The following is a 144,179-nucleotide window of genomic DNA, read 5'->3' on the forward strand; positions in this document are numbered from 1 at the left end:
AGGCTTATGGCATATAAGTGGCATCTGAAGGGCTCTGATGGCACATAAGTGTCATGTGGAGGAGTCTTTTGGTAAATAAGGGGCATTTGGAGAGGACTGATGGCATGATAGGGGCATGTGGAGATGTCTAATGGGCATTTAAGGGACAGATGGAAAGGCAAATTCTGAAAACGAGAGAACTAGGATTGCAAACTTTTTTTAATGATCGGTCCCTGGTACCCACAGAACTTGGGGCCTGATTCACTATGGATCACTATTGCGATCGAAGCTGTGATTAAGTATACAGGTCTGCTGTAAAAATATACTAATGTTTGCAATTGCAAAGCAAGCATAGAGACGCCCCTACCACTTTCAAATGTTGATGTGCCGTCCCTCAATTTGCGATGGCGTTGTATCTGCGTAAGTGATCACAGTGCGATCACAATGCTATCTCACATACGCATACTGCGGTGCATACGCATGCTCCATACACACCATTGGCCGATCTGTATACGCTGTTGCAGTTGCGATCTGTAATTAATCAGGCCCTTTGTGCGATTCTTTCATATATTTTTATACCCTGGACAAAAGACTTTGTTACTCTCCTCCCCCTCCCTTCCCTCTCACCCCACCTCTTTTGTGTGTTCAGTATTTTGTGATTTGTCTCAACCTACACTTAGTCCCATAACAATCCACAATAGGTTGCAGCACTGTGAGCCGGTCCCCTTTATAATAAGTTTTACCATGATGACGCTGCATTTTCTTTCCCATCCCATGTATATTTTAAGTTTTTTGTTTGTACCTTGACCCCACTTTGCCAATAGCCTTCTTTTTCAGATGCTCCTCCAGTTCTTCTGCCTTCTTATTTCATTCTATTCTCCTCTTTTCTTCTACTTCTCTTCTATCTTCTCTATCTGGAGCTGGGCTTAAGATGCCTAGTTTGTCATTTCTGGGGATTCCCTATATGGGAAATGAGAAGCTGTGCAATCATGACATCTCATTTGCCATGTCAGGGATGGCCAACAGTGAGTTAACCATTGGTGGTTAACCTTGATGGTATGAAACCATCAATGAGGAACCACCAATGGTTATCCCTGCTCTATTACCCACCAGGCACTGGAACAATCAGAAGTGGGGATGAGACTTCACAAGTTGCATTGAGGACATGAAGAAAAAAAGAACATCAAGGGGTTCTGTGTCATCGATGGAAGAGAATCATTCGATCTCTGCCATCAATGACAAAACCATTGGCTATCGGTGGTTAACAATTGATGATTGTTAACCATCGATGGCTGATGGCCATCCCTACCACATAAACCACTAGTCCCAGTGCCGCAGGAGGTGAGCCTGAGACAGCTGCACCACTGAAGAAGGTGAGCTGGGTAGATCCAGGGGTGCTACTCACAAATATTTTGGTTGTGTTGGGGTGCCCAATGGGCGCCCAGGACTAGTACCTGCTACCTTCAGGGCATCCCGCTCCAGGCTGATGGCACCAGCGACACAGTCCTTGCTATGGTGCATCTAAGAGGTAGAAATGTTATAATATATGAATGCATAAATAATGGTTAATAAACACTTTTAATGTAAAACCATTTTACCATTTTTTGTATACAGCGCTCTTGTTTACATGTGCTCCATGTGAAGGAAGAATATATCATCATAACATTCCTCTGTAGCCAGTAACATAGCTATCTCAGAGCCTGATTCACTACCGATCACAACTGCGATTTCAATAGCGATTATGCACACAGTTCAACTGCGATAGTATGCTACTCCATTGCGATCGCTTTACTGCCACTGCACTACATAAGTACGGCCACTTTACCTTACATACATCCGTAATGTTTAGCAAGATGGCAAAACTATTGGTACAATCGAGTACCATCACAGCCTCACGCACACTTGCATAAGGTCAGACCTTAATCAGAAATTGGTAACTTCATCGCATGCTATGAGTCTTCAAGCTGCATATGGCACCACAGTGGATAATTTATGCACACCCCTGCAACAACATTCAAACGCACTAGCACGGCAGAGTTTTCCCGACCACCCCCCAACACCTCCCACAAATGGCACTTTCTGTCAATCACTCTGCGATTGGTCTGTGTAGTCACTGCGATCACAGGGCCTGATTCAGAGCCAGACGCTCTGACCAGAGCGCTCGCTCTGAATCAGGGCCCTCCTACCTAAACTTGGAGGGGCCTCCTGGCCGCTCGCATAGCTGTGGGTGACCAGCCACAGCATATGCGAGCGGCCAAAAAGATGGTCGCGATGGTCAAGACCGTCGCGACCATCGGGCTTGTGACGAGACCCTGCGGTAGGGTCTCGGTGACCGCAAGCCCTGGAGTGATTTTGCCTCTATCAGAACCAAAATCACTCCCACTGACATCACTAGTGATGTCAGTGGGGCCGGACCCAGACGGTAGGCGTTCCCATGGGAACGCCTCCGTCTGGAAGCCACGCCCCCGGCACGCCCACCAAAGGGGGCGTGCTGTCAATCAACATCGACAGCACGCCCCCTTTGGAGCGAAACCCGGAGCGACGGCTTCCCCGTCGCTAGCCGGGTCTCACATATGCGCACAAGGGAGCAGCCTCCGTCGTGCGCATGCGCACTAGGGTACCATCGACCCGCTTGCAAGCGCTTGCGAGCGGGTCTGAATCAGGCCCTCAGTCCCAATCATAGTGCCCGGTTCGCGCACACGCCCTGCATTGCATACGCAGTACACAATTGGCCAATTGCATGCGTAAACGCAGTTACGATCAGTAGTGAATCAGGCCCTCAGTACCATATGATAACATGGTTTATCTATTAACTATTGGTTGCCAACTTTTCATTATATCATTATAAAATTCATTATATGTTGGTTTAGGACATGGAATCAAAGTGGAGAATGAGATGAGAATAGTAAATATAAAGCAGAACAAAGCATTTCAGGTGGAAAATGTCCACTTTGAGATATCTCTTGTATAGTTGGTCACTCATTTCTCTAATTTTATTGTTCCAGCTATGGCAGGAGCAGTGAGAACTTGTTGATGTATAACCCGTTCAGAGCAATAAGGTAAGTGGTCGTCCATTTAATTACAAACATAGAACTTCTTTTTTTAGCTTTCACCATTCATAGTAACATAAATGTCAAGATCAAAAGAAGACAACTGTGTGTAAGAAGTCTAAATATAGGTACAGAGATAAAATAAATAATTAATTTACACAAATGTACACAATATGACATCATGATTTACTAAACATAAAGAAGGGTAAACAGATCCATACGGATGTCACTGACAACAAAAAATTATCTTTTCTGCAATTACTCCTTATATATTTATTGTACTGTAAATATTTTACAATATATAAAATGTTTATTCAATGTACATAGATATCGTTTGTAAGTTTATTCTCAGAATTAAACAAAGTACTACAGTATCTGTGAAGAAATGGGAAAATGTAAGTCTTATGGTGCCCATCCACTTGACGATTAAGTTGAGCGATTGAACGATAACAATATCGTTATCGTTCAATCGTTCATAAATCGTTTGCAAAAATGTCTAAAATGACCAGCGATGTGCGCTCCCGCTGGTCGTTTAGACATCCATCATAGGGCAAACATGCTGGACAACCTGACGATAATGTCAGGTTCAGCATGTTTGCAGATGATTGATGTGCCTACACTGAACAACTGCTCGTTCAGTGCATGCTCATCACAGACTGACATATGACTGCACGATTACAATGTCGTAATCGTGCAGTCGTTTTCATATCTTCTAGTGGATGGGCACCTTTAAGGTAATATTTACTAAAGTGAGAGTTTTTAGAAGTGGAGATGTTGCCCATAGCAGCCAATCAGATGCCACTTAACATTTAACTAGCACCTTCTAGAAGATAATAGCTAAAATCTTATTGGTTGCAATGTGCAACATCTCCACTTCTAAAACCTCTCACTTTAGTAAATATACCCCTTAGCATTCTTAAATAATGTGTTAAAGTAAACCCATTGATAACATTGTATTAGTGATTTTAAAATATCAAGTGGGATGTATTTGGCTAATTGTGTTAAAAATAATAGATACTTTTTATAATTAATTTTTCTGTAATTTCCCCAAATTAGTTATAATCTTTTTTTAACTTTATAAGAATTGAAAGTCCAGTAATGCAGCTATAATAAACAAATGGTGGATAGTGATTAAGAGAAGTAAAATTACTTTTAGTTTCTTTCTTGTAAACAGAATATGTATTCATGGTGGCAACACAATAAATCTACTGTGCTTTTACGTCTTTGTATCTAAGTAATGGTGAAACTACTGTGTCCCCACTCACATGGGTTGCTGGTGCCATTTGCACTGAAAGTAGTGATAACTGTATAAATTAATGATAAGCCTGTATTGCGCAGGCTATTACATTTACCCCTCAATATATAACAAATATATACATTATTTATAATTCCACCACCCTTTACACAATGTAAGCATGTTTTTTATACCTATATTCCATGCTCATACATTTTGGTAGGGGCGTAGCGTGAGAGGAGCAGACGGAGCTCATGTTCCAGGCAATTGCAGTGTCCGGCAGTGCTGTCCGCCCAAAATTAGATCTCCCTTGCTTTCTTAATAGACTACCAGGGACAGTTTCCTGATCCCAGCAGAACAGAACAGAGGAAATGGGAGCACCAGTGGGATCGTCCCCATTCAAAATACATAGATGGCCGCATGCTGCCTATTGCTCTATAGCAACGTTTTTCAACCACTGTGCCGTGGCACATTAGTGTGCCGCAAGCGGTGGTCAAGTGTGCCGTGGCGGTCAGATCAGCACACTTGTACTGTAGTGTGTTTTATTCCTGTGGAGGCCAATGTAGTGTGTTTTTTTCCTGTGGAGGCAAATAAGTGTGTATATATTTTTATGTGGGAGCCAATATTTATGTTTTTCCATTGGTCACGCACACGCATCGCCGGCTAGTGTGCATTGGCAATTTTAAAATCTTGTGTACTGTGCCTCGATTTGAAAAGATTGAAAATCACTGCTCTATACCAACAACTAGAGTGAACTAGGTGCTATAGGGTCTGGAAATAAGCCAAGCAATGCTGTCATTTTGTGCTGCCTGTATGTTTGCTGTCTGTGTTCATGTGTGAGGATCTTCTGAAAGGAATATTGCTTTCTGCCAGGGAAAATATGCTTAGATACTTGCTGGCCATTCCTGGTAACCTTTACACATGCATGACCTATCTTAGCTGCACTGCCCTGGAAGCACAGTCCTGACTTCCAGAAGCAGTTTAGAAATAACTGTTTCTCCTGCATGGATGGAGGAGGTACAATGGTGACATTGGTGATGTTTTACTTTGTCCAGCTCTGCTCTGCCTCTGCAGTTGCCAGTCAGGAATTATGTGTGTTATAACCTGAGAATCACCACTATCCATTTACCAGCAGCTATACTAATGCACTCACTTAGTCATTAACTAAAAGTAACTACAGGGATGCTGACCAGCCAAATACACATACATCTCTCACAGTCATTGGGGCAGATGTATGAAGCTCTGGGAAGTGATAAAGTGTAGAGTGAAAAAACGACCAGCCAATCAGCTCCCAACTGTCATTTTTCAAACACAGCTTGTGACATGGCAGTTAGGAGCTGAGTGGCTGGTCGTTTTATCACTCTGCACTTTATCACTTTCCAGAGCTTCATACATCTGCCCCAATATAAGGGATACATGTAGGAGAAGTTTTCATGGTAGCATGACACAACGTATGATGTAATCATGAATCAAGGATGACTCACCGTTCTGAGGGACTACAGATTCCACATCAAGTTCCCAGGGGCACCAAGAGAGGGTGGGTAAGGTAAAGATTACCCAGGCCCTGACCAGTCTGGGGGGCCTGGTGGGGACCCAGGTCAGCTTGAGAGGTGGATCGAGCAATGGCTCCGTTTGGTGCTTCAGATGGAATTGTATGCAGTGTAGGGAGTAGCTACGTCATGTTTGACCACACCTCATTTCTAGCCTGTCCAATGTCTTGGTGGTACTGCAAGATACCAGAGAAGTCCATCTTCCTGCCAAGCTCGGTACCACAGTGTGGACATGACCCAAACAGGGCAGAATCTAACTTTCTGTTGTAGTTCTAAAACTCCAGCACCATTCATATAAACAAGTTATAGTCCACAGCAGGCAGGTCCCAGTCCTCTACTCGGGTCCATCACGACAGTACACTATTCCTGCAGGGCATGCATCATCTATTGCACCGGGTCTGGGCAGTGCATATATAATGGGCACTGTAAGCAGTTTTCGAGCTGGGACAACAGCCCTGGGTGACAGCACCAGCTACATTGTCCTCTCTACGGCCCTGGCGATCTGCATTCCCTCCACTTACTGATCCCATTCATGCCTCTCAAAACAGTGATATACAAAATGCAAATTGTTAAATCATTGTTAAATCAATTTATTCGCTTAACGTAGGTTTGTGTTAGGAACACCAAGGCAGAAGTGCCTTGAAAGGGCAAGTGGTATTTGCAAATGTGTATAACTGAATCTTGTGCATATTATTATTATCATGTAGAATGCAGGCGTTGTTTGCTGGCATACTGCTGTGTGTGTGGGGAACATGTTTTATGTTTGTTTTCCTAGAATAACCCATCCCTTACATGCATCTGTGGACTAGAATTATCTAAGACATAACAAAACTGTGAAATGTGCTCTGAAAATTGAGAAATTGAGCAAAAACTATTAAAGTAAGTAAATTATGGCTACCTGTCATCCTTTGGTTCAGTTATGTGGTGGTGGACAGGGTTGCACTTCTGTTTGTCCACATATTTTATGAATGGCAGCCACCATCACTGTTTTTGTCTATCACATTGACCATAAATAATTTGTTTTGGTACTTGACCACCATCCTATGGCATCCCTGCAAGTGCCCCACGACACCCTAGGGTGCCAAGGCTCCCAGTTTGGGAACCACTTGGTAATGCACTGTTTCCCTGTTTTTAGGGCATTTTGAAAAAAAAGTTTTTTTTGTGATCACTTGTTAAATCGACATAATCATTTAAGCTGGGCATATACTGTCCAATAATGTCTGTCTGATCGACAGGGGTAGAAGGTGGACATACATAGTGTAGAATATGGATGGGAGAAGATGGGTATGCATAGTGTAGAATAGGAGGGGGAAGGTAGACATACATAATGTAGAATATGCGGGGACTAGGTGGGTATAAATAGTGTAGAATAGGGGAGTAGGGGAAGGTTGATAAACATAGTGTAGAATATAGGTGGGAGAGGGTGGGCATACATAGTGTAGAATATGGGTGGGGAAAGTGTGTATACATAGTGTAGAATGGGGTAAGAAGGTAGGTATACCTAGTATAGAATATGTGGGGGACAAGCTGCGCATACACAATGTAGAATATAGGGGGATAAGATGGGCATACATAGTGTAGAATATGGGTGGGAGAAGGTGGGTATACACAGTCTAGAATAAGCAGGGAAGAAGGTGGGTATACATAGTATTGAATGAGAGGTGTGCATTGGTATACATAGAGTAGAATATGGGGGGTAAATATAATGTGGAATATGGAGGGGGAAGGTAAGCATACATAGTGTAGAATGGGGGGGCGTGGGTAATCATAGTATAGAATATGGGTGAGAGAACGTTGGAATACAATGTATTTTATGAAATGATAGATTTTCTGGCTTATGACTAAATTGGCCTTGCCTTTGTACTTGTGTAAGAGAAATTATACTGTATGTAGAACCACAGCACTACAGAATGTGAAAAAGTATTGACTGTCTCTTTAAAATGTACAACCTAATATTAACTCTCTCATGAATGATGACACTATGTTTTTTATTTTAGACCTAAGGTCTACCCCATTCATAGATGCCCTGGGCCATCCAAAGCCTTAATCTGGCATGGGTAGGGGGTCCAGGCATGAGTAGGAGAGGTGGGGGTGTCTAATACACACTGGCTCAGTACAGGGGTCAGATAAGAATGTGCTGATCTCTGTTTGGAAGAGCTCAGCACATGCTGACACCTAGCCAAAAATGGGGTTCATGAGACTTCAACCCCAGGCCTACATATGCAAATGGATCCATCGCCAACTAGCTGCTACATCTTGCCAGCTAGAAGCATGACCAGCTAGGGGGCCCTAAACCAGTAGCTTGCCCAGGGGCCCATGAGGTCTTAATCCGGCTCTGGACAGAATGATAATTTGTAGTCGGTCACAAAAATACACTGTATAATTCTAGTGCTCCTGTCAGGATTTGGAACGAGCAGGGCGCACTGGTGTGGGGGCAGTAGCTTGCCACATTCCCGCCCGAAAAGGGCCAACATCACTGTTGGGGGCAGTGCAGCCCCACCGACGTCAATATTGGGGGTGTGCCAAATCAGCTGCGTCACTAATGTGGGCGTGTCCAGCACCTACGGATGTGCTGGGCTTCCTCCTAGCTCACCCTTAATGTGAATAGATGCCATGCGCATGCGCATGACATCTATTCATGCGGCGGCAGAACGGCAGCAGCCAGACTGTTTTAGCATGGTGCCGCTAAAAGGGCAGGACGCATTTTGCTCTTTAAAAATCGGGCAGGGTGCCATCCCTTCTAAAACATTCTAGCGTGAACACTACAATTATCTGACCAATCTGATTGGCCATATAATTGTATAATGTATGCCCAGCATTATATGTATAATACTCATTCAGCAACAATAATTTGGTTACATTTATGGTGGTCATAAATCAATTAGATATCTGCTCTTAATTTTGGATCTTTCAAGAAAATGACAGAATCTGCTAAATTTCCTGTGGATCACAGTAACATTTTGGAATCTGACCTGTGTTCCCCTATTTCTATACCTATGAACCTTAATGTTATCTATTTTCAGAAAATACATTCCAATTTTCCACATTTCTAACAATTCTAAATAAATTATTTACACCATTCTGCTGGTGACAGAAATGTCTGTTAAATTTGTTTTTTCACATATAAAGAATATAAAGCCACTCCAATTGAAGATGCTGTTTATTGTGATGTAGGACAGTGATGTATGAGTAAGACATGCATCTGAACTGGCTCATGTGGAAACTGTTATGCTATAATTTACTAGAAATGATGTGTTGATGGCTGTAATGAAACTTCATAGTGCAAGAAATGTTCTTCATAACAATGGTTTTCCTTGTAACTAGTTCAGTATGAGGAAGAACACAAGGAAACCTCATGTTTTATATCTCCATTAACATATGAACTGTATATAATATATACTAACCTTTGGCTCTTCAGCTGCTGTTGGATTGACACTCCCAGTATATTCTTCCAGTCAGTGGCTCTTAGGAGAAATGTATACATATGTATATTCTAACATAATGTTAACATATTTATAGTTTTATTTGAATAAGTAATAGAACAATATTAAATAGAAACAATAAAATGAATGTATTAACAGATTGTACTGCCCTAGACCACAGTGGATAATTTAAAGGGTATGTTTATTTTGAAACACTACTATTTTGCTAGAACATATATAGGGCCTGATTCAGACCCACTCGCGAGCGGCTGTCCGCTCGCAAGTGGGTCGATGTTATGGACTGAGCATGCGCACGACGGAGGGAGCTCCGTCGTGCGCATGCGCCAGACGCGACGAGCGAAGGAAAGTCCTTCGCTTGTTGTGTCCGATCAAAGGGGGCGTGCTGTCAATGTTGATTGACAGCACGCCCCCTTTGGTGGGCGTGCCGGGGGCGTGCCTCCCTGACGGGGGCGTTCCCACGGGAACGCCTCCCGTCAGAAGCCGGCCCACTGACATCACTAGTGATGTCAGTGGGAGTGATTTTGGCTCTGATAGAGCCAAAATCACTCCGGAGCTTGCGGTTGAAAACCTCAACTGCAGGCTCCGGCTCGCAATTTCGATGGTCGCGATGGTCTCGACCATCGCTTCCATCACAAAGCACGCTCGTATAGCCTGTGGGTGGTGACCCACAGCTATACGAGCGTCCAGGAGGACGCTCCATGAAAATGGAGCCCGGCCCTCATTCAGAGCGTGCGCTCTGCTCAGAGCGTACGGCTCTGAATGAGGGCCATAGTCTTTAGGTCAGTCCCATCCATGGAAACCCTGCTGTTACCGGCATTCGCTTCCGGGTCCAACTTTTATAGGAGAACCTGTTGGCTCAGCTGTATGGACGGTTCAAATGCCTGGCTCTGTGGGTATGTGATATATGCAGCAACTGATTGGTTAAAGGTTGTGGAAAAATGCAGATCAGTTCTAGTTGTTTGGATAGTGCTGCTAAATGCAAACTGCTGTGTGTAATATCACTCTCCTCTGTATGCTGTCAGACACGGTGGACCAAGATCTGATGCAGCTGAGAAGGTAATGATGGAGGTTCATTATTAATTTTGCACCCAGTATACATAATGCCTCTTACATTTTACTTACTGTATTAGGAAATGGTTAGCTATGGCCAATTAGTAAAAATAAAAAAATACAAATAATATTTCTGGACATTCTCTGTTGCCAATACACAAAGCTGGTTTGTGCATCTGATTCAATTGGCCAGTCTGTCTTGTTTACAGTATAAAAGTGCCTACACACTAGGTGATGTGCTCACGATGTGATATCGTGAGCTATTTCCCTTGGATTCTCTCCGGCACTCCAGGACACGATATGGTGCTAAAAAGTGTCCAATCTGACTTAAGATCTATCGTGCACAAAATCGTGTATGAGATTGGCAAATCTTGCCTGCAGCGATGTACCACCAGCGGGTACGCACATTGGCATTGTGAGTGGACACTCACGATTTGGACATATTTTACACAATTTGTCGTTCCGATGCGTCAAAATCTGGGGAAACGTGTAAAATATCGTTTAGTGTGTAGGCACCTTAAGACATCTGTACCTCAGTAATATATGAATATGGTACACATATATGGTTAAAACTGTGTTCTATGGTGCTGATGCAGTGTTGGAAGTAAATGGGGTGTATATGCTCTCGCATTGTGTGAACAGAAAAAAATGCATATTTTCACCCATATGTAGAGTTGTATGGATCTTACGGTGTGACCAGGGGGTCAGCAGGTACAAATTACCCAGGACTCTATTGGGGCCCTGGAGTGCTGGGGAGCTATAACCACACAAGGCAGTGACTACACCACACACACTCCATCCTTCTGAAAAAGCATTTCAGGGAGAATGCAAAATCAAGACCTATGAGCACGGCGGTAAAGTGGACGTGTACTGCTACATCTGAGAGACGTGTCATAATTTTGATTTATATCCAAATGTAAACGAGCACCAAAGCAGTTAGTAAGATCTATGTGTTGATGAAAACACACTGATACTTTCAAGAAAATGCATGTAGTCATAGTTATCATTGTGCCTTATAGCCAATGCAGAGAAATTACAAATGTAGCCAGCCTAATCTTTGCAGCGATGCATCCGCACGTGCGCATGCATCGTGGCAAAGTGCAGCAATCGCCAGGCTGCGAGCACTCACAGCCGGCGATTACCCTATAGAAGTCTATGGTGTGCGCATGCATACGCATGTGCACGCCATGGATGTGGGCACGCTAGTCGTGCCATCCATGCCGCGATGCTCTTGCACCGCAGGATGGATGAGTGTGGCTACATCTTTATACCAATGATTCCATTTGAATGTATAGATCTATGCTTTTTGTTTTATATTTTTGAGGTTAAGGTGCAATCAGGGAGGTTGCTAGACTCTTCAGGGTTTCAGGAGATTGCTACTATTTCAAGGAGTCTCCCTGGCAATCATGGAGAGTTGGCAAGTATGACACACTCTCTGTTTCACAGTGGCATGACCATAGTAATTTATAACTCTACAAAGCATAGCAGCACCTCTCTTCAGAACTTATTCCAACCTCCCAGTACCTGGGCCTGCCCTATGTGTCGGTGGCTCTGAGTGCAAAAACCCCCTATCTAGACGTTTAGTTTGCAACTTGCTCTCACAATAAGAGCACACTGGCACCAGCCTATACTTTTTGTAAAAGATACACCTGAAGACTCTGCATAGACCGCCACTGCCATCACTGAACTTTGCCTATGTGACAACTCTGTTAAAGCCCAGTTACACTCTATCCGTCATAGCTAGAGGTGTGATTGAAATATGTATGACTCTGCATTGCCCGTACTTGGTTCCAGAGCATATGCCATACAAAAAACATGCAGGACACACTGCTCAAACAGGCGCATGTTCACCTCTGCATCAGCTCCCATATCAGGGCCTACTACTAAATAACACACATCCTGTCATGAACAGTGTAAGGTGTTTATGGTTTGTCAAGAGCAATAGGACAGCATGGGAAAACAGTAACAAAAATGTTATCAACTAAAAACACAACCTTGTCAAGAAATATATTTATTGTAGTGGAATTTCTTTCAATAGATATACACATTATTGAAATTGTGCCCTTCATCCTCCATGCTGATCGAAAAGCAGATTGTAAAATATAAATGAGCTTTCCAAAAGATAACATGACTGGGAATAATGCACAATGCTTCCATGATATATTGCTTCTTCCTTTGTATCGCTGAGCTCTTCTGCCCCTTTACAGCCAAACATCTGAGCTGATGGAGGGGTGTACTGCAACTAGCGCATCAATGATTGGGAACCCTCCCAACGGCACAAGGATTAAAGGTCTTGTTCAGTAAAATATTTTTTGTACATGCAGATAGACGCATGAAATATAAAGCAGTAAATATGAAAGCAAAGGCAGAGAACAAGCCGCCCTGCACAAAAGTAACTATGTCTGGGACACCACATCCGTCTGGAAACCATTCTGATGTTCAATACATTAAGCAAGATTTCTAGCACTCTACAATAACAATTCCTTCAAGATTTTTTCCAAGGTTGCACAGAAATAACCACTACAAGCTTTTTTATGACTGCCAACTGCTCCTCTAAAATGCATGAGCATATCATATTTCTTTTAATTTCTTCACCACGGAAAAGAATGTTAGGTAAGGCCAGTGTTATTTCTGGACGTTTGTCATTCCTTTGTAACATTATAAAGCCTGCTCTTGGTCACATACACTCATGCAGTCAATCATACATAACAAACCAGAGTGGGGATTGATTACTATCTGAGTCTGTAAATATATTACCCACCTGCACAGACCATGGAAGCAGCTATAGACATTCCAAAGTTACTACATATGGTCTTATGCCATCATTATCATTGTTTGCATATGCCTGGTGGATAGGCATATTGCCCAGGTAATAACCAACGATAGTCCATTGCGAACCTAAAAACTTAAGCTAGATATTGAATCATTTCAGTCACATTTTTTTCCACTGGCTGTGCCTGAGCAAACAGTCTAATGATAAAATGACACACTTATACCTGGAATACGCATCAGTCAACAGTCATATATGTGAGTGCTAATAAATTAAAATAAACCATTTTACAAAAAAGAGCAGCTTTGCTTTGAGATTAGTGTTGCAGTTTGTTCCTACGATTAGACATGTAAGTGATGTTATCCTCCAACACTGACTAAATATTATTTGTTACAGTCTATGTGAAGCAGCGTCGTAACAGAGAATACTCAGGTCAAACTACTGTAGCTACACTGAAACCAAAGTCAAAAATATTTTGGAAAAATTCCAATTCTACAGTGGGCGTGGAATGAGGTAACCATTATGTAACCGGCTATGGCATGCCCATTTCCTCAGAAACTTGTACCGCTAGTATATCATTTGTTACAATATAACCACAGAGATGCATTAGAAACAGTGGCGCTGTAGACTTCAGCATATAACTTGCCTATATTTCTGGAAAAAAACTGCTTTAAAATACTTTACAAAATGGTGGAACATGTTGCTATTAACAGTTACATTGAATAAAGTCTTAATTGTCTTTTACAGATGCACAGAAGCATACAAATATGAAGCATCTGCACAGCACTTTCCAGCTTTTTGGCTTTCTTTTATATCCCTGTTTCTCTTTAGCCTCCTTTATCAGTATCTCCACAGAAAGGATGAGAGAAGCTTGGAATGTTTTTGAGGCCCTTGCTTTATGAGAACTGCCCATTCCATCAAGAGGTATAGTCAACTGGGGATGTGATTGATATAGCAGCACCAGGAGTCGGTGAAAGAGGTGCAAGGCCTCTCATGACTGATAAGAGCACAAGAAAGAGTTTTGCTGTATTTTCTACATTTTCCATCTCCTAGGTTCTGACTTCTCTTTGCTTTCCTTCATCTCGCTGAAGTTTGTTCTGTTTTTTCTGTCTTTCTTTGCTCGGTACATCTCCTTTGTTTATTCTCTTCTTGTTCTTTTTTGTTTCATCTTTGCCTTTTGCTCTAAAATTTAAAAAGAAGAAATTAGTAAATCCACTATTCCTCTCACCTATACAGAATAGGAAAACAAAAGCTATTGTGATTTGCATATAAGCATATTTCATGGCTTGGAGCAGATTTAATAAGACATCTAAATAACCAAAAGTGTTGGTGTTGCTCATAGCATCAATCAGGTCCTAGCTATATATTGCATTCTAGGAAATTATAGTTACAATATGATTGGCAATGATCACTATGGACTACACACTTCCACTTTTCCTTTTCAGAAGATTTTTTGGCATATACAGTACATAATATCACACCTTTTCAGCCCTCCACACTACCATGAAACACAGTCACAACACAAAGCCACAAATACATAAAAACACTGTAGTATAGTATTATAATTTTGTAAACAACAAAAGACAAAAGGGAAGGCAATTATATATTTTTTCCAACTTTCTACAGAATGTGGAAACAGGTTCTTGGGACTTAAAGTGGTCTTAAAAAAGAAGCTGTGCCACATCAAAATGTGTTGGCATGGGAAGACCCACAATATTTATTTTGTATAACCTTAGAATTAGATCATTTAATGGTATGTTACAATTGTACATAAACAAAAGTGCTCCAGCAGTTCTTTAAAGGAAATGCATACAGTTTCCAAGGAGAGTTTATTTTACTCAAATAATTAGAGTTCATTAAACCATTGTGTGGTATGAAATGTGCATTTGAGTGTGTAATATAATATGAACTGGGTGCAATGTGTGAAATACAATGAGTTGAGTCTCAGCTAGTAACAGAAGTGTTACAAAAGCATCTAAAATGTATTTCATGCTATCAAAGTCCCTAAAGCTTCTGGGGTCAAGGCGGTTCCCCAGGCCTCAATTTTCATTCCCCATCTGTGTATGTGTGTTTTGGGTTTTCATCCTTGTCATATTGATATTTGCCTAACTCTCTTGCATTCCTAATTTGTGTTTCCAGTGTGTGTTTGAGTACTTTAGCCTATTTAGCCAGAGTTTTAAAGAACAGTTTTCAAGGACCACCATTTTTTTATTTGCCCTGGATGTCACACCTCTGCACAGTGGCAAAACACCATCTCAGAGTTGCCCACTTACTGAAATATTAAAATTTGAAGGAGAACTTGTTCATGCTTGCAGCATGGCAGGACATGGACAGTGAGGGGGTGTTGCGCTACCTCTCTAGGAACAGTTCCAACTCTGCAACAACCGTAAGAGTTTGGGGCAAAAATATGAGTGTACTTGGCCCCAAGATATAAATTATTCAGATTACATAACCATTTATTTTAGTGTATTTTGCCTTTGTGGTATATAATATCATCCATAGGTGGATATGTATCAAGCCGTGGAGAGAGATAAAGTACACAGAATTACCGCAGCTGTAGGCAGTGCTGTGCATGCACTGCTTTTTTTGATGTAACGGCTCATGTACAGCACTGATTACAGCTGTGGTAAGTTAGAGTAGAGAGGGAAAAGTATCTATTTCCCGAAAAGCTGTCATCGCAAAAATGACAGCTTTTCGGAATAGATAGTTATGGAGAGGAGGAATGATGAATTCCCCCGGTAATTAGGTAGAACTCCATGCGAATTCTAAACCTAATTACCTCCAGACAAATTTTAGTAATGATGACTAGGCCCCTCAGTCCCCTTTAGCTGAATTTAAGGACTCTGAATGACTCTGGATGTGTTAGCCCAGCAGCGTCAGTTTTTGTGACTAACTGATTTAACCTCTTAGTGAATATTATTATATAATTTTTTTCTTTTTAAAACGTCTCAATATTCTAATGCACTTTTGAGAACTTCAAATGAAAAAGCACACGTGTTAGAAGTTAAAGAAAAGCAGACTGTAAAATCCCATCTGTGAACAATGGGAGTTGTGTGACAGATGTTAGCATTATTCAACGCAAATATTAGTTCTCATGCAGCACTGTTGCACAACCATATAACTCCAATCAATTTTGTTAAAACTATGTTTTGAAATACTTAGGTTGATCATATTCTGGACAGTCCTAAAAAGATATATATTGGCACAAAATGGTTCAGTGTTCTTATTCAGTGGTCTTATTTTCTAAAACGTTAAACTAATTAATGACTAGATTAGATTCCTGTCTCATAGTCTGTATTCTATGACCTGCTACATATTAAATGTCTTCATATTGTTTGCATTAAATTATATCTTGGTGAGAAATCTGCTCCCAATTAGAAGTAAAAGGTCAAATATCTAGCTGCTAGTTTGTGAGCATCCACCACTGAGTTCACAAACATACAGCGAAGACAAAAGTCACTAATGTATTTTAACACTTAATTCACATTCTGTTTTTGAAAGCGACTACAAATAGGACAATGTATAAATAAAATATCACAAAAACATGTAAGGCTATTCAACATATGTCATGAGAGTTGTTTTTCAAAATAAGTGCATTTAAATGTACAATAAAATGCATATATGGATTAAATACATTTACAGCCGATAATTTACAAAAAATGTAACAGACTAATAAAACAACAATGTTCGTAATAACAGCAAACTTAAAGATGCCAGATATATGAAAAATATAATAGGGACTGAAGTTGGCAAAGCCAAATGGAAAATGAGGATCTCATGCTTGGCACACACTGGATGATATATTGTTTGTACAGCCGACAAAAACAAAATATATCTGTGAATATATACCTTTCTCTCCGTCTCTCTCTCTCTCTCTCTCTCTCTCTCTCTCTCTCTCTCTCTCTCTCTCCCCCTCTGTCTCTTTTTGTCTCTCTCTCTTTCTCATATATATATATATATATATATATATATACACATATATAATGTCTGTGTGTACCAATGATACCACAACAATGCCAGCCAGACATATCGGTTGGCCAATTGGTTATTGTGTATGCATGGCCGCACAGTTACCAAATCAGTCTGTCAATTGGCCAGTCAACTTTTAAAAACAAAAAGTCTGAAGGGCTGAAGAGCTGGTACTGTACCTTTCAGTTTGGGGGTGGGCTAATTATTGATGTAAATTGAGTTTTTGTGCACATTTTGAAAATAGTCTGAGTTGCACACAAGTCCCTTTTGCAGATAGAGGTTTGCAGATAGATGTTGCAAATGTAAACAGAATTGTGTAATATTCAGAGTGAGCATATGCAGAGATCTGTCATCAGACTGATATCTTGCACAAGGTATAGGGCTGGTGCAAATGCATGAAATGGCCATGACAACTATTTTCATAAGCAGATGGATTTGGGCAGTGCGTCTGCATAGGTGTGGCCAACTTTATATACAGATGAAGATGCGCATTTCTTTCTGCAATGCGGGCACATCTGTGACTGACTTGCAAGTAACTCTGAATAAGTTCCAGTGTGTGTAAATATATTAATGAACTGTGATCAAATTATTATAGGGCAGAGCCAGTGTTGGAATGGGTCATGAAGGGCCCAACAGGGAATGCAGTGGTAGAAGCCCAAGCTTAAGGGGTGGGATAGCCACTAGAGGGAATGTGGCCAGTCACAGAGTCACTTGGCCAACCATTAAAGAGGACATGCAGAGGGCTCTTTATAAACGAGGGGGCAGGGGTATGTCAGGACCACCCACTTTGATTAGCAGAAGGGCTAACCTTTTTGTAATTTCCATAGATTCAAACTAAACACCCAAGTTCATCCATGATCCTTCTCCACCAAGTTACTGACACCTACAGGAGGGGATGAGACTCTCAGGCAGTGGGGCCCACTGGGGACTCCTCCTGTTTGTCTCGTCAGTTTTGGGCATTATGTACAAGTGAAGTTGCCTTGTACCAGTTGCAAGTTTGCAGTTTGTGTGCCAGCATTAGAAAAAATTAAATAGGCTGTAAAATTGACAACCTATGTTCTCTCCTGTTTCTCCAATTGTCTTCTAATATGGGGCAAGTATCTGTTCAATATTTATCACCATGAAAATTAGTATCCTTAAAACCTATGGGGCCTATTCATCAACACTAAAATAAAGTTTTTAAGGACATTTTCCTTAAATAACGTTATTTTAGTATTCATGAAGCCACTTAGCACAGGAGATATCACTGATATCTCCTTGCTAAGCTCCCCTGCATTAATTTCCATACTCCCCATACATTAGTATGGGGATAAGTTAATTATGGTATTCATCAAATTCCGAATTTGATGGAGGTACTATCCGCCAGGGGCTGGCTGGCAACTTTTAGCCTGGGGGGCAAATGCATGCAGGCGGCCCTGGCAGAGGAGTAGCCAACGTGCATGCTATGGCACCCCCCCCCTCAAGTGTTCCAGGGAGGAGGCGGGTCCATATGGGATTAATGTAAAGTAAAAATAAAGATTAGGGACAGCCCTGTCATGGTGCCCATATGCAGTGCCCTCCTGTGCCCCAGGAGAGGACCCCCTTATGCAGGCCTCCAGTAGTGCCCCCAGTAGTGATCCCCCCTATGCAGTGCCCCTTATACAGTGCCCCCAGTAGTGGTCCCCCCCGTGCAGTGCCCCCTGTGCCCCCAGTAGTAAGCCAATTATATAGTGCCCCCAGTAGTGGTACCCCCTATGCAGTGCTCCTTATATAGTGCCCCCAGTGCAGTCCACACCCCATGCAGTGCCCCCAATAGTGGTAACCCTTATGCAGTGCCCCTTAAATAGTGGCCCCAGTTGTAGTCTCCTCCCTATGCAGTACCCCCAGTATTGGCCTTTTTATAGAGCCCCCAGCAGTGGTCCCTCGATGCAGTGCCCCCCTATGTAGTGCCCCTAGTAGTAGTCCCCTCCCCCCTATGCAGTGCCCTAGTAGTTGTCCCCTCCCCTTGTAGTGCCCCTAGTAGTAGTAGTCCCCCCCTTGTAGTGCCCCAGTAGTAGTCCCCCCCCTTGTAGTGCCCCCAGTAGTAGTCCCCCCAGTTGTAGTGCCCCCTTTGAAGTGCCCCCAGTTATAATCCCCAGTAGTAGTCCCCCCCTGCAGTGCCCCCAGTAGTGATCTCCCCCTTGTAGTACCCCCAGTAGTGGTCTCCCTCTTGTAGTGTCCCCAGTAGTGGTTCCCCCTTTGTAGTGCCCCCAGTAGTCCCCCCTTGTAGTGCCCCCAGTAGTAGTAGTCCCCCCCTTGTAGTGCCCCCATTAGTAGTAGTCCCCCCTTGCAGTGCTTCCAGTAGTGGTTACCCCCTTGTGGTGCCCCCAGTAGTGGTCTTCCCCTTGTAGTGCCAGTCTCCCTCCCCAGTAGACACACGTAGTAAAAAAAACAAACAAAAAAACCCACTTACCTGAATCCCCGCTCCCGCCGTCGCCATCCGCTCCTCCGTCTGTCCTTCCCGGGCCGCTCTGCATTATAGGAGAGATGTCATATGACGTCATGACGCCTCTCCCATTGCCCACTGCGGGAGCCGGAAGATGGAGCGGCTCCTGCAGTGGGCGCAGCAGCAGCTAATGAGAGGCTGACAGACTCTCATTGGCTGCTGATCAAAACAAACACACAGCTGTCGGAGCCGGCAGCTGTGTGTTTGTCACTTGTGTAGCACTGACCGAACTCCGTCCGGTCAGCGCTACACATGCGGTGCAGTCTGTGTCACATGGCACCCTGCCCCCCGGCCCAGCCCGCCACTGCTATCCGCCACTGTGAGGTGGCGAATAGCAGGACAGACTTGCCTGCTTCCAGCTGTGCAGGTCCCCTGGAGTTTTCCTCCGGTGCTCTGGTGCGTCTTCTGGCTCCGTCTGCAATGCTGACATGGTGCTCTACCAGCAGAACACAATAAAGTTTAGAAAAAAAAAATGTTTATTTTTTTTCTAAACTGCACTGTGTGCTGCTGGGAGACCACATGACCGACTAGCAGGACGGAGCCGGAGGCGCTGCAGTGGGCAGGTAAGTGCGGGATGGGGGGAGGTGAGCGGAGGGGGGAGGGGAGGTTGGGGGGGGCGCACACAAACTTTCCGCAGCTGTAAGTAGTGCTGCGCATGCGCTGGGTTTACGATTGTAACAGCGCATGCGCAGCATGGATTCCAGCTGCGGTAAGTTAGAGCTGGCAGGGAAAACCATCTATTTCCCGAAAAGCTGTCATCGCAAAAATGACAGCTTTTCGGAAAAGATAGTTATAGGGAGGAGGAATGATGAATTCCTCCGGTAATTAGGTAGAACTCCATGCGAGTTCTAAACCTAATTACCTCCCTCGATATTTTAGGTACTATGAATAGGCCCCTATGTCTTTTAAATAAAAAATAAATAAAAGCTGTAATCTTTTCAGTGCAAACTTGTAAAACACCACTGGGGGGAGTCCTTGCGCTAGTAAAATTACAAGTACTCAAATAGAAGATCTTTGTAAATATTTTGCAATATATTCTCAACTGGTGCATGGACATAGATTCATGGCAGCATAAGTGTCACAAAATATTACCAGACTTTTGCTGAGTTAGGCGCATATGCATCAAAAAACAGAGGCCCTGATTCAGAGGCGCTCGCTATTTGCGAGCGCTCGCTCTGAATCAGGGCGGAATTCATGCAGAAACATACACAAATCACACTGATCTGTGTATGTTTCTGCCAAACTCGCAGCTCAGGAGGTGGAGTGTTTGAAACTTTAATTTATCAGGGAGTTTGCTACAATCTCACCCAAGATTGTAATCTCGATTCTTGGTAAATTCCCGAGTTGCATCTTTTACATGAAAAGTACTTTCGAGTTTGGCCGATGTTGAGTTGTTTCAACTTTGCAATCTCATCCAAGTTTTAAGAGTGAGAAGAGAGAACTCTCACCCAAACTCACCCGAGTTTGTCTTTAGTAAATTTGCGAGATTGAAAAATATGCCTAAACTCACCCAAGATTGCAATCTCAACCAAGCTTGAATTTTAGTAAATTTACCCCTAATACTCTAACCCATACCCTTGATCCTTTCTCTAATACCCTCTCCCCTAATGCCCTAACACTAATACATTAACCCTCACCCTTAAGCACCTTGAGTTCTATTGCAAAAAATGTGCTATATAAGTGCGCTAACCCCAAACACTAAGGGGTATAGGGGTCTATTTATCAAGCAGTGGAGAAGTGAACCAGTGGAGAAGCTGCCCATAGTAGCCAATCAGCTTTGAAGTAGCATTTATCAAGTACAGTCTATAAAGTAATAGGTAGGAGCTGATTGGTTGCTATGGGCAACTTCTCCACTTCTCCACGCTTTTCACTGCTTGATAAAAATACCCATAGTTACTAAAGTGCAGGTTTTTAGAAGTGGCAATGTTGCCCAAAACAACTAGATAAATCATAAGTAGCATCTACCTCATCCCTGAACATGGTCAATCTGTCATTATCGGCAGATTGACCGGCATGTTCGGGCGATGATTGATGCGCGCATTGCTGGTCATTTCCGACATTATAGTGCACGATTTGTGCATGATTAATGAGCGATTGCACGATTAACGACATCATAATCGTTCAGTTGCTCATTAATATCGCCTAGTGGATGTGCGCCTTAATAGCGACACCCTTAAATGGCAGACTAGATGGGCCATATGGTTTTTATCTGCCATCAAATTCTATGTTTCTATGTAAAAAAACGAATTGGAAGAAGAAAACTGAGCATGCACACAAAAACTGGTTTCTAGGGACTGCATCGGCTGCTATAAGCCAGGTAACCCTGGATATATAAATAGAAGCAAAAGTGGCTTCACATTTTAAGTGTTTTCTGTTAATGGCAGTCTGGACTGGCAGTACCAAGGGAAACAACTCCCCCTGGGACTGGTGTGCAACTAACACAAAGTGCTTCCAATGTGAGGCTTGCCAGTACACGCACTGGAGACTTAAGGGGGTTTATGAATTTTACTGGGGGGCTTCAGCCCTGCTGCTCCTAGGTAAAAACCAACACTGCTCAGCATAGCATGTGTTTGTGTTTTAATGTAAAATTGTAAAGAAAAAATGAAATCAAGAGCAACCCCCTCATCCCCCTAAAATTTAAGCAAAATAAAAGTGAACTCTGCGCCATGCATTACCACTACAGCTCTGTTGTTCTGAGTCACCCCTAATTTATCTCCATCCTGAAATGGCAATAATGAAAAGAAGATTGCAGCAGAACATGTACAGCTATGGTCCTTGAAAAATAGGCAGCAAATATAAGCGTTTGCCGGAGAAATGCAGTAAATCTAATCATTGAGGGTGATAGCACGGCAAGTAGCCTTTTATATATTGGGATAAATCTTAAAAACACCCATTTTTGCTGAAAACAGGATTTTTCGCTGCTTAATAAATACAGTAGGGCCTTGTGTTATAAAACATGTTACAAAGTTTTGTAACTTTATCTCCCACTGTTACTTTTAATGAACCAATTTGTGCGTCAAGTAGAATAATGATTCTTAACAATTCATTTTTATGGTAGTTTTTATTTTTTATCAAGTGCCTTGATAAATGTGCACTAATTTACCTATAAATGTTATTGCAGAGATTCAACCAAGTGGCACTTCAACACGTTATGATTTGCAAGAATTTTAGATAGACTGGCGATGGGCATTCTAGAGGGATGGACATTGATGACCTACTTAATGTGGCAAGGAACATTTTGGTTGCTACACAACAGTAAGGGAGCGAGGGTAGCTCCACTCTGTAATCTGTGATTACAAGCTTTTACAGCGGTTAAGATGAAAAACAAATGTGTTTTATGTTAAGGATTTACAAAACAACGAAACTTGCCCCTCGCTGTCATTAATCATTCTGAGCTGTTCCTCATACTAGTTGTGATTGGGATTTGGCGTCAACATTTGAGAAACAGAAAGGTAGTCACTGGGTTATGGGTAAGGTGTGCTGTGCTAACCCCTCCTACTGTTAGTCTTGCCTAGCTACAGTGTATTTGACCCATACTTGCCAACAATCAGTTCCCTCCTTCCGGCGTGCCTGGCCATTGATGTCACATTGGGGGCGGAGCAGCATGATTGCGTCATCATGGCCCAGCCCCTTCTTCACAATGCCGTTATTTTCGGCATTGTGAAGCAGAGGGCGGGGCCACGATGATGCGATTCAGCGCGAATCGCGTCACCGCCCCGCCGGGGTTTTTTAGTTTATTCTGGGGGAGGTCGGGAGGGTTGATGGCTGCCGGGAGGCTTGCCTGCCTTTCCGGGGGGCCGGGAGTGGCACCCGAAAATCGTGAGGCTCCCGGCCAAATCGGGAGGATAGGCAAGCCTGATTTGGCCTCCAATTTCAGATTTTTTTTCCAGGACACTTTAAGTTCGAAATCCATTCCTGCAAGTATTGTATATATGTATGTGGTTGTTTTGGTCTTTCAGAAAGGAATAGGTTAGCTCATAGTTACACTACCCGTGCATGGATGGACCTTGAGACACAAGCGCTGGTTGCTGACTGTGTTACTTTTGTAAGAGTGTAGAGGAAGCTTCCAGCATCAAGAAGACTAGTGACAACTGGCAAATTTTACAGGAACCGTCTTCTCTGTGGCACCTGATTGCTAAACATGCCAGTAGCTACTCATGTCAGTTTATGGACAAAAGCTTCTCAGCAAGTCTTAGCTGGAGGATCAGCAGGTGAGTGTAGTTGAACGGACCAGGGAGGACATAAAAAGACGTGCTCCTGCATGCTAGCACATCACGCTTGTCTGAGGAAGCCGACGATTCCTACATTAGAGGCAGGGAAACGCGTTATAGGAATCGGAAGTCATCCAGTTATTTCAATATCAGCCTTGTTTGGAAGATACCTGTGGTGGAGCTGTGACCTATTGAGCCTCCATTCTGGACTGCATTGTGGGGACCCTGGCACCGGATTAAGAGGAGAGATACACTGTTTAATACAGGATGGTCTGAAACAGCGTTGATTGCACCATATGTGGTACTTACAAAGTCCAATCATGCTTGAATGAATACATATTGGACTGACAGTCTTTTTGCAAATTGGATTTGCTTATTAACCGTTTGGGACTGAGACTACTAATATACAGAGGCTGAGTTGGTAAGACTACTAACACAATTTGGCTGGACTAAGCCGTAGAAATACAGCTCTATTAGTAATCTTACTTAACTGGCTAAAGGGGCAGTGCAGGGGGCGTGGCAGCATGATCACGTCATCGTGGCCCCGCCCCTTCTACACAATGTTGAGATTACCGGTATTGCCAAGATGATGGCGGGGCCATGATAGCGCGATTTAGCACAAATCACTACTTTGCCCCCCTCTCGAGGATGTCTTTGGCCGGATCGGAGACTTGTCTGCTTTTCTGAGTGGCTAGGAGCGCCACATGATTTTCGGGAGCTTCTTGGACGTTCCGGGAGAGTAGGCATGTATGTACAGTATGCCTGGTGAGGTGCCCATTAATGATGATGATAATGGTAGCCAGCACGTGCTAGTAATTGATCATGCCTATATTAAGCGATTTTTTGGGGGGTTTTCTAGTATGAACTTTTTGCTGCATTCTTCTATAGACAAGAAAAGAGATTATACCTGCTGTGTTATGGAGGCATTTTTATTGACATGAAACCTAATAGCGAATGCATTGTTAGCTATGAAAACAAATGTAAACAAACTTTTCTTGCACTTCTGACTTGTTTGGGTGTAAGTGTATATGGATGTATGTACAGTCAGTGGCGTAACTAGGGCAGGGCGAGTGGGGTGTGTGCCCTGGGCCCCGTGGGACCGGCGGTGCGGGGGGGGCGCCGCCGGCCACGGTACCGGCCCGCCCGCCCTAGTTAGCCAGTGTAGCGCCGACCACAATGAGTGCGGTCAGCGCTACACATTTACACAGGACCGGCGCTAGGCTTCCAGCACCGGTCCTGTGCTGCACAGCTGAGCCCATTCCCTCCCCCTGAGTGCTTGCCCAATAGCGCTAGGAGGCAGGCTCAGGCTGTGCATAACGCACGCATCGCTGCCAGCACTGGCGGCGATGCGTGTGTTAAACAGCAGCCAATGAGAGTCAGATAGACTCTCATTGACTGCTGCAGCACCCACTGCAAGAGCCGGGCTTCCGTCCGGCTCCTGCAGTGGGTAATGGGACAGATGTCATGACATCATGACGTCTCTCCCATAATGCTGAGCGCGCCAGGCCGGGAGGACTGGCGGGCGGCGGCGGCGGGAGCGGTGTCGCAAACAGGAGCAGCAGCAGTGTGGATTCAGGTAAGTATATTTTTATATATATATTTTTTAGACCTTTCTGCACTACTGGGGGCACAACAGGGGAGGGGGGTGGCTACTACTGGGGGGACCTCTACTGTGGGTGGGGGCACAATGGGGAAGGGGTGGCTACTACTGGGGGCACAATTATTGGGAGGACCTCTACTGGGGGGGGTCTACTACTGGGGGCACTTAATCAGGAGGGGGAACCTCTACTGGGGACTACTACTTGGGGGGGGAACTACCACTGGGGGCATTATAAAAGGGGCCTACTACTAGAGGCACTGCACTGGGGGGACCACTACTGGGGGCAATAATAGGAATGGCCACTACAGGGGGCACTGGATAGGGGGGATCACTACTGGGTGCCTGCATAAGGGGACCACTACTGGGAAAACTGCATGGGGGGACTACTACTGGGGGCACTATATAAAGGGCACTGCATGGGGAGGGGGACTACTACTGGGGGCACTATATAAAGGGCACTGCATAAGGGGATACCGCTACTGGGCGCACTGCATTGTGGGGACTGCTACTGGAGGCACTGCATAAGGGGGAACACTACATGGGGCACTGCATTTGGGGGGGGCCACTACTGGGGGTACTGAGTACTGGGAATTAATTGGGGGCTGTATAAGGGGGACCACTACTGGGGATACTGTATAAGGGGCACTAATATGGGCCTGCATAAGAGGGACCACAACTGCATACTGGGGGTACTGTATAAGGGGTACTACTGGGGTTAAGGTGCATATGGATAGGAATGTTCAGTGTGAAAATAAAGGGGTGTGTCATGTTGACACGCCACATTTTTAAGTGACCACGCCCATTTGGCGCGCGCACATCGGGGGGGGCTCCCTTTTCAAATTTGACCTGGGCTCCAAATACCCTAGTTACGCCACTGTGTACAGTACTGTATGTCTAACGTAAACCTAGCATGCATGTGACTAGTGCAGAACTGGATGTGTATTTTCACTATGGGCCTGAATCAGAGATGTGCGCTAATGCAACCGCGACCACGTCTTTTGTGCAATTCGACTGCGTCTTTATACTAATGCTGCAGCCAATCGGATACATATAAAGATGCCCCTGGCATTGCACCCGCCCTATGGAAGTGCAAAATGTCTATTTGAATGTCTATTTGAAATCAGTGCAACTGTGGCAAACGCCATAGTTGCTGACTGTGGCACGCCTGTAAAATGTCCGCATCTGACAAGCCACCCCGTTACTGCATAGGTACGCCCTCTGCAGGGGCTGGCTGGCAACTTTTAGCCTGGGGGGCAAATGCATGCAGGCGGCCCTGGCAGAGGAGTAGCGTGTAGCCAGGGTGTCCGAAGAATATGCGTGCTACGGCGCCCCCCCCCTCAAGTGTTCCATGGAGGAGACATGTACATATGGGATTAATGTAAAGTAAAAATAAAGATTAGGGCAGCCCCCTGTCATAGTGCCCATATGCAGTGCCCCCGTGTGCCACAGGAGAGAACACCCTTATGCAGGCCTCCAGTAGTGCCCCCAGTAGTGATCCTCCCTATGCAGTGCCCCTTGTGCCCCAGTAGTAAGCCCCTTATATAGTGCTCCCAGTAGTGGTCCCCCCTGTGCTGTGCCCCTTGTGCCCCCAGTAGTAAGCCCCTTATATAGTGCCCCTAATAATGGTACCCCCTTATATAGTGCCTCCGGTAGCAGTCCACCCCCCATGCAATGCCCCCAATAGTGGTAACCCTTATGCAATGCCCCTTAAATAGTGGCCCCAGTTGTAGTCTCCCCCCTATGCAGTACCCCCAGTATTGCCCTATACATAGAGCCCCTAGCAGTGGTCCCTCAATGCAGTGCCCCCAGTGGTAGTCCCCTCCCCCTATGTAGTGCCCCAAGTAGTAGTCCCCTTCCCCCTATGCAGTGACCCTAGTAGTAGTCCCCTCCCCTTGTAGTGCCCCTAGTAGTAGTCCCCCCCTTTGTAGTGCCCCCAGTAGTAGTAGCACCCCCCTTGTAGTGCCCCCAGTAGTAGTAGCCCCCCTTGTAGTGCCCCCAGTAGTAGTAGTCCCCCTTGTAGTGTCCCCAGTAGTAGTAGTCCCCAGTAGTAGTAGTCCCCCAACCCCCTTGTAGTGCCCCCAGTAGTAGTAGTCCCCCCTTGTAGTGTCCCCAGTAGTAGTAGTCCCCCCCTTGTAGTGTCCCCAGTAGTAGTAGTCCCCAGTAGTAGTTGTCCCCCACCCCCCTTGTAGTGCCCCCAGTAGTAGTATTAGTAGTCCCCTTATAGTGCCCCCAGTAGTAGTAGTCCCCAGTAGTAGTAGTCCCCTCCCCCTTGTAGTGCCCCCAGTAGTTGTAGTCCCCCACCCCCCTTGTAGTGCCCCCAGTAGTAGTAGTCCCCCCCTTTATAGTGCCCCCCCGTAGTGCCAGACACCCCCCCCCAGTAGACACACGTAATATAAAAAACAAAATAAAAAAAAACACCTGAATCCCCGATTCCGCTGCCGCCATCTGCTCCTCCGTCTGTAATCCCAGGCCGGGCCGCTCTGCATTATGGGAGAGACGTCATATGACGTCATGACGCCTCTCCCATTGCCCACTGCAGGAGCCGGAAGATGGAGCGGCTCCTGCAGTGGGCGCAGCAGCAGCTAATGAGAGTCTGACAGACTCTCATTGGCCACCCCAACACACCAAAAAAGCTGGGCGCTAATCAAAAACAATCCTACTATATCACCATACAGCAGCACACACCAGTAGGTTGTGTATACCTACTAAAAAACTAATTTTCCCAAGAAAATCTGCAATAGCCACAGAAAATGACCAAATGGTGGTGCGCTAATAAGAAATGGTTAAACACACTAAAATAGGATTGACAGGGCAGAATTTAAACCAGGACGCCAATTTTTGCTCAATATATTTTATATCAATAACGATTTTCAAATGACAATATACATATATCAAACACACATAAAAAATATGTATAAAATATAGACCACAATTCGGATCCTCATATATCTATACTAGGACCTAATATTTAGTCCATAGTGCCACAGTTAAGTATTAGTATTTTAAAAACACTTGACTCTCACCAGACTTGTAAATATAAGGAAGTCCTTTTAATGGTCCCACGGACCAATTTTCTTCAGTTTTAATAAAAACTGGATAATCACAATGATGGTCCTTTATAATAAAGAACTTTTGGTGTGAACAATTCCAATCAGCCCGCATGCATAGTTAGAAGGCTCCGGTTTGAAGGTATATAAAGGCTCCAGTAACATCAACCTGTGACCGCCTCTCTTCAGCCGCTTGCACACTCCGACTGCTGTATAGATATATGAGGATCCGAATTGTGGTCTATATTTTATACATATTTTTTATGTGTGTTTGATATATGTATATTGTCATTTGAAAATCGTTATTGATATAAAATATATTGAGCAAAAATTGGCGTCCTGGTTTAAATTCTGCCCTGTCAATCCTATTTTAGTGTATTTAACCATTTCTTATTAGCGCACCACCATTTGGTCAGACTCTCATTGGCTGCTGATCTAAACAAACACACAGCTGCCGAAGCCGTGACACAGACTGCACCGGCCTGCGGCCTGCATGATGCTGTGGCCCGTGGGGCACATGGCACCCTGCCCCCGGGCACATGGCCCTCTGAAATTGCAATGAAATGTATACAATTAGACATATGGGTGAGGGTTAATCAAAAATTATCCACACTCTGGCTGTAGAATTTATTTTAATCAACTTTCAGAAAAGACAAATACATTATTTTTTTCCTGCTTTTCAATTCCCTTTTTATCCATCTGTCAACAAGCTTTTGTATTCCCTCATTAAAAACTGTTTTAGGCTGAGCTGCGAGCCACAAATGCACCTCTGTCTTCAACTCTTCATCAGATGTGAATCTTCATCCTCAGGGCTTCTTTCAGGGGACCAAACAGATGATATTCTGATGGGGCAAGATCAGGACTATAGGGAGGATGCTTTTACACTTCAAAACAACGTTTTTGGAGAGTGTCGACAGCATGAACAGCGGTGTGTGGACGTGCATTGTCATGCAACAACACAACACCCTTGGATAGCAGTTCTCTGCGTTTTGTTTGAATTTTAGGCTTCAGCTCTTAAGGGAGCATATCACAGTAACAAGCGCTGTTGATTGTTGAACCTTTTTCCTGATAATGTTCCAATACTGAGAATCCCATAAAACTGTAAGCATCAATTTTCCAACTGATAGTTGACTTTTGAACTTTTTCTTGGTCGGAGATTGAGGTTGCTTCCATTCCATACTCTGCCGTTTACTCTAAGGCTCGTAGTAATGAATCCATATCTTGTCACCAGTTATGATTCTTTTTAAGAAACTTTCATCTTCCTTAGCGTTTAAGTCCAAATTTGTTTGCAGATGTCCAAACGCTTCTATTTGTGCTCTTATGTGAATTGGTTCTGTACCCATCTCACACAAACCTTTCGAAACCCAAGTCTGTTGTGGATTATTGAATAAGCAGAGCCATGGCTGATTTGCATATTATTTGCAACATAATCCACTGTCACTCGTCTATCCAACAAAATCAGTGCACATGCACGGTCAATGTTCTCCTTCTTCATGGCTGACACTTGTGCAACATTCTTTGAATTCTCTATCCATTCATACACACTTCTTCATACTGTGCACAAGGTCTTCAATAAGCATTGGCACCAGACACCCTCAGACCACAAAAAATTAATCACTGCACGCTGCTCTTCTTTCCTGCAAATCACAAGTGGGGCAGCCATTTTTTCTTGCACTGCAGTCACAAATGAAGTGACATAACATGTTCAAACCTGCACAGCAGTGACTGGGGAGACAGCGACCTAGTATGGAAGGCGTAGATAAGATGCGGCCAACAGAAGTTTTAATATAACTGGAGTGAAGATAATTTTTGACTCACCCTCGTACATCTTTCTACTTGTGACTTTTTGTGTTTTTTTTGGACCCATATGTGTCCAATTCATCTTTAACCCTTTGTACTTACTTGCTAAGGGGAGCTTTAGAAAACCATATTATGTAAAAAGGAGTGAAAAGGCGTTACAGATTACAGATATCAGATACAGATACAGATAAGGAAATGACTTGTAGCTGTTTGTTCATACAGTAGTATCTGTATCGTGTATTCATTTTACAGGGTGGTGGTGCACCCTGTGCTGGCCCCGCCTCTTCAACCTGTAACCTCATGACTTCCTGCCTATGTGGAGGGGCTTTCGGTTCTAGGAACTAGTGTAAGCGTGGAGCGTCCCTAGGACACTCCAGGCATCTCTGCAGTAGCGCTACCGGCTGTAGTGTGCTATTCCAGGCACCATGTAAGCCACATACAGGTGCCGTGGGGCAATGACGGTGCCACCCTCAAGGTTTTGTGCCCTATGTGATGGCACACACCACTCTTTACTGCCCTGGATACAAACTGAGGTGCAGGGCTCATCCAAAGTGGAGTTTGCATCGAGCAGCATATGTTTTGCACTTTGCCAATAACCTCCAGTGGAGTCAGCCATTTTGTTCATGTAACATTCATGAGATTGCAGGCTATGATTTCACCAGTGCTTCATAATTATTTGATCATGAAAGGAATCAGTGCTGTTTTTAGCTATTTAATAGGCTGCAATCCCCTGTTTATTGGATCAGCTCACAAATGACTTCCATTACTGTTTTACGTGAGCGGTGCACTTTAACCTAGCCAAATACTTTACCCTTTAAAAGAAAATGTATATATACTTAGTACAAGTAATATACAGTAGACTACATACAACAGAATAATTTTAAACAGTGACTCTGAGTCTTATTTGTTTTGAAGTTCAGAACAACTACAGGCTACAAATATTCAGCAATTTAATATTAAAGAACAAAGCTGCATTTGCTTCCTATAAACACATGGTGTACAATTAATTGGAATAAAAGGAAGTAACAAAACAAATACATTAAAGAGCTGGCCTTGTGATATATACGCAGGATTGCAAGGTCTTACGGATGAGTGAAAGCGGTTTTGGGCATCTCTATGCCGGGTGAGTAGTCGCAGTCATTAGCATATTTTCACAGCAGGACTAGCTGCGTAATCGCAGCTGCGATCGCTATAGCGATCCATAATGAATCAGGCCCATTGTTCTCTAGCCAGCTCTTCTCTAATGGTGCAGCTCTACTTAATGTCATCTTCTACACTAAGGGGCCATTTACTAAGTAATTCTGCTGTTTCCGCATATTCATGAGCAGATTTAAGTATCCCAACAACATAATAGATAGAAATGCTATATCAGAGATGTTTCCTGCTTTTCGGCCAGCAGCCCTTGCAGAAGCCATGTCCATACTTTTCTATGAGGACAGTATGTTACAAGATCAGCAAAGTGTAGCTTTCCGGATCTTGCATGTGAGCGCTAATGACATCTTTTAACGTCATATGGAATCATTTTACTTCTTACTAATCGCCGGGATTGGTTTTTATCGGAGCCCGTGTCCTGGCAATTTAGATCAATACATTCCAACGGAAATAGAATCCTTATTGCCACAGTACAAATGAAAATAAATGTACCCCTAAATATACCAGATCCAACCCAGTCAACATTCAACAATGTGAATGATGACATTATGACTGTTAGCGTAACGTCCATGTCAACATTCTGAATTTTAAAATTTTGGGTACATACTGGATAGTGGGTACCATGGTATACTAATACTAACCATGATAATGGAATTTAATATTGTAAATGGGATACTGTTTTAGGGGTCACAGAGGTCCATGACAAGTATATATGCCTGTTTAAAAGGCTTGGGTACGCGATCCTAGCGCAATCAATGCCAGTGGTCAGAATCTCGGCGCCGGAATCCTGAAGGATGGAAATCTCTACCCCTAACCCACCATTTCCGCAGCTTAACCTTAACCCTCCCCTCCCACAGCCTAACCTCCCACCACAACCTAACCCTCCCCCTAGTGCCTAGCCTTTAACCCTAAATCTAACCCTAATACTCACTGTTGGGATTGCAGCCGCTGGATTGTGAAGCCGGGATTCTGACTCCTGTCGGGATTTTGGCGCCCGGATTCTTAGCGCCGTCATTGTGTGCGCCTGGATGCTGATTACATACTGTTAAAAATACTGGGGGGTTTGTGTTTTTGCTTTTTAATTTAAATAACACTTTAGTATAAGTAATCATGATTGTGTATCTATGTTTAATCAAATGATGCTCATAATCCATCCAATTAGAAAACTTGACTAAACTCTTAGTATAAAATAGGAGCAAGAAGACAATGACTGTAACACCATGCTATTCAATAATGCCCCCTCTACTGCAGTAATGCACCACAAGTGACTTTTGTGTGTCTTTACAAATTATAACCGTTCTTTTCTGGGCTTATTCACGTTTTAGAAAGTATTCTTATCCTTGTATATAATCCCTATTACATAAGTACTTTTCCAAGCAAGAAAAAGCAGACATTCCCAAAGAGTAGGCCAATTCTAAACTCTTTTTCTTTGGTCTCCGGCCCAAGCACTAGATATACTTATTGTTACTTTCTTGGACAAATTTAATTTTGTTTGAAATAGTGAATACTTAGAAAAGCACTCATCTCAGCACAGATCCCTCAGTGCCGGCCAAGTTATACAGTATGTCACGCCCAATGCTTTAAAGGCACACACCACAAAAGGAACTTTGGGCCTGATTCAGGGATGGACGTAATGCCGATATTTAAGCAGTTGAACGATTATAGGTAACCTGTCCATGCATCTAAGTCACACTCCTCATGCGTCAAGGTGCATTACCGTAGTCGCGCACAGCAACTCTTTATTCCAGTGTGATTGACAGTCATGGAGTATTTGTGGGAGGTAACAGGGAGTGGCAGTAGAGAACACAGGTGTGTCACAACCATTCTTGGGGCATGTCACAGCCTGCATCTGTGGTTCCGTATACAGTGAAGGGACTCCTACAACTCAGTTCCTGTGGCCATTCTGACTGAGTAGCCATATGATGACTCAGACCTGCGATAATTGAATGATCAGCAACTAATGCTGCGTCTTTGTATGCAGATGCCTGGTTTTGCAAAGCTGCAGGTGGAGAATCTCAATACAATCCTCTGCGTCTGTGACATTTGCAAATTTTCGCACAGCAGCTGTGTACCGGGTCATAGCTTTACTGGCATGAGTGTACAACTCTGAATCAGGCCCTCTGTGACAGTTGATCTGATTGACTGTGAATGACAGCATTAATAATTATGGCTGAGTAAATAGTATACTACACAGAAACAGTTTCTAATGTCCTGCATTAGGAGGTATCCCCCTCAGATAAGAGATGGTTGGCCCTCACCCACTGTTTGGCATAATGGGAACTGGGGGCACTGTTTGGCATAATGTGTACTGGCAGCTCTACAATGTTGCATATTGTGAACTGGGAGAATACAATGTGGCACAATATGAACTTGTGGTACTGTGGGTATAATATGAACTAAGGCACTTCTATGGAGCATAAAATGAACTAGGGAACTACTATGGTTCATAAAATGAACTAGGACACTATAACTGTAGGGTGCATAAAATGAACTAGGGAAATACTGTATTATGGGGCAGAAATTAACAACCACTGGGGAGAGAGGTGTCTCTCTAGAAGCATTAGTAAGGGACCCCTACAAAATATTGCACTGTGCCGTCAAAATTCTGGGTACACCCCTGACATCCACTATATTCCCAGCACTTACTGTCTGGATGTCAAAGCAGGCAAACAGGCTTGTTTGATCTCCCACAATTTTACAGCTCCCCATTTGCTTACTCAATGCTCCTTTGGCAGTGGAGTTTCACTACACTGGAGTGTCTTGTAGCACTTATGCTTTCAGATTCATATTCCAGTCCTAAACTTTGGACAGATCAGATCAAGGGCATCATCAAACAAAGTTTCCACATATCCACTGAACTTGCTGCACAAGCTTAAAACAGATGAAAAAACTCTAAGGTGTAATATATTAATTTGCTGGACTCCATAGCCCTTCCTAACCAATTTTGTGCTCCAGGCAAGATTTGTTTGCTGGAGGCCCTTTGTAGGGCTCCCCTTAGAGCAATAGTGCCCTAGGCATTTACCTATACAGTTTATGCCCATGGCCGTCTCTGCTGGCCACTATCAAACCTATGTTTGATGTGATTTGGGTTTGAAAGTCTGTCCGCTTTTAGCCTGTAGCCTGTGTAACACATGCATTTATATGTATACATTTGGTGGGAGGAAACCAAATGGACACTATGGTTATAAATTTGGTAGGAGGAATGGATTCATGTGGATATAATATAAAATGCCAAATCTGGGTGGTGGTGGTGATGATGATGATGATGATGATGATGATGATGATGATGATGATGATGATGATGATGCAAACTGTCTAGAGTAGACAGACAAAACAAAGGATGGGCAGGCAGACATATAGCAAAATTTATGTTTTCTCTATGCACAAATCAGTAATCATGGGTCTTAAATTGTTTAAACTGTAGGTTAAAAACCAGCACTAGTTATAAGTGAAAATGAGTTAATATGAATGTGCAATGCTTTTTGTTTAGCAATGCCTGGCAAATAATAGGATATAAACATCTGTCATCTGCCATTCATTAATATTCATTATAAATGACCATTGAGTGGTGAATTCCAAGGCTAGCAGCTGTGATCATTCCAAATCTGACCTCTTCTGTATCTGTAGTAGTAGAAGTGTTATGGCCTATTCTCGTGGAAACTGGAGTACTGTATGCAAGTGTAACATTTAAACTGCATCAGACTTTGAAACAGACACACTTCACAATGAAGTAATGTATGTTTTCTGAAAAGTGTATTGCTTATTAGAATAATTGTCTTGCCGCTATGAAAAATACATTTAGAGCATTTATTATTTCTGAGGATTAAAAAAAACCCTTTTATTATGAGAATTAAGCCTATCACCCTATGGGGGTTATGTAATAGGCTGCGACTTGCAGCCGCTGCGGGAACTTCTGTGACTCTTCCCGTATTTTTAAACCAGCAATCATTTTAAAGGTAAAACCAGCTTGGTTTTGCATTTTAAGTGATTGCCGCTTTAAAAATACGGGAAGACTCGCAGGAGTTCCCGCTGCAGCTGCAATACGCAACCCATTACATAAGCCCCTATATGTTTGTACCTTGTACATCCTTGAGCCCCACAGATGCATACCACAAAAGAAAGTGGTAGTCATTTGTAGAATATTACTGTACAAACCTCTCTAGTGATCTATAGAACATTTTATTGGTCCCTTGCATGGATAGATTTTGCCCCTTAATACAATAAAAATAAAGGAAAAAATATATAAATGCTTATTTTGATTTAAAATATTGATGACCATCTGTGAATAACCAATCCAAAATCTACACTATGGGGGAAATGCAATAGCCTGTTACTTGCAGGCATCGGTGAATGTTTGGTAAGTCTACTTAATTATTTAAAGTGGTAATCATTTAAAAGGCAAAACCAGTGGCAGCTTTAACTTAAACATAATAGTGTATTATTTTTACTCATATCTTTCTCCCGTCCATTAGATTTCTATAATTTAATTACAGTATGACTTTATTCTGCTTTGGCCATTGGTCAAATATGATATGCAGCTATAAAGCATCAAAGAGGAAATAAGTGTTTTTCATAGGTCACATGGATTAAGGCATGTGAATTTCATGTCTTAGACAATCTGCAGTGGTCTATGTAGATAAAACACAGAAACATTCCTGAGATATCAAGTCTAAAACCTCTTTTTCCCAAAACAGAAAGCTGATGACTAATGGGTAAAGGGTATATCTTAGAGCAGACCGGTGGGACAGATACGATCTAAATAGCAACCTTTCACTGCTGTAAATCTTGGTGTGTGAGCTACTGTTCTTAGCTACTGCCTGATATTTCTGTTCTGTGCATTTGAGCAAATTCCAGATGGTAAAGGGAAGCTTTCCTCTTTTGAAAGCAGGTTAGCAATCTAGCCTTAAGGATTTATTACTCAGCATTGTATCAACAAACCAAATGCAGATGACAACTTTGTATTGCAGCACAGATTTGCACAACTTCAAATAGACCAACCAAGTAGACCCCCAATCAGAATGAAAGAGGATCCCGTGGTTCATGAACTAGAATCATTCTGAATTAAAAAAAAAAAAAAGCAAGAACATTTTATTACAAGTAATTGATACATTCATGTGGGTAGGCAATAACATGTACAATGCCATTCAAGGTTCCCCTTTTCATTTTATTGTTTGGCAGTGCTGACTGCTTACTGCTAAAGAATATAAGACAACAGGCAGATTTGGAGTTAATTAGAACAAGAATACTCTAAGGATGGAGAAACATGTAAAACACTGTTCCTGGCACATGGAAGGAAATTAATGAAAACATTACATTGTATAACAAAGCTTGGATACAAATTGTTTAAAATGTTTACCAATTCAATTGAAGTAACACAATAATGGAGGACTGTGTGAAAGAAAATACTGTTTATTGATGGCAGTAAACTATGGAAGGAAGTAGATAACTAGGATTGCAAGTGCAGCTAGTTATATAAAGAAAATCGAGATGTAGTTAATATTCCAGCTGTCAGGATGCTGGTGCTCAGAATGCATCGGAAACCTGGCAGAATCCCAGAACCGGCATCTCGACAGCAAGTATTGGGGTTAAGGTTTAGGCACTAGGTGGCGGGTTACGGTTAGGCACTAGGGGAGAGGGTTAGGTTTAGGCTGTGGGGAGGGGAAGGTTCGGTTTAGGCACTAGGGGGTGGGTTACGGTTAGACACTAGGGGGAGAGTTATGTTTATGCTGTGGGGTGGGGAAGGTTTGGTTTAGGCACTAGGGAAGAGGGTTAGGTTTAGGCTGCGGGGAGGGAGGGTTAGGGGAAGGGGAAGGAGAGTATACTTACCTTCTTCTGTCGGGATTGTGGCCCTGTTGAGATGCCGGCATCGGGATTCTGACCACTGAGATCCCATACCCAACCCAGGAGAACATGGCAGGCACATTGAATTTATTGATTTACTAATGTCTATAGTGCACAGGTTTAGACTGATCATTAAAATTAGTAGGAAATTCACTCGTCGATTCTAAGACAAACAATTCTGATTTTTAGCAGCCAAACAGTGCTGGGATACTAAAATAGAAGGGTTATATTCATTTCATACAATTTGGGCATTCGGAGCAAAGAAAGGAGCAATGGCTCCTGGTACAAACCATACTGCAGTGCAGGGGGTACAAATATATTTTTATGCAGGGAAAATACTGACTGACATGTAGCAAACAAGTACTGGGCAATTTGTTTTTACACTGATATTTGGAATTGAGCTAAGGGTGACACCAAAGTGCTGACTCAGTGACAGGAGCCGGGTGCTGCACTGTAACATTACATGCAGCACTCGACTCCTGAGACAGTGAGGGAGCTGGCACTGCACACAGACTGGTCCCCTGGGGCAGTCAGCATCTCCAGGACCCCCTGAGTGACTAAGACAGGGTTTCAGGCTGCGAGGTCTTGCCCCCTATCTGCGAGGTCGCGTCCCCTATTTACTGGCGCACTACAATTTTATCTGCACCGGGTGTCTCCACGGGGGAAGGACACCACTGCCAATGCTCCTTTTTTATATGCTCCTAACCCTGAATCAGGCCTTTAATATTTAGGAGCATATTTATCAACACTTATTTGTTTAAAATCTCCCATTTTCAAAGGATATCTACAAAAATTATTTATCCCCAAATGTACAAAGGGGTGATGGGACCAGATATCAGAAATATCTCTTGCAGTCACTTAATTTAGTTTGCAACAGCAGCTCCCATTGATTTCTATGGAGGCTGCTAAAATATGAAATGTACCAAGCTCCAGAAAGTGGATGACATTAGTTATCATTTTACTTCTTACTGATTGCCGGGACAGGCTCTCATCATCAGAGCCCAGGTCCCAGCGACTGCAGCTTAGTACATTCCCCCTGAGGAAAAAATTCTGATTACTGCAATATGTGGGAATCTGGAATCTTATGCTTCTTACTGTGATTATACCTGGACAACTAATATTATATATTGATTATACCTGTTTTGCCATGCTATGGAGAAACAACATCTGGCTTTGATTTCTTAATGTCTTTCTAAGCAAAACTGTAAAAACATATTCAAATTCTTCACAACCTAATACTATATTATAGAAGGAATCCTGTTATTTCAAGATATGTGTGTGTTGAATAATTCTGTATATACAATGAGATAACACTCTACGCCTGTAACTCATCTAGGCAGCTACAAGCTCACCTACACAAAGTTGTTGACCATGTTATGCAGAGCACAATTTGTTGAGTCATAGGTTGCAACACTTGAATCATAAATTGTAGGAATATTTAAGTATCTTTAAGTTAAATGTAATGGTGCACACACATGGTACGATTAAAATGGACGATATGAACGATAACGATATCGTCCATCGCCTGTGCATGCAGGCCAAGTTGGCCATCGTTGGTGGGTTCATGGTGTGCTGCATGTTCGATAACGATCATCCAGCACCCCCGGAAGATTGTACAATGATATCTCTATCGTTGTGGATCGTCCCATGTGTATGCACCATAAGTGAAATAATCTCCAGATTTGCATTTGCAGAAAAACAGAATATTCATTTTCACCAAATTGTTAGATGTCCTGATATGAGAGAGGTTTACAAAACAGGTATATGCAGTGTGTTTCGATGTTCTATTCTTTTATGCACCTGATGTATTTAGTAATACTTTACAGCTCACTTTATATTGCGTGTGCTTTTTAAAAAAATGAATTTCTTTAACTCAATCATTCTCTGACTTCTCCATAAAGTGAGGGTGTTCCTTGAGTTGCTGGTATTCTCTTCTTTCTCTATTTAATGTCTCCTTTTTCCTGTATTTTTGCTATCATTATTCTTGTTTTATTCTTCACTTTCTCTTCTCCTTTATCTCAAATCAAAAATTAATGTTATGGTAACATCATTGTTTTTAATTTTGCTCTTATGAACCATATTTGGCTTGGAGACATGATGTTGGTACTTTTTTCCCGCTGTATGCCAAAGACTTGTATAGAATAGCGCATTTTTGATCCAAAACATGTCATAATTTTAAAAAATAATAAGCTGATAAATATAAGAGCATCAATCACCCCAACTGGTTAATCTTAATTAATTTATCCCTGCCCCTTCTCATGTAGCAAATTTAAATTTTCCATAATACAGAGGCTCCCAAACTCTGGCCATTACAGTCCAGGTTTTAAGGATATCCATGCTTGAGCACAGGTGTCTTAATTAGTACCACGCTCAGTCAATTGGATTTAACCATCTGGGGTTAAGCATTGATACCCTTAAAACCTGGACTGTAATGGCAGACTTTGGGAACCTCTGCCGTAATAAAGGTGTTGTGAGCCAATGTGCATTGCATTCACATAATACATAAACCGAATTCTGTACAAAATCTACCCAGTTCTTTTTAGTAGCGCTGAATAGAGCTTCCCTATTCTGGGAAGATGGAGAGCATGGCCTAAATCTTCCCGTTGACTCTAAGCTTCAGGTAATGGTGGAAGCCTATTTGTGCCATGGGTAACGGGTGGGTGGAATTGAACAAATGTGGAAAACACCTTTCATATTACTTTTTAGGCAACTTTTTTAACCAAAAACAAAATAAATGCAAATGCGTTTTGAATTCATAAAATTTAAAGCAGTGTAGGAATATACTGTATCTGCCACAGACTCTCCCACCTCTCCTTTTTTCATTTGCTGCATTTATGTGTACTTGCTCTCTATTTTATATTTTTTAACTGTGACAATATTTGAAATATATTGGTGGAGCTCTGGCTCTACTAGCAAAGAATAGAATCAGTGAAAAAGCAGACAGTGTAGTATAGAGGAGAAATGCATTAAACATTTTTGAAATCATTGAGCACCACAACCTTTTATTATTATTTTTTGTTACAATGGTACTCTGAAAAAGTACGTATGGTTTAGGAGATCCAACTGCACAATTGATAGCAGCCGCAGTTTTAAGTCCCCTGTGGACTTTAAGCTTCTAGGTCATATGTTCTTGACCGCCATCTCCAAATTCATATTATCAGCATGATAATTAGGTGCTAAAATGTATGATGGGCCATTTTGATTCAGTTGTGTGGCTAGCCTACAAAGTCTGCAAATTAAATTATAGTCTATGCTTAGGTAAAATGTTATTAAAGACCTATAAGTAATTGAAAAGGTATAGTCAAAACACTGGACAAAATATTTATACAGAAAAAAATCTATTTTTAACTCAAATGCCTCATAACAGTAAAGCCACAGAGTGCAAAAATAGAATGTCGACGCAAAGTATTCTTAAATACTAACTGTTGACCTTGTAGTATATGTAATATATAAACATCAGGAAACCGTAATTAGTTTCAAGTTAATTTTGGAATCTAAGGGGCCTGGGGAATGATCACACAGTAAGGTCATTAACCAGACTAGTGTCTTTAACACATAAAACACACGCCTCTCAGCTATGTTACTAACATTTTCTGCAGGCTGCTTTACAAGGCATTCTGACCCTGATTAGTGTTTGATACACCACACAGGGTTATATATTTGTTTTTTCACTGATCAATGTGTCCTCTTGCTGTGAACCTTGTTTATTACAGTATATGCACAAAACACTGACTATTCCATTTTGTTTGCATATACTGTTAAAATGTCACTTGTCAATTCTGCAACAACATATTTTAAATACCTTTAAATACTCCTACACTTATGAGTGTTTGACACTGCCTTGCTTTTGTTTATACTGTCATACTTGATAAAGTAACCGGAAATATACCAGAACTCATTTATTTCCACTGTGAATAAACTGTGAGATTAGGGACTAATTTTCCTGTTGATTTTGTAAGTTAAACATTTTTATTTTTAAAATAAATTAATGTTTGTAGTTTCTGTCTTTTCCACGTAGACATATGATATTATTATACTAAGCAGCTAGATGACGCATGTGGGATATTTTTACAAACAGATAACAGTCAAGCCTTAGATCAATCACTATATTTCAAGAAATGTATTTTAATAACAGTGAATTATTTATTTTTAATCCAAGGAAGTTGATATGGTAGCAACTACGTCCGTTCAACTGGATGCAATTAAACCGTATAATACTGTAAGTGAGGTTTCTTTACATTAATACTCCAACTCTCTTCTCCCCTCTACTGAAATGATGGTTCTCTATACTAGACTCAGCAATATTCAACAACTTCTTCTGCACAGTGCTGCAACAAACACTATTATATCCTCCTCCTCAAAACTATACCCAAAAATGCTCCATCTTTCTTCAAAATACTCCATCAATGTATCGCCCTTCTTTTCCACCATTATTTGTCAACAATACTGTAGTCATAAGGAAGCACTGTACAAATACTGTAACTTATTCTCCATATTCTTACGGACTAAGGGGCATATGTATCAAAGCTTGATGAGAGATAAAATTGTGAGATATATATCACCAACCCATCAGCTTCTAACTTACATTTTGCAGGCTGTGTTTAAGAAATGATAGTTTGGAGCTAATTGGTTGGTGATATATATTTCACAATTTTATCTCACAGCAAGCTTTGATACATATGCCCTAATTCTCCACTTTATCCATTCTAAAGAACACTACAATCATCTATGTTCCCTGTCATGCACAATGCTGTACCTTCAAATATGTCATCTTTCTGGATAATACTCTATTCTACAGTAATTTGAACTTTGTCTTTGTAATATGATGCTCACATGTCCTTAACCATTTCCTACACAACACTATGTACATCAGGGCTATTCGCCTTTTATCCACTATTTTTCCATGTTTCTGCTCTACTACTCACTATACTTGTTTAAATGTTTTCTACCACATTCACATTAACCCTGAAAATGCATACATTAAGGGACTGGTGCAGGGTAGGGAGCAAGGCAAAAAAATAATTAGAGCAAAATCGAACCTTGGCAAAACAAAGTTGCACTGCAGGTGGGGCAGATATAAACTGCAGAGATATAGGGGTTTATTAAATTAGCCACATTAACCCATTTACAGAGGTTATTGCAGCTAAATGCACATTAGTGCAGTGAAGGCAAGTACATAGAACAGGCTCTGTCCAAGAGATGCTGCAACTTCAAAGATGCTTCCACTCAAAGGTGGTACTGGTCACCATAGCAAATAGGTTCCATCCCCATTTCTATTTACTAGCATTAAAATGCTAGTAAAAGTATGAATTTAATTTGATTGCTATCCAGTCTTCAGCCTTCCCACTTAGTGGACAGATCTGTCTATTTTCACTTGCCACCTATATGATCAGTGGGGGATATTTCATACATACCAATATATAATCTCTTTATAGAAACCAAGTACTGTACTTCCCATTGTTCCACCTTTTATTCTTGTCATTGCTGTGTGCATATATTAAGGCCTTTTACCACCATTAATGCTCCACTTCTAATCTGCACAATATTATACCCTCCATGGTTCTATCATTCTGAAAAACAATTATGATACATGCCAACTGGCATTTCAGTATCCCATTTAATATACATCTATCCAAAACAACATGATCCTCATGATTTCAGCATCTACTGCTAAGATCTAATTTTTTTGACAGCTCTACTAATTATTAAATTATTTAATATGATTTCTTAGCTAAATAATTATGCTGATTAAGACAGATATCAAGATTGACATTTAGGGGTATATTTACTAAAGTGCTGGCTTTTAGAAGTAGAGATGTTGCCCATAGCAACTAATAACATTCTACTTAACATTTATATAGCACCTTCTAGAATATAATAGCTAGAAACTGGTTGTTATGGGCAATATCTCCACTTCTAAAAACCCTCACTTTAGTAAATATACCCCTTAGACACTCAATCCATTTAGGTGCGAGTTTACAAAAGTTAGTTTGTTTAATGTCACTTGCATACAGTACATCGCATGAATGCGGCAACTGAAAAAATGTGAGATCCAATTAGAAATGCTAATTCGCTGTAGTTGTGGCAAGGTTGCAGGCTTTTCTACAAAAAAATTACCTGGGAGAAGAGCATGAAAAAGTGGGGAAACCATCCTAGCCCCAAAAAAGTGACAACTGAGATAGCAGGAGTTCCCCTACATGATTATTCATTGGGAGGTCTGTACCAGAGGTTTTGCACTGTGGGCCTGATTCAGAGGCCGCTCGCATAGCTGTGTGTGACCACCCACAGCTATTGTGAGCGACCAGGATGATGGTCATGATGGTCAAGACCATCGCGACCATCGGGCTTGCGATGAGACCCTTATGGTAGGGTTTCGTGGCCGCAAGCCCCAGACAGCTTCTGGCTCTAATAGAGCCGGAAGCTCTCTCACTGACATCACTGGTGATGTCAGTGGGGCTGCCCACAAACGGCAGGCGTTCGCTTGGGAACGCCTCCGTTTGTGAAGCCACCCCCCCGGCCACGCCTACAAAATGGGGCGAGCTGTCGATCAACATCGACAGCTGCCCCTTTTGTAGTGAGCCACAGAGTGAGTGCTTTTTGCACTCTCTCTGGGGCTCGCGCACTCGCAGTGCGCACGCCGCACGTGCGCACTGGGCCACCATCGACCTGCTTGCGAGCGGGTCTGAATCAGGCCCTGTGTACGGACATTTTTACCATACAATAAAGATTTTCCCTACCTATTACTCTGCTCAGGGGGCTGCACACAAATAACATGACTTTCCTCTGAAATAGCAATGCAAGTTTGGAATTGAATTGCAAATTAAATTTGCAGTGCAAGTTCATCGTGAAAACGGCTCACAGAACCCAAATCGCACCTAATGGGATTGACCCCATAGGGGTAAATTTACTAAGCATTGGATTTGTTTTTTTTGGGGATCCCCTGCGGGTTAGCAATCTGCTGCAATCAGCGGATTGCAAACCCACCACACATATACCTATTTACTATAGCCAAATCCGATAGGTTCCAAGTCCGCAGAAAATTCAGACTTTATAACACAATAGAACATTGGCTCAGTATCAATGTTAGGAGAACAGAAACCCCAGATTTACTATGCTGTGGGTTCTGAACCTGCTGCAAAACCGACGGCAAACCCACCCCAAATAATGGACCAAATAATTTTTTATAAAAACGGTGTGAGGTCCTCCCCAAATAATTAACCAGCTCAGTGCTTCTGAGCCTAGGCTGGTATTGAAAAATAAGGGGGTAAAATGATGTGGGGGTCCCCCCTATTTTCCAATAACCAGCACTAGGATGAACCAGCTGGGGCAGCTGATGCTATAGCTGGGGGACATTAAGCATGGGGTCCCCTTGCCATAATGGCAACCAGCCTTCTACTAGTCAGCCCAGGGCTGGACTCCTAAGGGGAGTGGGTACCCCCCAATAAATCTCCCTGTACCCAGGGATTTGGGTTTGGAGGTAATAATGTAATAAATGGTTAAATAATATTGTTCTATACAGGTGGACTACAGGTCCCAGCAAGGCTGCCCTGGCACAACCCTCGTTGACCCATTTATTACTTACAAAATGAAGGAGTTCATGTCCTCTTTGGTCCTGTTGCTTTCAAATTGACATCAAATCCACCACTTACTAAATTTACCCCCTACACTGAGGTTCGGCATGAAATATTAGAAAGCAGTTTACAGTTATGTGCTAATTTATGATAGTTTCATTCACAACTGTAGCTGTTTAGTATAGCAGCAAAGCTAAATAAGTCTGTGAAACTCATTAGTATGCCATAATACCTACATAACACTTACCTCTTCGGCAGCTCTTGCCCTCTTCAGTTGGCTAACCATACTGATTCATTAGTCTATAATGTTATTGGGTTTGCCCTACTTATCATGAATAGCTTCAAACATCCCATAAAAGATGGCAAGAGCTTCAGTAACAGTAAGCCCCATATACACTCTACTATACAGTTTACTTATAGCATATGGATTATATTGGTAAAGTCGTTTCTTAAGACCTGATTACTGTTGGATATAAAATGATTGTGTCTATATGTTAATTAGAGAAAAGCCCTTTCTCCAGAAAAAACAGAATGGCACTCTGCAGCCAGTAGTGACATTCATAGCCGCCCATAGCATCCAGGGGATGCTCCAGGCAGACACCCTGCAGCCTGTGGGGCTGCCCGGGAGTCCTTAAGACTCTTTAGCAGGGACGTGCGGTCAGGGTAGGCATGGGTGCCTCCCCAGCCATTGACCTTACCACACATCACTGCTCTTCAGGTAGTGTGGTACTTCCTAGAGCCAGTGGCCCCACCCTTAGCCAAGAAGTCATGGTTTTAGAGGGCGGGATCAGCATAGGCCACACTGCTGCCCTGTTATGGCACTGCTCTTATGCACTATCACTTGAGCTCTGTGGCGATATTTTATTGGTTAATTGAGGCAATATCTGATTTTGTATTGCTACAATAAGCACAAATAGTAAATATATGTAATCACCACATAATAATAATAATAATAATAATAATAATAATAATAATAATAATAATAATAATAAATAGGAACCCATTTGTGCCAAGTAAAAATTAGCATTGCATTACATTTATTGTACTGTGCATACACCCAACTTGCATTTTGAGTTTCTGAAGTGACAGTTGAGGTGTGATCACGTGTAAGTTCAGTACAGTAGGGACCAAATGATTTCTGTACAGTAGGGGTATGAAGAAGAACTCAACCAAACCACTTAGGCCCCTTAGAATTATCCTTTAAGCTTTGTCTTTCTTGTTTTCAGTGATTACTTAAAAATATAATATAGCAATTACATGTGTTGTACATTAGTTGTTGTGTTAATACGATTATATATTTAGCACTGGAAAATGTGTGAGGCCGATGTCTTAGGAAAGATTAGGTGTGTCAGAGAAGAAGGGACCTGGCCTGAAGGAATCTGGAATAGTTTATAAGTTACCATTTGTTAAATATTCCAGAAATATGGAAACAAGTGCAGAGCATTATGGGAGATGATGATAGCACAGTGCATACCATGGGTATATTATGTAAACTACTGTTACCTGAAGTACCTATTTCATCCATAGAATTATATCAAAGTGCACAAAATTGACAAGGATAAGGTCACCCTCCAAATTCAGTAATGGAGCAATTTTCAGAACACCTCATGAAAAATCACTCACTTCTGCAATAGAGATGGCTCTCTTCATTGACAGGAAAAAAATATTGCTGCATAAAGTGGATTAGTTCACTATTATCATTGAGCACATCATTAAATGCGATAGTGAGTCTGTTGCCTATCTGTGCTACATCAGATTGTGTCTGTGAAGAGTGTGAGTGGGTGGATGAGAAGGGAATTTAACACTTAATATTTTAAGCCCCTTGGTATTATATTACATTATCTCCAGCTAAAGTAACATTTACTCTAATCTTGATGCATGGTTTTGTGAATTTTTCCTCAGCATATTTTTGAACTCCAATCAAAGTATGATAAAACACAGTGAGAGAAAGCCAACTGCATACTTATCAAATCCTCCTGCCTCGTAATTTCACAAACATTGCATGTAACATTGCTCTCCCACCCAGTCCTGCCACACAGACACTCTAATATAAGGATTGCTTTCTGAATCAGGGCAGTATATGGGAATTAACAACTTTGTTTTAAAAATTCCGGCATGTTGAACACCTTGACTGATGCATGTTATAATAAAATGAATAAATCATTCAGACAGCTTATCTTTTTAGTTCTTAAAAAACAGACTTTTTCCCTCTAGTACTATATGAATGTAGATTGGCAGAAATATAAACCTAAAATACAACTATCAAGGCCAGGAGTGGAAACTTTTATGTTAACAGATAGCAATTAACTATGTTCTATTTAGTCGCTTGCTCACACTATCCACCAGACCTACACTGTCTGATAAAGATATATCAACAGTTGAATAAATGTCTCTAGAATTTGTTTCCAAATGTCCAGGAGACTCCAGAATTTCAGGGAGCTCTCCCAGACTCCCAACCTTTGAAATGCTACCCACTTCCCGTTTGAAAAGGGAAAAGATCCAAGAGCTTGAAGATGCCCTTTATGGAATTCCACAGCAGGATAACGCAATTCTCTGTGCTACACACCCTTCAAGCTGAATCTAAATGGCTATCTGGATCTCCCAAAGATAACAATTTAAAAGTAAGTAAAGGCCCCTACACACGGAACGATATTGCTAACGATCCGACGGATCGAAATGATGAATCAGCAATATCGTTCCGTGTGTATGCACTATACTGTGCATTGTACGCTCCCATGGGGTCGTCAGTTGCTTAGCCTGATCTTTCTGCATGTTCAAGAGATCATGCGAAATGACTGATGATCCCATGCAGCGGTATGCGAGAGGGGGGCAGCATATCGGGCGGTCGAGCAGACCAGATCGCCCCGTGTGTAGGGACTGTCCGATATGTCAGCCCTGGGATCGTCAGTCCCTTCGGTGGGTACACATTGTACCATGTATGATACAGTTAAAGATGATTTGTTGTAGAAATGTATTTACAAGAATGTCTAACTGTTAAAATGCACCTGATATATCAGTTTATGCAAAAAAACTTTTATTGTTCCTTATTTAAACTTCCCTATTCTAAAAATAATATACTCCGTACTATATGATCAAAAGCTTAAAAATCACCTGTATAAAAGCACTAAGACTTTGGTGTTGTCGCTTAAAACTGGTACAAAGCTCCTTGGTGCCTTCTAATATCCTTATATTTTACAGTAAATGTTATAACAGTCTCATATATAGGTCATCTCTATTTTGTCATCTACACTAATGTATAATTATTTGCAAAATATCCCATTTCACTTTGAGCAGATATTCATTTAAAATAATATAAATATTATTTAAAGGTTTTAAGAGAAATATTACCGTCTCGAGCATTTCTTTTTCTGCACTATACATTTCCTTGTCTCGGCTGTTGGTTGGCATGGTGTGCCATGTGGTGAGGGGTGTTTCAGTGTCTCTCGAGTTCTTGTTTCATTGCCCCGTCTAAAGCCACAGGTTTTTACCCCCTTTGTACATGGGCTCCATGGACTCCACTCCCCGACTACACAATGCACTGTAGGAACAAGACATGAACAGATTATATTTTCTACCATACTAAAGTTATATTAGTGACGTAATATCTTATTTGAAGTCAATAATGGTTACAGAAAATGCTTAATATTACTTCATATTTTGGGGGAGATGTACTAAGCCTTGAAAAGTGATAAAGTAGAGAGTGATAAAGTGCCAACCAATCAGCTCCTAACTACCATTTTTCAAACACAGCCTGTTAGGAGCTGATTGATAAGTACTTTATCACTCTCCACTTTATCACTTTTCAAGGCTTAGTTCATCTCCCCCTTAATCCATAGAGTAGATATAATGTGGAAAGACGATACTATTCAATTGAATACGGTGTGCTTTTCATTTAGAGTTGTCTGTGCATCCATTTTCCTGAGGTAAACATATTTCCTTACAGTTGAGCATAACTTGTGTCTTGTGGCCCCTTATGCTAAGGTGAAATGGAAGCTGATACACCATTCTTAGCAGGTGTAACTTCTGTAGGTACAGGAGGCCAAGTGTAAAGATATGTGTTGATCATGATGATGATGACAACCCCAGCTGCTTTTGATTAGCTATTTGCGCACTGACAACCAGCTTATAGTACTTTATTTATTAGCATTGTGCCTATGTTAAATTGCGGTCCTCTGGATGCATTTAAGTTTCATTAGGTTGCTTTCGAGAGGGTTTGCTACACTTACCTTTACTTCCCATTACTATACTCAATTTATGCATTCCTGCAAGCCTCCACCTAGTAAGATACACTAAAATCTAGATATGGATGCATTTCAGTATGTATATAAGTGAGTTGGGAGCAAAGCAAAAAAGAGCAAGTAACTTTGCACCTTGGTAAAATCCATATTGCACTGACGGTGGGTAGATTTAAAAGATGCAGAGATATTTAAATTAGAGGTAGGGGGATGTTTTACACTGAATGCAAAAAAATAATTGCACCCCTTGCTTTACAACTTGCTTTGTCTCCCTATAAGTGTGAGAAAATAGCATTAAAAAAACTTTACTTATATAATATGAATTAATATAATATTAATTATTAATTTTAAGATTAAATAATTTTTAAACAATATAAATTATGTAAATAATCAATTTATCAATTATACAACTAATAATAAATAAAAACAAATTACTGAAACAACAAATATGAAACCTGGCAAGGCAAATTTTCTCACTATTTTTGAAAATTCACTAACTATAAATAACTAAACTGGGTTATTTGAGCCCAACATAAACAGTTGCTGGCAATTATAAATTATAAATAAAAAGAAGATGCGGGAACAGTATAGTTATACCAATGGTCACACCCTTTCTTTTAATTCCAACTGTATTTTTTATTTTCATTCTATATTATTGTATGTTTTTTGTATGGCTTGTGCTTTCATTATATATGTGCTACAGGTTATAACATTAGAGCAGACTGACTCTTTGTAAGGCGATAGAAGCTCAGCTCAACCTAACAATACAGGAGATTACACTTCTGCTGTAATTGGTTAGATCAGTGGTTCTCAAACTCGGTCTTCAGGACCCCACACAGGTCACATATTCCAGGTCACGTAGCAGGTACACAGGTGTATTCATGACTCACTGACACATTTTAAGAGATTCACAAGTGGGTTAATTATTTCACTTGTGATTCTGTGAGGAGACATGGAAAACATGCACTGTTTGGAGTCCCGAGGGCCGAGTTTGAGAACCTGTGGGTTAGATAGACCATAAGCCATTGTTACTTCCCAGCTGCACTGCATAGACTGTGACTATACAGGTGGCCAGTAAGTAAAAATGACTAATGTTTGATATACCCAACCACAGACAGCAGCTGTACCTCCTGTACATGTGTACTTCAAGAGGGATAACACCTGATATGCTGGTGACAGGTAAGTAACTGCTGAGCTGTCACTGAATAATATCAAAGTGAACTGTAAACTTTTACATTGTTATTTGATAATCATTTTTGTAGATCATATTTGCAAATAATAATATATTACATTGATTCAAGTTAATCGCATTTTTTTAAAATCTCATTTAGCTTCAAGTAGTTGCTTAAATTAAACTCATTTAACCAGTTTGTCTGACCAAATGTTTTTGTCCATTTTCCAGTGTTTGGGAACAAATGGTCGATTATAACTGCTCCGATATATTACCAGATTATTGTTCCTACCAGCCTGATTGGACAGATAATCTTATAATGTGTACCTATCTTAAGTCATACTCACCAATAGTATTGCATTCCATGCTGTCGTTATTGTTCTCAAACCCATCTGGACATGTGTCGAGACACTTCCCACTGTGCAAATAAAATCCACCTTTACATTTTGTGCAGAAGCTTTTGTTGAAACATGTTTCACAGTCAGCTTTACATCCTAAAAACACAGAGCAGACACCAATAAGTCCTAACGATGACATGTTGTATCTATGACTTATCCAATTAAAGACTAACCGAACCATTTAAAATTTACTAATTGTTCACATAGGGGTAGATTTACTAAAATGTCTAAAGCTGGGTACACACTGACAGATACATAGGCCTATCAATTGATCGGCCAATGTATCTGCTGCCCGTCGGGCAGTGTGTACCCGTGGTATGTTGGTGAACGCCGGCGTTCACCGACATATCACATTGGCTGTGCTGCACAGGCGATGGACAGATATGTCTGCAGATACTGTATATCTGTCCATCGGCAGGTGTGTACGGGGCGGTCGGCAGACCACCCGTACACACACAGTGGCAGCAGCAAGGAGGGGGGCGGGACATGACCCCACCCACCTGGACACACCTCTGACACGCCCGCTGGTCGCCGGGACATGCGGGCAGGCACAGATGATGGTTGTTCAGTGTGTATGAACAACCATCATCTGCAGATATATCTGTATAGTGTGTACCCACCATAAGAGAAAGCATGAAGGCATTGCCCAAAACAATGAATCACATAATAGTTATCATTTTCTAGATTGTACTAGATTAACGAAGGCTATAATCTAATTGGCTGCTACAGATAACACCTCCACTATTCTCTTTTAGAAGTTTTAGTAAATCTACACGATAGTGTTAATTTTTTGTATTCCTGGATACCAGAAATGATCACACACCGCTATTGGGTATATCTTCTGTAGTCTTAAGGTGCATATCCACTACATGAGTGTAGAACGACTGTACAATTACAACAATGTAATCGTTCAATCGTTCACCATCCTGTGCAGTGGATAATGTGCCCACACTGAACGATATGTCGTTCAGTGCTGACCCCCTCCATCATCCCCAAACATGCGCAACCTGTCAATACCGACAGGTAGGCCTGCATGTTCAGGCAATGAAAAATGTCGACAACGACCAGTGGGAATGTGCATCGCTGGTCGTTGCCAGCATTTTACTGAATGATTAATGAACGATTGAATGATAACGATGTCATAATCGTTCAATCACTCATTTTTCTCGTTTAGTGGATACGCGCCCTTATGCTGTGTTATAAAATAATATCTATATAAAATGAATATCATGTCATATTATATTGCACTCATACATTACAGTATATTGGAATAGTATTGGACTCATAATTTCATGTTTCTTCTGTGTCACTTACTTTTACACTCATTATCTCCCGGAGAACGTATCCCGTAGTATCCATTTGGACATGAGGAAAGACAAACCCCAACTTGCTTCATACCGTTCCTTACAAGAGCAAAAAACAGTCTTGGCTTACATGTCATGCAGCCATTGTAATCAGAACATGTGGCACATCCCCCTTGGCAACCCTGGCTGACATTGGGATGCACTGAGAAAATAAGAAGATAAGAAAAATAAAATTAGTTTCAGGAGTTAATCGCTTTCATTACCACAGCTCCGCAAATAAATACATGTTAGAAATCTCAGCTCTAGACCAGCAGTGGGCAATCTGTAGCACACAGCAACCTGCAGCTATTTAGAAAATGCCTGGACCAGCACCCTACAGCATAGTGAGATGCTTGGGGAGTCCGTGGGGCATTCTGGGCATTCAGCTTCTTCCTGGTCTGCATGGGTGGCACAGAGCAGATTATAGCTCTACTACTATTCTACACCCTACTCTGCTGGTCACCCTAGCAGTGCCGGTCCCAATCCAGACTGAAGAGAGCACGGGAGAAGATTTTATATAACTAAATATTATTTTCCAAAACTGCCAGGATTTTCTCCTGGAACATACACTTTTCTGCTCTGTAAGTAAAGTGAATACGTTGAGACAATTGTAAAAATTCTTAATGGTTCTATCAGTTCTATTTATCTTTTATGCAATAGCAAAGATTTTCTGTTGCTGCTTATTGCAGCGATAGAAAATGTATCACCAATGTTCAGCAAAAAATGTCACTCGGGCTACTCAGCTTCATGGTGATACTGGCCAGCAGCAGTAAAAAGAGACTTTGCTGGCCAGTTCACTCTATGCAAGTGGTTCACACATATGCACTGCAAGCCCAGACTTCCGGTACCATTTAATAAATAAAAACAAGCAGAAAAAAAATCAACATTGTCAAAAAATAGTTAAAATTAAATAATTATATATGTATATATATATATATATATATATATATATATATATATATATATATATATATATATATTGCAAAGAAGAGCACACTTAGAAATATGTTAAATAATTTGGGGAATCGGGTAGTGGGTCATTCCATGAAATATTGGACACAATACATGAAAATTAAATTGTATCACAGTAGATGCCAAGACATTTTCAACATCATTTCTTTCTACTGATGAACTTAATGTAACTGTCTCAGTAACTTCAGATGATGTACTTAACGTTGGTGACTAGTCCTATGTTGAATATGTTGGAAAGAGTTACCCAGGTGAGATTAAGGACATAAGAGATGGTGAATACTTAGTGAGCACAATGGGACAAGCTTGCAGCAACTGGAAATGGCCATCATCACCAGATTAAATATTTTATACATCTTCACAGTTAATCAGGAAGATAAACAGGCCTACATTAATAATTCATGTGGATTCTACAGGTTTGAGTAATTTGTATCAGAGCCCTTTGACTGGGTCCAGAAATGTAACGTAAGTTAAATTTGTATGTATTATGAGTCACATGTCAAAATTGATTTTAAGTATAGTTTGGTTAACATTCAGTTTTTTGTTTGTGTGTCAATCATAAGTTTAGGGTCTTATAAGTGTATAGTATAACAATTATATTGTAAAAATAATTAGGAGAGCAGGTTTAAATAAATATATTAGTCCCCTCAGTTCCTATGTCCATTCTGTTATAACATAAGTCACACAATATAAACAATTAAATTAACTACTAGTATACAGTCAAGTCCATAAATATTGGGACATTGACTGAATTTTCATATTATGTCCTCTATTCACCACCACAATGGCTTTGAAATGAAACAAACAAGATGTGATTTACCTGCAGACTTTCAGATTTAATTTGAGGGTAATTACATCCAAATCAGGTGAACGGTGTAGGACTTACAACGGTTTCTATATGTGCCTCCCACTTTTTAAGGGGCCAAAAGTAATGGGACAAACTAAACAATCCTAAATCTAACTTTCACTTTTTAATACTTTGTTGCAAATCCTTTGCAGGCAATTACAACCTGAAGTCTGGAATGCATAGACATCACCAGACGCTGGGTTTCATCCCTGGTGATGCTCTGCCAGGCCTCTACTGCAAATGTCTTCAGTTCCTGCTTGTTCTTGGGGCATTTTCCCTTCAGTTTTGTCTTCATCAAGTGAAATGCATGCTCAATCGGATTCAGGTCAGGGGATTGACTTGGCCATTGCATAACATTCCACTTTTTAGCCTTAAGAAACTCTTTGGTTGCTTTTGCAGTATGCTTCGGGTCATTGTCCATCTGCACTGTGAAGTGCTGTCCAATGAGTTCTGAAGCATTTGACTGAATAATAGCATATAATATTGCCCGAAACACTTCAGAATTCATTCTGCTGCTTTTGTCAGCAGTCACATCATCAATAATTACAAGGGAACCAGTTTCATTGGCAGCCATACATGCCCACGCCATGACACTACCACCACCATGCTTCACTGATGAGGTGGTATGTTTTGGATCATGAGCAGTTCCTTTCCTTCTCTTCTCTTCCCATTACTCTTGTACAAGTTGATCTTTGTCTCATCTGTCAATAGAATGTTGTTCCAGAACTGTAATGGCTTTTTTAGATGTTGTTTGGCAAACTCTAATCTGGTCTTTCTGTTTTTGTGGATCACCAATGGTTTGCATCTTGTGGTGAACCCTCTATATTCACTCTTGTGAAGTCTTCTCTTGAATGTTGACTTTGACACATATACATCTACCTCCTGGAGAGTTTTCTTGATTTGGCCAACTGTTGTGAAGGGGTTTTTCTTCACCAGGGAAATAATTCTTTTGTCATCCACCACAGTTGTTTTCCATGGTCTTCCGGGTGTTTTGGTGTTGCTGAGCTCTCCGTTGCATTCTTTCTTTCTTTTTAAGAATGTTCCAAACAGTTGATTTGGCCACACCTAATGTTTTTGCTATCTCTCTGATGGGTTTGTTTTGATTTTTCAGCCTAATGATGGCTTGCTTCACTGAGAGTGACAGCTCTTTGGATCTCATATTGAGAGTTGACAGCAACTGATTCCAAATGCAAATGTCACACCTAGAATCAACTCCAGACCTTTTACCTGCTTAATTGATAATGAAATCACGATGGAATAGCCACACCTGTCCATGAAATAGCTTTTGAGTTGATAGTCCCATTACTTTTGGCCCCTTAAAAAGTGGGAGGCACATATTGAAACTGTTGTAATTCCTACACCGTTCACCCGATTTGGATGTAATTACCCTCAAATTAAATCTGAAAGTCTGCAGTTAAAGCACATCTTGTTTGTTTCATTTCAAAACCATTGTGGTGGTGAATAGAGGCCAAAATCTGAAAATTCTGTCAATGTCCCAATATTTATGGACCTGACTGTATATTTGTATATTTGTATATTTATATTTATATTTATATTTTATATTATATTTATATTTATATTTGTATAATAGTGTATATTTTATTTTGCTTCCAAGCATTAATTTTGACTACCTACCCTATATATTAGTGTCCTATTTTTAAAATGTTGAATTTCAGCTTGATTTTTGTGTGTGGTGCATTTAAACTTCTAAAAATTAACATGAAATGTAATGTGAGTCACATGGAATGACCCTAGAGTAGTCTGGGGCCATTCAGTGCACAATGAGCCCTATGTGGGAACCCAGGTTATATAACAGATTATTTAGCTCTGCACAGCACACAGTGCACAAATTAACCACCATCTGCTGCTTCCTTATTTGATAGGGGAATCCTGTGATGTTATTGTAGTGCAAGGTAAGATAAAAAAAAACATTTAATGTTGCTGTACCTAGGATAGTTTGCTGGTAACATATCTAAAGGGTTTACCTAAACTATGTAAAAGTCCCAAAAGTCCTAATCCTAAAAATGTACATATATACCTAACTTTACCTTTTTTTCTATATAGCATACTTAATAAATAAATTATCACCATATGCTAGCAAAGAAAGAAAATGTCTGTCTCTACTGAAAAACAAACAAAAAGCAATATGAAGAAGATGGGTACGGGATACGGTTGGGTACGGGATGCTGGCTGTCAGAATACCAACAGCGGCAACCCGACAGTCGCAATCCCGACACTAACAGGTAAATTCGCTAATGCTAACCCTTACCCCTACCCCTCCCTCCCCGGTGCCTAAACCTAACCCCCCTCCCCAGTGCCTAAACCTAACCTTTCCGTACCCTAAACCTAACCCTCCCCACCAGTGCCTAAACCTAACCTCCCCCTCCCCGCACCCTAAACCTAACCCACCCCACCAGTGCCTAAACCTAACCTCCCCCTCCCCCTCCCCACACCCTAAACCTTACCCTCTCCACCAGTGCCTAAGCCTAACCTCCCCCTCCCTGCACCCTAAACCTAACCCTCTCCACCAGTGCCTAGCCCTAACCCCTAACCCTTACTTACCTTAGGGATGCCGACATTCGGGATAAATAGATATGAATAGATATTTTTCATATTGAAATTTACCCTGGTGATGGAATCTGATATATTAAAGAATGTAAACTACTAACAAGTTCACCACAGAGAACTTGTGGTTACAAGCATATTGCAATGGGGTATATCCAAAAAACTTTGTCTATGCCTCATTAGATTGAAAAAGAAAACTGTGATAAAATTGTCACTGTGCATCATTCAAATTCCCAGAATATTCCATGCAGAAGTGATTGATGACAATAAAAAGAATACTGTCTGTAAAAGGATTGCTTGAGAATTTAGCAAAATGAAACTTTGAATTGAGTGAAACAAGCTGACAATATTTTATAATTGGAAAAGGCTATCACTTGAGGTGACATGCTTCTGTATGTTTAACATTTCTAATGTCCAACACATTGGCTCTTTTACAATTAAATATTTTACATGTACACGTGTCTTAATTGTAAACATGCGCAAACTTGGCTATTTTGCACTCATCATTACTGCACTGAGTGATACTGGCTGCTGCCCGGTGGTACTGGATGGTTGCAGTAGGATGAGTCTTACTGTTTTGCCAGATAATCTTGGATTGATTTGTGCATGCGTGACTGACTTTGCTGGTTCACACATGTGCAGTTGAACTAGAAGTTCAGACTTGGGCACTGGTTTCACTTGAAAAAGTTAAAAAAAGATCAAAGATAAAGAAAAAAATGAATAAATCTTATTTGATAAAAAAATGCTTTATTTAAATAAATATTTTTTCCGTAAATATCTTCTGCTGTCTCCATTCTGATATGGCGAACTGTGGCAGTATATGTACCGGAATATGTACCACCACCTTCATTGGCAAGCTTGGGGAAAGTATTGCCATAGAACCAGTGAAATATACTGTAGGTGAGTATAAAATGTAATTTCTCCCTGTCATACATAGGCCACTGCATAGAACACACTGCTAGAGCTCACTGTACTTTTTCAAAGATATCAAAACATAGAGCACCTCATTTGATATACAGTACTAAGGGGTCTATATACTAAGCAGTGTTAGGAGACAGAGTGAAAAGTGAAAGGTGCCAGTCAATCAGCTCCTAACTGCCATCTCACAGGCTGTGTTTGAAAAATGACAGTTAGGAGCTGATTGGCTGGCACCTTATCACTTTTCACTCTGATAGCATTGCTTAGTAAATAGACCCCTTAAACTGTTGTGTGAATTCAGCATGTGAGTACAAGTGTGGTGAGCTTGTTTGTGGGGACTTTCACTGAGTTTGAGGTTGCCTTAGTATAGAAAAACAGTATGGGCAGTGTGGTCCTCACATTGATCTAATGAGTACCAACTGTAATTTTGAGATTAACAATTGCTGCACTTACCACATATTTGCCTACTCTCCAAGAACATGCAAGAGGCTCCTAATTTTTTGGATAGCCCCCGCACCCCTGGAAGAGTAGGCACTTCTTCTGTATCCTGCCCACTTTTTAGAGCAGTGTGCAAAATGGGGAGAATCTTACCGGCAATCCGTGGTCCATCAGAAGGGGGTGGGGCCTAATAATACAATTATATGATAATTACGTCATTTGGCCCTGCCTCCTATTTAAATATGCACAGTTTGCTGCATTTTGCAGTGAGGGGGTATGGGCTAGTGGCGCGAATAGTCCGGTCCCACCCCCATCACCTTCATTTAATCTATGGACTTATCCTAGAGAGGAAATGACAAAAGTCGGCAGGTATGACTTACCACCCAGAATATTGCTATAAATTGTTTCTTTGCTAAAACACCTCTGTCAAGACAGAAAAACAAATTGTGATTTACTGAAATTTAGTGATGTAAGTAGCAGGGTGTAAATTTTAACTGTAACTTGTGCATCTAGAGATACCGCAACAAGACAATGGTGATGCACTAATAATAATAATTATTAATAATTATTAGCGCATCACCATTGTCTTGTTGCGGTATCTCTATATAAGTAGTGGGCAGACACATCCCCATTGGGTGAATTTTCTGCTATTAGTTATATTCATTGATTAGCGCCCAGTCTTTTTGTTTCTCTGTTTAACTTGTGCATCTAACTTGCTCAATTAGAATTAAAAAATTTTGCCATGTGCATGCTGTGCAACCCCAGCCTCCCACCCCCAAAATGCGGGACTGTCCTGCCTAAAGTGACACCACAAGTTTTTCTAGGTTCCCATTATCAGGCTGATGGGACAGACATAGGAGAGGAAGACCAGCCGCCAGGATAATTATAGGAGTGGTCAGGGGTGGGATGAAGCTATGGGGGAGGCACAGAGCGGTAGGGGCTGAGGGTCTGGCGGAGCCAGAACACCAAGAACAGAACAGAATGGAAGAGGTGAGTAGTTGGTCACTCCGCTCAGCAGGTACATCAATTTAGTGTGTCAGAGAAGTCAATAGTATATGGTATAAAGGTACACGGCAGCAATATATATATATATATATATATATACACACACACACAATGTATTCAGCAATGACATCTCTTGACACTATGATGAGAGGCTCATTTAAGATGCATTGCTCCTACCCATACTTTTTAAAAGTCATTTTTTTCCACCATTGCTATCTGCCTGAGATAAAGTCACTGTTGATTGCTGATTGGTGAGAAACTGTAAATAATGGGAAAGTCACATAGGGAACTATGCATCATCCGTAATAGCATTTCCCCATGTTTTATGTGACGGCCCACTCATTAATAGGGGCCCAATAGGGCTGCCTAATAATTAGCAAACTACAAAAACTGAAAGGGGTTGCAAAGAGTATCCAAGCGAATCCCTCAGCCGCCTCTGCACAGAGTGACCTGTCACTGTACGCATATGTGACCTGAGGTCACACATGCACAGTTGGCCGGCTCCAGAGGGGTATCCAGAGGGGTAAGTAATGCTGTTAGTTCTGTAGCAGTGTTACTGATTGGTGGGACAGCTGCTCTTTGGAGCGGCTGTCCCTGCACCGGAGAAATACATTTCTCCGGTACTTACGCAACTCCGGCCTCCAATGATGATTAGGCCCCATGAAGTGAAAAGTAAAGTAGACAATATGAACCAAACATTTTCTACAGAAGCCCCTGTAGAGTAGTCCAATAAAAAGAAGGATGAAAATAAAATATATTGTGGAATCCTGGCAGATTTAAACATAACATTGCATTAATTTTGCTCCAAATGTCTCAACAAATTGGCATGAGTACAGTTACACTATTAACATTAGACTAGACTACATTTTAATGATGCAGGTTAAATTGTGCAAATCGTGGCAAGATAAAGTTAGTGATACTGTACATCTAATTGTCATATTTTCCTGAAGTGCTCTTAATGCTCCGTGTAATTGTTCACTTATGCACAAGGAGAAGAAAATAGAATGTGGTTTATAAAAAAAACAAAAAAAACACATAATATATATGTAAATAATAGCAACCAGAACACACAGAGTAAAACAGTAATTTACCATATTAGCGTTGGGCTAGGGGTCTTGGTTATTATTTCTTTACATGATACATGAGCCAACAATTTGTTTAAGTAATGTATGTCATTTTTATTGTTTTCTTCTCTCCCCTTCTTCTCTTCCGCTATCAGGGATTTCTTTGTTATTACTTTGAGGATTGTAGGGCTATATATACTCCACATGTATTTGAGAGGGATGTGATTTTGAGATTAACTCTGCTCTGTTTATGTTAGTGATTTTTATGTTATAGCAGCTTTAGAGTTATTTCATCTTTTATATATTTTGGCATACCTTGCTATTATTACCTATATGGTATGATATCTGCAATTACACATTTGTACCCATATGATATGTTTAGTACAATTTTTTTTTTCAAGTTTCAAATGTGTCCTGTGACTGTATACATTTGTTTTATGTACATCCTGTAATAACTTTTATGTAAACTTCTATATATTTTAATATTCTATATTGTAGCCTGCATGAATATTTCCGTTTTGGTGCATTTGTTTTATTGTTGCTATGTTGTGTTTTATTGGATTTGCTTAAGCTTTAATTAGAATCATCATATGGAATTTTAAAGTTAAACAGTATAGTGGAATTAAGATGATAAATAACATGCAATAAAAAAGTTACAAGCAATAAAATTGATTGATTAAATAAATCTAATATGTGTTTTATATTATTGCAGTATGAATGTCTACATTAAATCCGAATATAAATGATAAGGTGTTGCTGAATAATGACACCACTAAATTAACTAAATATGGTATGAATATTGAAAACAACTGTAAGAACTAAACAACAAAACAAATTTTGTGTGCAATATTTTCTGTACATCAGGTTATTTTGAAAAAAAAAATTAGTATATCATAATATATATGAGATTATGCACCCCCTAAAATGGTAATATGAGTACCGTATATTACAAATCACCAGAGTTCTGTGATCATAGCAAAGCTAGAAGCTATATGCTGAGGGCATTTATACAAGATAATAAACTCCAAATCTTTAGATTTCACATAACTACATAGACAGTAGTATCACAACAAAGAAATTAAAACATATTTTAGTAAGTACTACATTACATGATGCTTGAGAGATAGCAAAACTCTTAGTATATCACACAGTTGTGTCTTTTCACAGAATTGTGTGACAGATTACTGAATGAGGGATCGGCTGGAAGGCCACCTGACTGAAACTGTTGTGACCATAGTAACTGGATTACAACAGAAAGGATACACTGAAGCAATATGTATCAATAAATCCAATTTGTAAACAAACGTGAATTATGTATATTAACTTTGTCAATCTCTGGCATAGATGACAAACCTCATCTATGCCTTATCAGCTGAGATCACTAATAATCAAATCTAGGGCAGATGTATGAAGCTCTAGGTCGGAAGTTATAAAGTGGAGACCAACCAATCAGCTCCTAACTGTCATTTTTCGAACACAATTTGTAACATGAGGCTTGGTGCAAGTTTTCTGTACTCATTGTTTTTTTTTTTCTCTTAAGTTTAGACTAACCTTTCCATAGATGTTAGATTACTGTGACCCTTGTATCCAGCCCATCTGTGTCACCCATGTTTGTCTGCCCCCTCCCCTTTAGAATGTAAGCTCTCACGAGCAGGGCCCTCTTCCCTCATGTGCTTATCTTTCACTTAATTATACTCTAATTTACAACAGCACCCAACCCTTGATTACAGACACCATGCTGCTTATCTAAGTGTTATGCAGCAATGTATAAATCATGTATCTGTCCTGTATTGTTTGTACTGTAATTTCTGTTTTCTTGTGTGCTTATTTGTCTATGTACTGTGTAAGGCGCTGCGGAACCCTTGTGGCGCCATATAAATAAAGGACAATAATAACAATAATAATAACATGACAGTTAGAAGCTGAGTGGCTGGTCGTTTACCACTCTCTTCTTTATTACTTTCCAGAGCTTAATGTCTACAGTGGTCCACTGTAGATATTAGATTTGATGATTAGTGATCTCAGCAGATGAGCATAGCTTTTACAACTATTTATACTATATGTATTGATACCACTCATTTATTATAATGGAAATTGCCATTACAATCAATACTGAATATGAAGATGTTGAATATGTTAAGAGAGGAGTGCTCTCCTGTACTTTCTCCTCACTGTGCATACATGCTGGGCACTAGGACCAAAAGTCTGCAAGAAGGTCCGATCTTCAACCTGATGTGCTACTGCACATGTGACTGCAGCCATCTTAGTACTGTGTGTGAATGACATGGTGGGAGACAGAACTCTCCTGCTTAGCTCCATGTGAGCGACCCCAGTGTATACCTATTCTAGCATCCTGCATCACTACCCACAAGCAGCATACAACTACTGGCTGGTGAGCTGTATATGACTCCGTTCCAATCAAGCAACACTCCATTACCAGTGTACAGTACATGTGACCATGGGTATGTCTGTACCTGTTATCTATTAATAAATCAACACCACTGGTTAAGTAACTGGGCTGTTCATAGTTTGAGTCATCTGCTGGTGTGTACCTACATTACTCTGTAGCATCAACACCTGCACATACATCATTTCCAACAGAATATTGATATACTGAGTCACAAAAGCAAACATGTTTTACCATTTATGCACATATTTCACCATGATTATTTTATTTATTGCCTTTTCATTTATTGTCAGTGTTTTCCACCAACTGTTGTAAATCAAACTTTGGAAAATCCCATTACTTAGGAGGCATTACTGCAGACATAAACACTACATTGACAAGAAGACAGCTATACACATGGTAAATATTTCTAAAAGTGATGAGGTGATATCTTGTAATGGATTGTGATGTACAGTATATGTTTGCTTAATATAGGCTGAATGTTAAATACTTTTTTATTAGTCTTATAATTTATTACCAAAAGGAATTCATTTTTGCTGAAGACATTTTAGTGTTTTTTCAAATGGATATAGATGGAATTACATTCAGACATTGTTTTTGAAATCAATAATGCACGAATTGTTACAATTGTTAACTCAGCATTCAGTGGACTGTCATTCACTGAGAATCTCCACAGTCAGTAGGTGTTATATGCATCTAACAATTACTTTTGATACTTCAATGATACTAATTGAAACAGTGGACACCATGTGTTACTTTTTATACTAAATAGTATATTTCGTTGTATCCATTTTTAAGTGCGGCACTGAATATTTTAAACTTATTTGTGTTATACCACTTAATGCTGAGTTATTGATATATGTATATATTTTATAATTATCCCACGCTCGGCAGTTATCATTAGTTATTATAAGTATTTTTAATAAATGGTTATTTTAAAAAAAAATTGGTGCGTCAAGCGTGCAACTAAACGCTACCTAGTTTTTCTTCCAATTGTCTATTTTTTAGAGGATTGGCATTTGTCTTCCCCAGTAAGCAGTTTGTTGCTACACTTCTTTAACCAGATCACAGCTGTGTTTGACGCCATGATCTTCTATTTCTCCTTCATTATTTATTACATATTGGATCAAATTGGATTCAGCTTGGTGCCAGGCTGGGTCAGTGCTTGGGAGTTGTTGGTAACACTTCAATATAGCCAGTCAGCATACGGCCTATACAATTTGTCCTTCCATAAATGTGTCACATTGCTTACATATCCAATCATCCAGTGACTATTGTGACACAACCTACTTAATACTTATATGGCTAGCATTACAGTGCTATCCAATGTTTGAATTGTTATATTTAATACCAGAATGTAAATTATCATATAATGTTCATATACTCAAGTTCTTTAAAACATCTGCCATTTCTCCTTCACTTAGAAGGACCCATGTATGTTCCCAATCATGCAGAAAACAAGTTATGGTGCTTAATGTTCTCATATAATGCTCATACCAAAAACTAACAAGGTATGTCAAGCAGAACTAGATAACTAGATATGTTTGTAGTGATTGGATGACGGATATCCAGGTGACAGCCATGTTGGCTTACTTTCTGGAAAAAGACTTCTCCCATTCAGGCTTCGTTGATTTTCTAAATAAGCACAATTCTCTAACTATTTTTGGCGCAGCCCTGCACGCTGAAGAACAGATATTTTCATATAGTTTTTATTTAATTCACGGACACCACTACAAACAGCTTAATACAATTAATGTGCATTACTGCTACAGTTTTTCCATTCCAAGCTAAATGCATATAATTATAACTACTGCCTATGTGGTCAGTGAGCTTAGAACTCATTCTGATTTGCCCAAAATATATGTACCCACTAAATTTGGAGGTCGTGCTCTTAAGCCATAAACTCAAATCCTCTTTTTACCATGGGGACTGGGACTGTTTAGTGAAAACCAGAACTGTTGAGGAGTATAACTAGGAGCACTTACAGAGAAGTAAGGAGGTGAGCAGGTGGAAGGGAGAGAGGAGTAGATTTTGCACCTTGGCTCACATTTTGTATGATGTTATAACTCATTAATTAAAAAATATTTTATATCCTGTATTATCATACCTCACAAATGTGACACAATCCTGAATTTCTGCAGTGGAAAGGAGGATTGTCTGCTGGAAATGGTTGTGATTAGGTGTTTGAGAAAACCGAACACCCGCAAACTTCAACTGGGTTGAATCGAATCCTAGTTTGGAATCACTTTAGAAATCAAACTAGAACCAAGTCCTGACTCCGATCTTCTCACAATTCAGAACTCGGATTTGAAAAACAGATTATGCGTGTTTTGGATTGCATTTACATCCCTCCATTGTGATTTCAGGTGCTGTGAGGTGGTCACAATTGACTGGAAATGATTATTATTGATGTTAATAATTCTATAGGGTCTAAAATTGGTCCTAATGACATTATTTTATCTGTTTTTATCAAACCTAACCCTAAACCCTCCCTTACCGCTTCCTAAACCTAACCCTCCCGGGGGGGCCTAAGCCTAACCTCTCCCCCCTAGGGGTGCCTAACCCTAATCCCCCCCAAGCGTAACCCTAATTCCGCTAGACTCCCTAATCCTAACCCTCCCCTCCCCGCATGCGGCTAATGCTGAGGGTGCTCCGGACTTACCTTCATTCAGGATGTCGTCCTCTGCGTTCCGGCATCGGGATAATGATAGGCAGCCTTGCTGCAGACAGTCGCATGACTACATTCTATATATATATATATATATATATAAACACTGTTACTATATCAGCATATCGCACATGGGGGGGTCTGGAAGGTCAGATTCTATAGTTATGGGGGGGTGCAAAATTACTGCCTTGCCCCTGGTGACAAAACTCCTTGTTTCAGCCCTGCCCATAGGAATCTGTTCCTGCAATGTGAAGTAAAGTGACTTTATTTTAGTTCTGGGTTCTTGGCCACACTACTGCACTTGTGAGGTCATCAGACTGTGCATGTGCTAACACTGCTGGGGAGAGATCATAGAGATCCTACTCCTGGTAAATTTTGTGCAATGTAGCCCATAAGCTGCAAAGGCTAATGCCATCTGAACAAACCTATAGGGACTACTGTTGCGAATAAAATTGTTGCAGTCCCCATAAATACATCCTGGGGATGCTTAATATTTGCAGGTAGCCCCAGAAAACAGGTGTTTTCGAGTGGATATCCTGCAAATATCTGTGAATATATTTGCAATATTGTGAATAGCTGCAATTATGTCCCTATATGTAATTTTGCCTTTCCTATACATATGTCCAGGTTGAAAATGATCTATATAAAAGCGAAAATTTGTCTTTCTGTCTTTTTATATAAATCCACAGTTTACAAGCCACGATCATGAAATTTTACATACGAGCATAGTAAAACACGGCGGAGACAACTAAAATTTTTTTAAATCAAAATTGATTACTGTTCATTTTTAATTAATGAAAAACCTAATTTTTTGTATAGCATTCGATCCTCTACAGGTCAGGTACGGAATTACAAATGGATTTAGCTTATCTACTATTTTTTTCTTTTCTATCTTCTCTACTATATCAAAGCGAAACTTTGTCCTTCTGTACTTCTGTCTTTCTATACAAATCCACAGTTTACAAGCAAAGATCATAACATTTTACATATGAGTGTATTAAAACAATGCCGAGGCAATGAAAATTTTTTAAAATTGAAATTAATTACTGTTAATTTTTAATTAATTAAAAAACACAATTTTTGCTGGACGCTCATTGTGGGGCCTCACGGCATATGGGTAGGGCCTCGGAGTGAGCATTTTGTGCTGTCATGTTTTGTCATGATCTTAATGTTTATTATCGAAGAGAGCTTTAGCAGGCTATCCCAGCATTCTCAGCTGTCTGACTATACCAAATGACGCAACAACATTCACTTCTTTCTTCGAACTGTGTCAATATGATGACTTTGCAAGGACCCTGCTATAATGTGAGCTGCCAAAATATTACACATGGAATGCTTCACGAAAAGTTTTTATGCGCATAAAACAGGGAGTCGCTGTAGATGGTCATCCTGGTATCAGAGCAACTGAAGCTTTTGGTCATGTTTACACTGTACATCCGACACATTTTAAATGCTTATATCTCCGAAGTTTGCTTTACACCGTTACAGGTCCTACTTCCTTCGAAGACCTTAGTTAGGACTGATGATGGAGAAGTTTGTCACACTTTTTGTGAGGCCTGCCTAAGGAGAGGTTTGTTGGAGGATGATGTGTAAATAAACATTCTTAAAATCCCAGGTAACACCAGGTACTCCAGCTAGTTAGAAATAAGGTTAAAAATGTAGACCTAATATATTTTATACATCTGTAGTCACATATCTATATATATTGGTAATGTGGAAAGAAAACATGAGGTTGATCAGCAATGAAATAGATGACCCTTTGCTTTATACAGTACATATCTGTAAAGCCTTATGACTTTAATTTTCGTTTTCTCCTAGGCCTTGTACTGCCATACATCTCATCTATCATATTTAGCACTTATATCGTATACAAATGCAGTAAGGAAATGATGATGGAGATACTGTAATAAATCAAATATACCTAAATGCTAATATGATCACTGCAGGATTATTCTCATCTGGGGAATATTCACACATGTGTATGTAATATGCGCTGCCATCTGAAATAACTTATAGCATGGTTTTTGTGCAGTTTATAAAACTTGTGCAATAATGCTTGTTGGTAAAAATAAAAGCAGTCTATGAAATGCCAAGAAATGGTGATATAACAAAGGCACAAATATATATACAAAATGGCTTCTTACACTCTATGTAGCCAACAAGCTTTGAAAGCTTAATTTGGCAAACCCAAATTTGGTAGGCAAACAGTAAAAACACACACTCAGAAACCTTAGCCATAACTTTACACTGATTTTCCTACAAGAGTGTGGACTATACACGTCTTGAATTAAGTAAGTTTCAACCAAACACCATAACAAGTCATAAAACATATAATCTTTATTAAACGGAAATTTAAAAAGCACAATGTAAATAATGTAAATAACTGTGGAGGGGGGGATTAAAAAAAACAATTGTATGCTCAAAATTATAATTGCTATAGCCGCACAACATGATAATGGGAAATACGGGGCAAATCACATGTTAAAAAACAAACAATGAAATAGAAAAATGTTGAAAGCAGGACAATATATGTGAATTGTGATTGATCATATAAGTCCAATAAAAAGATGAAGTAAGTTATGAATGAATAAATAGGAAAAGTGAAAATACTCCATGGCCATAATGACTGAATGAAATATGGAACCTACCTATCATTGTGGTGCTAAGTCTGAGTTTTTCATATTCTTTTATTATTGGTGGCCATGGAGCCCTGTAAACTAACATTCAACGCCAGTGCAAGGTCTCTCTGTGCCCTAGGCAAGACTTCAGCCTACTGCTCCTCCTTCACCCAATACCCACATCACAATCCCTCAGACACTTAACTTGTACAAAATAAAAATAATAACTGTTATCTGCCCTCCTGGATGGATAAGGCAGATACTTGATATATAGCCGACCAATCAGGGTCACTTCTGTGCATGAGTGACGTGGCATTGCCGGGTCACACAGTTGTGCTGCACTGAAAACTCGGTCCTACGCGTCCAGGTGCAGATTCAATTAAAATGATAAATAAAAAAATAATACATTTATTAAAAAAAGGGAATATATATATATATATATATATTTTTTTTTTTTTAAAGAATGAAAAGAATGAAAAATGCTTTATTTTACTAATAACATTTTTTTTTGTACATTGCTCCTCCCTATCGCCATCCAGACATAGCCATAATGATTGGAGGAAAGTGACAGCAAAGTATGGAGAAGATATTGGCAGAGAGGGCTATCACCTGTGATACTTGGTGATAGCTGATGCCATTGGTAGCTTTTCATAAACAGCTAAAAGCCAATTAAGAACTACACAAAATATATAGGGAACCCTTATTCATGTCAGGATTTTATATAAATAAAGTTTACTACTTACTAGAAGTAATCCATGTTGTTTTCTGATTCTATATAATATTTTAAATAACAATTTTAAACCATTTCACATCTTCTTCATTGTATCAGGTTCATCATTTTAATAAATTATTTTAATAAAGACTATCCCATGATTAAACTTAACCATATTGGATTGTAACCTGATTATGCATGGCTGTTTCATTTAAAATCTGTTTGTTTTTCTTTGCTTAGAATAGCAGTCTATTCTTTCCATGAGTCAGAGAAATACACATATTACTTGCCACATAATGGGCTCCACTGAAATTCAGCAGTCAGCTCCTCTTCCTCGTCTCATCTGAGAGATGGAGCTTCAAAGTTATTGCTAGTGTAGGGGAAAAGAGCAGGTATGGCAGTAGTTATAAGATCTCTCAGAGGCATACTTCAATTTTGTACTACACAGTCTTAGCGACGCCCACCCCAGGCAGTTGCCTAAAGCTGTTTAATGGTAGATCCAGCCCTCATCTCATATTGCAGCTAAAGGAAATGTTTTTGTGTGGCTATATATCAAAGCTCTCTTGCCAGGACAATGGCTCCAAAAAGAGTCTGTCCCGGCATGGAGTGTAAAGTAAAGCGATTGCTTTTGCTTTAACTTTGCTGATGGATTTGGAACTGACTTACCTACTGTACATATGCATCCCATTACAGGCAACTGAAGATCCCTCTCTGGTGGAAAACTTTGGAAAAAGGTAGGCTAAAGAAGGTGTTAGCTGTCAGAGAGGGGAAATTGAAGTTGAGAAATTGAAGACCACAGTACCCATTGAGATTCATGTGTTACTTTTATGACTATGGGGTCTATTCATCATTACTAAACTTTCCCTGGAGGTAATTAGGTTTAGAACTCGCATGGAGTTCTACCTAATTACCAGAGGAATTCATCATTCCTCCTTCCTATAATTATCTACTCCGAAAAGCTGCAATTTTTGCGATGACAGCTTTTCAGGAAATAGATAGTTATCCCTCACTACACTAACTTACCGCAGCTTTAATCTGTGCTGTGCATGCGGTGTTACATTCGTTAACCCAGCGCATGCGCAGCCCTGCCTACACATGCGGTAAATTTGTGTCCCCCCCTCCGCTCACCTGCTCCCCTCCCCCCTGCTCACCTCCCCCCTCCCCTTCAGCACTTACCTGTCCGCGCAGCAGCCTCTGGCTCCGTCCTGCTGGTCTGTCACATGGTCTCCCAGCAGACCAGAGTACAGATTAGAAAAATATTCTTTATTAATCTTTATCGTGTTCTGCTGGGAGAACACAGTGTCCGACCAGCCTCTGGAGCCAGAGGACGCACCAGACCGCCGGCGGAAGACGCCGGGGGACCTGTCCAGCTGGAAGCAGGAAAGTTTCACCTGCTATTCGCCACCTCACAGTGGTGGATAGTACCTCCATCAAATTCCGAAAATTCATAATTTTCGGAATTTGATGAATACCATAATTTCCAGATCCCCATACTAATGTATGGGGAGTGTGGAAATTAACGCAGGGGGACTTAGCAAGGAGATATCAGTGATATCTCCTGTGCTAAGTGGTTTCATGAATACTAAAATAAAGTTATTTAAGGAAAATGTCCTTAAAAACGTTAATGTAGTGTTGATGAATAGGCCCCTATAGCAGATATCTCCTGCTGTTAGCCTTTGTTAATAGTCCAGATACTAAAATGGTGAGAAAAGCAACCTCGCCAGGGGCATATTAAGAGAGGAGGGGGCCCGTGTGCATTCCCTGTCCGGGGCCCCCTCCTCTCTCCCTGGCTGCTCCCCATCCTCTCTCCCTGGCTGCTGGCAGCGCACTGACCACAGCAGTATACTCTGGGCACTAGTCTATGCCCAGAGTCTACTGCGCATACGCAGGTCACCGAGAATATGGCGCGGTGGCCATTTACCAGGCATTTAGTGCAGCATTGCTACAGCCGAAAAGAAAGTATTAAAAAAATGGTGCAGGGTGTGAGGTGTGGGCCCCCCTGAACCCAGAGGCCCGTGTGCCCCGCACACGCTGCTCCCATTATAGATACAGTCAGGTCCATAAATATTGGGACATTGACAGAATTTTCATATTTTGTCCTCTGTTCACCACCACAATGACTTTGAAATGAAACAAACAAGATGTGATTTAACTGCAGACTTTCAGATTTCACATCCAGATCAGGTGAACGGTGTAGGAATTACAATGGTTTCTATATGTGCCTCCCACTTTTTAAGGGGCCAAAAGTAATGGGACAAACTAAACAATCCTAAATCTAACTTTCACTTTTTAATATTTTGTTGCAAATCCTTTGCAGGCAATTACAGCCTGAAGGCTGGAACGCATAGACATCACCAGATGCTGGGTTTCATCCCTGGTGATGCTCTGCCAGGCCTCTACTGCAAATGTCTTCAGTTCCTGCTTGTTCTTGGGGCATTTTCCCTTCAGTTCTGTCTTCATCAAGTGAAATGCATGCTCAATCGAATTCAGGTCAGGGGATTGACTTGGCCATTGCATAACATTCCACTTTTTAGCCTTAAATATCTCTTTGGTTGCTTTTGCAGTATGCTTCGGGTCATTGTCCATCTGCACTGTGAAGCGCCGTCCAATGAGTTCTGAAGCATTTGACTGAATAATAGCATATAATATTGCCCGAAACACTTCAGAATTCATTCTGCTGCTTTTGTCAGCAGTCACATCATCAATAAATACAAGGGAACCAGTTCCATTGGCAGCCATACATGCCCACGCCATGACACTACCACCACCATGCTTCACTGATGAGGTGGTATATTTTGGATCATGAGCAGTTCCTTTCCTTCTCTTCTCTTCCCATCACTCTGGTACAAGTTGATCTTTGTCTCATCTGTCAATAGGATGTTGTTCCAGAACTGTAATGGCTTTTTTTAGATGTTGTTTGGCAAACTCTAATCTGGTCTTCCTGTTTTTGTGGATCACCAATGGTTTGCATCTTGTGGTGAACCCTCTATATTCACTCTTGTGAAGTCTCTTGATTGTTGACTTTGACACATATACATCTTTTGGTGTTGCTGAGCTCTCCGATGCATTCTTTCTTTTTAAGAATGTTCCAAACAGTTGTTTTGGCCACACCTGATGATTTTGCTATCTCTCATGGGTTTGTTTTGATTTTTCAGCCTAATGATGGCTTGCTTCACTGATAGTGACAGCTCTTTGGATCTCATATTGAGAGTTGACAGCAACTGATTCTAAATGCGAATGTCACACCTAGAATCAACTCCAGACCTTTTACCTGCTTAATTGATAATGAAATAACGAGGGAATAGCCCACAACCAGTCCATGAAATAGCTTTTGAGTCGACAGTCCCATTACTTTTGGCCCCTTATAAAGTGGGAGGCACATATTGAAACTATTGTAATTCCTACACCGTTCACCCGATTTGGATGTAATTACCCTCAAATTAAATCTGAAAGTCTGCAGTTAAAGCACATCTTGTTTGTTTCATTTCAAAACCTTTGTGGTGGTGAATAGAGGCCAAAATCTGAAAATTCTGTCAATGTCCCAATATTTATGGACCTGACTGTATGCCCCTGATCCCTACCGATACTGGCCTAGAGCCGTGGGAGCTATCTTACTGCTTCAGCTGGCCAGTCAACAGGCATATGCACATGCCTGATACTGCTGGCCATATCACACATGCACAGTGGAACTGAAAGCCTGGGCTGACTGACTCTCGCTTACCCTTGCTTACATAGTAAAATTATTCAAATATTTTTTTTCTGTGTGGAACATTGCTTTATTTAAATAGCATTAAAAGAGCCCATAATAAACAGTATAGTGTTGAACCAAGAGAAGTTCCAACCTGGTTGTGTAATTGTATTTTATTTTTCATTGTCTTTTTTTGAAACCTTTTTATGATATATTTTGAGTACACTTTTACATTTACACTTGTATTACTGTAGCACACGCAGTGGGGGTTTCTGAGTACAGAAACCCCCCCCTGACTAACCAATTTTTTTTTCAGAGCTCCGTCTCTGACCCCTGCTTACTAATGCAGCTCTTAGCAGCTTGAACACTGGCCTGTAAAGAAGCCTCTGATCGCTTCAGAGGCCAGCGTTCCCAGTGATGCACTGCATGGGTGATGTCACCCGCGATGTGAGGAGCCTGCCCTGCGCGCCTGCTGGATCTAGCGAGATCCAGTCAGAGCAGAGCCAGCATGGTGAAGTAAGTACTGGGCTGGGGGGCCCTGCATATGGGGCACTACTTTAGGAGACACTGCATAAGGGGCACTATTTTAGGGGGCCCTGCATAAGGGGCATTACTTTAGGGGACCCTGCATATGGGGCACTACATTATGGGGCCCTGCATATGAGGCAAAACTACAGGGGGCACTGCATAAGGGGCACAAATACAAGGGGCAGTGCATAAGGTGCACAAATAAAGGGGGCACTGCATAAGGGGCACAAATATAAGGGGCACATCATGTCGGGACAACTACAGGGGGCACAGCATAATAAGCACTATTGCCTGAGAGCCAGTGTGTGTGTGTGTGTGTGTGTGTGTGTGTATGGGGGGGGGGGTCAGCCTGAGAGCTGGATGGATGATGTCTCCTTTCATGCTTATGGGGACAGAGTGGGGCTTGGTGGTGGCAGGAGTGACACATGAGGGGCCACTGCAGTAGCATGGGGGGGCTGCAATGACACATGAATGTGGGCTGGAATGGCAAGGGAGGGGGCTGGAGTGACACATGGAGGAGCTGAAGTATATGAAGTATTATGTGGATCTGGCTTTTTCAATGTATTTTATGTGGTTCTGGATTTCAAAATGTATTTTATGTGGATGTGGTTTTTAAAACATATTTTATGTGGCTCTGGCTTTTTCAATGTATTTTATGTGAATGTGGTTTTTAAAACATATTTTATGTGGCTCTGGCTTTTTCAATGTATTTTATGTGAATGTGGTTTTTAAAACATATTTTATGTGGCTCTGGCTTTTTCAATGTATTTTATGTGGGAGTGGCTTGTTGCAGTGTATTTTATGCTGAAGTGGCTTTTTCAGTGTATTTTATGTGGATCTGGCTTGTGTTAGTGTATTTTATGTGGATCTGGCTTGTGTCAGTATATTTTATGTGGATCTGGCTTGTGTCAGTGTATTTTATGTGGATCTGGCTTGTGTCAGTGTATTTTATGTGGATCTGGCTTGTGTTAGTGTATTTTATGTGGCTCTGGCTTGTGTCAGTGTATTTTATGTGGATCTGGCTTGTGTCAGTGTATTTTATGTGGATCTGGCTTCTGTCAGTGTATTTTATGTGGATCTGGCTCGTGTCAGTGTATTTTATGTGGATCTGGCCCCCAGCGTGACTAAAAACGTACTTTCAATGTGCTGGGCTTGCCCCCAGTGTGACTAAAAACGTACTTTCAATGTGCTGGGCTTGCCCCCAGTGTGACTAAAAACGGGGTTGTATCTCACAAATCCTGCATTTTCCTCTGCATTACAGTCCACACTCATAAAGAACAAACAGGGAAACATATGATTATTAGATGCACATTTCATATGTTCTTATTACACTACAGATCAAAAGTTTTAGAATGCTCCCATTTTTTCAGTTTTTATTGAAATGTAACTGCTAGAGGTTAAAAAGAAAGCTTAGGGTAGCAATAAACTGGAAATAATTTTACAGTTGTGTAAAAAAGAGAACAATTATTGGGTTAAGTACTTACAGCTGTTCTGCAGCAATGGGAGCAAATTAAAACTTGAAAGTTGATGCAACAATTCCAATAGAAATTGGTATGAGATGCTGGCGCTTGGGATCCCGGCTGTTAGAATCCTGATGCCGGCATCCCAAAAGTGTTAACATACCGAGACCTGTTGGTCAGTATGCTAACCCTCCCCCTCTCCCTCTCCCTACCCTAACCCCCCTCTTTAGTGCCTAACCCTCCCACCCTAGTGCCTTACCCTAACCTCCCCCTCCTCTGTTCCTAAGCCTAACCCTCCACCACTTAGTGCCTAAACCTATTATTGATTCCTACCTATCTATACACTCTAAATGTCGCTGTTTAGCGTTATAAGTTGCACAAGAAATAATTGCTTTCCAGACTTTGATTGTGGTTCCAAAGCACAAAAAAATATTATTCACCAAAAAGCAGATAGTTGCACGCTGTGACCTAAATACAATTAGCGCAAACAGATTATACAATCACTAGGTACAGTCGAATACATATGCATGCGCACTGAATCCAGATTCCCGGCATCAGCTATGAACATCCGTCAACAGCAAAGAAAAGATGACTGACTAGCAGATTCAGAGTGCTTGCATATAAACCCTTGCAGAGATAGGCAATACAATAGAACAAGTTGGCATAATCCCATTGGTTCTTCTTCCTGGTTCTCCTGTTACGATGCAGTTCATAGGTCAGTTTGTATTGTAATAGTTCAGCCTCCAACAGCTTCTTTGTGTCCGTTTTCCCGCGGAAGAACAAGTCTAAACTGGCTAATGACATTACATGAACAGAGTACATTTCAATGCCTATCTCTCTATGATCCATAATTCCCAGACGCATGTTGCGATTTCCTTGCCGATGGAACCGGAAATCTGCAAATAAACAGTGGTTCAGAATGGCACCAAACACGGTCTGTTTATCATGTACTAAACCTGAGATCATAAATACAGTCGCTTTATTACATAATAATGAATATAACCTTGGATATTAACCTTAATGCTGGGGAACCTTTCTATGTAAGTGTGCAATGTGTAAGTATAAGGATATTAAGGAAAGATGCTAGTTAGCGTTGTGCGACTACGTATTTCGTATTTATGGAGTACACCGTGGTACGTGTTCTGCAGGGTTATTCATATTATATGTTTTAGTAATGTATGTATTTATTTAATGAGGACTTTTAACTTTTATTGCATGGGAATCGCACAACGCTAAATAATAGCATCGCCGTATGTACTAATATTGTGGGATTCGCTAAAATGGCGTTGTGCGGCCATTCGCAAAATGGCGTCTTGTTGTCATTCGCAAAATGGCGTTGTGCAGATTTTAATTTGAACAGATTCTGTCTCAGCCAATTATCCGGCTTCGACACTATCTCTCCCTCTAGTGCCTAACTCTAACCCATAACCCTAAACCTAACCCCCCCTAACACCCCAATACTTACATTCGGTATCCCGGTGGTCGGGATGCTGGTGCTGGGCTTCTGATCAGGGTCGGGATATCGGCACCGGTAATAGGAGAATGGGTATCCAAACGCCGGTATGCTGAACGCATTTACGATAGGTGTCTTAACTTCTGTTGATTACTAGATTACAAACCCCCTGTCTGTACAGAAGCATTGTTTGAACAAGCCGTTATTAAACCTTCTGAAGCATAATTTGGACAAAATTGCAATTGCAGAAACCAGTATATTGCTATCATAAGGGCTACAAAAAGGCAATTAACAAAGGAAGACAGACAGACCATTATAACCCTTAAAAGTTTAGACCTTTCCTATAGAGAAATTACAAAGAAAGTCAAGGTGTCAGTAAGTACAGTTTCCTACACCATCAAATGGCACTTACTGTAGAAACAGGAGAAAACTCTCACAGAAACATGTTTGGCAGACCCAAAGAACCAACAGAATCCATAGACAAGTTTTTAAGAGTCAACATCTTGTATGAAAGGTGGATCACAAGACACAGCTTAATATTTGTCAAAGTAAGCAACTCTCAGCTTCAACTGTGAAGAGAAGTCTTCGAGCAAGTTTGACAGGTCAAGTGGTAGTGCCATTGCTAAGATGGCAAAATAAGAAAAATAGGCTTGCCTGGGCCATGAAGCACCACCAGTGGAATACTGCAGTTTGAAAAAAGGTCTTATGGTCTGATGAATCAAAATTTGAAATCTTTGGCTCATCATGCAGGATTTTTTTATGCCATTGAGTAGACAAATCGATGCTTCCTCAATTTGTAACATCATCTGTCAAACATGGGGGAACGTGATGGTCTAATCTTTTTGCTGGATCTAGAGTCATAAACTTGCACAGAGTGACATGGAATTTGAACTAAAAGGGCTACAACAGCATTTTGCAATGTGAGAACTACATTCGAGGAAAAGAACAAGATGCCAACAGTAAATCATCCTGAGACCATTTATGTATGGGGTTGCTTCTCAGCCAAGGGAGTGGGCTCACTCACAATTTTGCCTAAGAACGCAGCCATGAATAAAGAATGGTACCAAAACATCCTCCAAGAGCAACTTCTCCCAACCATCCAAGAACAGGTTTGGTGATGAACAATGCCTTTTCCAGCATTATGGAGCACCTTGCCATAAGGCAAAAGTGATAACTAAGGGTCTCGGGGAACAAAACATTTAAATTTTGGGTCCATGGCCAGGAAACTTTCCATACCTTATTCCCTTTGAGAACTTGTGGTGAATCCTCAAGAGGCAGTTGGACAAACAAAAACCCACAAATTCTGACGAACTCCAAGCATTGATTAGGCAAGTATACCATAGTAACATCTGACAAAACGGTCTAAAAACACTGAAGCAGCAAGCTTTGTGAAAACCAATACTTGTGTCATTCTCAAAACTTTTGGCCATAGCTGTATATATACACAAATAAATAATAAAGGGGACTAACAAGGCTAATACAGTGCACACACCAGCTAATCACATTGCTGGATGCCACTGTTTTAATGTAATCTTTAATCCACCTCCCTTCTCAAACAGTGGCTATTTCTGAGTTTTGAGCAAAAGCATAAAAAGAGCAACTTTACAAAACATGTTGCAAATACATTTAAAATTTTGCTTGCAGGGTAAATACTGGCTGCTTTGGCATATAGCCCACAAATACTGGGCAGCTTTTTTTTATTTTGAGTTAAAAAAAATGCCTCATACAATATACTGTATGTGTGACATAAGAAAGTTATTACAACATAACATGTTAAAGACTACAGGTGGATTTAATAAAATAAAATTAAAACACAATAGCATATATATATATATATATATATATATATATATATATAGTATTCTGTATTAGATAATATCAATAAGCACAATGAAGATCTATATTTTTTTGTTTTTTCCAAGATAAGTTAAAGACCACAGGTAGTGCACAAAAAAAATGTATAAATGAATAATAAATTAGGCCATATATATTCATAAAGGTGGTGCCCAAATTGTAAAATTTGGCATAAAATATATACTGCTGTATGGCTACTAAAGTTTGTCTATTGCTCAAGTAAACAGGTTTATATTTTTTAAGTATTCCATGACATACTACTGCTTTTTTCAATGGGATTATTGCAATATTCCCAAAGCAGCTGTTGCACTTCGTTCTGAATATTTATTTTAATTTGAGATTGCGTTTGCCTAGCACCAAGGGATAATCCATTTTTTTTTTCAGACGTATGCATATTCCATACTTGTCTATTGGCACAGAATGACAGAATTTCTGGGAGCTCTGCTGGTCTCCGAAGAGAGGGGTCACCCTCCCAGATCTGACAAGTTAACTGGTGAAACTGATGATGCAATTTGTGGTGAATCGCATCATTGTGGCCCCAATCATCATTTGCCGTCCATCATACCGATCAATGGACGGCAAACATTTTTCAAACTATGCAATTTGTCAACGGAATGCATGCTGTTTCAATAAGGTGCTTCTAACAAGATTTGCCATTAATTGCTAAAATGTGGCTACAAAGTAGCTGTAAAAATAAATCTTATGATATTTGGAACTTAAAATATGCATCTATTCTAGAGCTTACTTGCTGACTTTGGCAAGTCAGTCTCCAGGAGAGGAAGTGGGCAGGTTGGGAGTATGGCATGGTAAATTGTGTCATTGCGGTTTTGGCAAAATGTCACAGGAGGCGGTACCAAAACAATGGGATTCATAGCATATCGCCTCTTCGGATGCCTTGCCCTACCCACATTACCTGGAAAGAGCTGGGATGACTTATCCACTTTCCTAGAGACTCTCCCCCAAATTCAGTAGTCTCACGGAAATTCAGGCACAGCACAAAAGAATGTTCTATAGCAGTGGCTCTCAAACTCGGTCCTCAGGACCCCTAACAGTTCACATTTTCCAGATCATCCAGCAGGTGCACAGGTGTATTAACAACTGTCACATTTTAAATCATACTTACCTACTCTCCCGGAAGTTGTAGGAGGCTCACAACTTTTCAGGTAGCACCCCGCACCCCTGGAAGAGTATCCAGATTTTCAGCATCCTGTCCAGTTCCTAGTGAAGTGGGCAGGATGGGGAGATAAATGCCGGGAATCCATTCATAATTGCCAGGAATCACAGCTCTGTATGGAGGGGGTGGGACTAAATGATGGAAAATTGCATCATTTAGTCCCACCTCCTCCTCTTGGTCCCACGATTTGCAGCAGTTTGATATGATGGGGGTGGGGCCTAATGCCATAGGAACCCAGGGCATGATTCAGAGATGGACGCTAAAGCGATTTTCACGCAGATCGATCGATTGTTTGCAAATGTGCATGCGTATAAGCAGGACTGTGCGTGCGCAGCGATCGCATTGTGATTACGACCGCACAGAGGATCCCTTCATGAAGTGACTAACAGGTTGTCAGCATTTGGGAGTGGTAACGGGGAGTGGTCAGAAAAATGCAGGCGTGCCTGTCTGTTTAAATGCCGTTACATGAGTGTGCATAAATTAGCTACTGTGATTGCATGTACAGCTCTGCGTGCCAGAAAAGCTGCCGAGTCTGCGGTCACTCATAGTGCATCGATGTTACTGATATTTACACTGGTAAGCAACGACGTACCCAGGTAAGAAGGCAGCAGTGGGCGTCCCTATGCTCGTGTGATCTTTTGAACCATTAGCATATTTTCGCAGCTGCATTCCGTATGAAATCGCAGCTGAAAACACATTAGCCTCCATCTCTGAATCAGGCCCCTAGCCCCCCCGAAGTGCTTAGCTATATCTCCTCTCCGGGCATCTTCCGGAGAGGAGATAGTAAAAGTCGGTAAGTATGTTTTAAACATCCACAGGTGACATGGAAAACATGAACTGTTTGGAGTCCTGAGGACAAAGGCCCTCATTCAGAGCCGTACGCTCTGAGCAGAGCGCACGCTCTGAATGAGGGCCGGCCTCCATGAAAATGGAACGTCCTCCTGGACGCTCGTATAGCTGTGGGTCACCACCCACAGGCTATACGAGCCTGCAGTTTGATGGCCGTGATGGTCTTGACCATCGCGACCATCGAAACTGCGAGCCGGAGCCTGCGGTTGAGGTTTTCAACCACAAGCTCCGGAGTGATTTTGGCTCTATCAGAGCCAAAATCACTCCCACTGACATCACTAGTGGGTCAGTGGGAGGCACGCCCCCGGCATGCCTACCAAAGGGGGCGTGCTGTCAATCAACATCGACAGCACGCCCCCTTTGATCAGACACAACGAGCGAAGGACTTTCCTTCGCTCGACGCGTCTGGCGCATGCGCACGACGGAGCTCACTCCGTCGTGCGCATGCTCAGTCCAGAACATCGACCCACTTGCGAGCGGACAGCCGCTCGCGAGTGGGTCTGAATCAGGCCCAAAGTTTGAGAATTCCTGTTCTAGAGGCATCCAGAGCACAGGTCTGACCATCATCATCATCATCAACTTGTACTAGAACTATAGGGCAAACAAAGATATGTTTCCTTAAAGCAGCAGTTTGATACCAACCTCATATAAATTGTGTCATATAAACCTGCCACACATGAGATGCGATTTTATTTTGATGGGGGTTTAGAACTGCAAATCCAAACTCCGAGTGTCCTAGAAACTGCAATCCTTCACCCCCTCCAAGTGTCTTTATAAAGTACAAATAATTGGAATCCCTGGAATTGGGAATTTGGAATAAATGTACGGTATTGTACTAGTGCCAGATGTGTGCTGGCAGGCATCTGGAAGAGACCCATCCTAACTTAACAAATGTTAATAGATAAAAGTTTGGTGGGTTTTTCATATGGAAAGGATTATTTACCTTCCATGGTCACACTTGTATTCCTTTGAACTAAATTGAATCACAGATATTTAAAATGTCATCTTTGTTTTTATCTTATTGTTTTACATAATAATCAAATCTGCTGATGCTTTCATCTACGTATACTGTATGTGTTTAGTGATTTTGCAACCACTGTCTATTTTTAGATTTATTTTCCCTCATATACAGATGTAGTTTACATCAATATTAATATGATTTGATTACTCGGGTGTAGTAGGTATTACTGCTGGCCGCATGGCCAGCGGTTCTAATCCCGACAGCGGAAGCCCGGCAGGGTTGAAGATCCCGAACGTCAAAATGTAAGTATTAACTAACCCTATTCTACCCCCTAACCCTAACCCTCCCTTAGGGGTGCCTAATCCTAACCCCCTCTAACTGCCTAAATCTAACCCCCCCTTCCCCTCAGCCTAACCCTAACCCCCCCTTCCCCTAGCTTAACCGTAACCTCCCGGGGGGGTGCCTAACCCTAAGTCCCCCCCCGTTAGCCCCCTAACCTAACCCTCCCACCCACGACTATCTGCGCACGGCGCACGGCTTACCTTCGATTGGTAAGCCGGGTGTCGTGCTCCCGGCGTAGGTCTAATGACAGGTGTCAGGATTTTGACGCCTGTCATTAGTACCACGCCGGGATTAGAAAGTCTGGAAGCTGGCGGGCAGGATTTAGACAGTCGACTTCCTGACTACATCCCGATTAATCCTGTTACTAGGAATTGTACTATTTTATTTCCTAATTGCCACACTATGGCAGGGAGCAGCAATGGTTTAACACCTTATGCATAGGACATTATGCTTCCAAAAATGTAATAAATTGATTCCTCCCTCATTTCCTGAGTCTTTATTTCTTGAATCCAATGTCTTCCTGAACTTTCCAGCCAAGGACAGCTTCTCTATTCTGTTTTAAGACCTAAGCATCATGTATGTAACCCTTGAGGATACGTTGGGGCATATTTATCTAACCTGTAAATGTTAAGTACCACATGGATGTATGTATGGGGAACCATTTTAAAACTGCAAAAGCAGTGGCTTCCTAAGGAAGATCATATCGAAAAGCGTTGCGAGCGAGGCTCCATTAGACTTTATGCCTACACACCGGTGAGCCAATTACGATGTGGAATCCAAGAGTAACCAGGACCCCTTCTTTCCATGTCTGATGTGCTCAAGCTCTCTAGCCATCTGGTAGGCATACTGGACTAATGGGACTGTGTTCATTTTATCTTAATTTGAAGATATATGTTTTATATGCATGTGGATATTAAGTTCTGGTAGGCATTTATTATCTACAGAACTGTTTTTTATTCTATGTAACAATAAATAATCTTTTTATTATTGGTTTTACGCTATATATTTTATATTTTCTCCTATATTTCTGCATCGTGGTACCTATCTTTGGATGTAATAAAGAAGATCCTTTAAGAGGATGGGGAGCACATATTAACAAAAGGGAATAATCTGGTGGCTGGAATTTGGTATTTGTGAAGAAAATCTATACCTTATAAGTGAATTAGCACCTTTTAATTTTTCCCAGTGTGTCACATGTGGTGGAATCATATATAAACAGACTACACTATGTACTTTTTTCTAAATTTCCTATATTTGAGGAAGACATCTTAACAAGAAGAGCACCATTTAAAGAAAAGCCGTTTTACGATTGGGTCTAAAACCTGATCATTAATATTCATTGCCCCCTGTGACAAGGCACCAGATGTAGTAGTTCATGCGTGCTCAATAAATCACACTACTGCCGCTTCTAAACTATGCAACACCAGGTTTGTGTGTAGACAGTAATTTGCTGCTCCTGTATGTGCAAACAATACAGCATTTGCAAAACAAGAGGTAACAGGTGTATTAAGTCACTTGTGCACAATAAATCACTATTGCCAATACAGAACCATGGAATACAAGGCGCATTGCGTAGTAAATCACATCTGCATAGTAAATCAGAGCACTCTTCTTACTGGTCTTGTAAAACTTTTGTAAATTCAGAATTATGTGACACCAATGAAGTAAATCAAATTTCCCAGCCTGTTTATGATGGGTTTTACATTTGATGTCTATTTAGGCTGATGTGTTATCATGCTGTTAATCAGCCTCTGCTGTGTGTCATTACTTCTCCTGCCTTTGTTCTAGACATTGGTAAATACCTTCTGTATTGAGGTACCATTTCTAATAGGTTTTGGGGCTCTAAGAGGTACTAAAGTATGGGTTTTAAAAAGTGGAGATGTTGCCCATAGCAAGCAATCAGATTCTACTTAACATTTATGTAGCACCTTATAGACGATAATAGCTAGAATCTGGTTGGGTGCTATGGACAACATCCCAACTTCTAAAAACCTGCACTTTAGTAAATATACCTCTAAAACGCTACAAGCAAACTTTATTGAGTTTCTGAACTGGTTACATTCTGTGTTAAGGGGGTGATTGTAATTACAGTATGAATGTACTTATATATATCTTCACCTTACATTGCCTCTTCTCATTGCAACCACTAGCAGCTGCACAGAACTGCTAGTCACCAATGATTGCTTTATTAATGGCCATAATATCTTCTTTCTGTTTAATGTCATTGTGTATAATCTGTAATTATCTGAAGAGTAGAATGTTGTTTAATATGTCAGTACTTTATAAATTAAGCATAATAGTATTATTAGCACTTCATCCTTGCTCTGGAGTAGCGATCAGATGGTGCAGCTACATTTCAGACTAATCCATTTCACTTTGACAGAGGTTGTTTCTCAGGGTTGGGCCAGTAGGTGGGGTTGGGGGTAGCCTGGGAACACTTTACAGCCAAATTTCTCTTGGCAAAAAGTGCAAAATGTTGCCACCGAATACAGAACAAGGTGAATTTTGCAGAACAGTTTTGAGAATTTTGTTCATCATTGCTCAGGAAAGAATGATTGCTGTGTTATTATTCTGATCTACACCAACAAAATTCAGGTCTATTTTCACATTTTCAACTTATCGCAGGAACATGCACTTTTTAAATTTGAATTCACTTTGCAGACCTCCCAACTGTCTCGCATTCAGTGGGACAGTCCCGTTTTTCTGGGACTGTCCCGCTGTCCCACGGTGGGGGGGAAGTTGAGGAGAGCACATACCGATGCTCTGCATAGTAGAACAGCGGGTGTGCAGAAGGTGAACAGATGCCGTGCGCACATGCCATCGGCGCACAAAGTATCCCTCTTCATCGTGCTCAAAAGTTGGGAGGTATGATTTTGATACATTCAGGTGAAAAGCCCTTCATTGTTGTCATCATTACATCGTTACATGCAAAAAAGTGATAATTTTTGTATGAAAAATGTATAGAATGCATTTTCCCCTCTGTACAGGCTCACAGAGAGGGGGAGGATCGGGTACTAATTACTGCTGAAGGGACCTGGCAGAGGGCCTGGGTCTGGCGCCGCCCCCCTCCCTCTTAAATCACAGCAGCCCAGCACACACTGCTGTGTGCTGGGCTGCAGTGGGAGACTGCTTGTGGTTGCTGAGCAGCAGCTGCAGCAGTCTCCTATGCCTTTGCACTGGGCTGAGGGACTCACAGCACCTCCCTCCCCAGCGCTCAGCGCCTCAAAAATCTTTTCTTTTTTTTTTTAAATCCGAAGGGCGCGTGGCCACGCCTCCGTTGATTAGGTCACGCCCCCTTCACCCAGACCCGGTCGGCCTCTCTACGCCCCCCCCTCTATCCTAAATAAGATCATGGGTAGGATACATCAAACCCAATCCCCATATGCATTAAGCTCCGAAAGACCAACCTTTTCAGAGTTGGTACCCGATAGGTAATGCTATTTATAGAGAGCATTGCCTAATAGAGCCTAAGGGTGCTCTTTCTGCTGCATTCCCTAAGAGGGATCCAATAGGATCTTTCCCAGTGTCCTCCGTGGCTCCCTTTTGCACTGGCCAATGGCCACGCATGCGCAGAAGGTCTCCGGATCATAAACTTGGACCGCAAAGGATAGTTTTTAACGGAAGAGCTGTACTTTGTGATTTTAATCACAATTGTACATGCATATGGCGCTACTAAACTCCACTATGCATTTGATCAGTGGCGGGATATATTACATCCAAAATGCGATACTTGATGCATCTCGCATCCTGGCGGGATGCAGCAAGGGGAAAAATGCGGTCAAACTCGGAAAATACTGGTTTGACGGCATTTCTCATATGCAGCAATGGGCTCAGTTGTAGTGGGTAACACCATTTCCTGATGGCATTACCCTATAGAAGCCTAAGGGCTTCTATTGGGAGATTGCGTGAGAGGGATCCAATCTGATCTCTCCCAGCACCCCCCGTCGCCTTTCTAGATGCACACATATTCAGACCATAGAAAGCCTTAAGCAGTAGGTTGGTATTTGGTAGGTGACCAAAATTCTAAGCTGCCTCAGTCCCAAGCCCTGTGCTATGATCCTCAGGAAAAGTAGGGTCCTGTTCCTGCGGTGGCTTTCTGTGCCATATAGAGTATATCTGTATAACCACCTGTCCATGTTCATTCAGGGACCCTGAATAGTACAGGAGACAGAATTGCTTACTGCAATTTCAGGTCTTTCAAGACATTTGTACAAGTACAAACCAATAACTGTAGCTGTGTGTGTCATCAGTATTAATGTATTGTGTACAGTCACAACATTCAGGATGTGGTGTGAGATCCAAGCTTTCAGATCTCTGGATCCTGGCTAGTTTTCTATTGGGACATTAGAGTCACATAATTAATATCCTCTGTTTTATACTATCATATAATAGAACATAATATATAGATGAGTGTGATATTGTTAACCATCTAGGGCCTGATGCAGAGGTGGATGCTACTGATAACATGCAAATGCTAGTATCAGCCTTCCCCTTGTGAAGTAGCCTCTATCTGAATGAGCAAGCCACAAAATGCCCTTTCAGCATCTCTGCACGCTGTAACATTGTTGGTGATTCTCCACACAACGCCATCAGTGCAACATTACGTGCACCATCAACACTTGTATAAGTCCTATGGCAGGTGCAGTTTTTCCATATATCATGGCCTAAGTGGATGAGGCTCTGCATCTGAGAATGCAGCCACTGTCACTGATAAGCCTGTGACACTGCCATAACACGTTGGGTATGGCAGGAGCATTATTAATTGAAAACAAAGACGCTGCTGGAGAAGTATCTGATTTTTCAACAAACTGACTTTTACTATATTTGGAGAAGTAGTTAGAATCCTTTTTCTCACCACAAACATGAAGATCATTCAGATCCAAAACTAAAACACAGGGGGCGACACACATCTTTAATATATATATTGTGGCAGAATCACCAGAGATGGCGCTGGAGAGCAGCAGATTCTGTGTGAGGCAGGAGAGATCCGCCCACACAGGGTAGAAGTACTAAGTTTTGCCACACCTATGGGTTATAGTAAGAGAGAGTCAGTCTGCAAGACTCTGCAGTCAGGACAGGCTGGGGCCTGTCTGTCCTGCCCAGGTGGGTTTGCAGTTGGAGACCAGTGTGGGCTGGGAAGCCACTGGTGGCTAGGAAGCCAGGTTCAGACCTACAGGAGGTAGGGAGAACCCTAAAACTCCAAAAGACTGTGTATGTTACCCTGCAGGAAGCAGATTGTGAGACTGCAAACAGGCCAGGAGCCTGAACGTGAGTAGGCTGGAGCCTGCGAGAATACCTGTCAGAGACAGGACTGGGACTTTGACTCTGAGAGACTGTGGACCTCATTCAGAGTCGGTCATTGCGGCCGCACGGTCGTAAGGGAAAAGGGGCCGGATATGCAAATGATGCACTCGCAAGTTGCGTCCTTAAGATCGGATCGTTAGCTGGCCGACCAAGGGGAGGATGCGGCCGTAAGACAAAAAATACGCCTCCTTCTCGTATGCATTACACATCATCTCCGGCCAAATAAGGATTAATCGAGACCATCGGTAACCATCGAAACTGGTCGTAGAGCTTAAGGTTGACCATACCCTCTCTTAGGCACTACGATCAGGTCAGTGTACAAACCACCCATGTCACGTGTGCCATGACACTACTTTGTTAATTATGCACTCCCATAAAACGCCTTTCGTATAATTAGGCACGCCTGCGTTCGGATCTCCACTCCCCCGTTTTCAAGCACCTTCCCCTGTTACCACCCACAAACGCCTCATTCTGTCACTCAAACTACCGACCTGGCTGTGTTCAAGGAGAGAGAAATTTCTGATCGTAGCAGCTAGTTTGCGCACGCGCATTCGAACTTTATGCATGCGCAGTTTAGCGGACATCGGTGGCGTACGACCGTGCGGACGCAACGACCGACTCTGAATGAGGTCCTGTGTTTGCAGATTAGCTGCACAATTATAGTTAGGGGTGAAGAAGTGAGTTAGTTGCCCTAAATTGGGCTAGGCATTTATTATTTTGTGTTCATTTATGTTATACCTGATTTATTCTGAAAAGTAAAGCACCATTCCGTTTATTTACCTGAAAGCTGTGTTTGATCCTGATTGAGCACCTTAGACACTGCACAATTTAACCCCTCTACCGAGCTAAATACCCCTGTGTGATCACAATGTTACATAGTAGTATATTATTTATTTATTTATTAACAGTTTCTTATATAGCGCAGCATATTCCATCGCGCTTTACAATTGTAAACATTAATAGAACAAAACTGGGTAATAACAGACAGATATATAGGTAGGAAGGCCCTGCTCGCAAGCTTACAATCTATAATATATATATATATATATATATATATATATATAAATATAATGCTTAAACTGTATCCAAGGAAACAGGCAGCACCAACCAGCACACCAGCTTTGTAGCAAAAAAGACAACATTTATTTCAAATGCATGCTCTAAAAACATGCTTCCTACAAATTCCTAAAATTTATTGAGTTTAGAAATATTAACATGTGTAGAGAAAAACATTGTATTCACAGTATATTCCTTTTTTGATTGGATCCTGTCATATTGTGCACGTGATTTATTGAAATTGATGGTCATTTGTACACATGCAATTGGATTGGAACTTGTAGGAAGCATGTTTTAAGAGCATGCATTTTATGCATATTAGAATTATTTCCCCTTGGATTTGCAAATAACTTTATACTATTTCCTAATATGTTATGTACAATATTGTAACACCAGATATGTATATTGGTGTTTTGCATATGGGGTATAGAATGTATTTATTGTTACATATTTTATTGCATTGATGGGTAAATTTTATCTATTTGTGGGTAAATAGGTAGTGCTACTGCGTTTGATGAGCAGCGCTGGAAGACAGCTGTTAGAGTTGAGTGCCTCCGGTTGCTATGGTGATGAGACGCTAGTGGCTCTGTATTGGGTGTATTGTTAGAGATCTGGCAGCCGCTTCCTGTCAGACAGAACTCTGTGGCTGATAGTAGTTGGTGGGGAAGCCACAGTAGTTCCGTTGTGTCCGGCGCGTCACTTCCGGTTTGACGGAGGACGGCGTCCCGCCATGTGGATCATGGTGTGGATGCAGAGAGTCCGTCTTCCGGGATGTGATGGCCGTTCGGATGGGAGGTGATGCATGCCAGGTGCGTGCACAGGTGAGAGTACTCATGATGGGGGTGTTAGGTATTTAAGGGCATTCGTTGCTAGAGTTGGCATAGCTGACCCTTGAGGAAGGTGGCAACACCGAAACAGCTGTCGGGCTGGGAGCTATCAATATGCCTATAACAATTACGATATGATAAGTATCATTATGTCATCTACATGGATGGAATGCAGCTATATGCCTTTTTTGCATTGAAATAAATTTTGTCTTTTTTGCTACAAAGCTGGTGTGCTGGTTGGTGCTGCCTGTTTCCTTGGATACAGTTTAAGCATTATATTTGAATGATTAATTACCTTGCACCCATTATATAACATGAGGTGTGCGATTTTCTATGGACGATTATATATATATATATATATATATATTTATATGTGCACAGAAAAGACTGCCTGCGGGGACTTCACAGGGTCAGTGTGTTAATGCAACTACTGTCCGTGAGAAGTTTTTCCCTGCATAGCGGGGAAAACTTTGGAGAAACATTTTAGATATCGTACAGATGATAGCCGAAAATATTCATGCCAATATCGACATTATTGCTGAATAGTTCCCTAAGTGTCACTTATATAATATACACATAGCCCTATGTTTCCTTATAAGTCCCACTGCTGCATCAGGATGCTTCTCATGCATGCTCAGTTCATTCACACTGGAAGCTTGTGTTTATTCTTCATCTCGTCCATTTGCATTACTTATATATAGAGAGCCGGACAGCGATCCCAGAGGGGAGATATTCTGAAATACATCTCAGGGGACTCTCTTTTTAATACATTGCAGTGCCAAGAGAACCTGCATTGCTGCACTAAACAGCAATGCATGATGTTTCTTAACTCAGAGATAATTAATATATTGATATTTCCTGCCCCAACCCCTGCGCCCCTTATCACTTTAAAACATTGGCAGGGGCGTACTGTCCCTGAAAGGAGGGAATTAACCCAGTGCCTTGTTTTGTAAAATGAATGTATGATACATTTTCCCTTTTCCTCTAGAATTTTATTCATTTGTTTGCCTTACCCTGTAATAATTATGCAACATAAATGTTATACAGAGTATACATTCCCTACATTCTTCCTCTTAAACTACATTCCAGCATTTGTTGGTAAATTGTGCATGAGTAGAGAGTGTATTTTTTATATTTTTACTGATGCACATTTGTAATCATAATAGTGTCCGTTACTGCCTTTTCTGAGATTTCAGTCAAAGCCTCTTATAAAAAAAACAAAACTTGATTCAAAGGGTAATGTCCACATTCTTTCTGTGTGATTTACCAACACGTTTTTCATGCAGACCGTGAACCATCACAAGTTAGAATAACAGTCTGCGGCATCTGCAATTATTGTTCCTAATGATAACACAGTGTGGATCACATTACTGCATACTACACTGTCTTTCTTCAGTGTCAGTTTCATACTAGGCTTTTTTTTTCTTACTCTGCGGAGCATTAAACCATTCTGTCCAAGCATGACATGAGGCATAGCTCTTGCAGTAACTAAAATTAACAACAGGTAACGCTTAGGAGTTGCTACTTACACTTTGTTTAAACTGTGCGAAAAGGATTAGGACAAATATTTACAAGACATCATTTGAACAAGCGAGCACTGCAGAACATACCAAAGAACGTTTGTGTAGGTTCCAACCCAGTAAAAGGAGGGATTGCGCTATATAATACCGCTTTTACTTTTTAAAAGGGAAAACGGTATTATATAAACATTTTGCTGGTTTATGTTATGCTTACATATACTCATGCCTATTTATGTAATCTCCAAGGTCAAATTTAGATTAGGAAAACTCTTGTAGACAGTGATACCATGTAGATATTTCTTTGACTACCTTGTTCATAGGTGCATACATGTAACCCACATGTAACCTTACAAATTCAACCTACGTGTTGTTAAAACTGTTAATTTTGCCTAAAATCTACTCAGTTTATCCATAACATGCCAACTTGATCACACATGGTCAAATTGCACAGATGTGGATATTTGGCAATCAGTCAATAGAAGTAAATCACAGTGTTCTAGATGTGTTGGTGGCACAAATATGCAGATTGTAGCCATTGGCTAATTGTATTTTCCAGCATACATTATAAATTTCTAATTTTAAATTGATTGTGTTAGCAGAATGATATTGGGGAAATTTAGATCAAATTGAACTCATTGCATAACATATGTCACAATAACGGTGATGGTGCCTGGAATATTTTCCACTTTTTCTTAAGGCATCTGAGAAAGCCAAACTCATTGAACATTCACAGATTACCAATTACTGAAAATGTGTTAATAGATATCCAACATTTATAAAACTCCCGGGAGTAGGGTTATAAATACAAGTACACAAAATGCTATAAAACAGCACATATATCTAGTAAAACCAACACATATCGGTTAACTAATGGCAGGCATAGAAGTAGTTAAACCATTCAGTACAAATAGAAATAGGACCTCGCTGTCCCACAGAGTCTCTTTGCAATTGGTTAAACTTATACGCATCAACCTTTGTTACAGTTGCAGATTGATAACTATATGTCTCTGTAAAGTAGCAGAGAGTGCAGCAAAGTGTGGCTTTTGGTTATTCACAGCCAGGTGCCGGGAATCCCAGCTCTCCAAAATACTCCAATAATAAAATATTAGTGATAGGAGTGTGCTTGTAAATTTCACCTTGAGGTAATAATAAGCAGTGAGCCGTCTGGAATCCCAGCTCTCCACAGTACTCACAGTATTGATGTGAGATAGGGTTTTGCAGAGCGAGTCATCCAATGATGTGAGTATTCCTCCCGGTACAACGGCTCTTTTCTCCACGGAATTCACCGACACAGGCCTTGTAGGTAGAAAACCCCCGCAAGGCTGAGCGGTATCACATGGGGTGTTGATAAATGCAATTGGGTTTCACAAGGAAGCTCTACCACATATCCCATGTCCTCAATGTGTTTCCCTGCACCAGGTGGCTTTTTGAAGAGGTGGATGGATGACTCGCTGTTCACCTGCTATTTGAGCAAAACCCAAGCTCACATCAATACTGTGAGCTAGTTAGGAGCTGGTTAGTTAGCACCTTATCTCCGTCGACTTTTATGTCCATCCAAGGGTTAGTAAATAAACCACATAATCTTTAAAAAAAATGACAACCTGTGAATGAGAAGCATCTTGCGTCCAGAATTACCAGAGCCAGAGGGCCCCCTAGTCAGTCCGGCCCCTATAACTGTATCTGTTACTCTTGCTATCCTCAGATGATGATCGAAATTGAAGGACAGTGGGGATATGAAGCTATAGCCAGAGATGGATATCACTGGCCATACTTGAAGATAGCCACCAGTATGGTCTTTAATAAATTGGAAAAAAAAACCTGTCTCTGGCAAAGACAGCATCTTTCGCCAATGATCTTTGTGTACTCATAAATAAACCAGAAGACTGTCAGCTCTACTGGACCAGGAGGTGATGTCAGTGAATAAACATTTACTAATTGTAGAGCAATGCATAATATGTTGTGGCTATATAAGATAGACAGAAGGCTCACTAAATCTTAAAGTCCGAGCCAGCTTTTGTGATGATGTCAGGGACATGGGTTGTTGATTTATTTAAGTGTCAGTGTTGGCCCAATTGATATTTAAGTAGGTGGAGGGTTTAGGCATCAGGAGCTTTTATTAGCAAACATTTCCCTGCCTGATGTCTTTTTGATCTAATTCATTCCTACCCTCCCTCCATGATGTTTTTGTTTAATTTTTTGATTGGTTGTTTTTATTTACTTATTTATTACCAGTTATTTATATAGCACACATATATTCCGCAGCGCTTTACAGAGAATATTTGGCCATTTACATCAGTCACTGCCCCAGTGGAGCTTACAATCTATATTCCCTATCACATGATCACACACATACACACTAGGGTTAATTTGTGTTGGGAGCCAATTAACCTACTAACCCAGTATATTTTTGTAGTGTGGGAGGAAACTGGAGCACCCGGAGGAAACTCACGCAAGCACAGGGAGAATATACAAACGCCACACAGGTAGGGCCATCATGGGAATTGAACCCATGACCTCAGTGCTGTGAGGCAGTAATGTTAACCATTACACCGTCTGTGTTTTATATTTTGTTGGGTCAGTGGGAGCTACAGAACAGTGGATATTGTGGTATCCTGTACATAATGCTGGTATACCCTCCTTCTCAGTAAGGGCTTGGCTGATACTGCCTTTCTGGGGGTCAGTGACGCCAGTCTACCAAGTGGATCTTCAATCAGGCATGATATGAAGGAGTAGGCGGAAATCACTTTGATGGATGCAGGGGCATGATGCTGCCCTAATTTATATTTGTATTGCAGGATTAAAGGACCTGATTGATTAACATTGATCTATCAGCCACCTCTTCCTATCTTATATTTTTTATCAATAACTGATAACCATTTAAAGGACAATAAATTGTGTTGTTTCTTTATTATGTTAATTTATTAAGGGGTGTTTGGGGTCTGACTGATATCACATAGCTGGAATTACCTTTTAATTAATATCCTTAAATAATTTCCATGTAACAGGTCTCCCTATACTGACATGATAATGATGTTAAATAATAATAATAATAATAATAATAATAATAATAATAATAATAATAATAATAATAATAATAATAATAACTTAAACACTTGCTAACATTATGAAAAAAATCATATAGAGATTTTAGAAGAAAAAAGTCTGCTACCAGTATATTAAACCACAGGGGTTTCTGTTGACTAAGCAGAGGAATAACCCATGTTGACTAACTCGTCATGCCCATGAATTTTTAAATGTTCCTAATAATTCTGTAAAGGAAATATAGAAGTTGTTATGTGAAGAGCAGATGAGCTGTGAGATGCTGTTCCTGGTTTGTCATCTGCAGGAGATCACCATGTAAAGTTTTATGATGATTTATGGAGCGGAGCTCAGACAGAACAGGGATTCTCAGTACTGCTCTTCTCTCAAACCGTTTTTATGCTACTATAGGTAGAGTTACACATCAATATTTAAGCATATAAATGAATATAATTGATAGAGCATATAGTATTTCTGTGGTCAGTTTCATAATTTAATGCACTGCAGCCAGCTACACGGCTTTATTTTGAGTCATTACAGGGCCTATTCTTTAACGCTAGTGTATGCATGTTTTAAGTAACTGGCCCATTCATTATTAGGATCTTGATGGAGCTGACGAGTATTCAGTAAACTCTGGAAACTGAAAGTTTTCAGGGTTTGCTTCCTACAGCCAACGACATATTTAGGTACTGCTGGTTCTCAGAGCCCTGGTCCTTCCTATGGGAAAGAGGTCCAAGGTTGCCATGAGGTTTCTGAGCGGATCCCTCCGCTGCTGCCGCACTGGGTGACCTTTGGCTTTGTGCAGGCCCGGAGACAGGGGGGGACTAGGGGCACAGCCGTACTGGGCCCCGAGATTCTAGGGGCCCCGGTGGGGCCCAAAGACATACAAGTGTAACTGATGGCTACTCTGCTGCTGCTGCTGCTATGCATGGTGCACTGCAGCCAGCCTGCATCACTTATGGAACGTCCGGCGGTGCCCGTAGCAGCATTGACAGCAGTACTGTAATGATTCAGACTGACTCATTACAGTACTGCTGTCACTGCTGCTGCGGGCACCGCCGGAAGCCTCTGTTGTCAGGGAGGGACCAGGCCAGGGCCTGCGTCTACGAACACAGGTTCCTGGCCTCTTACATGACCAGCACCCGGTCAGGCTGAGTGAAGCTTCAGCTCCCAGAGCCTGACCAAAGTAGTAACCATCGCGACCATCGGTTGCAATGGTGATCCCAGCCTGCGACGTTAGTCGCAGTGCTGGGATCGTAAATGCAGCCAGGAGGTGTCTGACACCTCCTTTTGCAATTGCATCGCTATCACTTGTGTATATTGTGTGTGAGAGCCTTTATGTTGGTCTCAATGCCCAGACAAAGAGCTCTTAGATGGCAGCCCTTAACTGTTTTTCCACCGGCAGAGCCCAATACAGGCAAATGTCTGCAACATGTTGTGAATGAGCTCACATCCACCAAAAAGTGTAATATTGTCCCATTGAATCATCTTACTCACCAAACAAGGAGTACAATAAGCAGAATGTATCAGATAGAGGAGAAGATTGATGCTTTGAGACAAACTTCCACTACAGATACCAGCAACAAGTGGAATGCCAGGTAGATCACAGGATTTACAATGTAGGCACACTGTTGTATTCCAATTGTATTACTTATACTGTCTGCAGCAGATTGAGCTGAAATTTGACAACAGTCCATACTTACTGACATTTTGGCAGCCTCCTCCGATATTCCCGGCATTATAAAGCAGGGGGTTCAGTGCAAATCACAACATTGCTCCCTCAAACCGCCCAACTTTCGTGGCAGCCGCGGGAGGTTGGCCACCATGCCAGGGGACTTGCCTACTCTTGCGGGGTGACGGGAGTGGTACCCAATTTTTGGGAGGCTCTCGGCAGCCCCGGGAGAGTATGCAAGTATGCAACAGTCAGAGCTGTCATCTACAGAGATACGTGGAGCTTGCATCCCTGTGTTGACCTAGGTGAAAATGTATTAAGGTCGACCATTAGCAAATTCAACCTTTAGCAAATTTACCTTCTAGAGAAGGATGCTATAAGTGAAAAAGCCATTCATGTCCTTTCACTGTATTGTAATTAGGGATGTGCAGGCTCGGATAGGTTCGAGTTTCCACGTTGAGTTCGGATTTTTCCCTCCAAAAAAACGGAACTCAGAAAGAGGCAAAACGTCATCTTGCATGGACGAACATCATCATTCCTGGACAAAAGTCAACTCAACACCAATATCATGGGTACCTATTCATTATGTTAATTATCGGGGGCCGTGTGGCCCCTGATAATTAAGTACCCAACTCGCTGGGAGTAGCAGCAGTGGATACAAAATGACCAGAGTAATTAATATTCACAATAATAGTGCTCCGTTGACAGCTGATGTGAAGATCTTATGCAAAATACAAATTCAGTTATTTTCAATTTCATGGTTTTTTTTTTTACCCCTTTTATATTTAGAGCATTGCCCAGTATTGTAAGAATGTCATGTGGGCTAAGCATGTGCCACCTTTATCCTGGTATGCAAGTGTAAATCAAATAGACACTTCTACCGAGCCAAGGAAAAAACAACCTTATAGCATGGCACAATGATGCTGTCTCTTGTTCTAAATGTAAATATAATATTATATATTATGTGGACATGATACAAAGATTATGCTTTAAACATGTGATAACAAATAAATGCTTAAATTGTACTATGTTTTCCAAAAGACCAAAAAATAACCATATGATTACAATACCAATTATTTTTTTAATCGTTATCAATGCGCAGGACCGGACTAGCCAGCTGGCACTGCTTTCAAATGCCAGAAGGGTCGATGGCCTGATGGGCTGGTCCAACACAAAAGCCTGGCAGAGCAGCTCCATCTCCCGACACTCTGTTCGTCTGGCATTCAAAGAGACAGGCATGCGCCATGAAGCATGACCACAGCCCTTTTTCACGCTCACGCACAGAGGGATGCCAGGGCTGTTCTACAGTCCCAGTCCCTCCCTGTCAATGTTGCATATCAAATGTGGCATATCAAGAGTGGTAGGGTCACAAAATACACTCAAAATGGGCACTAGTTGTTTTTTTTTTTTGCTGGTCTCTACTGAGGTGTCTTCCACTGTCTCTCCTGGTCCACACAATGCACCAAGGTGGAGCCATTAACACCGCTGGTATACTTGTTTGGCTCATCTCTGTTGATGTAGGTGGGCCAAGTAAATGAGACAGGAGATAATTAATTGAGAAAAGTTGGGAAAAGCTCTTTCTCTGGTTAAAACATTGGAGAAAGGGCTTCTCGCAGCTTACAATATAGACCTCTAACATACAGTTACTAGTGTTCATTCAATTATAGACATTACTGTTAACTATGCATCCTAAATCCCCGCTTTATAAAATGTGTCAATTAAGTCCAACATCTGAAGAAGCATAAATATGTAAACCAGTATACTCAGCAGTATCTGGTCACATGGTCGACAGTTTCCTTGTCAACATCAACAATGCCGACACAAGAATGTCAACATGGTTCAACATATCGACATGCACCATGTCGACATCCTCAGATGTTGACTTGTTCACAATGTCGACATCTGAAATGTCATCATTCTCTGAATGCCGACAGTTAGGGTTATGCGCCACTGCGAGGATTAGTGTTAGGCACTAGAGGGAGGTTGGGATCAGACTACGGGGAGGGGAGGTTAGGGTCAGGCACTAGGGGGAGGGTTAGGTTAGGGGTAGGGGTTAGGCATAGGGGAAGTTTGGGATCAGGCTGTGGGGAGGGGAGGTTAGGGTTAGGCACTAGGGAGAGGGTTAGTGGTTAGGCATAGAGGGATAATACTCACTGGAAAGCAGCTCGGTCACATGTATGCACAAGAATTTCTGCTCACATGACCGCTGGGACCCAGGAGATAATGCTTTAGATGCTGCCGGGACCAGGTAAATGACCGCTGGGCCACCTGGGACGTTAGGTCGACATGCTATTATGTCAACATGTCATCCTTGTAGACATGATGAATGTTGACATGGTCGCCATCAACATGCTAAGCATGTTGACATTTTGACCATGACGACATTCTCATGCCCACCTTGAGAAATGTCGATCTAACATACTACACCTATACATAGCATACATGTTTTGTTAACTTTTTTAAGGTTTGTAAATTTTTTGAAGATAAACTGTAATATTTCAAAAACAATATCTGGACTACTCCTAAAGACAAGGATGTAGCAATATATTAAAATAAATATATTTTCAGTATGCCCAGCTACATTGATAGGATGGAATATGATGGCATACTAAGCAACGCCAGCTGCATCCGGAAGACGCCACATCATTATAATTCATAAAAAATATTCTGTAAACCAAGGCTGCATCTGTAGACAAGGAATGATATAATTGGAAAGCATATGCTAGCCGCAAAAGACGTTAAAGACGCCTTCCGGAACACCAATTTGGGTGCTGTGGAATGTACAAGATAGACTTAAATGCAATTTAAACCACACAATTTCTTAAATCAATGGAATTATGGATTCTATTTATTTTATGAGTAGGTGTTGGATTATATGTTGCATTTTTATGTAATAAAAAGCCTGTTCAAGGACATTATGAAAGAAAATATTGATGCAGACAAGATCATTTAACCTTTATCTTAAAGAGTATCACTCAATGTTAACCAAAATTCACCCTTATGTCTTTAAATGATTACCATGTATGCATTATATCTGGAAAGCAGGTATCCTTAGTGACTGTAAGTGTTTGCCAAATATCACTTTATGTATGTAACTGCATAGTGCCGCTATATTACATGGCGTTTTCCTGGGGCTTGTGAATCAGTCACATCAGTCCCTGCCTCATTGCTGCTTGCAGTCTACATTGCTTACCATACACACACTAGGTTTTGTTGCCATAAATATTTCAATTCATGTACACATATTACAAACAGAAAAAAGACTGGATTCATTTTCTTCTGCGGATGATATATTTTTTGTGTTGACTCTTATTTCAAATAAAATGCTAAATAACTAATTGTGTAATGCTGAACTCTTGGATTCATTATAACATAAAATCCATATTATATGTCTACCCTATAATGAGAAACAGGGAATTAACACTTAATAAATGAGAATGGCTGGAATGGAATCCATATGCTAATTGTGGAATGTAACTCAGGGTTGATGTTTTGTGTTTAGCTCACAAGGAGGCATTGCATGGTAGAGATGGGGAGTAGTAGGCAAGGGATGTTTACTAAACCCTAAAAATGAATGCTGTTCAATTTAAACAGTTCTATAGCAACTTGTTCTAGAACTGCACACCATTTCTCTACACAGCTTAGAGGCAATATTATCATTTTTATATATGTATCTGTAGTAAATGTATGTGTTTAGCAGTTTCATAGTTATAGTTAGCTGCAGGGTCAGAGCAAGTGGCTATGCGGGAAGAATTGCATAGATGTACAATATATTATTATTATCTTTTATTATATGGCACCAACAATTGTCCCTAGCACCATACAGAGAAACAGTTATCTTGAAATGATTACATTGAAAGCCCAACCACTTCAATATAGAAAGCAGATTGCCCAATAATACATAAAGGAATAGAAAAAACAGTGATGTAAGACACTTCATGAGTGACAATAAAAATGTCTAACTCAATAACCCAATGTCTTGGGGTGGGCAGACAGAAAAATCATTAACAATGACCACGGATGGGAGTGCACTGGGGACATGGATAGTGCAGGGAATGTTGTACAATGTTTGAATACTGATATGCACTGTTTTCCATGTGATTAGTATATCGTGTTTCCCAGATAATAAGACACTGGCCCTCATTCAGAGCCACTCGCTAGCGGCAGTACGCTCGTTCCGAGCGATGTTCGCACATCTGCGCATGCGTACGGATCGTTATACGCATGCGCGAACCAGTCAGTGCGGCCGAAATTCATGTGCTCGCAATATAGCGAATGCCTGCTATTTTGAGTGACAGAATGAGGCGTATGTGGGTGGTAACAGGGGAAGGTGCTTGAAAACGGGGAGTGGAGATCAGAACGCAGGCGTGCTTAAAGGTCAAAACGGGCGTTTTATGGGTGTGCATAATTAATACAGCAGTGTCATTGACCACGTCACTGGGTTATTTTATAGCCAGAACTGCTCGCAAGATTGTGGTAGCAAAAACCAACCACAAGAATAGCGAGCAGTTCATACGCTGGTCGATGTACTCGATTAATCTAATAAATAGCGGACATGACGTATGGTGCGAGCGGCCAGGGGGCGTTTTTAACAAATAAACGAGCGTATGTTTTGCTCGCTCGTTCAGACTTAGAGGTGTGAACAGACTGCAATTTGCGAACGGATCATTTGAATAGCCACCCCTTGTTTTTGAACGAACTACCGCAAATAGCGAACGGCTCTGAATCAGGCCCACTGTCTTCTTTTTTTTCTTGTCCAAAAAAATCCATAGGGCTTATTTTCGGGGTTAATTAACATTGACAGCAATTTCAATAATTCAATACAATTCTTTACTTACCTTTTTTTTTTTCCTCTCTTTCTCTCCTCTCCTCCACGGCGCTGCTGTAAATGACGCTGCCACGCACGCCAGCTGCCGCTCGCTCACTGTGAGAGAGTGAGACCCTGCAGTTGTGATTGGATGCCACTGTTAAATCTTTAACAGCGGCATCCATTTCATGCGGGGGTGGAGCTGGGGGCATTTTAGTGTAGCACAGGCTACAGGGACCGAACAAAATGGGGATTTTGTTAGGTCTTATTTTCGGGGTAGGGCTTATTTTAGACTGTTTTCCAAAAGTAAGGGTAGGGCTTATTTTCGGGGTAGGTCTTATTATCGGGGAAACACGGTAGGTGAAGTAAGGGTTAATCATGATCTAAACATCAGCATCAATAAAAATATATTATATCTCATTAATGCTAATAAGGGTAAATAAGGGTTCAAATATTTGAAGTATACCAGTATCCTGTGCACAAGTTTTCTGCATAATGACCTTAATATATATGTTACAGAGCTAGAACTAAGTGGAATTTTTCCATTAAATAAAATGTAAATATAAGTGCATGTCTCATTATCAGGGAAAATGTGAATACATAGCTCAAGGTTTTCAAATATATTCTTTATTATATAAATGAGTATTAAATTCTCATCACATAAAAAGAGTTTATCTTCTGCTTACTAAAGTAAACTCTGTGACACCTGTTTTCCAACCTGTTTTATAAAAAAATTCTTACCTAATAAAAATGTTACAATGATTTTTTTACATAAAAAATGTGGAAACTATCATTTAAGTAAGTCCACTATTCAGCAATGGGGTAATAGAGAAGATAACGCAATTATCTTCTCCATTAATTCCCATCTCACAGAGTACCTCACTGTAGAGATCAGCCATTGCTCTCTACAGTGGTTTAACGCTTTTTGCTATTCAGCAAAGCAAATAGCGTTAAATTACTCAAAAAATATTTACTTTATATAACGCCAAATATAAATTTCCCATAAGTCCCTGGGGCAGGATCCTGAAACTCCGCCCCAATCTAAGCCCCTTCTTTGCTGTGACCGCCGAGTGTAAGTCCATCTCCAGCCTGTCAAAACTGTCTAAATTGATTTAAATGTGTACAGAGGCTTTATATTAGCATGTATAGCTGTACATTTATGTGCTATTATATTTAAAATGTATATATAAATTGATATACTGTATATATAAAAGCACATAAGTATAAATGTATACAGACTAATATAAAGCCTGTGTAACATTTCGATCAATTTGGACAGTTTTGACTAGGGATGTGCGCCGGACCATTTTTGCCGGATTTGGATTTGGATTTGGTTCTAATTCGTCGTCCGGCTTTGGATTTGGATTTGGATTTGCCAAACTGCGGTGACTGGCTTTGGATTTGGATTTGGATTTGGATTTGGATTTTTTTACAAAAATTGACAAAAAAAGCTAAAATCACATAAATTGGTCTTTTTTTTCTTCCTAGAGTATTATTAACCTCAATAACATTAATTTCCAGTCAATTTAGACCATATCACAGCTTATAATATTGTTTTCAACATTATTGGCCAAAGGTTGCAGTGAGCTGACTGGTTACTAAGCGACAAAGCAGCGGCACAACGACACAGACACCACAGTATAAAGCACATCTATGACACATTGCCACACAGCAGTGGCAGAAATGAAAAGTAGTGCACCCACCCAGTGGGGTACGGCCAGCAGAGTCACAGTACTTGTTTACAAAGTGGGCTACGGCCCTAGGAGTCACAGTGCACAATCTTATTAGCATTACACCGCACATAGGGCCTGATTCACATTACACCATAAAGTAGTGTCTCTTATTTATGTTACGACACACAGTAGTGTCCCTTACACAATGTCCCCCAGCAGTGGTGCCCCCTATGCAGTCCCCTTAGTAGTACGGTCCACTATGCAGTGCCCCCAGTTGAATGCTCCCCAGTAGTATGCCCCCCATTAGCAGGCCCCCCCAGTAGTATGTCCCCCATTAGCAGGCCCCCCCAGTAGTATGCCCCCCATTAGCATGCCACCCAGTAGTATGCCCCCCCAGTAGTATGGCTCCCCCAGTAGTAGGCTGCCCCAGTAGCAGGCCCCCCCAGTAGTAGGCTGCTCCAGTAGTAGCCCCCCCTGTAGTATGGGCCCCCCCTGTAGTATGGCCCCCCCTGTAGTAGGCCCCCCCAGTAGTATGGCCCCCCCAGTAGCAGACCCCCCCCCAGTAGTATAGCCCCCCCCAGTAGCAGGCCCCTCTGTAGTATGGCCCCCCCAGTAGTATTGCCTCCCCCAGTAGCAGACCCCCCCCCAGTAGTGCAGACCCCCCCCCAGTAGTATAGCCCCCCCAGTAGCAGGCCCCTCTGTAGTATGGCCCCCCCAGTAGTATAGCCCCCCCCCAGTAGCAGACCCCCCCAGTAGTGCAGACCCCCCCCCCCAGTAGCGCCCCCGGACCTTTGACAAGTAAAAAAATAAAAAAAATAAAACTTACCTGTATCCCCGCTCCCGCGCCGTCCGCTCTGTCACACGCTGAGGAGGGAGCCGGAAGACGGAGCTCATGTGTGAGCTCCAGCCGGCTCCCTCCGTGCAGCAGCCAATGAGAGTCTGTGTGACTCTCATTGGCTGCTGTAACAAACACACAGCTGCCGCTGGCGGCTGTGTGTCTGTGTCTGTGTAGGGCAGAGCGCTATCACTGCGCTCTGCCCTACACGCGAGGAGACCTGATGTCGGATTCTCTAGTGAGAATCCGACATCAGGCGGCCGCCGTTCGGCCCCGAACGGGGATCCGAGTCAGGCGGTGAACACCCGAACAGGGTTCGGGTGGACTCGGATCCCCAATGTTCGGAGCGGTTCGGATTCCACAGAATCCGAACCGCTCATCTCTAGTTTTGACAAGCTCTAGAGTGACTTACCTTCGGCGGTCACCACAAAGCAGGGATGGAGACTATTCGCAAGTGCATGACTGAGCATGCGTAGAAGAAGAAATAGAAGGTATTGTTTTCATTATCCCGAAAACAATGCCTTCTGCAACATCGCAGGGACAGCGTGTTGACGCAACCATTGTCACTGCAAGAAATGCTGAATAGCAAACTTAGGGGTCTATTTACTAAGCAGTGTTAGGAGACAGAGTGGAAAGTGATAAGGTGCCAGCCAATCAGCTCCCAACTGCCATCTCACAAGCTGTGTTTGAAAAATGACAGTTGGGAGCTGATTGGCTGGCACCTTATCTCTTTTCACTCTGTCTCCTAACACTGCTTAGTAACTAGACCCCTTAAAATGTAATAATTGATTAAAAATCGTGATGATGTTGCCCGATAATATTCATAGCAACATCTGAACTATTGCTGAATAGAGCCCTTAATCTCATATTTTCTTCTATCATACATATTAATAAGTGGCATTCACTGTCATAGCCTCTTTAACAAAAAATATGGGCCCTAGGCTAAGATCACAGCATGAGGCCTCCAAGTTGCAGCTGTATGAGATTTGTTTGGTCTTAAGAGGTTGAATCAATATTGAGAAGAGAGTGCTTTTAGTGCCATGAGTCAAACCTGCCTCTCCTCATTTGACCCAGCAACTCAATGCCACGAAATCATGCTTCACACAACGGATACGGGTCTATGATGATGCAATTCACTGAGCATCGTGTCATCACTCCTACCATCCTGCCCATTTCACTAGGAAGTGGGCAGGATGTGGGAGGGTGACTTATTCTTCTGAGAGCCTGTGAAATTCCCTAATACTTTGAGACTCTACAGGGTGTTCAGGGTAAATACAGTAAGTATGCCATGGGTATATTTACAGCCAAAGGCTTGAGTTTATAGATGGTACATATTAAGATCCATGGCTCTTTAACAAAGTTTTAACAACCGTTTCTCAGGCAAAAACTGGATGTTTGTTGCTGGAAATAAGGCTTCTCTCTATTGGAGCATCACAGCCCTGTCTTGGTGAAGAGTTTTGCTGGAAATCTCCGGCAAAAGATCCAAGCAATACAGAAATCCTTATTCTTCTACCATCATCTCTCCTTTTAAAGGATAAAAAGTAATAGAGTCTTTCTTTACAATGAACAGCCAGATAATACAATTACAATTTGCACAGCCACATCAACCCTAAGGTGTTCTTCATATCTTACTTGGGTATGTGATAGAATATATATTATACCATGGAAGTAAACTGCATATACAGTAATAACGATACATTTGGGTACAATATAAGATACTTCACCAGTATCATGTTGGCATCATTATTCCTTTTATTTTCTTTCCTGAATAAATAAAGATTATTTAAGCCAATAAAATCTTTTAGAAAGCTTACTACCTCCTGCAAACAACTAGTCCTCTTTACAACTTTGTGTATAAGCAGATGAGATCACAAATCTAGCACTGTCCTATGTATAAAAGCTTAATATTTAGGAATCAAGATTCATTTTGTAAAATAATTAATGACAAAGCATTGATTGCTTTTCAAATCTCGCATCATGAAGTCTCTGTATATCGATTAACGCCTGAAGCTCAATGGAGATTTATGAAATATTTCTATACAACTAATTTATTTATAAATGTTACCAAAGAAATATTATTGGCAGGTATTCTAACTAGTGCACTAAAAATAAAAGATGCTGTAATCCATATAAGACTTTTTCTCTTTCTCTAAACTGCTCCTACAGTAACTATGTCACATTACCCATATTTTCCGTGGGACAGGCTGACTATATGTTACGGATATATTTTCACAGGCAAGTTCCAGGTAAGATATCATGAGCGGTCCAATGTGGGCATGGCCATACTAGTATAGTCCTAAATCTGGCTGATATGTGTAGAAATGTCTTGTTTATGGGATAGAGCAAATCGTATAATCAAAAAGGTTTGAAGCATTAATTATATAATATTAATTGCACCATAAGTATTTACAGGAACTTTGTGCAGTACAATGCAAAATCAGCTAACCACCTCAAAGCAGGTAACTGTACTGTGAGATAAATGTGGAGACTTCAGTTCCCATATACACTTATCTCTGCCTTGTTGATTTGCTTATATAAGCTAACAATGGCTGATAAGTTCAAAGTATACAGTAAATTATGCAAACAAGGGTCAAATGGTCAAACATGTATCTATCCACACATATTTTTTTAGGGGCATAATTGACACAAATTTCCCAGTGTGTGTATTGTGTGTGTGTATATATATATATATATATATATATATATATATATACACATATAGATATCTCTCGCTATCTATATATGCACACATATATATTTACACATATACATACACAAACACACACATATATATATATATATATGTATATTTATACATACACACATATATGTATATGTATAAACTTAAGCTGGGTACACACTGACAGATACATTAGCCAATCAATTGATCGGCCAATGTATCTGCTGCCCGTTGGCCAGTGTGTACCCGCGATATGTCGGTGAACGTCGCATTGTCTGTGCTGCACAGCCGATGGACAGATATGTCTGCAGACATATCTGTCCATCGGCAAGTGTGTACGGGCAGTTTGCAGACTGCCCGTACACACACAGCAGCCGTGAGGAGGGGGGTGGGACCTATCCCCGACACGCCCACCGGTCGCCGGGTCCCACCCCCCCGCCGACCCGAGGGCACATGCAGATGATGGGGAGATATATCAAGCAACAAATTTGTCAAATCTCCACCTTTCTGCATTTCTATATGGTTTCCAAGCTAATGGATTTATTAAATTCAAAACCACAGGAAAATTGTTGTCAGAAGACCATTTTCAATCCTGACATGCTACAAAACATCATCCCAATTGTGTTAAATATATATCTTGGATGCCTAAAATCAGGTGATTGGATGACATGCAATTTAGGCAAGGACATCAGTTATGGCTTATTTATTGAAACTAGCCAAGCAGGTTGGCTATTTGAAGCACTTAGGCCCCTTACCCACTGGCGTCAAAATGCATGTTTTACTAACAACTGAAATTTTGGTAGGTATCATCTGTGTAACTGCTCAATTTTTCTGTTGCTGACTACTCTGTTTACTTGCATTTACGGAAAGTGACCACCCTGGGATCACTGGTGTCATCCATTGAGCCCCTGATCACTAGTATAAGAACTCATTAACCACCATATGTCAAACATGAACACATTATATATGCAGAATCATAGGCGCCTTAGCCATTATGTAAATCCACTTATGTATTATATAACATTAGTGGAACGCAAAAACATGGCAGTGATGAGCGAACACCAATTGAAACAACACTCTAAACCTCAGCAGTACAGTTTGGCAAAATTATGCAATGTACTCTGGTTCTTTGTATATTATATTAATGCATTTATATTTTGCAGATCATATTACACTGATCAGCACTCATTTTGTTGGCAATCATATTACAGAGATTTTGGGGTAACTTTGTGATGCTGATTATGACATTGTTTGTTCTTGTATTTCCTCTAATTTTTAAGATATACTGATGAGAAACAAGAAAAACACTTTAGACAACTGTCAACTGACTGCTGGTTGGGTGGCAGATCACTTATATAGGGAGGGGGAATATTCTAGGATTATCGCAGAGTGAACACCTAGAATATTCTTGTGTCTTACCTACTAGAATGTTCCGATAGATTCCCATACGCAGGCATTATGGCTAAGTTCTCTGTTGCTTAAGGGTATCCAATATCTCAAGAACTAGAGCCACTTTTAAATAAAAAAAAATACTTACATTTTTTCATTCAGCAACCCCAAATTACCTTAAATTTGTTCAAATATCCTTGGCAACTAAACTATATTTTTGTTGGTCTGTGTCATGAGAGCAAGTTTTATAGTCTTTGACTGCAATTCTGGGATGCAATATTTTATTAGAATTATATATGAGTGGAAATATTGAAATAAAATACTATAGAATTTTAATCTAAAATGCTTAGGGGCCTATTCACCAAGGTGAACAGCCAATTCATATAAGAAGAATCAGTAGTTTCCACATAATAAACAATAACATACCCATTCACCATAGCTGTCCCAGTGTGGCACAGTGTCCTTTCATCAAGCTGTAGGCACTAATGTCATATCCAGAGCCTCACTTCTTCCTATAGGAAGGAGGAGATCCAGGATAAAGAGGGATCCACTTGGATCATTCCACCTCCTCGGACCCTCACTGTGTGCAAGTATGACCTAAGCTTATGCCTGGCAGTGTAAACATTTGCCACTACTAATTAGAGGTGAAAGAGTGGCTGTTAGGGACTGTAGGACTTTTTTTTTTAGAGCACTGGACCCTGCATAGGAGCAATACTGATTTGCTTTGATGTATATGTGTGGATAAAAGAGATAAGATTTCCTTACAGTATGTAGTGCACATGTGTCTGCTGCTGAAAATCTTGGTGAGTAAAAATGGGTACACACTGCCAGATATATTGGCCGATCAATTGATCGGCCAATATATCTGGTGCCCGTCGGACAGTGTGTACCAGCGATATTCTGCACAGCCGATAGACAGATATGTCTTCAGACATATCTGTCCATTGGCAAGTGTGTACGGGCATTCTACCGACTGCCCATACACATGCAGCCGCGTGGAGGGGGCGGACCCACCCGCCGGACAGCAGGACCCGCGGCTGCCTGGAAGATGATGGTCATTCAGTATATATGAACGACCATCATCTACAGATATATCTGCAGATCACTTGATCTGCAGATATATCTGCTAGGTGTGTACTCACCATTAGAAACATAATTTGTATGGGCTAATCGTATGATAATAATGAATAGGCCAAATACGATGCAGACCTGGATTAGATTATTACCTCTTCAGTGAAATTGCTGACATTATTGATCCTTACTGCATTCTTATATATCTCAGTTGTACCTTTTAAGGAGTCTATTAGTGCCGATGTTGTCCTGAATATGTTTAGGCACCATTGACACGATCATTTTTATATTATAATTTTTTCCCCTGCTATTCAACAATAAACTTAGCAGGGACAGTGGTTGCGTTAATACGCTGTTCATGCAACGTTCCAGGAGGCATTGTTTTCAAAAGACCATAAACAAAACCTTCCTTTCTTGTTCTGCGCCTGCTCTTACTTAAGTTTGCGAATAGTCACCTTCCCTGCAGTGTGGTAACCGATAAATCTATATCTAGCTCCAGCCTCCCAAAATTGTCTAAATTGATTAAAATGTATACATAGGTTTTATATTAGTCTGTATACATTTATATTTATGTGCTTTAATATATAAAATTTATATACATTTTATATATTAATGTACATAAATATAATGTATACAGACTAATATAAAGCCTATGTACACATTTTAATCAATTTATGGTGCGTACAGATGTAGCGATCTGCCAGTGATGCGATATCGTTGGCAGATCGTTATGCACCCTCCCTGGTATGCTGGATGATCAATATCGATCATGCAGTACACCACCAACTTACAGACAACTATATCATCGATAGCGGGTCCCTATAGTAACTTGCTAGAAATTGAACAAGTTGACCGGCATGCACGGCCGATGGACGATATTGCTATCGTCCATATGTGGCCAAGCATTGCTGGTTGACGGTAAGTTGGTAGGGAGCATTTAAAAGAATGATTTGAAAGATAACGGTAATGATATCGATATCATTATCGCTCAAATCGTTCTTTTAAATCGCTACGTGTGTACGCACCATTAGACAGTTTTGGGGAGGCTGGAGCTGGACACATAAACATGCCGCTTGCCACGCTGCGGGAAGGCGGAGTTTCAAGATCCTGCAGAGACTGAGCGGAAAATTTCCTTCTGTCCCTGCAGTTTTTCGGGATAATTAAATATTTTCTTTATATAATGCCATTCTGAGATGGTGTTATATAAAATAAAGATTTATAGAGTATTCTAACGTTTTTTTGCTTGCTGAATAGCAAAACCGTTAAAGCACTGTAGAGAGCAGTACGATGCTCTGCATCTTCTCCGTTAACCCTTTGCTAAATAGTGAAAATACTTAAAAAAAATGTGGAAACAATTGTTTCCGCATTATTTCAGTAAATAATACATTGCTGAATAGAGCCCTAAAAGTCAACTCAAAGTAATTCCAACTTCGCCCACTTGAGGGCACTAAAAGCCACAAAATTTAGTGTATTGGAAAAATTTCCATCATGTGGTCACTGTACTTAAGGACAGTAGCAGACAATGTTGCATCAAATGTAACGCTCACAACGATTATATTAATATACATTTTCTTCATATGTAACATAAAGTTGACCAGGGGACAGGTATTTACACCTCAGAGACAAATGAAGTTGTACCTGCTAACTAGACTAAAATTCATGTTGCAGCGTTGTCTATAGAGAACTGAACGCAAATATTAAAACACCTTTAAAATGTGTAAGTAAGAGGAAGATTTTGTACTGACATATATCAGTCCTGCATTGTCAGCATCTGCTGCTACAATGTCCCTCAAAGTGGGTGGTAGTGCATTGTATAAACTGAGACCAAAGAAAGTGACAGGATCTCTGAACTGATCAATTTATGTGCGAAAAATAAACAAAAAGGTAAAACAAATTCTGATGTTGCATCCACTGATGTTACAGGACAGTTTACTTCTTGTTGTAAGTCAGTAACTTGGAATGTGAGATAGACTCGTAGAAATATGACAATGAGCACAAGCCAACTTCTAATTTATATTCTGGGTAAACAGAGGATCTGGGGAAAGTACAACTACAGTTGTGAAGTCCTCAGGTTGCCTATACGATGTATCTGCTTGTGATTCGCTATAGGCACTGTGCATCGCAGCCACGGGAGACAGCTATTACTCTATTCTACAAACAATTCCCGCTGGCAATGTGTCATTTTTTCTACAAGTGATGAAAATATTTTCCTATAGTTGAGTATAAAGAGCAGAAAGAAAGTTAAACGCGACACTTATTTATGTACAGGGCATATAGTTATATGTTCCATGACTTGGAGTATCACCTCCAGGATGGCTTGCATGCTTGCCAATAAACTAGTTTAAATTAGTTTGTTATGTGTAGCCTACAGACATGTTCGGCGTTAGTTTATATTCTGAAAAGTTCATTATAAGGGAAGATTAATTTATTAGCTGTATTACATGTCCTGTTTAATGACTACACTTTCCAGAACAATGTTATTTGCTTATACACCTTGTAAATAATTTATTTGTTTACTTTATCTAACAGAGAAAGTGACACATTGTTGCTTTATTTTTGTTCCAATCAAGATGAATCGCTAAATTGTATGCAAAGTCTTCTGCTAAAGCATTATGAAGATACCATTACCCAGTACCAAGGATTTTCTCCAAACCGCCTATTTGCACACACATCTCCTCCATCAGGGTAATAATAGCTTATATACGCAAACAAGGAATCAAACAACCAACAAACAAAAAGCGAAGCAAATAAACGTGTTTGATTAGTTGCATAACATACTAACAGTAGAAAATTGTGCATAAAAGCGTGGCAGAACAACTGTCCTACATGTAAACACAATCACCACACCTTTGTCACAATAAGGCACAAATTGTTTTAGTATAAACAAAAAAAACCTATAAAAATAATAATAAAATAAAAGTTATATATATATATATATATATATATATATATATACATATATATATATATATATATATATATATATATATAGTTACAACTCTCACTTATGCTGTATGCGTTCCCTGATTTGCTTCCATTGTATTTGGCATAGTAGAAACATTGTATTAAATGATGTCTAATACAGTGTAAAGATAACGGGTGGAGCACAATTACACTGGACGGTCACTGTAGTTCCGTGTGTCACTTATCTGCTTGCTACACCCGTTATGATCACCCACACGCAGCACATTCCCGCTGCAGACGCTTAGTAAGGAAAGGGCTGCTGATGTGCTGATCAGTGAGTGGAAGCTCAGAGAGACACGTTGTTTCTGGCTGCTGGAGGGCACGGCCTTACTCACGCAGACACTTTCCACCCTTCATGTACCATCTGTAAGCACTTTTACTGAAATACACTGAGGTCTCTTGCTGAGCTGCCGGTAGTTTAGCAACACATGGACTTTCCTCCACATCCACAGAAAGCAGGCGAGAATGCACTACAAAGGGGATACTACCTACACTAGATTTAGGGGAGAAGAACACATGCATTACATTTTTCTTCATTAGAATCCTAGACATTTCCTGGCTTGAAAAGTGGATGCAGGTAATTGTTATTACTGTGACAATCAGATTGCAGGCATTTGTACCTTCATCTTAACCATATATTGGCAGCAGCATTGCTCCAGGCACAGGGACATTTGTCGCCTGGTCTGCATTTTATGACCCTGGGCTGGTTATGCTTATCTCCCATTGCACCAGACACAGCTTGGGAGCTATTGGGACAGATACTGTGAGTTGCTATACCCTGCCAGAACCCTGAAAGAGCATTACTGGGATATATGATATATAAGGGCTCAATATATTGAAACTAAAGCTCCTTTGCAAATAATAATCTCCAGATCTTTCCGACAGGCAAGGGGTGTGTCAAGTACTCAAGAAGTAAATCAGATATCTAGAAAAGAAATATGTGGTGGGATAAGTGCAAACATCTTGTATGTATGGGATCCTGGTTACAGTCAGGGAACTTCAGAGGCATTCATGCAATGATTTAGTTTGTAATAGGATTTGCTAGCCTAGCAAGGAGAGAGACATTCCAATTACAAACTAATTACCAGTGATCACCAAGATGTGCTGAGCAAATACACTTAACCCGTGGAGCGCCAAGTGGTGGTATCATTTATGAGGCTGTGTACAGTACACAGACAGGTCTCAGCCAGACGCATTACAGCACGGAGTTTGCTGCTGATAGTGTAGGGTCAGCCTTGGATATTACCATAGGTCTGAGCCTGGGGGACAAACCAGTTTCCTGCTCACAGTAGGAACTATCTTAAAGTATAATTACAATGTGTAGGGTTGTTGCCTGATGCTTACACCTCCGAGAACTCAGATGTAACTAGTGTATACAAGGCTATATAAAACTAAGCACAGTGAAGCCTCCCTGTTACCCTGAGTCTGACGCTGCTGCCACTGGTGTGTGGTCTGGGCATAATCTGAGTTTAAATTGCATAGATCCATCGGTCATAGGTGAAACTGTATATGTTTCCCGTATTAAATAGCTCAGTCAAAACCAGACAAAGAAAAAGCCCATCTGTATGTAATAAGGGGATGCAGTATTATACAGTATTATAGCCCGGTATTTCCTAGCACACTAACTGGTCAGTATGAGCATAGTACCTATTTTACTCATATAGCAAATCTGTATAAAATGTAATGCACATGGGGCATCTAGAACTAAGGTGCAATAGTCTGTCCACCTAGCTCGTATATATCAGTTTGCTTATAAAGTCTATATCAAATATATGTTTGTTAATATATTGTGTTTTATTCATTTCTCTTTTATTCAACATACGTATAATACATTTACAAAAACATTCAGATGACCCAAATTAGGTAATAGCTCATTGGTTTGAATTTAATTACAAGCAACATATACTTTTAAGCATTGGCTTGAGCCAAAGTGCTAAAGGTAAATGAAAGATACCTGTGTGCTCAATTCTCCGTTATTAGACACATAATAATACTCTCACCAAGTGTACAGCATCTCAGCCCGATAAATACTGTTATGTAGCGATCTCTTCAGGTACCAAGATCTCCTAGAAGAACGCGTCAGGTAAGCTTAGTGATGTGTGCATGGAGACCTGACTAATACTGCGGAGTCTCATTAATGGGGCAGGTGCACTTTACCTGTGCTAGGACTAAGAAAGGTGCTGAGTGCCAATGGGATGCCCTGTACTGCCACTGCTCTGCCCTGTACTGCCCCTGCTCTGCCCTGTACTGCTACTGATATGCCCTGTGCTGCTGCTGATATGATCATGCTCTGTGCTGCTGCTGATAATGATAAAGCCCTGTGTTGGTGCTGATGCCACTGTGAATTTCCCCTGTGCTGAAGTTAATGATAAATCTATTGCTCTGCCCTGTACTGCTGATGATGATGGCTTTATGCATCTGCCCTGTGCTGCTAAATATGATGCCACTATGGCTCTGCCCTGTGTTGCTGATGATAGGGACCCGGCCAGACAGACAGGACACACAGACAGGACAGGTGGATGACTGCACGCACCAGCAGGGACACTTACTTCTCCGATGTCGCCTCCCTCTCGGGACGTGTTGACTCTCAATATATTCCAAGATGTTCACAATGATCAAACACAAGGAAAGCAGTCGCAATTGCATAGTAACCTTGTAAGGATTTCCCCCCTAAGTTCTTCAGCGTAGAGTGTTGTCCTTCAATTCTTTCCTTCCCGGTGATCCAAAAGCAAACACCATCCACAAGGACTCCCAGAGATAACTGGACAGGACAATTAGTGTAAGAGGGCGATAAGAGGACACTACTCGTGCATGGTTAGATAGGCAGAGCACCTTACAAGGGATGTGTCAGTGTCAGCACGCTGGGCGCCTGATGGGTGAGCTGCTGGGAGCATATTGCGCACAGGGACCGAGCTCTGTCTTGGTAGGAATCTAAGTCGTCTTGACCAGAGAAGCCACATCCAGCTCATGTGTTGCTGGTGATCCAGGAATCATCTATCAGTTTCCACAATCCTGAGGGCAACCCACTCACTACCTGTGTGATTTGTGTCTACACAGGGGAAACATCCATCAGAGATCCAGACTCCCCAAGAGCCATAAGTGATACCTCAGCAGGGGACCTCACAGGTGAAGGCATACAGGGGAGCCCAGGCTTTTGCTGAAGGAAGCTACAGCCAGGACATGTCACATCCACATCTCTCCAGAGCTCCAGTTACCAGTAACCCATCCAGGCAGAGTTTAGTGCTGTGTCTGCAGGCACCAGAGGGTGGTCTATCTGTACTAAGCTATCACACTGAGAGCCACATAAACTCTGCAGCACTCACTCACTGCCTTCTATATGTTACTGTAATCCAACAGACTCCCCCTAAAGCTGGCTGCCTGCTTTCCCTGGGCTGTGCTATGTAAGTCTGGCTGCTCCTGTCAGACTCCCCTTACTATACCGATGTCACTATTCCTAACCTCCCCCTACCCCTCTCTCACTCTCTGCACCCCCCTCCTCCTCTTTTGAAAAGAAAGCTGAAGACTAGTGTTCAAGTAAACTACAATGGGACGTGGGCAGTTCTCGGGGAAAAAGTGCTAAAGAGAAGTCAAACCTCGTCTATACTCAGCCATGACCCATACAGAGAGGAGAGAAGAAATAATAATTATAGTAAGGATACACGATATATATACATATATATATATATATATATATATATATATATATTTATACTGTCTATTTATCTATCTATAGATATACCTATATAGAGACACACACACATGGACACACACACACACACACACACACACACACACACACACACACACACACACACACACACACACACACACACACACACACACACACACACACGTTAGCGAATGCAGAATAAATTCCAGTGTCCTTAGCATAAAGTGTGTAATAATACCTATCTGTGCTGCAGAAGGTGACACATATCAGATGCATCCTGCAAGTCTGTGTCCATTTACATCACGACATTTCCTGAAGACTTCCAAGATTTACTGATTCCTTTCACTTGATGGGAAAGTAAATAATCCACATCTGGCTCTTTATTTCTTCATTCAGGTGACTGTACAGTGTCCCCCTGGCTTCGGTGTGGACACACGATGGATCGCTCAGTGTCCCAAGCTTGTTCATGGTCTGGTCTCTCAACACATTTCACATAATGTGGTTGTGCTCACACTTTTGTGAAGTATATTTATTTATGTCCATGGATGAGTGCATCACCTAGGTAGATGTGCCTGAGAAAACGCCCTTGACATGAACGTGCTAAAGTGTCAATTACTAAAGAAAACAAATTATTTCATAAGTAAGAGTCAATCAGACGTCTAGTGCTTTTCAGATTAGCGACAAAATGCATTCAATAAATATAAACAGATGTATTAAGTTATGTAAATTTACCCCAGCGTCTCATGTATTTTATTACTTCAGCTGCTACATTATTGTATTAAAGCATAAGTGTAATGGATAATTGTATTAGTGGTGTGCATTAGAGAATAAAGATGCAGTGTTTCCGAATTATTGTACTCATATAAAGCCCCTCACCCATGCAAACACAATCAAGTCAGAAGGCACCATTACAACAACAACAATAATTGTGTATATATATATATATATATATATATATATATATATATATATAAAATTTATTGAAAAACAAATTGGTTTTAGGAAACAAACACATGTACGTAATTGACTAACAATGTGTGGCTGAGCACTATGCTATTTCTTAAATGTGTATATAAATAGTTAACAAAAAACAATACAAGAATAATATTAAAAGGCGGACCTAATGTATGTTTAAACGTACCCTTTTTTGTGAGGGGGGTTGTTGACAATGAATCCCAAAACAGACATTGGGAAATTTAAATTACAGTTGTTTTCTGTTGCATATACCCAAATTCCAAGCACAGTAATGACACTCCACCTGAGAAAAGAACTGTCATGTCCAACCTTAATGGAATAGGATTGTCCTTTCAGAAAGTAAACATAGTTAAAATAGATGGGGAGGTAAGAAATTACAGGGATTAACCTCAACTTCCATATGCTAATCCCTGCCTTCTTCTTCCATTCCCTTTTTGCCTTAGGTGATAAACTCATCAATTGAAAATACTAAGAAGTTTATATATTGTTATTCAAACAGGGTATGTGAGATCCAGGGTAGAAATAAATGTGCATTTTGTTAAACTAGTAAAATTAGTGGGATTAATACCATTAAAACCAAGATCTAGATTCTGTTTTTTTAGATATGAGAAGTTTTCAAAGTTTGCAGCATTTTCCAAAATAATTAGCTATTAAAGGTGATGCATTCAAATCACAGTCAAAAAAGAATCCTCTTATTCAGGGGCATACATAGGTATTTTTTAAAGGTCTGGATGTGCCACCCAGGGGCGCCGAGAAGGGGGGGAGCGGGTACAGATTACCCGGGCCTGTGCTTCCTGAGGGGGCCTGGCACCACCCCGCACCTCCCTCACAGCAGCCCAGCACACAGCGTCTGCTGAGCTGCAGTGGGAGACTGCTCGTGGCTGCTGAGCAGCAGCCACAGCAGTCTCCTATGCCTGTGGGGGGAGCGATCACACTGATTGCGCCCCCCCTGGCTTTGAGCAGGGCTGAGGGGACTCAGAGCGTCCCCCCTCCCCAGTGCGCAGCACCGCGCAGATAATTTTCTTTATAGGGAAGGGGACGTGGCCATGACTCTCACGGTTAGGCCATGCCTCCTGTTACCCTGGCCCGTCGCGGCTCTTGGCGGGCCTGGTACCACCCAAAGGTGAAAAACGTATATAACACATGTAACTTAAGCTTTGGACTGCATAGCAGCTGTACCCCTTGCACCTATGGTAGTTACACCCATGCTCTTATTGCTGATCCTTAATACAATAATCAGTATCAATATATCCTTTGTAAATAAAAATATCCTTAATCATTTGTATTTTGGATAGTTGAGATAAAATAAGATAATAAAGAATAAGGCCTGGTTATGCCCAGCATGATTTATGCATAATTGTATATCAATTGTTTTATTTTATAGTTATAAGTATACAGTGCCTTATACTGCAATTGGAAGAAAGACAGTGCTGACAATCTAACCCTATAATAAAATGCAGTATTTAGAAGTGCACAGAAGGAAGAATACTTATAAAACAGTGAATGATTTAATTTTCTTAAATGCTGCTCATGAGAGCTACAAACTTATCACCGGAGGTGACACCTGTATGTCATATTTGGGTCATTACTATGAGTAGGCCGGTCCTCAAGTACCATTCTGGGCCACATTGGTTATTTCAATTTTATTTACAAATAAATGGATAGGAAATGATGGATTGAGTTGCAGACCTTAAGAAACCAAGATGTCCAGAGGCTAAATGAAATAGCCACTAGAAAACAGGGTAAAAGTACGTATTCAAAATTACTAAGCAGCTGTTCTAGTAGGGATAATTGGCACTTCTTTTCCTGAAAACCGTAATTAAAACATTAGAGGAACCAGCGCTAATATGGCAGCAGTCATCCCATAAAAGGTTTGGCACATAAATGTACAATTTGTTTATAACATATACAGTGTATTTACATTAACTTCTTCATATGACTATCAGGCCACATATCTCTATCTGAGACTAGTATGATCTCAATAATACTTGTAACAGTAGCAATGTGACTGGTTCTCAGCAAACCACAAGTCTCTCTCGTTTCCTTACCTACAATACAAGAGGCCCTAATTGGTACTTTATGGTCCCACACTGCTCTACTAACAAATGCAAGAGTGTCTTCCTGTCCTGAATAATGGGGTTGTGTCCATTCTATACACTAGCATTAACAGGAGCAGTATCTTTTCATTCAGATAGCTACTTTCTATCTATAGATGGAGATTTCCACTTGTTACCATAACAATAATCTCTCCACTGTGTCGCTGACAGCATATGAACCTTCAGAATTAGTTCTCATAGGTAGAAATAAATATTCCATTAGTTACCTGTCAGGAATTCCATGTCACTCAATCTCCTTATTCTTATCATTCCTCCTACTTCTATTCCTTCTCCAAGTCCCTTCCTTTAGCTATACCTTATCTCTTTCCCTGCCACCTCTTTGCTCTTCCTTATCCTTGCTCCTTCATTACCAGGCCTTCCACTATTGCTGTCTTTCCTACATCCCCTGGCACTGAACCTGCCTTCCATTCTATCCCCCCACACATGTCCAGCCACCTTCCACTCCCTGGAAGCTAGTCATCACTCTAGCAACCCTAACAACCTCATCCCCATCTCTGCTTTTCACTTCCTTTCTCCTGTGCCATATGGAATACTAGACCAGTTTGTAATAAACTAGCCTGCAGTCATGGCTTCTTTAAGTCTCACACTTTTTTAACCTCCCTGTCATCACAGAGACTTGGCTCTTCCATTATGATGCAATTACCCTGTGGCTCTCTCTCAGAGGAATCTCTCTTTCCCAGACCCCTCGTACTTGTGATCCACTAAGTGGTGGCTTGGGAGTTTTTCTTTCCTCCTACACCTTCAGTGTTCTTCCTCCTGAGCCTTCCCTCTCTTTTCCCTCATTCCAATTCTTCCACCCTTTTCACTCTGCATGTCGTGGTCGTTTATCATCCTCCCGATCCCTCCTCCAGGTTTTTGACAACTTTGCAGCCTGACTACTCTACTTCCTTTCCTCTGACCTTCTCTTTCTCAATCTTGGTGACTTCAGTATGCCACTTGACAACACCACTGATGCCATTGCTTCTAAACGGCTTTATCTTCCTCCTTTGACCTTAGCTAATTGGATTTCACCCCATTACTCAAGAATGGCCACTCGCTGAGTTTTCCTTAGCTTTAAACATTCTCTCAATACACACCTTTTGTAGGGGTGTGGTACATTTTGTCGACATTCATAAAGCTGAAATGATAATGTCAACATGGTCGTAATGTTGACATGCAGCATGTTGATGTGCTTAGCATGTTGACACTGATGAAATGTTGACATGATTAGAATGTCAAAAAAGCACCCCTGGTGGTCTAGTGTTGACTTACCTCATTCAGCAGGTCTGGCAACTCCAGCACTGTCTTCTGGGTCCAAAGGTGATGTCCTAATGACTTATGGCTCATTGTGCAGCACTTCCACCAGTGAGTATATCTTTAACCCTGAACCCTAACCCTCCCCCTAGTTCTTAACCTAACCACCCCTCCAGTAGCCAAACATTTACTCTCCCATCCTGCCGCCTAATCCTGACCCTCCTGTCACTGCATAATTTATCATCTAGCTATGAGAATTTATCAAAGACATCCAGACCACTTCACTAATCAAGATATATGTATGTAGGTGTCCAATCATATTAGCACAAATGAAACATCTAAATCTAATTTATTTCTTTGTTGTGCTATTTAATTATATTTTACATATATAAAAATGTCAATCATTTTAAGCACATGTGTATCAATAAATAAACATTTACAAACTATCATGTTTGGAATAAAAAAGAGAAAAAAAATTACATTTCAAGCTGAGGATCATTAGTCAGAAGCCTCTAGAAACGTAACCATTAGTATTTCAGATGACAAATACTCTGAGCTAGTATGACCTGGAAACAGTCACTAAACTCTTAGCTATAATATAACTTCAGAAATATACATTAATTATTAAGTTTTCCTACATTAATTATAAATGAGATACAATACATGTAAAAGGTCACACATATTTCTAATAGCTCTCTAAAAAATATTATTACTTTTCAAATCCATTCCTTCCACATATAGCAATAACTGAAAATGTATTGAAAAAAGTCTCTTAAATAATCATAAATTAAATATAGTATAAAAGAAACTTACTTATTTTGTTTCTGGTTTAGGGAACAATAATTACTATTGGTAGATAATTAGCACATACATACCTCTAATTATGAAATATTTCACAGTAGTTATACTACATCGCATAATAATAGAGATAGCATCAGTGGAAATATAAAATTACCACAAATTAATCTGAACAATGACCTAGAAATTACACAATGGCACTAAGGGCCCCATTTGCCAATGATATATAAACCCCTAGCACTCTCTTGTCGGAAATCAAAATTAAATGTTTAAAACTATCTGAGGAAATTAAAATATAATAATATATATATATATATATTCCTCACATAGTTTTAAATTTTTTATTTTGAATTGCAACAATAAATTGGAAACCATTAGAAACATTATTCAGAATCATATTAAACTCTCAAACAAGATCCATTTCTTAACACAATTATTAGTAAAAAAAATAACCTGGCTGCAGTATTTTAAAAAGAAAAAAGATGTTGAGAAGAACCTGCTCCAAGTGATTGAAATATTGGCTCACATATATAAAAATCCAACATATTTACCCTCTAAACCAGCTATGTAATCTTACAGTGTATCTGACTTTTGAACTGATCACAAATAAAATAAATGTGATAAAATCTTCTTGCACACAGAAAAAAAATCTCTAAAATATTTTAGACCATATATGAGCTTTTCCAACTTTTCCATTTCATAACATGCTTTGCTCTGGAAATTCACAATTAATTTTCTTTTGCAGTTACCTATGCTGAATTAATTAATTGATTTTTAACAACACCGCTCTCATTATTCAAGCATGTGACTTAGTATACACCCCATGTATTTAAAGTAATAATCTGTGCAAATATATACCTACAATAATATATATACCTTAAATAAATTCTTAAAAAAGGAGGATAAATTATAATATGCTTATCTTTAAATAGAGATGATTGAAAATTTCATGGAGGTAGAATAGAGTAAGTTCCAACGCGTTTTGTCAGCTATATGACTTCATCAAGGGAATACTCAAGGGTATTTTTTTTAAGAATTTATTTCTTATGAAATATAATTTATGTGTATTTTTCTCCTTGTTATTTATTATGTGATCTGAAATGTATTAATTTAAACTATTGGCTAGTGTACAAAACACTGCACAGCCAATGACATATCTGTTCATTGGCTGTGCAGCACAGCCAATGCGATATGTCTGTGAACGACGTTGTTCACAGACATATCGTCTGTACACACTATCCGACGGGGGCACAATATATTGGCCGATCAATTGATCAGCCAATATATCGGCCAGTGTGTACCCAGCAGGTAACATTCCAACACTTAGCCTCAGGTCATAGTATATAGGGGCATAGCTCATGCTTTTGCTTATTTAAAAGCAGATCATAAGAAATAAAGGGTGTTAGTTGGCATCATGAAAGAAACTTTGCTGAGTGATGGTCAGCCTCTAAAGAGGAACTAAAAGATTAATAACCAGATAAATTCTGACCATCATGAGACTTTGTGACATGTTGCACAGCCATCTACAACAGACATCTGATCTACAAAATTACATATTCGCAATTGAAATGCTCTTTTGAGATGTTATGAGCTAACTTTTGCACACATGACTAAACTATGATGGTGATGCATATGGAAATGGAAAAGTTATCACCATCTGATGAAAGCAATTGGGTGGATCAGGGATGTTCTTTGCTTACTGTGGATTACACTGAAGTGGTAAAAGGATATTTATATAAGACTTGGTTATGTAAACGCCGGACGGTGTAATGGTTAGCATTACTGCCTCACAGCACTGAGGTCATGGGTTCGATTCCTACCACGGTCCTACCTGTGTAGAGTTTGTATATTCTCCCTGTGCTTGCGAGTGTGTCCTGCGCGTACTCTGGTTTCCTCCCACACTCCAAAAATATACTGGTAGGTTAATTGGCTCCCAACACAAATTAACCCTAGTGTGTATGTGTGTGCGCATGTGATAGAGAATATAGAGTGTAACTGGGGCAGATATGAATGAACAAATATTCTCTGTAAAGCGCTAAAGATTATGTGTGCGCTATATAAATAACTGGTAATAAATAAACAAATAAATAATACAATTTATTTAAAGTAATAATCTGTGCAAATATATGCCTACTGTATATTACTACAATTTATATAATGGTTACCTCTATAACTCAAATTAGCTACACAGAATTGAAATATTTTAGATACCTATAAATAAATACACAATATTTGCACCAACATGACCTACCATAATTAACATTTGCTACCTTTCGAAGTCAGGGTCATTTAAAAAAATAGGCAATATTAAAGATCTAAGAGTAGGTGACTTAGAGTTGATAAACTGAGACCCACCTTTTAAAATGGTATGGAATTGCTCATCACATATAAAACAGGTCTGACAACTTCAACAAAATAGATAATCGAGGATGGTGGAATCCCACGTTTATGTATACAGACAAGTTTTTCTGAGGCAATAAATAAGACACTGTAAATTAAATATAGTAATGCTTAACTAGAGTTAAGAATAACTACACAGAAGAAAACAAAAGAGTAAATGACCACAAGTAATACCTATGCAATAATGTAAATAGCTTAACATAGAGTAAGGACCTTACACTGAAAATATCGAAATTACTATAGACAACAGGCTTATCTGATATATTATAGACTAAGGCTGGGTAACATGGTACAGGATATGGGGACCAGATTAGCCTAACAAAGCACTTCAGTACAATGGCTATACATTACACATATCAGTTTGGTAAAATCCAGTTAGCTTGATATACCTACTGGCCATATGTTGGACTTCAGGAACTCTATATCAAAGTTTTGATAGGTAGTGTTGTTTTAAAAAAAAAAAATTAAGTATCCTGTCTATGGGGGAGATTTATCAAAGAATGGATAGAGATAAAGTTCCAACCAATCAGCTACTAACTGTCATTTTCAAACACAGCCTGTAAAATGACAGAAGCTAATTGGTTGGTACTTTATCTATCTCCACTCTCTCTCCAAGCTTTGATAAATTTCCTCCAATTTGTAGTTTGTTAAAATCATCAAAAATAATTTAATGATATTCATGATTGTAGGCAGTTGGAAAAATTTTTCAAGGAGACAGCTAAAATAATATATCCACAGATCACTTCTGAAAACCAGTTACTATTTATTCTCTATCCTTCATGAAATTAATGATTTGCACACTTTGGCTATATCAAGAAGGATAGCAACTAACATTCTTAGGGGGAGATTTAATAAAGCTCGGAGAGAGATAAAATTGGAGATAAATAGCACCAACCAATCAGCTTCTAACTGTCATTTTTCAAACAGCCTGTAAAGTGACAGTTAGGAGCTGATTGGTTGGTGCTATTTATCTAAAATTTTATCTCTCTCCAAGCTTTATTAAATCTCCCCCTTAGGGCTTTATTGATGAAGCGGTGGTTTTTGTAAGCTGCAGTCATTGAAAAGCATGTGGGAGCTGTTTCAAATTTTTACCTGAAACCTGCTAGGAAGTAGAGGCTTACAAAAGCCATCTGATCCATAAAGATGGATACTTAGTAAGCAATTTCATCTGCAGCTGGTACAGGAAGAGCCTTTTCTAGTATGTTTAGGAGGGCAGTTACAGTTGCTTTATGTATGTAAAGTGAATTGCTTGAACTAGGTTTATGGTTTCAAATACCTTTCAAAAACACTACTTTTGTGTGTCAAATCCAATAAATGAATGTGAGAAATAGCATAAACTAAGGTACTGAAGAAAAGACTCAATGGCATGTGAGGCAAAGTGTAAAATAATGACTACAAATCAAGGCATAATAGGCAACTTTTTACTATGATTTAAGATGCTCATCCATGAGTGAAAAATTGTATACATAGACATGCTAAGTGGGAAATTATTGAGGGAGGGGGAGAAAGGGGGAGCACCCATACAGCTAGCTTCTATATAAAAAAGGCACATAACACAAGACACATGCATAACATAGTTCTTGAGTGTGTAACTGATGCTCCAAATCCATAATCTTTTAAACTTTTTGATGCAGTGTTTTCCAGACTGGTCCTAACTTCCCCATAACAGTATAGGTTTTAAAGATATCTATGCTTGAGGACATATGACTTAACTAGTACCTCAGTATTCAGGGGCGTAACTAGAGGTATGGGGGCCTCATAGAAAAATTTACATGGGATCCTCATAAGTCTAGCTATGCACCCCTTTCCACCCCGCCCTACCCTCCAACCCTGCAGCCCCACACTACTTGCCTCCTTAACCCATTCTGTTTCTTTTCACTTAAGCTGAGAGGAGGCGTAGCCGTGGTCCGGGGATTTCCTAGCAGGCTCAGCACAGCCACATCTCCTTTCAGCATCTGTGAGGGACAGACGTATCAGAGAAAGATACTGATACACAGCACAGCTGATTCGTGCAGCAAAAAGCTTCCTAGTCACAGGCTGAAGTGTGCCTGTGACTAAAAGCAGTTTGCAAGAGAAAAAAGTGCACAAGCATTTAATATCATTAAAACCTGGACTATTTGGGAGGGGGATGATGACATAGATTTGGAAACACTGTTTTAATGTGTCTAAGTATATTATTTAAATTAATATACAGGCAACGCCAATTCCTTTTTATTTCAGTACATTGAAAGAGTAACCCACTGGCATTTGATTTTGGTGACCTCAGATGGAAACCCTTTGACCACAAGACTGGATTTTAGTTTTCTGAGGGGCTGGAGTTATCCCTGGGTTGTTAGCTATTATATTTAACTGTTTTATGTGTATATTTTTTTTTAAAAGATTTATTTCAATTGGGATGGCATATGTTTGCATTTTTTTTTCAGTTTTATATTATGGTGTATTTGTTAGCTAAGCTTGGCACCATTTCTTTAGGTTTTGATTAATGTGTCTGTATATTTAGTTAGCTTCTCTTCCCTGTTATTGGGATTGTGTTTGATTGCTGCTTCAATTGCAGCACCATTTATTAACAGAAATGTGGTAATTGGAATCTTTATATGTTTGATGTTTTTTTCTATTAACTAAGACTGATATAGTCCAAAACTTTAGAATCTCTGTATCTGTACAATTATGTTTTTAATGTGATGAAATAAAGTACAGGTTGAGTCTCCCATATCCAAATATTCCAAAATATGGAATATTCTGGAATACAGAATTTTTTTCAGCATGACTGAGATAGTGAAACCTTTGCTTTTTGATGGTTCAATGTACATAAAATTTGTTTAAGGCACAAATTATTAAAAATATTGTTTACAATTTACCTTCAGGCTTTGTGTATAAGGTGTATATGTAACACAAATTAATTTCATGTATGTACACAAACTTTGTTTGAGCCACAAAATTATTGAAAATACTGTATAAAATTACCTGCAGGCTCTGTGTATAAGGTGTATATAAAACATAAATGCATTCTGTGTTTAGATTCGGGTCCCATTCTCAAGATATTTCATTATGGTATGCAAATATTCCAATAAACAGAATATTCCGATATCCAAAATACCCCTGGTCCCAAGCATTTTGGAGAATGGGAGACTCAACCTGTATACACTTTTAACTTATTTTCATGGTGGTTTCAAAACTATGATACCTTTCTTTTTATAGTACTAGAGAACAGATTATAAACGTCTATGTTTAAATATCAAAGTTATCAAAGTTATGTATACATTACATACTGTATATATAAAAAACTAACAGTTTGGGCTCTCTACAGCAATTTCTCCTCACTATAGATAACTCAACTTTAATATACAGTAGTGGTGTACACAGGGGTTGAAAGTGAGCGACCAAGGTGCTTTATACACAATATTCCTTACCTGAACAATTGTTAAAGTGCTAGTTGTCTTATCAAAATAAATTGAATAAATAAATAAATAATTAATAAATTACTTATTGTCTCACATAAAGTGCTTAGTGATTAAATAATATATCCAGGACAGTGCTTATGCTTAAATAAAAAGTATATATTTAATCAATGATAATAACAATAGTTTAAAATTAATAAATTTCAGATCACATAATAAATAACAAGGAGAAAAATACATATAAATTATATTTCATAAGAAATAAATTCTTAAAAAAGGAGGATAAATTTATAATATGCTTATCTTTAAATAGAGATGATTGAAAAGTTCATGGAGGTAGAATAGAGTAAGGTTCCAATGCGTTTTGTCAGCTATATGACTTAATCAAGGGAACACTCAAGGGTATTTTTTTTAAGAATTTATTTCTTATGAAATATAATTTATGTGTATTTTTCTCCTTGTTATTTATTATGTGATCTGAAATGTATTAATTTTAAACTATTGGCTAGTGTACAAAACACTGCACAGCCAATGACATATCTGTTCACTGGCTGTGCAGCACAGCCAATGCGATATGTCGGTGAACGATGTCTGTCACAACCCTGGCTTATTACCCCTGCCGCTGGGTCACTTACCGCTCCTGTGGCCAACCAGCTCGGTCCCTGAGCTCAGTTCGTGCATCCACTATTATCCCTGTGAGATGCAGGCTTCATTATTTCCGTCCTGCTAGGCCGCAACACACATCCAGCCAGCCCCAGAGTACTGCTGTCCCGATCACCTGATCACAATCCGGCCAATCACTAGTCAGCCTGAGTCAGCCGGTATCATCTGACACTGCTCATCCAATCCTGGCTAACCCCAGGGTATATATTCCAGCCTCTGGCTTTCAGTCATTTCCAGTACAATGTCTAGATCAGTCCCTACTGAGTGTTGCTTACTGAGCTCCTGCTGCTTTTATTTGTATCTTGCTAGTGCAGTTCTGATTGAGTTTGCTACACTAACTCCTATGTGATTCTACTCTTGTGCAATCCGCATCTCTAGTTGTATAGGTTATATCCAGCCTGTTCCTGTGTTGCTGATTCTGGTCTGCACTTGTGCAAGTATACACCTATCTAGCTCAGTCCCTACTGGGTGCAGCTCAACTATGCTCCGGTTACATTCGTTTGTTATCCTGCTGGTTCAGTTCTCTCTGTATTTGCTGCACTAACTTCCCATGTAATTCTATTCCTGTGTAATCAGCATCTCAAGTTGCACAAATAATTCCAGCTTGTTTCAGTCTGCTCAGGTACATCAGCCGTTCCTGCTTCCCTGGTCCTGTGCCAGATTATTCCACAGCTACCATCCATTCCGGTGTTCAGTCTTTATCCGTTCCTGTCATCTTTAGAGTGCTCCCAGACTACAGAGAAAACCCATTCCAAGCCTGGTAAATCCTTCTGCCAAGATCTACCACTCAAGTGTCCTGGACTACAATTCAAGTAAGAAGAGTGCTTTTATTATTATCAAGTAACAACCCAGTTCAGCCTGGTTACTCTACTGCCACACACTTCTCTGCTACATATAACATACCATCAACAATAACGACGTCCCTGGTGGTCAAGTGATTACGATCCGGCATCCCTCTGCCGAGACCCGGGTTCGACTCCTGGTCAGGGAAGCATCTATTCACATGTCAAGAGGTCTCCTCAGGCCTGCCAGCTTTGCATACACACCTTCCACTAACAAACAGACATCTACCTGACCCCGGTTCCACAAACAAACACAAGTGTGACAGGTATCATGTATGGATCAGAAACATTAGAATCATTACTCACTTTAGATTCCACTCTCTAGGAGCACACCATTGTACTTCTCAGTAAAGGGACTGGATGCTTACTTTCTACCACCCTAGCCAACTTTTTCGAATGGGCCCAAACTCAACCCCAATGCTGTAGCTGTCCATTATCCAAGCCCCCATAGCATCTCCAAAGTAAATAGAAACAGTTTAGGACTAATTATACCTAAATTATTAAAAGATACATAAATATAGTGCTACATAAACTTCTCAGATGTTTGAGTGTCAATAAAATACCTAGAAAATTAATAAATGTCAAAATTAAACTATTCAGAAAAATATACATTTTCTTACTTTATTTGAAAAACATAGGAAATGTATATAAAAATGCATATAGAGATCTAATATCTAGCATAGTCTGTTGTTTGTTTGTCTCAGCAGGGTTTAATTTTCTGCATTGGATGTGCGCTTTAAATTGTATTATACTCTCATACATGAATCACATAACTCTCTAAAGGCCCCCATACAGTAGCAACAGATTGTAGCAATTCTCTGATTCCCAGACGCCATTGTCGGGGCATCGGTGAAATCCAACCAGTTGGACTCCACTTATTTTCCGGTCACTATCAAAATATGATCATGATCAACAAATCAGGGATTTTTAACATGTAGAATTTAACCGATTCCCCAATGTATCGGTGATCATTGGTGGTTCCAATCTGATCAGGGGATCGGTGAATAGGCCGACAGATGTATGGGGCCCGTTATTCAGTGGTTCTGGGGCTGATGCATTTCACCCTTCCTATAGGACTTTTCAAATAGCTCTTCTTTTGCTTCTTAGAGGCTTGATTAAAAAAAAAAACAATTAAAGTTTGACTGTCAGTAAATGATTTATCCTCATATAAATTGTTTCAGGCTGTGACTACTAAGACAGGTAAGGGAGGACTAGTTAACATTTCTTTGGGCAAAACTGTGCAGGAAATTAGTTTAACATTATGCATGTAAGACACCGGATAGAGTCACCCAGTATGTGTATTTCTATACTGTAAATTCAGGATACAAATTAAAGATTGTATTGGGCAGGTAGGGGATATTGGTATTTTAAATCTTATTCCTGCCAATTAGCCAGGTAGGGTGGGAAGCAAGAATGGTTAGTTAAACAGATTATAAAGCTGCTGACTGAATTACAGTATAAAAGGGACAAACCTAGTTAACATAGCAATCACCTCTGAATGACATCACAGACATGCAGGCTTAAAAATCCACTTTAAACTATTCTTAAGGCGGGTATCCACTGCAAGATCTGAAAACGATTGCATGATTACAACATTGTGATCGTTCAGTCGTTTGTCAGTCGTGTGATGAGCCTGCACTGAACGAGCAGTCGTTCATTGCAGGGTCATCAATCATCTGGAAACATGCTGAACCTGACGATTTCGTCAGGTTGACCAGCATTTTGGAAAGATGATAGATGTCTAAATGACCAGCGGGCACGCGCATTGCTGGTCATTTTAGACACTTTTGCAAACGATTTGCAAACGATTGAACGATTGTTATCGTTCAATCATTCATAAAAATCGCTAAGTGGATACCCCCCTTAAGTTGCAGGGGCTGATTAACAACTATGAGCCTGAGAAGCAAATGCAATAGAGTGGCACCTGCTTTTCTACCAAAGAAACAACAAAATGGGCGTGGTTTATCTAATGAGGATACGGTTTAAATGTGTAGTAAAATCTAGGAAAAATCATTATATCTAAGAGTTATAATCAAATACGAGGGCTGATTGAAAAGTAATGATACTGTCTCTGTTTTTCTGTCCCATAGGCAGATGTGGCAATGCTATGCTGGTTATTGTGAAGCACATATATCGATGTACCTGAACCTGCAGTTAGACTGCCATAGTCTTCTATGTTTGTTCACAGCGAGTGGAAGATCTTCATACGTTTTGTTATGGCGGATGAAGAAGACGTCTGTGAGATTATTTCAGAGATTTGCGATTGAATTTTGTGTTAAACTTGGAAAAAGCAGAAATGTTTCTATACAATTGATAATATGTCACAATCGATGTCAGGAAATCGGGTATCCTCTCTGACATTCGAACGGTGCAACTCATTGTCGCATCTGCTCTTCTGTGAGATTTCTGGGTACCCACCTGGCACACACGCGATGCATTTTCGGTTCCTTTGTCACAATATGCTGAACCCATTCAAATAAGATGCCAAGTGAAGCTGAAAGTTCGCATAAAGTTAACCTTCTGTCATTTGGCAACATCTCCACAGCTTTGGCAATGTTGACATCTGTAACCGCGGTGGATGGTCTCCAAGAACACGCTTCATCAGTTACTTGCGTGTTATCCTTTTTGAAGTGCTCTCACCACCAAAATACTGCAGCACAGCTAGTTGTTTCACCATCGTATGCTCGCCGTACCATTTCATGAGTATCAGTTCTGCTTTTTTCAAGTTTAACACAAAGTTTGATCACACTTGGCTCACCCCACCATTGCTCAGTTGTCAGTGATATTATTGCCATACTTCAATTACAGATTATACCGTTGTGTGTAAGTGTTCTATTTTCTGTTGTTTTTTATTTTATTTTTATAACTGTTATTGCCTATATTTTCTATTTTATTTTATATTTTTCCTAATTTTTATCTAAATGCACAGTTCTATTTATATTAAAGCTAACATTTAATATGTATGTGATTCCCCAGTGGCTTGTGGGGTGAAGTGGGTGCAAAGCATACAGAATAGAGGTACCTTGAATTCAGTTTATTCTCTGCTGCTGTTCTCAAGATGTCACCTTCCATCCACCTCGGCTCTATACAAGATGACGCCTCTAGTTTTAACTGCCGTCTCAGGAAACTGACACTCAGGATCAGGGAGCTTCTCCTCAGACTGCTGATAGTTACTGTCCTCATCTATCCTCTCTCTAAGGGGTACTAAAGTGAGAGCTTTTAGAAGTGGAGATATTGCTCATAGCAATCAATCAGATTCTAGCTATTATATTCTAGAAGGTGCTTGTTAAATGTTAAGTAGACTCTGAGCGGTTACTATGGGCAACATCTACATTTCGAAAAACTCTCACTTTAATAAATATACCCCTGTCAGTTTTTTGCACCCCAGAAGATTGTGGGAGCTGTAGTCTCCTGCAACAGTGTAGCTCCCAGACAAAAGAAAGTGATACCTCGCAACTCTGTGGTATCACAAGTAAGCATTGTAAAAAGAGATGTGTTGCTTGGCTTTGTTAATCCTTGTTTAATGCTAGGAAGTAATAATGTAACCCTTTGATTGCTTGGGTTTGAAGTGTTAACCCTTTGGCTACCATATATAATACAATAATGTATTTTTGTGTAACTGAGTTTTAGTGTCCTACTGAATTAATACAATAGCTGGTGGCAGCAATTGTGTGTAAAAGTGAGAGAACTCGATTGCGGGTTGGTCCAGCTAGATTTATACCTGGGTTATAAGCGAGTGCAAGACTGAGCGCTGAAACCTTCTGTAACCTAGAGTATCAGCCAAATCACTGAAGTGATGAGTGGCGGTTTATGACACTTCTCAAATTCTAAAAATGTAATAATCAATTAAAACATTTTTGCTGTCATAAAAACTTGCTACTGTCATTTTTCGGAATACAGTTGCACGTATACCTTTATGTTTTACAAAGGCAATTAGGGGTCCACTAATGTGATCTTTGCCCTGGGGTTACTAATGGCTTAATGTGGCTCTACATATTTTTGTGCAGAATGTGCCACAAATCAACTCTTACTGGACTTTCTTTATAGCATAAATTGCATACCTGGATGCTGCAGAGAGCTGTGCACAGGCATGACAGTATACCGAACATTGGATTTTGATATCTTTATCCACACATTGGAACTATACAAATCTAGGCATCATTATACTGCTACAGTATGTAATGATTTATACATTCTGTAACTTGTATTGTAGCAATGTTGTTCATAATGGTTGTTATACGCCATTTCTTTAAAATATATATATTTAATAGCTTCTTTGAAAACTAGCAAGGACCATATTGATGACCATCATCATTATTAGCATGGATCTAGCACCACTCCTTCAGCAGCCACAAAAGATATGGGTACTGACTAGAGATGTGCGCTGACCTCCTTGATTTGGTTTTAAATCATCGTCGTGTTTTGGTTTTGACAAAACAACCCTCAAGTGTTTTGGTTTGGTTTTGGATTTCTTTAAAAAATGTATAAAAACGGTTAAATCATTAACCTGGACATGTTTTTGTTCCTATAGTATTATTAACATCAATAACATTAATTTCCTGTTATTTTCAATCAATTTTGATCAATGTTGGCACTTGAAAACACTAAGAAAGGAACTTACACGCAAGATTCGTTTTTTAGATCTGAGATCCGACATGCGGGAAGATCCGAGATGGGACTCGGTTCTACTCAAAACCCCCAAAGTGACTTGAACAGGGACTAAGTTTGGCTTGGAACCCCAAAGTTCGGGTGTGTATGGTTTGCAGCAAAACCGAACCACTCATCTTTAGTACCCATAAGAGAAAATGTGTCAGGATTGGGTTAATAGAGTAATTTTCACATGTGCTTGGTAAAGAACAGTGTTGCTGTGAAGGCCTTGAGAAGAAGAAGATATGGAGAACATTGCACCTGCTAATTGTGCTGACTATGCTAACCAGATTAATAGATAAGTGTACTAAAACAAAAAAGTTTGATAAACTGGTCAATGATTATTGTGCGAGAGCAGGGGGGGGGGGTTATAATATGGGATTGGACCATCCATTGGTGGCTTTAGAGTGGGAGATAAATTACCTTGTTCAGATGTCCAGATGCAATGGTTAGTCCACAGAAGCCATGCAAGCTTAATGGAGCCCCCATGAGACATAGAGAAGACATTCACTTGTATAGTATTGCATCACTGCTATAGTAAGATGTTACCCTCCCTCAACACATTCCACTCCCTCACCCCTGTACTAACACATTATCCTTGCTCACCTCTGTAGTAACACATGTCCCTCCCTCACCCGTGTTGTAACACATTCGACATTCCCCTCCCTCACCTGTGTAGAAATACAAACCGTCCCTCACACCTGTAGTAACATATTCCCATCCCACACCTCTGGAGTAACACACTCCCCTCCCTCACCTCTGTAGTAACACATTAACCCCAGAACAGTGGTAGTCATCAAAATGTTTCTAGTTATGATGTCAACATTGTAGAATTGTTAACATTCTGCATGGAACAGCAGGGGAATACTAGGATTAGCTACGGGAGGGAAAGGTTAGGGTTAGGCACTCGGGGGTGGCTATGGGAAGGAGGTTAGGGTTAGGTACTAAAGGGGGGATTAGGGGTTAGGATCATTCTTATTGCAGTAAGCCTTGCAGGATCCATTGGAAGTTATCATTACATCACCATTTATAAGGCTATAAGATGCAAGTGAACCATAGTGAGAGCTATAATCTCCAAATGGAGAAAAGTTGGTACAGAGGTGAATCTTCCCAGGAGAGGCTAAAATTCTTCTAAGAGCGCATTGACAAATCATACAGGGAGTCACAACAAAACCCAGGTGAACATCTAAGTAACCACAGGATTTAGTTGCCATAAATAATATCAGCATGTTCCACCACAAGAAAGAAACTGGGCTAAAATGGTAACCATGGGCGAGCTGCTAACGAAGAGAGACATAAGGGCTTGTCTCATATTGGCCAAAAAAAAAAAACCATTTATAACCTCCAAACCTTATATTCTGTGGACTGATGAGTCGAAAATGTTACTTTTTAAAGACATTGGTCCTGCTACATCTGGCATAAAGCTAACACAGCATTCCACAATAAGAACATCATACCAACAGTCAAACATGGTGGTGTATTGTGATGGTGTGGGGAAACTTTTCTGCTTCAGGATCTGGGCAACTTGCCATAATTGACAGAATCATGAATTGTGTTCATTACCAGAGAATTCTGACAGAGAATGTCCATCAGTCCGTCATCTGAAGCTTAGCACAATTTGGTTATGGAGCAAGACAACAATCCAAAGCGCAAGAGCAAGTCCACCTCTGAATGGCTCAAAATAAACAAAATTATAATTTTGGAGTGGATTAGTCAAAGTCTTGACTTCAATCCACTTGAAATGCTGTGGCAAGAACTTAAACGAACATTTTGGGGTGAGAGTTTAGAAAATGTGAGAGTTTAGCAGTAAACTGTCACATTGGTTGAGTTTTATCTTCAAAATGTGAAAACTTCTGGATGAGAGTTTAAATCGTGAGAGTTTCTTGAGTCTAAAAAGATGCGAGTCTTCATGTTCTCAGACTCTATTACATTGGCAGAGTTTAAAAAGTGTCTACTACTAAACTCTCACATTTTCTAAACTCTCACCCTATTACATTTGGCCCATCATGTTCAAAAACTCTCTGGCTGAAGTAAAGCAATGCTGCACAGAAGAGTGGGCCAAAATACCTCCACAGCGATGTGAAAGACTGTTCTCCAGTTATTGGAAGAATTTGGTTGCATTTGTTGCTGCTAATGGTGGCACAACAAGTTATTAAGTATAGAGGGGAAATTCATTTTTACATGGGTGATGTAGGGGTGACTTTTTCTTCAATAAATTAAATGACCATTTAAAAAAAATGTTTAAAGATCTGAAACAAGTAAGTGCGACAAATGTGCACAAATACAAGAAAACAGTAAGGGGACAAAAACTTTTTCACACCGCTGTAACAATGTGGGTGTGCATAGAAATAAGAGATTAGAATTACTTTCATGGTGTGGCACTCCTATGGTAAAATAAGAAAACTAACTTTAACTTGATATACTCAGAGTGATCTACTTGTGAGTCTCACCATGAGGCCTCTTCAACACATACTTAGCCAACACAAAAAAATTTATTAATTCATATAAAATCACTTCGGTTTACAACAGTTACATATATTTATTATTCAAAATTCAAATAAATTTATGCACTTTCTCTTAAAATGATTATAACATAGAATATATATTTCCAGATGCTGAAAATACAAACGTTTTAAATACTTCTTAATATAATCACCACAAAAAATTCTGGAGATCCAGACTGAATATGAACCCTGTGGAAAACATTAGTTTGAGATCAAATATGTTTGCAATGGATATTATAAATACAAATGGGTTTGTCATATGTTTAATATCAGTAATTACTCACTAATTGTTACTTGGTAGGATGTAAAGTTTCTCTTAGGTTTCAGATATACAAATTCCCAACTTAAAGTAGTCTATATTCAGCTGTATTCATAATTACAGCATGCTCATTTTAAATGAAGCCCAAGGTGTATGCTCCATTCATCTAGTGCAGTGCTAAAACTGTGGTGGGGTCTTTGAAGGCCGCTATCATTTCAACCTGGGTAATGAGCAGGGTTGAACACAGGTTCAACCCAGCTAGAGGTGCATTGTGAACGGGTAACCCGGGTTGATGTGACCAGGGTCCTGTTCACTGCATAGGAAGAGCCGATGATGAGATTGGTCTCTAAGCATCGACTCGGCATGTGATGGTGGCGATGTCATCGATCAATAAGCTGGGTTGGGCCGCCAGTCTGGGTCACACGCGGTTCGCACCCGGAATGGATCAGTGAACGAATTCCAGAGTGCTACCTGGGATTGCGATGTGAAAGGGGTATTAGAGACAAGTTTAAGCCATACCATAAACATAGGTATCTACATCCGTTTGTATCAAAGTTTTACAAATGTGGAATATTCAAACTGACAACCTTAGATAAAAAAAGTCTCTGATTCATTAGTATACAGTATATGTTTCCCTGGTCCCATGGTCCAATTCTTCAACAGTGATGATCAACAGATGATGACCTCACTTCCTGGGGGCTGCTTCTGAGTTGCACGAAAAGTGGCTGTAGTTGCAGGCAGCCGTGAGATCCTGATTTACTGCCTGATGCTAATGCGAGAATCCGTAGGGCTAGTGTGGGGGTTCATGCATCTGCAAGTGTCTGTATGCAAAATCTCACCCCTTGTGTCCATGCACAGAGGTCCGTTGAACTCAGAGTCAGGCCTTTTGTAGCTAAGTTGACTTCAGTGTTCTACTAATGTTAAATATTCTGATTCACCACCGTGTAAGGAAAGCATGTTCAATAAACTCAAAGTTTGGTTGTACAATATTTCTTCACTGAACATGTTAGCAAAGATTTGAGTTTTGCAGCTTTTTTGTCCTCTTAACAGTCATATATCTCATATATCTATGCTTCATATAAGATACATCAGAATAAAGGATATATGATGCATAATTGAAATACCCTGATATTAGAGTCCCAAATATTTATGTACCTCTTTGCAGTCCCTCCAGTGATATCTAGAGTGTACTCCACTGAATGAACATGAGTCTGTGTGACATGGTCATTGCAATGACCAGTTTCAGAAAAGCTGAATGAGGAGCACACTATAGCCTCTACTGTAATGAGGTAAGATGTTAAGTGGATCCAACTTCAAGACAGCCAGAACTTGCAGAGGATCACTGCTAGTTGTGTAGTACTATCTGCAGGTACTTAGTATACAGTATACTAAGGTTCACTGTCACTACAATTTGATTTCACTATGATGTCACCTACTTAATCATAGAGCTAATCAATTTGTTAAGAAGACTGCCTTCTTAAAGCAGAAGTAGTCAATCACCATGGAGATGAATGATTGTATTTAGATGAAATACAGAGAATAGAACTCCAGTCCTCACATAATGAACATGCCCTTCCTCAATTAACCTAAGATTTCTCAATGCCATATATACTGTATGTATAGAGATATGGGCCTAGCAGGAGAAATGTCACAAGATGTGTCTCTTTTATTTAGCCTATAACTCTGCATATATGAAAATAAGGTTCACAACAATTCAAGGGTGCCCACTAAAATCAGGAAAGTGGGAGAGCTTTTAAAATGTTTTGTATTAGAATGTAAATTAACTGTGGTGTTGTGTGTGCAGGGGAATAATTAAAAATGCAGTCTGTTTACACCAGGTATAGGGACATGGAAATAACCTGTATGCATACTTAAAAACATATCCTCTTTCTGTTTCCACTTGTCCTGGGCTGGCATACAGATTTGGGATACCTACTGTAGCATGAAATTCAAAGGAAACTCTCTCTGCAAATATAGCTGAACACCAACAGGCAAAAGTCTGCAAAACTCTTTGTCAAACCTTCTGAAGAGAACAAAAGGTAGCTCAATATTTTAACAGTTTTGGATACATTATGAGAGCCGATGTAGCTAAAAAATATTTAACACAATAAAAATACAGTATGTAACAAGCATTAGCAAAAAAAAAAAAGCTAATTAGGCTGGTAGTAGAGAGGAACTATGTATTTAGGCCCATTTCATTGTATATGTTCAGAGCCGTAACTAGACTTTTTGGTGCCCTGTGCCAGAAAGAGCATTGGCGCCCCCCTCATTTTTGAAAGGGACATAATGCACCCAAAAAGGGCCATGGTGTCAGAGTTCAGCCGGGGATCGGCCATCCCTTACCGTTCCACTTGCTTCCTCTGACTTCCCGGGCAGTCGGGCGGCTGATTCGGCGACATGGGAGGTGCTGAGCATTTTCCCTGATGCTGGTGTGTCGGGCGGCCTGGTGCACAGAGATCAGAGTCTCCGTCATGGGCGCCGCCATGACACTTCCTCCTCTGACTTGCCTTCCTTCCCTGACAGTCTGGCCGGTCAGCTGATGCTGTGGACCAATCAGCGGGCTTCCAGGGATATACATCTGCTCCTGTGTATCAGGTAGTTGCCTGAACAACCATTGTTGCTGCTAGTGTTACTAGCGGTCTCTTGTTCCAGGTTCCCTTGCTTTCAGTGAGCTATCCCAGTGTGTGCAGCTATATTGTCCATCTCACCAGTGCTTTACCACCTCAGCCTGTGTGCAGCTATATCGTCCATCTCACCAGTGCTTTACCACCTCAGCCTGTGTGCAGCTATATCGTCCATCTCACCAGTGCTTTACCACCTCAGCCTGTGTGCAGCTATATCGTCCATCTCACCAGTACGTTACCACCTCGCCTGTGTGCAGTATACCTCCATTTCACCAGTGCGTTATCACCATCACCTGTGTGCAGTATACTATCTATTTCACCAGTGCTTTACCTTCACAGCCTGAGTGTAGTTAAACGCATCCACCTCTCCAGTGTTGTCATCTCTGGTCGGACCCAATACCACTACCCACCTCGTTACTGGACCCCGTGGTTCCTACCTACATTTTACAGTATTACACCGTGGTGTACTCCTTCTGACCGGCAACCCGGTAGAGTGTGTCCGCAGTGCACACTCTCTTGTACCTCAAGTACAGTATCTCGAACTAGGGGTTCCACCCCAGTCCCTACGTGCCTCTTACTGGCACCGACCCATTGGGCCACGAGTGTTCATCTCTCCTTTTCCTGCGGGCTTTGGTCACCTAGTCAAAGGACCGTGACCTGCTTACGGGGTGTAGCTCAAGCCCACATACCGATTGGAGGGGTCACTGGGGAACACCACCTCGTGGGTTAGATTCCGCACCTTTGACTTGGTCTCGCCAATGACCAAGACACGTGGATGTGGAGATCGTACATCCAGGCCCCTCGCCTCCGTTTTCTCCAGCAGCCTCAGGCCTCAGCTTTCAAAGACCCGCCTCCCAGCATGACAGTTTGTTCAGGCCCAATGGTAGCTGCAGGCTCCCCAGGTACTGGGACTCTTCAGGAGCTAACTACTCGCATGGATAATCAAGAGGCGGCACAGCAACATGTGGCCCAGTACCTACAAGAATTATCCGGTCAGCTCATGGCTATCCAGAACACTCTAGCAGCTATGTCTCCTGCTCCGCCTTCTGTTGCTCCCACGGTTTCTTCAGCATTACCTTCAAGGGTCGTTCCACAAAAGTCCCGTTTGCACTTGGCTACTCCCGAAAGATTCGATGGTAGTCCTCAACGGTGTTGTGGTTTCATAAACCAGTGTGAGATCCAGTTCGAATGCCTTCCCCAGAACTTCCCTACCTCCCGGTCTAAAGTGGCCTATGTAAACTCATTACTAACTGGGGCAGCTCTGGATTGGGTCTCCCCATTGTGGGAACGAGCGGATCCGGTGGTATCTAGATACGAAGATTTTGTAGCAGCTTTCAAAAGGATCTTCGATGAATCCGGGAGATCTGTCTCTGCCTCTTCGGATTTGCTTCAAAGGTGAAGGTGAAGGTGTGGAATCACTGCAGGGCCAGAGAAAAGTAACCACAAGAACATATCCAAGTAAAGGTATCCAGACCTGGAGTGGAACATTAGAAAATATACCTACTTGTGACATGCATGTGTTTTGCCTTGTTCTGGTACGCAGGATTAATCACCCCTAGAAGTGCACATATATTTGTTTTTTGTGGTGATTAAACAATATTATGCTATGTGGAATTCTTCTTGTGCTCTTTTTTGAGGTCTACTAAGACAGAGGTGTCTCAAAGGGAACGTGGAGAAGGAGAATTTAATTTGATTATTGAAGAGAATTAACTAAAGGACACTGGGACTTTGGTGGACATTATCCATTCCTGTACGGTACAAATTTTATTAGGTTGCATTTTTTGTTCTTATCCTGGAAGGAGCGCAATTTCCTTCTATTTATTTTTCTATGAAATAAAAGGAAGCTACAAGCAAGAATGATAATAAACAGATATTTTACAGGCCCAAACAGCGCCCTCTGACCTGTGGTGCCCTGTGTGATGGCACCGACCGCACTACCCTAGCTACAGCCCTGTATATATTAATATATGGGAATTAAATTAGCATACATTTTTCCACACAACCAGTACACAAGAAAAGTTATCATTTTATGGGTTTAGGGCAGTTGGACTATTCCAGCCATTATAAAAGAGGGTCAGAAACAAGACAGTCAGTCCCAGGAGAAATTACATCAAGGAAATTGTGGATTTGAGAGACTATACTGATTTCTACTCCATGCTATTTTTCTTGTATATTTTCTTTTCAGTTTTAAATTGCTATACATGCCTAGTCTATTTTTCTTCTAACCTTTTCTTTTCAACATCAATTTCTATAGTTTTTCCACAGAAAAATTGGGATATAGAAAATAAACAGGGAAGGGGGATGGGAAGAAATTAAAACTGCAGGAAAGGGTAGACCAAAAATCCCCAGAAGAGGGAAACAGATATATAAGAAACTTGTGCAAACCGCAAAATACCATCCTTTAGGCATCAGAATTACTTTCAACAGGCCTCCAGCCGTAATCAGCCAACCATTTATTAACTCTGTATTCACTCTAACCAAACCATTATATCAATGGAAAAGAAGCCGATGAGGAGTAGGGGCACCAAACTGAAAATGGTCTTGTAACTTTCACTCAATAGTTTCTAAACTAGGCACAACAGCTGTACACCAATGACATGCAATCAGTGCTTTAGTCACTATTAGGAGTTGCCCCATAATGCACCTAACACCAGAAGCAATGTCACCATGATATACATAAAAAAAATGCCAGGAGTGGATATGGGTCTATTCTAATCCCAGTACCTCTAGCAATCAACCCAAAAACATTGCTACACAGGGTAACTGGACATGCCCAAAACTCATGAAAAATATCCCCAACAAAATTTAGAAAGGGAAGGCAACATTTTATAAAGTCCATATGGAGTAAAAGACAATCTAAGTATGCACTAGTTTAAAAAACATTTCAGCATGTGAGATACACTTAGACATATGAAAACAAGTGCTAAAAATAGCTCCGATCATCCTAAGAGAGGGACTGGGAAAGGTCAGCTTGCCACTTCTATTGGGTCGGAAATATACATAAACAATAAGCGGTACCACCAAGAAATTTAATCTTATAACCAGCGGAAGAATATCTCTCTAAATTATACTGTGGAGTGACTGCTATCATATAGGGGCCCAACATTCGGCTTTGTAACCAGTTTCATAAATGAGGTTTGGATTTGAGAAAAGGGGAGAAGAATACCATTATATGTTACCTCCCTCCAATTAGTTTATTGTATAATTAGGAATCAAATTAGCCAGGCCCACCAAGGTAAGATTAGGAGATGGTAAACAGAGGTCATAAGAGTGGTTTGCCACTTTGTGCCTTGCAGTGAGGGCAACCATTACTGCTGTGGAAAGGGTCAAATCCTGATATCTATTAGACATGAGTAACCACAATAAATCAGACAAAAGAAATAAATTGGACATGCCCCTTTCCAAAAGGACCAACGGTTTGGGAATTTTGACCACAAACCAATCTCTGGCTTGGCACAGAATACATGCTAGTTGATAAAGTTCTAAGTTTGGGAAAGATAGGTTCCAATTTGAGACATCACACACCTGACTAAAGTGGGATTCTTTGACTTCAAAATGTATATAGTCAATATGGAGTATACTTTAGTAAACAGAGACAGTGGGAGCAAGCGAGGAATGGTACGGAACACATGTAACAGATTTGGTAGTAACACCAGTTTTAGCTCTGCTATGTATACAAATCTTGATATCACTTAAAATAGGCACTCAAATATAAACTATATGAAAAACATACAATAAAACACCTTTAGTGTAAATTTATAAAAGTATGTGTCCCACCACCTATATAGTGGTAACACTTAAAGTCTTACTCTGTTTAATCTTCAGAGCAGTATAACATAATTTTATGGTTCGTCCACTATAATAAATGGCAGAGGCCAATTTGCACAATAATTGTCCCCAGGTTCTCCTTAGGTGGATTCTTTCTCCTCCGACAATGATTCCACTTCAATTCTCAGAATAGTACCAGAGACATGAAAAACAAAGAAAACAATAGTGAACGACCTTCTAGACACCTTTTAAAATTTATTTTTGTGGTGCATAAGTGGGACTTATTGACATCAGACGTAATATTCCACTTCAGCTTCCACAATAGTACAGTGCAAAAACCCTTCTGGATATATTTTAAAATGTATTTATCCAATACACTCGCATTTAAAAAGACCAATAAGACATATCTACCACTCTTAGGTGGAAAACTCCATAAGTGATCCTTATTTATGGAAAACTGTACCACCTCAGTCAGATGGAAACCAGACATTGACAAGTCCCGGATACCTGTCTAAGTCACAGAATGGGGGGAGAATGTCCCAGGATACACCCAGAGTCCTTTACAGTCAGTATTGCTTAACATGTTTCGAACCATCATGGTTCTTCTTCAGAAGCATACTGACTAGTGTCCAAATACCTTGTCATATACCCCTGTTAATTATATTACTCCTTCTCTTTGATTGAGTCACTGGTTCCCATGCTCTACACGGGACCATGTTAGGCACGTACATGACTTATGAGTACAGGTTGAGTCTCCCATATCCAAACATTCCGAAATACGGAATATTTTCAGCATGACTGAGATAATGAAACCTTTGATTTTTGATGGTTTAATGTACATAAACTTTGTCTAAGGCACAAATTATTAAAAATATTGTATAAAATAACCTTCAGGCTGTGTGTATAAGGTGTAAATGAAACACAAATGAATTTCATGTATGTACACAAACTTTTTTTGATGCACAAAATTATAAAAAATATTGTATAAAATGACTTGCAGGCTGTGTGTATAAGGTGTATATAACACATAAATGCATTCTGTGTGTATATTTGGGTCCCATTCCCAAGACATTTCATTATAATATACAAATATTCCAAAATACGGAATATTCCGATATCCAAATACCCCTGGTCCCAAGCATTTGGGATATGGGAGACTCAACCTGTATTAGTCCTGCAACATCCTAGAGGGCTGGAATTCTTGGCTAAATGTGGCTGTACAAAAGCTTTGAGAGCTGGCGGGCAACTTGGCTAGGTGGGCTTGAAGGCCGTAGGTGATGAAGCGTCCTTTGGGCAATGCAGCAGCCTTGAGGGCTGGAGTAACTTGGCAGGTTGCGGCCTTTGGGTTGTGTAGCAGCATGTGGGCTGGGTAGCAGCCTCTGGGCTGTATAGCAGCCTTGAGGGCTGGAGTAACTTGGCAGGTTGCGGCCTTTGGGCCGTGTAGCAGCCTGTGGTCTGGGTAGCAGCCTTGAGGGCTGAATAAGCTTGGCAAGATGTGGCAGATGAAGATCTGTGCAATAATAAAGTCACTGGCATTGGTACGCCAGATGGTGCACTGAACATGCTGGAGTGTGGCCTGTGCCGCCGGGTTGACACAAGCAGCTGTCACTGTCGTGCTGCCTTTGCTACCCGGTTGACACAAGCAGCTGATGCTGTAGTGAGGCCAGTGCCACCAGGTTGATACAAGCAGCTGATGCTGTAATGCTGCCTGTGCCGCTGGGTTGAAGCAAGCAGCGCACACTGGGCTGCGTACTCTGGACACAGAGTACTGTCCATGCCACCTGGATGACACGAACGGCAGAGAACAGGTATGCGAACCATGCCGCCAAGATATACAAGTTAGATTAGCACAGACAGAGATGAGGTGGAGCCATATGCTCAAGACTTTAGTCCCCACAGGTTTAAATGAAGACTTTGGGCTGAAATGCTTTTTGAAGTAATTGATTTATATGATATTCTTATAATCCTTTTTATCTATCTTTTATCTATCTTATTCTCTGTTTGTTTAAATAATATGTCTTTTAACTTACATATGCACTTTATAAATTATTTTGATATGATGTATTTTAAATATATAAATTTATTGTTTTATATTTTATTTCTATATCACCCCCTATATGAGAAATAGTAGAGCGCTGGGGAACGCGGAATAAGATGGCGCCGTCCTGTCTAAAACTGAAATAAACTTAGGAAGATTTATTCTAAACTCTCGATTCACTTGATGCGGGAAGGTTATCCTGAATGAACCCTGTAGATAGACATCCGAAAGGAGGTGACCTGGAAGTGGAACGCACGCCGGTAATATGGCTGTGCAAACTTCCGGCTGTTGAAATCGGGACTGATGCCATTTCAAGCCCAAGTACATGATGACAACTTCTGGTTTCCATTATCAGGATGGACGTCACTTATGGTCTCGTGGGGAGCCGGAAAACGGGGGTACCAGCGACTCAACCAAAGAGGAGGAGTAATAATTAAGGGGGTTATATGAAGGAGTATTTAGACACTAGTCAGTATGCTTCTGAAGAAGAACCAGGATGGTTCAAAATGTGTTAAGCGATACTGACTGTAAAGAACTCTGGGTGTATGCTAGGACATTCTGCCCCCCCATGCTGTGACTGAGACTTGTATCCGGGACTTGTCAATGTCTGGTTTCCATCTGACTGAGGAGGAGCAATTTTCCATAAATAAGGATCGCCTTGGAGTTTTCCACCTAAGAGTGGTAGATATGTCTTATTGGTCTTTTTAAATGTGAGTGCATTGGATAAATAAACTTTAAAAAATATCCAGAAGGTTTTTGCACTATTTGCTTTTTTGTTCTTATTTTCGGTACTACTGTGTAAGCTTAAGTGGAATTATCGTCTGATGTCAATAAGTCCCACTTATGGAGTGGTAGATATGCCTGATTCATTGTTTAAAATGTGAGTGCATCCAGGGCCGGCCCTAGCCCAAATTTTTTGGTAAGCGAGTATATTTTTTGGCGCCCCCCTATGCAGTGCCCCTTTTACAGTGCCCCCAGTAGTGTTCCCCCCTGCGCAGTGCCCCTTGTGCCCCCAGTAGTAGTCCCCCTGTGCAGTGCCCCCAGTAGTGGTACCCCCTATGCAGTTCCCCTTATATAGTGCTCCCAGTAGTGGTCCTCCCTGTGCAGTGCCCCTTGTGCCCCCAGTAGTAAACCCCTTATATAGTGCCCCCAGTAGTACTTCCTTCTATGCAGTGCCCCCAGTAGTGGTACCCCCTATGCAGTGCCCCTTATATAGTGCCCCCAGTAGTGGTCCCCCTGTGTAGTGCACCTTGTGCCCCCAGTAGTAAGCCCCTTATATAGTGCCCCCAGTAGTACTCCCCCCTATGCAGTGCCCCCCGTAGTGGTACCCCCTATGCAGTGCCCCTTATATAGTGCCCCCAGTAGTAGTCCTCCCCCATGCAGTTCCCCCAATAGTGGTACCCCTTATGCAGTGCCCTTTAAACTGTGGCCAAAGTTGTAGTTCCCCCCTATGCAGTACCCCCAGTATTGCCCTTTATATAGTGCCCCCAGTAGTGGTCCCCCAATGCAGTGCCCCCAGTGGTAGTCCCCCCCTTGTAGTGCCCCCAGTGGTAGTCATCCCCTTGTAGTGTCCCTAGTAGTAGTCCCCCCTTGTAGTAGTCACCTAGTGGAGGTTCCCCCCATGCAGTGCCCCCAGTAGTAGCCACCCCCTTGTAGTGCCCCTAGTAGTAGTCCCCCCTTGTAGTAGTCCCCCCCTTGTTGTGCCCCCAGTGGAGGTTCCTCCCCCCTATGCAGTGCCCCCAGTAGTAACCACCCCCATGTAGTGCCCCTGGTAGTAGTCCCCCCGAGTAGACACATGTAATAAAGAAACAAAAAAAATCCACTTACCTGAATCCCCGCTCCGTCTCCTGCTCCCGCCACCACCATCCACTCTTCAGTCCGTCCTCCCTGGCCGGGCCGCTCTGCATTATGGGAGAGATGTCATGATGTCTCTTCCATTACCCACTGCCGGAGCCGGAAGATGGAGCAGCTCCGGCAGTGGGTGCAGCAGCTAATGAGATTCTGACAGACTCTCATTGGCTGCTAATTAGAGCAAACACACAACTGCCGGTGCTGGCGGCTGTGTGTTTGTCACTGTGTAGCGCTGATCAAACTCCGTCTGGTCAGCACTACACTATTCGTGCGGTGCAGCTGTGTCACAGAGACACAGTCTGCCTGCGGCCCGTATGGTCGCAGCAGAAGCGCTCTCCACTATGTGGTGCCCTACTCAGTTAAGTACCATGCATATGGGTAGAACCAGCCCTGAGTGCATCACATAAGTACATTTTAAAAGATGTCTAGAAAGTCGTGAACTATTGTTGCCTTTGTTTTTCATGTCTGGTACTATTCTGAGAATTGAAGTGGAATCATTGTCAGAGGAGAAAAAATCCACCTAATTAGAGCCTGGGGACAATTATTGTGCAAATTGGCCTCTGCCATTTATTATAGTGGAAGAACTATAAAATGATGCTATACTGCTCTGATGCTTAAACAGAGTAAGGCTTTAAGCGTTATCACTTTATAGGTGGTGGGACACATACTTTTATAAATCCTCGAGTGAGCGATAGTTCTTCTTATTGGTGTCAACACTGAGTCCAGGAAACAAAGAAAACAGAATTAAGGTGTAAAGGGACTCAGGCCCTGATTCAGAGGTGCTCGCAAGTGGCCGTTCGTTCGTAGTCAGCCGATGTTGTCCAACCACGCATGCGTCGGTGTAACAGTGCTTATGTGCATACGTCTGATTGCGGTGATTTTTCAGTCGATCGTATACACAGCGAACAGGAAGTGACATGTGAAATGTGATTGACAGAACTGTCCGTTTTGGGGTGGTGACGGGGGTGGAGATGGGAAAACGCAGGCGTGTCAAGGTGTTTTTTGGGCGTACATATGCGAGCGCCAAATGTGAACGGAACAAGTGATACGTCACTGTCTGATCCAATTTCCATTAAGACTGCTTGCTCAGCTTGTGGTCTGGTATAGTCTACCGCAATGACGATGGTCTCTTCGTACTTCCCTGGGCTCATCGATTG

The 144,179-nt window shown here is 40.9% G+C and overlaps 1 protein-coding gene across 1 annotated transcript; it reads right to left on the bottom strand.

Annotated features, from left to right (window-relative positions):
* Nucleotides 1-12,331: 12,331 nt before the first annotated feature.
* RSPO3 (R-spondin 3) lies at nt 12,332-112,602 on the bottom strand. Its single transcript, XM_088443061.1, has 5 exons — nt 111,785-112,602; nt 51,850-52,041; nt 50,485-50,631; nt 48,080-48,269; nt 12,332-14,258 (listed from the first exon to the last, which is right to left on the bottom strand). The coding sequence occupies exons 1-5, from the start codon at nt 111,879-111,881 to the stop codon at nt 14,126-14,128; spliced, it is 759 nt and encodes a 252-aa protein (XP_088299187.1). The 5' UTR covers nt 111,882-112,602; the 3' UTR covers nt 12,332-14,125.
* Between the last annotated feature and the right edge of the window lie 31,577 nt (nt 112,603-144,179).

This window comes from Taudactylus pleione, unplaced genomic scaffold, assembly GCF_031769625.1.
Source record: "Taudactylus pleione unplaced genomic scaffold, aTauple2 ptg000326l, whole genome shotgun sequence".
In the NCBI taxonomy this organism is placed as follows: domain Eukaryota; kingdom Metazoa; phylum Chordata; class Amphibia; order Anura; family Myobatrachidae; genus Taudactylus; species Taudactylus pleione.

Excerpts from the sequence above, each read along its gene's own strand:
- RSPO3 (XM_088443061.1), bottom strand. The coding sequence starts at position 111,881 with ATGCAATTGCGACTGCTTTCCTTGTGTTTGATCATTGTGAACATCTTG. Across the intron at positions 48,270-50,484 it reads CATGGAATGCAATACTATTG|TGCATTGTGTAGTCGGGGAG; the intron begins GTGAGTATGACT and ends TTGTTCCTACAG. Across the intron at positions 14,259-48,079 it reads AAAAAGAAATGCTCGAGACG|AGCAAAAGGCAAAGATGAAA; the intron begins GTAATATTTCTC and ends TTTAAATTTTAG.